Source organism: Melanotaenia boesemani, chromosome 2 (genome assembly GCF_017639745.1).
Source record: "Melanotaenia boesemani isolate fMelBoe1 chromosome 2, fMelBoe1.pri, whole genome shotgun sequence".
Taxonomy (NCBI): domain Eukaryota; kingdom Metazoa; phylum Chordata; class Actinopteri; order Atheriniformes; family Melanotaeniidae; genus Melanotaenia; species Melanotaenia boesemani.
The window spans coordinates 13510267-13630541 of record NC_055683.1 but is presented as its reverse complement, the minus strand read 5'-3'; the positions used below and the strand labels follow the sequence as shown (position 1 = coordinate 13630541).

The 120275-nt window shown below is 39.6% G+C and overlaps 8 protein-coding genes across 21 annotated transcripts; 2 read left to right on the top strand and 6 right to left on the bottom strand.

Moving 5' to 3' along the window:
- The first annotated feature begins 2039 nt into the window (after positions 1-2039).
- Positions 2040-3710, top strand: hmox1a (heme oxygenase 1a). Its single transcript, XM_041999567.1, has 6 exons — positions 2040-2255; positions 2339-2388; positions 2488-2599; positions 2682-2897; positions 2975-3247; positions 3383-3710. Exons 2-6 carry the CDS (start codon positions 2339-2341, stop codon positions 3545-3547), a joined length of 816 nt encoding a protein of 271 aa, XP_041855501.1. The 5' UTR covers positions 2040-2255; the 3' UTR covers positions 3548-3710.
- A 2-nt stretch (positions 3711-3712) lies between these two features.
- mcm5 (minichromosome maintenance complex component 5) lies at positions 3713-10018 on the bottom strand. Its single transcript, XM_041999522.1, has 16 exons — positions 9227-10018; positions 8818-8944; positions 8150-8278; positions 7893-8065; positions 7668-7823; positions 7417-7586; positions 7169-7340; positions 6970-7081; positions 6745-6888; positions 6593-6658; positions 6331-6507; positions 6140-6252; positions 5912-6040; positions 5680-5822; positions 5406-5533; positions 3713-4034 (listed from the first exon to the last, which is right to left on the bottom strand). Exons 1-16 carry the CDS (start codon positions 9397-9399, stop codon positions 3933-3935), a joined length of 2214 nt encoding a protein of 737 aa, XP_041855456.1. The 5' UTR covers positions 9400-10018; the 3' UTR covers positions 3713-3932.
- A 488-nt stretch (positions 10019-10506) lies between these two features.
- gcat (glycine C-acetyltransferase) lies at positions 10507-16039 on the bottom strand. The gene is made up of 9 exons (XM_041999551.1): positions 15732-16039; positions 14516-14646; positions 13329-13430; positions 13093-13239; positions 12847-13001; positions 11949-12031; positions 11440-11611; positions 11204-11325; positions 10507-11114 (listed from the first exon to the last, which is right to left on the bottom strand). Exons 1-9 carry the CDS (start codon positions 15949-15951, stop codon positions 10963-10965), a joined length of 1284 nt encoding a protein of 427 aa, XP_041855485.1. The 5' UTR covers positions 15952-16039; the 3' UTR covers positions 10507-10962.
- A 388-nt stretch (positions 16040-16427) lies between these two features.
- On the bottom strand, positions 16428-29102 carry tom1 (target of myb1 membrane trafficking protein). 4 transcript variants are annotated; one of them, XM_041974790.1, is made up of 16 exons: positions 28925-29102; positions 23419-23503; positions 23244-23322; positions 23012-23161; positions 22789-22923; positions 22565-22699; positions 22272-22388; positions 20824-20954; positions 20690-20732; positions 20475-20601; positions 19557-19620; positions 19104-19173; positions 18813-18878; positions 18400-18462; positions 17416-17455; positions 16428-17115 (listed from the first exon to the last, which is right to left on the bottom strand). In XM_041974790.1, exons 1-16 carry the CDS (start codon positions 28974-28976, stop codon positions 17021-17023), a joined length of 1452 nt encoding a protein of 483 aa, XP_041830724.1. In that variant the 5' UTR covers positions 28977-29102; the 3' UTR covers positions 16428-17020. The 4 variants fall into 4 exon arrangements, with proteins under 4 accessions (XP_041830724.1, XP_041830714.1, XP_041830740.1 ...); XM_041974780.1 differs by having other exon boundaries at positions 20824-20957; positions 28925-29101; XM_041974806.1 differs by lacking the exon at positions 22565-22699 and having other exon boundaries at positions 20824-20957.
- A 6921-nt stretch (positions 29103-36023) lies between these two features.
- Positions 36024-54903, bottom strand: zgc:171844 (uncharacterized protein LOC100151763 homolog). Of its 9 annotated transcripts, none has more exons than XM_041995618.1 (7): positions 53455-53544; positions 52425-52963; positions 52172-52241; positions 51817-51916; positions 51480-51572; positions 50792-51117; positions 36024-36035 (listed from the first exon to the last, which is right to left on the bottom strand). In XM_041995618.1, the coding sequence occupies exons 2-6, from the start codon at positions 52708-52710 to the stop codon at positions 50803-50805; spliced, it is 864 nt and encodes a 287-aa protein (XP_041851552.1). In that variant the 5' UTR covers positions 52711-52963; positions 53455-53544; the 3' UTR covers positions 36024-36035; positions 50792-50802. The 9 variants fall into 9 exon arrangements, with proteins under 9 accessions (XP_041851552.1, XP_041851561.1, XP_041851576.1 ...); XM_041995627.1 differs by lacking the exons at positions 36024-36035; positions 50792-51117; positions 51480-51572; positions 51817-51916; positions 52172-52241 and adding exons at positions 38486-39088; positions 40676-40746; positions 40891-41005; positions 43208-43281; positions 44777-44897 and having other exon boundaries at positions 53455-53554; XM_041995609.1 differs by lacking the exon at positions 36024-36035 and adding an exon at positions 49906-50565 and having other exon boundaries at positions 50767-51117; positions 53455-53543.
- A 1068-nt stretch (positions 54904-55971) lies between these two features.
- mfsd6l (major facilitator superfamily domain containing 6-like) lies at positions 55972-58976 on the bottom strand. Of its 2 annotated transcripts, none has more exons than XM_041976592.1 (2): positions 58788-58976; positions 55972-58271 (listed from the first exon to the last, which is right to left on the bottom strand). In XM_041976592.1, the coding sequence occupies exon 2, from the start codon at positions 58226-58228 to the stop codon at positions 56582-56584; it is 1647 nt and encodes a 548-aa protein (XP_041832526.1). In that variant the 5' UTR covers positions 58229-58271; positions 58788-58976; the 3' UTR covers positions 55972-56581. The 2 variants fall into 2 exon arrangements, with proteins under 2 accessions (XP_041832526.1, XP_041832537.1); XM_041976603.1 differs by lacking the exon at positions 58788-58976 and adding an exon at positions 58591-58684.
- Positions 58977-60295: 1319 nt separating this feature from the next.
- LOC121634189 (phosphoinositide 3-kinase regulatory subunit 5-like) lies at positions 60296-68948 on the bottom strand. 2 transcript variants are annotated; one of them, XM_041976704.1, is made up of 18 exons: positions 68821-68948; positions 67207-67309; positions 65879-65979; positions 65713-65781; positions 65498-65633; positions 64510-64579; positions 64217-64394; positions 63964-64129; positions 63816-63884; positions 62878-63716; positions 62491-62616; positions 61829-61960; positions 61644-61737; positions 61456-61532; positions 61251-61344; positions 61093-61172; positions 60885-61003; positions 60296-60781 (listed from the first exon to the last, which is right to left on the bottom strand). In XM_041976704.1, exons 2-18 carry the CDS (start codon positions 67307-67309, stop codon positions 60634-60636), a joined length of 2601 nt encoding a protein of 866 aa, XP_041832638.1. In that variant the 5' UTR covers positions 68821-68948; the 3' UTR covers positions 60296-60633. The 2 variants fall into 2 exon arrangements, with proteins under 2 accessions (XP_041832638.1, XP_041832644.1); XM_041976710.1 differs by lacking the exon at positions 68821-68948 and having other exon boundaries at positions 60296-60511; positions 60603-60781; positions 67207-68763.
- Positions 68949-72123: 3175 nt separating this feature from the next.
- ntn1b (netrin 1b) lies at positions 72124-114087 on the top strand. The gene is made up of 6 exons (XM_041976787.1): positions 72124-73552; positions 97165-97353; positions 103001-103150; positions 104248-104301; positions 106513-106587; positions 112603-114087. The coding sequence occupies exons 1-6, from the start codon at positions 72538-72540 to the stop codon at positions 112920-112922; spliced, it is 1803 nt and encodes a 600-aa protein (XP_041832721.1). The 5' UTR covers positions 72124-72537; the 3' UTR covers positions 112923-114087.
- Positions 114088-120275: the final 6188 nt, after the last annotated feature.

Genomic DNA, 120275 nt, shown 5'->3' with positions numbered 1-120275 from the left:
AAGTAACCAACAAGACCGTTTTATTTTACAGTCTTGAGTGCTAAAAACACTTTTATTAAGGATCAGCAGTATGTGTGCATTAAAACAGTTGACTGAAATTAAAGTAGCTGTTTATTAAATTCTAGAATTACCAGGTTTTTCAGTTTCTCCTGCAGTCCCGTCTCCCTCTGTCACACTTAATCACCTCACTTACTGACCTATAGTTTTTCAAATGAGGTACTAAGGTAAGTTTTCTGACCCAAAGAGCAGTCAGTACTCAACACAGGCCCTGTTTTCGTGACACTGTTTCCATGCAAAAACACATGGAAGCAAATATTTTTCCTTCACAGTGTTACGTGTCAACTGCTAGTTATCTGGCGCATGTAACCTTTGGTGACGGCATTAATAATATACCAGAAACAGGTTTTGCTTCAGCAGACCAAAAATCTTTAAAAAAAAATGTAACAGCACAAACGTCTTGCGGGTTGAGAAAAGACTGAGTGTGCAAGTGCAAGATGATGTCATTGTCACCAAAAGTTTGACAATGCTGATTTCTAAGTTGTAAAATGAGCTGTCAACAATAACTGAAGAAGGTTTCTTGTTATGCACTGTTATTTCACTGTAAAACTACCTGTCATGAAGGAAGCGGGAAAGTTTTGGTCTGATTTGTATGTCAGAGTTTGTCATTTGTAACACAGTACGTCTCCTTAGTTTCATGTAGTCACAAGTTCTTGCAATTGAGGAAAAGGCAAATATTCTTACCAGCAATTTCTGAGGAAGTCCCTCTGGTTTAGTGTGTGTGTGTGTGTGTGTCTAATCCAGGGTCACAGCAGGGCTGGAGTCTTTCCCTACTACGATCAGATGATGAGATGCAGGGTATTCCTATCCATCACAGCCCCAACAAAGAGACAAATATCAATGTCTGACCCTCATGGTTAATTAAGAATCACCAATTCACTGGCAGAAACCAGAGTACCCAACAGTAACCTACACAGAAACACATACTCAATTCTAAGAGGTCCCAGTTGAGATTCCTACCAGGAAATGTCCGACAACAGTGCCTCACTACACATCTTTTTTTTCTCTATTTGATCTAAAGCAGAGCGTACCATGCCTTGAAGCAGTTTTCTGCATTAAGACATGGGGCCACGTCACACTCCTGACACTACAAAGGGCTAGACTAACAGACCTGCCTGTTTCACAGAGACTGCACGAGGGAGCTTTCTATATGAATCATACAGACACTGTCAAGATGATTTGTTGAAGTTCAAACTGAGCATCAGAATGAGGAAGAAATGGGATTTAAGTGACTTTGAACATAAGATAGTTGTTGGTCTGAGTATTTAAAAAACAGCTGATCTACTGGGATTTTCATACACAACCATCTGTAGGGTTTACAGAGAAGTGTCTGAAAAAGAGAAAATACCCAGTGGGGAGCAGTTGTCTGGATCAGAATGTCTTGTTGATATCAAAGGTCAGAGGAGAATGGGCAGACTGGTTGGAGATGATAGAAAGGAAAATAGAAACATAATAGAAAAGAATTCCAATGACCACTGGCTCCAACCAAGGTATAGAGAACACCATCTCTGAACACACCATGTGTCCAACTTGAAGCAGATGGGCTACAGCAGCAGAAGACCACACCGGGTGCCACACAAAACAGGAAACTGAAGCTACAATTCACATAGACTCACTAAAACTGGACAATAGAGATGGAAAAACATGGAAACAGTGGAAACATCATGAAAAGATGAATCCATCCTATCTTGTATCAACAGTTTAATCTGCCTGTGGTGTAATATGGTGAGAGATATTTTCTTGGCACTCTGGCTAATTGGGCATCATTTCAACACCACAGCCTGCCTGAACAATGTGCTAAAAGGGGTCCAACCCAGTACGAGCAAAGTGTACCTAATAAAGAGGCAATTGAGTGTATGTTAATCTAAAATAAACAGTATTATTAAATCATAAAGCAGTATAACAAATAAAAGAAAATACCTTAACACTGCTCTGAGTCATCTACATGTACGTTTAGTTCGCTACGGATTTCTGCCTCATCATGTTTTCTGACTTTGCCACTTTATGGTCACATCTGCTTCGTCATGTGAAGCTGAAGCACTTTGGATAACATGATGCAGCAATCAAACTTCCCCTTTGACTCAGCAGCTGCAGCGTTGTGGCAGCATATAAGAGGCAGGAGAGAAGTGAGAGGCCACACCACACAGAAGTGACAACTAAAGGCTGCGTAAAGGACTGACGACCACAGCTCACCAAATGTAAGTAAAGATACATCTATGGTCGGGATGATTTGTATGAAATTTGCTTTTAGGAAACTAAATGAGTGTTTTAATCTGAACAGATGGCGACCATGAAGAGTGCAAGGAAAAATGATACAGGGGAGGCTGGCAGGTATGACAGTTTTTTACTTGTTTTTCAAAAGAAATACCTTAAAATGTAATTTTAATGTTTGTTTTTTTTGTGCTTTGTGTGTTTGCCGTCTGCCCTCAGTGACTTATCCGAGCAGATCAAAGCCGCCACCAAGGACAACCATGTCAGAGCTGAAAACACAAAACTGATGCTCAGTTACCAGAAGGGACAGATCACCCTGCCACAGTACAAAGTAAGATAACACACACTTCCTCAGTTCATTGTATTTCCACATGGACCTAAAAAGTGAATATTCATCCTGATGCCTCTTTCAGGTGCTGCTCTGCTCCCTGTACGAGATCTACAAAGCCCTAGAAGAAGAGCTGGACAGGAATTCTTCTCATCCGGCTGTTGCACCAATATACTTCTCGCAGGAACTCGCCCGTCTGGAATCACTGGAAAGAGATCTGGAGCACTTTTTTGGGTCGGACTGGAAAAAGAAAGTGATTGTCCCTGCAGCCACTCACAGATACGAGCAGAGGCTACGAAAGGTGGGGGAAGATGTTCCGAAATCTTTCATTAATCCAAACATGCAAACCAGCTGAACTCATCCCGTTTTGTTTTCCAGATTGGAAAAGAGAAGCCAGAGCTGCTTGTGGCTCACGCCTACACTCGCTACCTTGGTGATCTATCAGGTGGGCAGGTGCTGGGAAAAATCACCCAGAAATCTTTAGGGCTCAGCAGCAAAGATGGGCTGTCATTCTTCTCCTTCCCTGGCGTGACCAGCCCCAACCGCTTCAAGCAGCTGTACAGGAGCCGGATGAACAGCATCGAGCTGACGGAGGAGGAGAAGGCGGCGGTGCTGGAGGAGGCCGTGTCGGCCTTCGAATTCAACATCGAGGTGAGGAAAGAGGAACCAGACGGTCAGTTTAGAGTGTGTACCACCTCACACACCACCTCATGTCATACTGAATCCAGCAGAAAGAGGAACTAAAACACGCTGACAGCTTTTCCTTTTAAACTTGTTTTCCTCCAGGTTTTTGATGACTTGGAGAAAATGCTGAGCATAACAACAGAAACAGCAGACCAGTCAAGGCCTGGATTTCCAACTGCGACGCTCCCAGCGTCACCAGTCGTGCAGTTCGCCGTGGGACTGTGCCTCACACTGGCCACTATCGGGGCAGGAATCTACGCCATGTAGACCTCAGCTGAATTCATACGGAATAAGCACACACAGCACTTTATAGAAATGAAATCAAAGCTTAAATTGGCATATTTTTTATCACAGCTTGTCATTTGTGCAAACTTACAACTGCTTCTGTAAATCCTCATCAGTTTTGATTAATAAAGCAAACTGATCAGAATCTGAGATGAAATTTATTTTATTTATTCTTGTGAATACATTTAATAACACATTTAGACTGATACAAAGCATTAACAGCTGGATGGTGACCTTTTATCCATCATTTCAGATAAATTCTTTAACGTGATCATTTTCTATCAAAACAGAGGTTAAACCGAGATATCCGAAGAGTTCAAACAAATCAAAACTATTTACATCAAACGACAACAGAGAATAATTCTCTTTACTTGACTCTATAAAGCACTTTTCTCTGCATGCGGTGCTGAAGCTCCCCCCTCCTTAGCATCAGGTGGAGGACTTTATAGATGGCATGCTCGGGATATTTCTGGAAAAGGAGAGAGCACAGAGGACAGAAACTAAATTTAGAACAGATTACAGAACGCTTGCTGATATGAAGATTCAGGATTAAATTGGTTCAATTGGTTGTTTACTTGGTTCTATAATTTATAGCTGGTTCTGTGGAAAAACTTGGGAACCTCATGTCTTTATATATTGCCTAAAAACTGGGAAATTGGTGCAGAAATTTGTTGCAGAAATATAAATTAAAAAGGCCAAACATGGAGTTTGGGGCATTCTAACAATTTCTGAAAGTCAGTATTTGGTCTGAGCAGCTCTCGGACAAGCTTTCACACAGTTTCTTCAAATAGTCTCCAGAGTTTATTGAATAACTTTCCAAAGCTCTTCTTTGGATGTTTGCTGCACTTTGTTCCACTGTCTGTCAAAATGATCCCACGCTACTTCAATAACATTAAGCTCTGAGGAGGATTCATCTCTCCATCAGACCTGTTGCCACAGATGTGCAGTCCAGTTCTTTTCTCCCCATTTTCTATCCTTAAGAATGGTTTCTTGGCAGCCACCTTCCATGGAGACCATTTCTGATGAGGCTTCAGTGAACTGAAGATACATCAAGCTTAAAGTCCAGATGAATCTCACGGGTCTGGTGTCAGGTCTGCTGGGGCTTTTTTCCCTCCAATTTCTTACAAACATCCCTTTCAGATCCTGTTAATCTGATGTAGTTTGTAAAGCTTGTTGCTTTTGTCTTGTCTACACAGTTTTCATCCGACATCTGAGAATCAGCTTCTTGATGAAAAAAATATTGTTTGTCAAACTGTTTCATCTTAGCTTTTCTTGCAGATTAAACAAATTGTGTTTGTGACAAACTGCCATTTAAAGTCGGTTCTTGACTAAGTAGTCTGTTATGTCGGTAACACTGGTTTATCCCTTAAGTTAGAGGCATTTACTTTGCTTGAATGAGTCACAGATCAGCGTTTAGTAGCTTATACAAAAGTCATTTTCTACTGAAAATGGACGGATACGTCTGTTTCCTACAAATGAATAAAAAAGCAGCAAATGTCCAAATATAAACTTTGAAAGACTTTAAGAAAGAACTATTGCACAAGACACCTTTAACCCCTTATCAAGCAGGGTCATTTTGGCAAAAACGCCTGTAATATGACCTCTCCAAATTAGAATTACTGCTGTTATTGAACCCTCTGGATTGTAAGAACAGGCTTGGGCTCTTTGTAAAGGTAACACTCTACCACCACCACTCTAATATCTACTAGAAATGGATAAAATGTAAAGCCCTGTTCCCCAATTGGGATTCATAAAGTAAACAAAGCTTTTGCAAGATGTTGCTGTGTGAACACAAACAGATTAACGTAGTTTTAAATATTGGGGGTTTTCTCTGGCTGACCTGTTTGGTGAAGTCCTGGATGATGCTGTGCTCAGACACCTGGGAGCCAATCGCAAAGCGTCTCTTCAGCTGCTTCTCAATGCGGGAAATCATTTCCTGGTCCTCTTGAGAAGTGAAGCCCTCCACTCCTGCGCAGAAAATGTAGAAGAAGAAATGTTAACAGCAGGAAACTCATGCGTTGCATCCAGTAACAAAATTAAGCTGAGTTTTATAATGAAGGGAGTTACATGCCACAAAAGTTTGAATCTTTGGGTGATGAAATACAAAAACGCACCCGAGAGGCTGCCGGACAGTGCAGCGTCCAGAGTGGACACATGGAAGAGTCTGAGGGCTTCGTCCACCTCTTCTTCTCCAGCCACAGCCTGCAGCTTCATCTTTGCCAGAGATTCTGCGATGCGAACAACGGCTTCCAGCTGCCTGAAAGAAACACAAAACAATGGAAAATTACTTTAAGGATTTAAAGGTGGGGTAAAGGATGTAGGCGAAGATGTCCAGAACAAACTTACCTGACGGTGATGGGGATGGAGGCTCTTTTGTCCGTCTCCCTCTCATGGTCTCGTGCGCCGCTCCTCATCACCACGTATCTGTTTTTCAGCTTCTCAGCTGCCGCTGCAGAAAGCCGCGGCCCGCATTTACTGTGGAAAAACATTGTGACAAAATAATATTACTAAATACGTGATTCTGCACATTAACTTGACCATAAAGCCATCATATAAAAGCTCAGGGAGACTTACGCTCTGGCATAGGCGATGTACTTCTTAAAAGTGGCCAAGGGAATCTCGCCTTCGACTCCTTCGGTCTGCGTCTGAGCGCTCAGGTGAACATTCATCACGTGACGAGCCAGCGTCTACAAACAATCAGAGGAATTAATTGATGCACTTCATCAGACTCCTGATAAGTCAAGGATTCAAAGCAGCCTCCTCACCATGTCTCTCTGCTGGTCGTGCTGGTCTTTGATGATGAAGATCATATCGAAACGGGACAAAATGGTGGGCATGAAGTCGATGTTGTCCTCTCCCTTTGTGTCGTCCCAGCGACCAAACACGGAGTTGGCGGCAGCCAGGACAGAGCAGCGGGAGTTCAGGGTGGTGGTGATGCCAGCCTACGAGGAGCAGAGGTGTAAGGGTACCATGTTAAATCACCTAACCGCGGGGGTGATGTTAGGCTTTCTTTAAATGGGGAAATACCTTAGCGATGGAGATGGTCTGCTGCTCCATGGCCTCGTGGATGGCTACTCTGTCATCCTCTCTCATCTGAGGAATTAAAAACACATTTATGATCAACTTTGGAGCAGACGTGTGAAATGCATGACTCCTTGTAGCTCAGTTTAATGTCTTACCTTGTCAAACTCATCGATGCATACAACTCCGCCATCAGCCAGCACCATGGCCCCTCCTTCCATAATGAAACCACGAGTGCTGGGGTCCCTCAGCACAGAGGCGGTCAGACCAGCTGCGCTGCTGCCCTTTCCAGAGGTGTAAACCTACAGAGCACAGAGCCAAGGCTGAGTATGCACGAGGGGGATTTAGTTGCAGAGATCAGCTCTAGAGAATGACTAACGTACCCCTATTGGTGAGCATCTCTCCACAAACTTGAGCAGCTGAGACTTTGCTGTACCAGGATCTCCAAGCATCAGCAGGTTGATGTCGCCCCTGCGAGTGAGACCATCAGGCAGCCTAAAGGCGATAAAAGCAAACCATTATGAACATTTAATAAGGGGTTTTTTGTGAGAAAAAGAAAAAAAAAGGTTTTTGGAGCCTCACCTCTTCCTTGAACCTCCAAACAGCAATGAGGTAATGGCCTTTTTCAGATCATTGCTGCCGTAAATGGAGGGAGCTACTGACTGGGCCAGAGAGTTGTAGATGCCAGCAGAAGCAGCCAGAGTTCGTAGCTCCTCCTCCTCCTGTGGAGATACTGATCCAGTAGCACCACGACCTGGAGGTGACAAAGAAATATGTCAGGTTACCTTCTAATGGCTGAAATATGTCACAAATTTAAAAATCCAATTTACCTGCTCCTTCTGTGTCCACCTGAATGCCAACCACTCGCAGGTAGGATGCACGAATCCCCACACCGACACCCTTTTCTCTGCCTTTAGCCTTTGCGGCAGCCACCTTTTTGATGGAGTAGATGCCCATGATGGTCACCCTGTTACCGGGCACCACACGGTCGCACAGATACCTGAGAGGAGAGGGAAATCAGGTGAGAAAACATGTCTAGTTTTTGCATGAGTGCAGCAGCTAATCATGCTGCCTCAGTTACCTGTCGCAGTAGAGCTGTAGGTGACGGGGCATTTCTCCGTGTGGCACCGCGTCTGGAGCCTCCTGCAGGCGGAGTGTCTGGAAGTCGACACAAATGCAGCGATCCGGGATGATGAAGTAAGGATCTACGGGACACTTCACCTTGCCAGCGTTCTCACTGGAAAGAGGGAACGTGTTAATGGGGTTTTACTAAACTCGATTTGAGATGGTCAGTGGCCACACTCACCTGTTGCACTTGCGCGGCAGAGCGTAACCTTGTAGGCCGGGCGGCAGAGGGATGTCTTTGATAACAGCGCGACAGCTGCGACACTGCAAGCACACCTTGGTGGCCTTGGCCTTGACAGCTGTGGCTGAGATGATGATGCCATGCACCTTCACCAGGCGAGACACCTGCTCCGACTGCAGAGAGAAATAAGAAAAAAAAAAAGTGATCCAACTGTGTGGAACAGTGACATTTTGAAATGCAAAGAGGTTTGCAAGTACCTTGAGGCTACGTATAGAAGCATGATGGGCATCACTCTTCAGCATAACCTGGATGTCCTGCACCGTCTCCTCCCCGACAGGCCGGGGACGAGTCACCTCGTCGGCCACCTCCTTTGCAGCTTCCTCCAGCTGTGAAATAAAACAAATTATCAGGCCAAGAATATTATTATTACTTTTAGGTAACCAGTCTAATTGTTAGTGTAATTGTTGAGATATTTGCTACTAGGTCAACATATTCCGCTAGGAGGTACAAGGCAAAATCAGACTATACAGAACTGGAGGATTTGCAACATGTAAACAATACTAGTTTGGGAAAACAAAAAAAATCTCCAGAATGCACCTGACCAGTCTGTCACTTTATCCAATAATGTAATTTGCTGTGGCAGTCTTAAAACTTAAGCATGCTATTATCTTTATTCATCAAGTAAGTAAATAAATATAACAGCTGTATGACTACATGGCATATTTTAACGTTTCTTTTATGAGAATTAAACAAACTAAATGCATCATAGTTTAATACCACCTTTCTAAACTGGAAATGTAGTACAAGGCTTTCAGAAAGAGCTTTAGTTACCATAGTACAGTGTATTGTTCCCCCTTACACTGACTCAGCTGGAAATATTGAGGGACTGCGGTAAAAGAGGGAGCCAGTAAAGCACCAGACTCACCAAAGGCATGTTCTCAGTCGGCAGCTTGTAAAGACAGTCAGACAAATCTTCATCAAAGCTGGCAAGATCCTCCATCTCAACCTCCACCCAGTACTCCCCCAGGGTGTAATGTCGCTTCAGCTCATCTCTAATAACATTTTAAAAGAAAAGGGTGGAAATATGAACGTTAATACAAAGAGTAATCTGTCGATAAAATACAAAGAAATGCATGAAGACGTGTGATGATAAAAACATTTTACTGGTTTACGACTAGTTTTGCTGATAAAGACAATTCTTTAAAGAGCAATTCTTAAGACCTAAATATCTTAAGACCTATTATTATAACGTTTTCTCATGCAGCTTCACAATGAGTCGACTTATTTATAAGATTAAACGGGCATCGATTACTTTTCCAGTTACTGGTATTCACCTGTATTTAAACGTAAAGCCGGTTCGGTCGGTCCCAACTCTGAACTGGCGCAGGAACTCACGGAACCGCTTCTTGATCTGGGTGCGCTTCAGTCCGCCTTCATCCACGCCAGGCCCCTCTCCACCTCCGAAGCTGTCGCTGTAATAAACTCCGGGGTCGTCAAAGCCAGACATACTGTAACAGCTCGGTGAACGAATCACAAACAAGCAAAACTGAACTTTAAAATTTGTTTTGTTTCGTTTTTTCCCCTGATAAAAACGAATTAACGACGGATCTGAACCGTTCACGACAAAGTCTGTCTGACGTCTGTTTCGCGGGAAAAACTAAACTCTTTCCTGTCTGTTTCCCGCGAGAGTTTAATCACAACGTGCCCGTCCTCTCATCTGATTGGCTGAAAAGAAACGTCGCTTCTTTCTATTGGTCAGAAAGCTTCTTCAGGATGCGAGTTGACATCGTGTAGGCGGGGCTTATGACGAGTGATGGCGCGAAAAAGACAACAGGAGGTGGAGCGACTGAAGGACGAAAGCTAAAGCAGCAACATGCCAGATGGAAATATGAATGAAACATGGAATATATCTGCTGATATGCTTATATGTTATTATACTCGGTTAAAGCTCATGCTGCTCTTAAAGAAGCCGTTTTTGATGGGTTAGTAAACAGGAAAAGCTAGTTGATGTAGAAGGTCTGGAAGGTGAAGGCAACAGTGTATGACAGACAGCCCAATTAGAAAAATACTGAATTAGTATGGCTTGGAAAGGTTGCAGGCGAAAGCCTCCTTTTTCTCTCTCTCTAAAAAAAAACAAACAAACAAAAAAAACAGTACAGATTAGGTTTGCAATGCTGCATGTAAAAAGATGACCTTGGAAAGATGAAACTAAAATTTAGATGTTTGATCATAGCGCAGCACATTTTAAGAAAACCAAACACAATACCAGCACAAACACCTCCACATTCAAGCACAGTGGAGAACTGATGATTTGGGCTTGTTTTGCAGCCACAGGGCCTGGATGCGTTGCAGTCATTGACAGAACCATTAACTCCTCTATATACCAAAATATTCTCAAGTCAAATGTGAGATCATCTGTCCCACAGCCATGTTTTTAGTACAAGTAAAAGCGAAATATGTCATAAGCTGTTATTTGAGGTTTTATTTACCCAGTTTTAATACTTAGCACCAGAGGACATTTGTTATCTTCATGGGTAAAAACTTCATAATTGAACGGGAGTGTAGTTTCTTGTTTATATTTTATTGTTAATTACATCAAGATGTGAAATGTTATGAGAAAAAAACACTTTTATTCACCTTTTAAAAATCTCATTTGAAAGAAAAACAGCTTTTGATCTTGTCTGATCTTGATTTGAAAGTTTAATGTTTGCCTTAATAAATGCTGATAATCCAACCATTAATCACTTGAAGCCACACTAAACTCACCGACGTGGTGAGCACAATCTTCAAAATCACATTTCTGGATTGAATAGAAACATTTTCTCCCCGTGATAGAAAGTGCAGGAGATGAAGAATTGTTAGCTCCTTTTTCTTCAAACACAAACATCTAAACTTCAGCAAAAGCATTTAACTCTGCTAAGTAAACACAAATTAACATTCAGCACCACTGATCAACAAATGTAACTAAAGTTTCTGTTGGCATCATTCATATGTCTTCAGTAACAGGCAGCATGATCTGTAAGGGCGAGCGGTTTGCTGAATCTTTCCTATTCCTGCTCCTCTGACCCTTTCAGGAAATGACTCCATGCTTTCTGCCTGTCTGAATGAAAGCATCCACACAGCGGTCGATGTCTTCGTCTGTGTGCGCAGCCGAAATCTGAACGCGGATTCTGGCTTTGCCCTTTGGTACAACCGGGTAGGAGAATCCAATCACATAGATTCCTAGTGAGGGAGGAAATTGGATAAACACTTTGTTTCTTCCCAACAATAAAACCAGTCTTCACTTTACATGATCAGGTCTGGTGTCTCACCCAGTTTCAGCATGTCATCAGCCATCATAGAGGCCAACCGTGCATCGCCGAGCATCACAGGACAGATGGGGTGAGATGTGCCTGCGATGGTGAAGCCGGCCTGGTTCATCTTGTTTCGGAATCTGATTGATCGGCAGTCAGAAAAACATTACATCGTAATCATAGATGGACAGTAAAGTTGTGATCCACAACATCACCATTACGAAGCACGGTGCCCTTCTTCAGAGCAAACGCACCTCATGGTTTTGGACGTCATGCTCTGTGCGATCTCACTGGATTCGAGCAGGAGCTGCACAGCCCGGATGGCACAGCCCACCACGGGAGGAGGGAGGGCGTTGGAGAACAGATAGGGCCGCGAGCGTTGTCTGAGTAGGTCAATGAGAGGCTTGGGACCAACTGTGTAGCCACCTGAGATTAAATATACACCAGACAGTGCAAAGGGTATATCACAAATAACAACTGCACCACATCTTGTGTGACAGTAACACAGCAGCAGTTAATTATCCATTTATCAGCATTTTTGGTGTTAACAAGAAAAAATTTAAAAAGCTGCTTGTATAGAAACAGAACCAGAGACTAAACTGATGAATTAACTCTAGCTCGGCAGCTTGGAAAATTCATTGCTTAGACCTCCAAACGCAAGGCTGTCAGAGAAGCAACACCTTGCAGACCTAAATGTCTTCACTACATTTGCAACTGGATGCTATTTTGTTGCTAGAATGTTTAAAGTCATACAGAAACGTACCTGCTGCTCCCCCCAGTGCTTTTCCCAGAGTAGAGTTCACGATATGAACTTTGTCCATCACCCCGAGGAGCTCATCTGTTCCTCTGCAAATTACAAGCGTCATTTTATCTATCTTCTACTGAAATGGATAGGAATACAGTTAAACTTTGTCAATACTTTGTGGCTGATAATTGAGAAAAAAAATAGAAAAAAAACAACCACTTATTGGACAGATACTGAAGTGTTTACAAAAAACAATAAAATCAGTTTTTCTTAATTATGAGATCACAACAATGATTAAAAAAAAAAAGTAGCTAAATAGATAAAAAGTTAGTTTTTCTCAGTTAACCAGATCATTATTCCAAACAATAAATCTTATTTTCTTCTGACTTTGGTTTGAATTTCTTATGAAGTTATTCTTTGAGTTATTTATTTATATTTTTTTTTCCTCAATTGAAGATCAATTTACAGAAAAGTTTTTTCCCCAGAAATCTATGAAGATAATTAAATTATTTTTAAAAATAAAATTACTTGATACTTTTTCACAAGAATTCTGTTAGTTTTTCTGAGTTCATGCTAGAATAATAATAAAATAAAATCAATTATTGAGCTAATTTTGCACAAAAAAGTTAGGGTTTCTAAATTTTTTATATAATTAAAAAGAAAACAACAGCTTTTCTGAATTTTTAAGATACTTTCAAGTTCAGCAATCATGAGAAAGGAGATCCAACACACACAGAGGCTGACAAACAACTTCCATGTCAACTCATTGTCTTTCATATATGGAGTAATGATGATGACTGTATTCAAAATCTTACCAGTTGGGATAGATTTGCACAACACAGATAAAAAAAAAGCCAAACTAAAACAGAAAACATTTTTCTACATTTGTTTTAAGTTAAATCAACAACACACCCACCTGCCTCGAGGGCCCAGGAATCCTGTGGCGTGGCATTCGTCTATGAACACCATGGCTCCGTACTGTTCAGCCAGGTCACAAATTCCTGTTAGAGGGGCCACATCTCCATCCATGGAGAAGACTCCATCTGTCACTATCAGACGCATACGAGATGACTGAGGAGAACACAGAGGACAGATGATCATTGTAACACAAACGTTGTCAGTAAATGAGTCCACTGAAGGACACACACCCACACAAACACACCTGAGCCTCTTTCAGCTTGTTCTCCAGATCGCTGAGGTCCATGTGTTTGTAGCGCAGCCTCTTCGCTCGACACAGTCGGATCCCATCAATGATAGAAGCGTGGTTGAGCTCATCAGACAAAACTGCATCGTCTGGGCCCAGCAAAACCTGTTGTGAAAGTCATTTCTTACTTTTTATCTATCATGATAGAGAATTTAGTTTGTAACTGAAACAGTGGAAAGTGAACTTTAACACACCTCAAACAATCCAGCATTGGCATCAAAACAGCTGGCATAGAGGATGCAGTCTTCTCTCGCATGAAACTCTGCAAGCTTCTGCTCCAGATCTTTGTGCAGATCCTGCAAATTATGATACACAACTATATAACTCAAGAAATTTAAACCTCTGTGTGCATTAGTTAGCGCTATCTGAGGCACCAAACCTAACTTAACAGGTCATTTTCTGTTAGCCTTGGTGATCACTCATTCAGCAACTCTGACCAGTGGTGTACCTCAAGGATCTATATTGGGACCTCTTGAGTTTACACCTTAAATGCCCCCTTTTGGGTCATTTTGAGATTACACAATTTTGCTTATAGTTTTTATAAGGATGGCAGTCAAATTTATCTACAGCTGCAACCTGATTAGCCGAACAAAATGGTTGGATGAATGTTAAAGTGTAGCTCAAACAAGATTTTCTAATACAGAAATAACAGATTTTCATTAAAAAAAAAAAAAATCTCTCACTGTCCCATTTACTAATTATGGGCTATATGGCGACACTGTTGGCATATTTATATAATTTTGCCAACATGCAAATTGAGTTTTTTAACTGAATAATGAAAAGACAATGAGTTCTGCTCAACACAGAAGCTGCTAGATCACATTCATCTGCCCAGAAATCACAAATGTATTTTCAGAATGCAAATGTTCAGGATGCTGCAAGCAGACCCCTGAATGCGACATGTACACATAAACATACTTCTTCTACGTTTGCTTTATTACACTGGTTGCCTGTCCGGTACAGAATAAATAAGAAAATTTAGCTGATTACATAAAAATACGCTAATTTCCTACTTTATCCTCCTAGCCAGGCTCTTACGTAATTGGATCAAAATCTTTTGACTGCTCTAAGATCCAGTTAAGTATTCAAGATGGGTCATGCCTTTTCAGCTGCAGCTCCAACTCTCTGGAACAGCCTCCCACCTCTACCATTAGGCTGTCCTTAGTAACAAAGTTTAAGGCCTGGACTATACAAAGTGATAGTACGTGTGGATAAAGTAGGCCAAGATGTCATCCTTACCCCAACACCTCCAAATGCTTCATAAAACTTTTGAAAAACTCCACTTTGTAACTAGAAATGTCATTTGCTTGTGAATGAAAGGAGTACATGCAATTTGTGTCATTTTTTATACATGTTTTATGCTGTGACTTCACCAACATACCTGTGTCCCACAGATGAATCTGACAGAGCTCATTCCAGCACCGTGTGACTTCAGAGCATCGATTCCTGCCTGCACCACCTCTGGATGACTGGAGAGGCCAAGGTAATTATTGGCACAGAAATTCAATATACCTAAGAGAAACATTTAGAGCGTTTCAGATTAAGAATAAAAGAACCCTTTCTAATTAAAACCAGTAATAAAATAAACACTGTGAGCAACTCAAAGGCTATAATTAAAAATTCTGCTTATGTTTGGGAAAAAGATCAAACCAATAAAGAGCCCACGTGTCAGAACAATGACTGACAGAAAAAAAAGGCAATGCACGTGACCGTGGTGCTGCTGTGCATGTGAACTGAACAGTTTCCTGGATGGGGGGGTCATAACCTATAGTGACTGGGCCATTCATGAGTCAGCAGTTAATGTCTGGCAAAGATTCTTGCTGAAATGTCAACATCTGATTACCTGCCTTGCTGGCAGGACAGCAAAAAGTTAGAGATTTGCTGCTGGAGTCCAGTTAAAGGTTCATTTATTTACTAATCAAAAAACCAGCCCAGATTTCAATTTTAATTCTGAAGTTAAAGCAGCTCACAATTGATGCTATAAGCATTTGCAACAAAGCACAAACTAACATGATTTTAGTTAATTGCCTCCATTTTAATTCGGAGATAACATTTACTAAAAGCCCAACTAAAATGAACTGCATCCAGATCAGTGGAGTAAAGTAACTAAGTAAATTTACTTGTAATTGATCACTAATAACAGGCAATAGAAACTCTTGAGTAAAGAGTGTATTTAATCTATTTTACCATGGATCGAAACAGCTTCTTTACTTAATATCATTTATCTGATGTGCAAGTTATTGTCGCACTTTACAACAATGACACTTTTGAAACCTCTTATAAAACAATATAATGAATGATATGAAATATAGTCAATTGCAATAAGCCCCAAAGGACTTCTTCAGTCAGCTATTTTAATGCTACATGTCAAAGCGTCACTGACCATGGCAAAAAACACAGCTATTTACACAACATAAATAAATGCCGTTATAGTGTTGACAGTGTATAATCCTGCTTTGCTCAAAAACAAGGTAAACCTGCACCTACACGCTGTGATGCAACTTTTTTTTAAACTCATGTAAATGTCTGCTACAGACTTTATATATAAAGGTGCTTTTAAAGACGCTTAAATAACTGCCGAAACTTCAACCGCTTACTGCCACGACTGCCGTCCACGTTGATTTGAGGACCCTGTTTGGAGGTGATGATCCTCTCAGCTTTCCACGTCCCCGCAGCTCGAATAGAATCGAGCTCGTGCTCCAGCACCGCTTTGGCTTCAGCCACCGCCGCATAGCTCCGCTTCAGAGCCGACTCTGGGGACCCCAGGACCCCTCGGACCGGTCTAATCAAACTTCGAGCAGCTTTTCCGAGAGACATGTCAAGGAATGATTTTTTTATTTATAAAAGGTTTCTAAACGTGACACTGCACGAGTGGATAGGAAGACTTGTTGCGTCACGTATCAGAAATGGGTGTATATACAAAGGACCAATCAGATTTCAGGACCGTCTGACACGTGCCTTGTTTTGTCCAATAATATTTACTCAGTATATCCGTTACGGTAGCAGACGGAAACGGTCAGCAGCGGCTGCCCTGCCCGATTTAAACCGCCTGTTTCACCTTGTTTAACACCTTCTTTACAATTTACAGTAAAACAAACAAATGTTGTATGCCATTAGTTTTTTTTTCTTTTTTTAAGCTAATAACCACACATACATAAATAGAAGCACACCGTTAGACTTTTTCTCTTTGTAACTGTTAGGACTTCTTGTCTTTTTTATTCTTTGAAAACTAATATAAGGTGGACAAAATAACAAAACAGAACAAAACTGGAGAGAAAACAAGACTTGTCAGATGTCAACAACTTTAGTTTAATATTATGACAACAGTCTGTTAAGACTTTGTTAAAACTTCAAGTAAACATCTTCATAGGGAAAAGTCGGAAGTAAAAAAAAAAAAAGTGGCTTCTTCCACATCGGACAATATTGATGTGAAACTATCACAGTATGTTACAACTGGGCTTCTTCCTATTGTGGCTTTTTCTTTTACCCCTGTTAGTACCAATATATATATATTTAATATATATACAGTATATATAGATTTTTATATTTAACAGCAATATAGTACATAATCCTGGTTGCAAAGTGTTTTTTATGTAACAATAACAAATTTCCTTCAACAGCAGTAACATAACCATATAAAATGTGCAAATGTTTGCTCACATACGAACCCTCACGACAATGTAGAGTAAAAACGTTTGTACTTGTCACATACCATCAGTAAAAACCACGTTTGCTCCCTAGTAAAGAGCAGGGTACACATACATGCCTGAAGTCTGTCCCCAAATATGGAATGAATTTTCCAACATAATATGTGCTATATAGCCATTCAGCGACAAGAAATTCTAATTTCATGAGTAATGTTAGTCTGTCAGGGTCTCTGTGCAGCTTAAGAACTGGAGAAGTCGGCCTCTTGTGAGGATGCTCGTAGTGATGGCAGGCGATCTGCTGCTTTTGCTCTTTCTGCCAAAAATCTGTCAAACTCTGCAGAGAGAGGCAAATGAGATTTACTTTGTCAGTCAGAGAGGTAACTTATTATGTCCGGGAACAAAGCTGAAAATCATTGCATAAGTTTATTTTTGGAGAAGTTGGTGAAGGTTACATAATGCCTATAATGCCACCTGCTGGTCAGTTGCAGAGATTTCTAACATTACACATGAACTGATAAAAACAATCCAAAGCTTCACATATAGTAGGATCATTCAGTAGTAATGATCTTTTCTATTCAATATTCCCATTAACTTAATATTTGGATGACAGAAAATTAAGCGTAAAGATCCTCACCTTCACTGGTAACACCATCCGACTCCTCAAAGTCATCATACTGTATAAATATATAAAATAAACACACAGTTTGGGTTGACATACTGTATATTTATCCACATATTTATGAATGTTTAATCAGACTATAAATCTAATTTAAGAATGAGCGCTTACTCTGTCTGTAGTAATGTTATAGTCTTAGTCTCTTTACATATTCTACTTAAATGTCAGTTCCTTTACTTTAGATTCTTAGTTGTAGAGTTTTTCATCATGTATATGCCTTTTTTCATACTTTTACTCACTGCTGGAAGAAGCTGCTAAACCACTTCTTACTGCTGAGTGTCGTTTGCTGGTGTTCTTATAGTGACAATAAAATATTCTCTTTGCTTTGTGTTGCGCTACGTTGTCATCCCCCAAAAATAAATCTTCCTCATTTCAATTGATAAAAAGAGAAACATGTTAAAGTTTCAGCATCCACCTCTAAAAGTGGACTTAATGGCCATTATCTCCCACAGTCCTTCACATGTATCAACAACGACTGGATTTTTTTTGTTTTCTTCATCTTTATATGTTGTGACATCATCTCTTTGTCAAATGCACCAAATATCAGCGCATTTCTTTTGTTGTGCTGTTTCTATTTTCAGGCATATTGCTTTGAATTTTCTGTTGTGATCCTTTTGACATCTTCCTTGGTCTGCCTGTATGTTTCCCTTTAACAACCTTCCTATTTTGTTTGTACTTGCTCCAAATTTTATCCACAGCTGACTGTGAACATGAACATGTGTATGTCTTAAAGAAATGCATTACTCATTACTGATCTATTTCATCTGAAAAAGAGATGCAATCTCTTTTTCAGTATGCTTCACAAAGCCAGAATATCTGTGTTTTGAATGAATAGCTGCATGAACATCCTTCAAGAGTTGTAATATCATGATTTGGGCAAGAGTTGTATACTGAAAAATGAGCAATAAGTATTTGAGAAAATACAGTAATCCAGTTACCAACCTCGTCATCCAACGAAAGCCATTTCTCTATATCATCCATTACGTTGGACTGGTTGATGGGAATCTAAGAGAGAAGGCAGAGCAGCAGGTTGATCAGTGAAGTCAAATACGAGCCATTGATAAAGCACCATGCTACCAACCCCCCAAAGACACCAAGGAACAACCACATTCGTAAATAAAGCATAAAGAAACAAAATAACATTTTGAGACAATGCAAACCAAAGACTATCATGCTCTTAGACACCAAAACTCGCATGCAAACCCTGAACTACCAAACTCAAAAAGAGTGATTTAGACAAAAGCAATCCAAAACCACAGCACGGGAAAACTGCAATCTTATGACAAGAAAAAAAAAAACCAAGAGACACAGGATGCTGGAGGGTGGGACACACTGATTTCTGGACAGAGACCCACCATTCCCCTTTTAATCATCCAATCTAACTTTGGTGAAGAGCTGCGGGTGGAGGCTGGACTGTCATCCTTTGTACACAGATGGAAAGTTCATTTAAGAGGAAAGAATTACCGAGTAAAAGGCAACAAATGCACTTCATTAACAGTTATTCTTGGGGATTTTGTGCATTTTCCACCTTTAAAGTTTCCTTGTGGTCTCAAAGATCACATGACAGACGGAAACAAATTCAGAAAATCTTGTGACTAAAGCTGTCAAACTGTGTAAATCCAGAGATGCACGGCATCCAGACTCACCAGTCCAGTGTTTAGTAAACTGCCTTCCTGAACTCGAGCCAGACCGTCCACTGCAACGCCATTCTTATCACTGAAACACAAGATTTATAGGCTGGTTAACAACCGAGCAATCTGTTTGCTTAAATGTTAACACAAAACTAAATGTTGGGTCCAATATGTAAAAGGAATAAGAAGGAATGAGTTAAGAAATTTAAAATAAAGATTAATTCTTGAGAAATAATAGTCTTGAGACATGATTTTATCAGAATAAAACAAATTAATTATATCAATTTATTTTGTAAATGAAAAATCTAGTTCTTTCCACAATGAGTGAGATGCTCCAAAACATTTCCAGTTACAATTTTTTGCACTTCCCACTAGTGCAGCTATAGCTGGATAAAGTCTGCATAAAGTGTTTCTGTCTTCAGGATCTGAAATGTTTAGTTTTTGTTTGATTTTTTAGTCTTTCTGCACCTCAGTCTCTGATGAGTTGATGGGTTCATCTTCTGTGGTAACGCATCATCTGATTCACTCGTACCTGTGAAAAGAACAAGCAGCAGATTTTCAGTACACAGAAATGCAAACAGTATGTAGAGTATTAACTACAAGATTAAGTAAATAATGTAGGACACTAGCAACATTAGGTTAATTGGAGATTCTTAATTCCTGCGAGAAGGTTCTTTGTACATTTTATCTCAGGACACATTTAATCTGGATGATGTTCATGGTCCAGAAATGCTGCTGCCTTCTTTGGGTTCATTCAAGGAGGAATGAAGTATTGGGATAAACTGTCTGGGATAAAGTATGATGCCTTTAAGGCTAAAGAGGAAAGGAATCATCCTGCTTTTTTATTGGTGCACAGCTAAAAAAAACAGCATCTGCAACAGCACTGGTGTACATAAGTGCACATTCTTTAGGTGTGTACGAGTTTTGGAGCAACATACGCTGCCATTTAGATGACATTGGTTGCAGGGAAGATCTTTACTTTAGAAAGACGAGGCTGAGTTATATTCTGTAGTGATTCACAGCATCATGGGTAACTAAGTATAGAGTCGGGGTCCTGAACTGTTCTGCTTGCAATCCAGATCTGTCACCCAATGAAAACATTTGCAGCTTTATGAAATATAAAACTGCACAAAAGTACAGAAAACTTATGGCAGATTAAATTCTGTGTCAGGCTTGATGATGCTGAATAGGACAGAATTAAAAGAGAATGTAAATAAATACAATTTCTCACTTTTAATATTTGATGTGTTATTCTAATATAATTTTAACTAAGCAAAGGTTTTCATCATTTTCAAACATTATTCAATGCTTTTTTTTATTTTATTTTACACATTATCCCAACTTTTCTGAAAAGTAGCTGTGATAAAACACATAATCCAAACTCACTAAGTTTAGCCATCTGACTGGACAAACTGTCAGCTTTTGATAGGCTGAGGGAGCTGTCACTTTTCACTGATGTGAAGCCTGATTGGCTGACAGACTCGAAGTCTGCCAGGTTGACGTACGTTTGGCTCTGAAAGAAAAGAAATGAAAATGTTTCATTCCACACAGTTTTGACTTCTGAGCTGCAAACTCAAACGGACAAAAAATGTGTTTTTTACCTTCTGCTCTGAGTTTTGACCGTTTGTTATTCGTCTTTCAAACCTGTATGCAACAGAAGAAATGATTAAAATAAGAGGAGAAGCAAGTAGCAATGAAACACTTTGAGTCAAAGGAACGATGATGATGGAGTTACCTGTGGTAGCGAGTGAAGGCGGTGTTCATTTCATCATTAGCAGCCAGTAACTCCTCAATCAGCTTCTCTTCACTGAGTCTGGGGACAATCTTTACTATCCTGTCTTGCATTTCCTTACATACTGTGTATAACTGCTAATGATACAATGAGACAAAGAATGTGTGGGTGGGGAGGGGATTGGTGGGGCAGATGCAACACAAAACGTAAACAGTACTAGATCAGTTAAGGGTAATGCAGCGTTACACAACATGACAGGAAGGAAATCATGAATTCCTGCAACAATAAAGCAAAAAAAAAAAAAAAAATAAATTCAAATTTTTGCCTTAAAACACAAGTTTATTTAGATAAAAATGTCTTTTCTGTTTACAATAAACTGCTAGGTATAAGACAGGCCCCACTTTATAACATTAAACGGGCATGGGAGCAGGATTTAAATCTGAGGACACATGTAAAACTATTTTTAAATAGCTCAATTCAACTTCTCTTTGTGCCCGACAAACCTGTTCAAAGTCGTACACAGGACCCATATATCAGAATCAAAACTGGTCCATTTCTACCCAGATGTTGATCCCCTCTGTGACAAATGTGAAAGAGAGGAGGCTACATTATTCACATGTTCTGGACATGTCCTAGCTTGGAGAAATACTGGAGGGAAGTCTTCCGAACTTTATGCTTAATTGTTGGTGTAGACATGGAACCCAACCCTCTGATTGCCCTTTTCGGTACTTCAGATGATCTTGATGCGCCTGACTTTATCTGAACGCCGAATTATGTCTTTCGCCTCCCTTTTGGCCAGTTGCGCAATACTGATGAAGTGGTGTGAAGCTGCCCCGCCCACACATACTCAGTGGATGAGAGATATCATGTCTAGTCTAGACTTAGAAAAAAATACATTATTCAATTTGCAGTGCCAAAGAAATGTTTAAAAATGTATGGGAACCATTTCTGGATTACTTTCATAACTACCAAACTAGTTAGGATTTGGACCCCTTAATTATATTTTATTTTGTCTTTATATCAGCAATGCCAAGCAAAAAAATCGGCCCCTTGTTTGTTGCTTTGTGGTCGGGGTGTGGGTCCATATGCTATTAGATATATGTGTAAATATATGGACATATGTATTATTTTGGGTTTCCCTAGATTAAAACCTGACTTCCAGCTGCTTATATAGCTCAAGGAATGAAGTATATATGATTACTTTATTAACTCCTTCATGTACAAGATTGGCTCAGTAATGATGGGTGGATGGGGTGGGGTGAGATGTTTTTTTTTTTTCAATTATTATTATTTTTTTATTTATTTTTCCGCTACAGGATTACTGTTTTTGATTTGAACTGTTTGTATACTTGACAAATTTCTCTGTCAACATTGTATTATTTACTTACTTGGGAATTTTTAATAAAAATATTCTCGAGAAAAAAGGTCTTTTCTTCTTTCTTTTTTTTTACCTCCAACAGCTCCATGTCCGCTTGCTTTACTGTGACCGGATCAAGCTGGCTCATCATGTCGGACATCATGCTCAGGTTGCTCCGCACCACTCCCAGCTCCGTCTTCAGCTTTTTCACCTGGAATAACAACGTTTATTACTGAATAAACACAGTGATAATGTCTCCTTGGAGAAAGTAAATACTGAGAGGGGTTACGGTTAAAAAGAGCTGAGAAAGCAACAGTGAGGTATTTTTTTTTAAACAGCAAAAAGAGAAAGACTGGTGATCAAATGTCCTTGTTGTGGCTCCATCACCTGGCTGGGAGTGAGGGCACTGGTTCCATCAAGGGCCAGTTTAAGCTCAGAGGTCTGAGGTGGGATGAGAGGAGGTTTGGAAGACAAACACACAGCAGGCAAAGTAGTAACAGCAGGGCCATTCCCAGGCTGAGTCTGACAGGCAAAAGCACAGAAAGACCAAAGATAAGAGGCGGGGCCAGAGCGTTGGCAGGAAAACAACGTGCACTCGACCCTTTCTGGACCTTTTTCGTGGCTTGAGCTGGTGTGTAACCATCGAGTTCAGTCAAGGGGAACTCCAGCCCTTTCCTCCGCAGATCCTCATACACTGACACCACGCCTGTCAGGTCGGGCGAGCTGCGGAATGCATCAGCCCACGCCTTGAAAAGGGAAAAGCACAAATTACTGACTGACTCTGAGGCAATGAGGTAACTCCGCAACTGGAAATGGCATGCAACCACACCTCACCTGTATAATGCTGAGCACTCTGTCGTGGACCACTAGTGGAGGGTTGTTCCGCGGGATGATGGTCCTCACCAGAACCCCCTCGATGAAGTCCCGCGCCGTCACCAGGATGTGAAATCTGTAGCCGCAATTCTTCACACAGGTCTCCAGAACCTGCACCCAAATAGAGACGAACAGAGTCATGGAGACGGTTTCACAGATTAGATATACAGATTTTACAAGGCTCAACACTCACAGTCAGGGCCAACATGACCTCCTTGAAATTCTTGTTCGCGACAATCCGCTTCTTTATGGCTCTGAGTGCATCTTTGGGCCTGTAATCGGAGTGTTTGCAACAGTCAAAGGCATGTCACCTCCAGAGGGGATTGACTCATTTCTGATGCTGACAGATAAAACAAAGACACACACACCCTTCCTCTGAGCTGTTGATCAGGTCACAGATTTCCATGTTGAGTTCCCAGTCTTCAGATGGTAAACTGGAGCTGGTTGCACACTCTGAAAAGAAAGTAAGGACAGATATGACATGAAAACATGAAGCTAACATGCATCTACAGCCCACAGATACTTCAGCCGTACGTTAACAATTTAATTTAATTTCTTAAGGTTAAATTGGCTGCAACACCTGTAAACCTACAGAAACTGTAACACGGAGAGAAAATAGTTACAAATATGCATTATGTTGTTTATAAATGTGTAAATCCCTTTGTGGTAACTATGGGTCCTAGCAAATGCACGTTGAAATCCACACACAAATATCAAGCTATTTGGACACACATAAGATAACTTTCCACATATGTTACAAACTGCACAAGCATTCATTTTTTTCTTGCAGATCTTTTACCCTCAACCTCCCAGATGTGATCATTTTCATGTTCATGTTCCCCGTGACTTCCCCATGGCTGTTCATGTTTGATGTGCCTACAAATTGTTAAATACGTGTTCAGTCATGGCCTGATGGCCTGATGTTCACAGATGAAAATACATTTGAAATTACATTTGCACACGGATCAGCTTGCATGTGCGTGTGGAGTTTTGAGAATCGGACCACACATTTAGACTCGGAACATCTCCACAAATACATGCTGTGTTTAAGTCTTGGTGGAAAGCTGGGTCAACAGCCTTTTAATAGAATTATAGCGTTATTCACTTCTATGGTTGTTCAAAGTAGGAAGGATGCTTTCTATGCTACAATAGTTCATCACCTCTACATTATAAAGCCCCGTTTACACCAGTGGATACAGTTTGGTTTGGTTCGGTATTTTTTTGGAGTTTCCACAGACAACGACTGGGAAGGGTACCAGAATATCTGACCTGAACTGTCCCACTTTTTGGGAACCCTCCATTGGGGTCCCAATCTTACCAATCCAACCCAGAAGGGTGGAGTTACTTGAATGCGTCATCACTTCCTGTACGATTTGACAATCAGAACAAAGCAGCAACAGCCCCGTGTTGAAATACACGGTGTATTTTTTGTTTAAAGCCACGAAACAAGAAGAAAGAACACAAATTGCTGTATGTTTGCAGTTCTTGTCCTTTGTTTCTGCAACTTTCTTCTTTGTTATAATTTAAGAAAGACGTTGCACCGCTATGACACCATGTTACTATACAGCTGACGTATCTTAATCTATCTGGCTGATCCATCGTCTACCAGGTAAAGTTATGGTTGGCTGTGAAACCGCAACAGAGATCAGGATTTAACCGGACCTGCTGGTGGAAATGAGGCTTAATAGATACATACATTGCTAATTGAATACACATTTGCAAGTACCTGAAGTTACTTATACAGTTTACACATTTTCAAAATCATGTTATATGTAAACCATGTGATAATGCCAGACAGGCTGGTCTGAGTATTTTAGAAACTTCTGATCTACTGGGGATTTCACACACCGCCATCTGTAGGGTTTACAGAGAATAGTCTGAAGAAGAGAAAATATCTAGTGAGCAGCAGTTGTCTGGATGAAATAGTTTTGTTGTCAGGAGGTGTGAGAATGGGTTGACTGGTTGGAGATAATAGAAAGGCAACAGGAACTCAAATAGCCACTGGTTAAAACTAAGCTTAGTTAATCTAATTTATTTAAGAGAGTATGTAAAGCAGCATTAATCAAGGAGGAAAAAAAGCTTTGTACCAGATTGTAGCTCTTTGAGCTAATATCTATCTGTAATCCCTAAACTAAGATATGCTGAATACCATCTATGAACACGTTCTAAATCTAGCCTTGAAGCAGATGGGCTACAGCAGCAGAAAACCACACCGGGTGTCACAGCTACGAACAGGAAACTGTTCAATTCAATCAATCTACAGCCCAGGTTGGTGATGGTAGTGTTATGTAAATGTGGGCCACTGAGTACCAACGTGGCCTGGTTTAACCACCACAGTCTATCTGAGTATTGTTGCTAACCATGTCCATCCCTTTATGACCACAGTGGAGCATCTTCTGATGCTACTTCCAGCAGGATAATGCACCATGTCACAAAGTTCAAATCATCTTCACCTGCTTTCTAGAACATGACAATGAGTTCACGGTACTCCAACGACCTTCACAGTCACCAGATCTCAATCCAGTAGAGCAGCTTTGGGATGTAGTGGAACGTGAGATTTTCATCATGGATGCAGCCGACAAACCTGCAGCAACTGTGTGATGCTGTCATGTCAATATGGAGCAAAACCTCTGAGGAATGTTTCTAACACCTGGTTCCATCTATAACACCAAGAATTAAGGAAGTTCTGAAGGAAAAACAGGGTCCAACCCAGTACTAGCCAGTGATAGCATATTCTGAGGAAGATCAAATCCATTGTCAGTGCTTGTTACATTTAGCTGTTATGCTGCCAAGTGGAACAAACTGCCACAGACTAAACTTTCACCATTTTTAAATCCAGGTTAAAAACATGTCTTTTCTTGTGCGCTTATGCATTAAATCTGCAGTGTAACTTTGAACTTATCTTGCTTTTAATAATTTTATTTTAATTTATGATTTTATTGTGATTTTTGTGCCTTTTACTACTGTTTAATTCTTTCTTTGCACCATCTGTAATGCTTTTAATATTTTAATGTGAAGCACTTTGAATAGTCTTGTACATGAAATGTGTTATAGCTACTTAAAAACTTGCCTTGCCTTTTATTTCTCTTATGAGCTTTACTAGCTCTTGCTTGGCACTGTTATAAAGAATCATAGTATCCAGCCATTCATCAGAACAAAGATGGTTTAACTTCTTTTTTTTTCTCTGATCTGACTTCTGTTTGAAAAATCCTTAACTGCATCATTGACATTACCTAAATATTATATTATATTAAAAATATATATTAAAAGATAGAAATGTTCATCTCAATTTGATCTCTGCTGACCAAGCAGATTAAACAACTGTATCACTTTATTTGCAGGATTACTCAAGTGATCATTAGAGTGACTTTAACACATTTAGAATTGATCTGAATATTTTACTCCATTACTGAAGTCACTTCATGGGCTCCAGCTCAGCATAGAACCACCTTTAAAATCCTCTTACTAGTCCATAAAGCACTTAATGGTTTGGCCCCTCAGTACATCTCTGACTCGCTTACAGCCTATAACCCGATCAGGTCTCTCAGGTCATCAGGTGAAGGTCTTATACTGTAGTTGTTCTCAGAATTAGATCCACGTCTGCAGAGAGTGCTTTCAGTTACTGTGGTCCATCTCTCTGGAGCAAAGCGGCCTGCTGGACTATGGCTACAGTCAAAGCTAAATCTAAAACATTCCAAGGTGTTGTTGTGTTTGCATTTTCCTGTACAGGCTATGGATGTTGCTATTATTGCTGTACATGTTAGACATACATAAGGTTTATACACAATCCCTTAATACACCTATAATAGTATTGTCGTTATTTACACAAATTAAGTATGTGTGTGACAATAAATAATAATGACATATATATATATATATATATACACACAATGTACATGTACAGTACATTTATCTGTCTATGTATAATTCTATAGATATGTATATGTGCAGGAGCTTATCTACGTATAAAAAATATATCTGAATGTGCTGCATATTGCTTGTTTTTTCATGTCTAATCTTTATGTTAAGCACATTGAGTATAATAAGCTCTGAAACTGCCATTGCCAGCAGCTGTTGCTGACTGCTAAGAAAAACAACGACTGACTCAACATGTTTGTCTAGAATTGTTCGTACAGCCAACACCTTCAACAACATGCATGAGAAATAACTTGCTGCAGCTCTCAATTTTCCCTCTACAGTGCTGTTGGCTGCACTCCCATCAGAGCCACTGCTTACTGGGTCTCTCTTAATGGACGTTTTATTCAAGTTTCCCTCGTCCATTTGGTAATTTGATACAAATGATGATATAAAATATAATAAATAGGTCACACTGAATACATCAAACTAAATGAAATAGCCTCTTTTGGCAGTATAAGGGGTACAAAGTGAAATGCAGGTACCTGAAAATTCTACTTGAGCACACTAAATAATTATTTGTAAATGTTGAATTGTTTTTGCATATATATAAACCATCTCCCTGAATCTGTTCACCTGCTAGAACTGCTTTTCATATCACTGTTCTGCATATAAATGACTGTACCTGCCGTTCACACCAGATGACGCCACGTTTAATTCTGCAGACCTTGACCTGTCTCTCTGACATTATTGGCCATCCAAAACAATAACAATATGCATCTTAAATTATGCTGGTATGGGTATTTCTTAAACTACTTGTTTAAACTTGCTGTTCTAGCAAATCAAACCAGCATGCACAGTGAAACCCTTACAGATGGGTCAGAACATGGTGGTGCATCTGGTGTTTGGTCAGCAAAAAAAACAACAACACATCACTCCATCAGTACTAATACTTGCCTACAGAGTGATTGTAAGCGCTGCATCCAGTTATTAAAATCATTTATAAATTTCTTTGCTTCTTTCCTGACCACTCTGCTCCTCTCAGGAATGTGAGTGCAGGGGTGCCCTTTTTACTTAAAAAAAAACATCTATAAAGTCTGATTTCTTTCAAGAACAACTCCTCTCCTCTATCTGTTCTACCTGTATCTGCTACTCTGTTATTCAAATAAATTTAAATAAAGTTCTAACTGTACCCAAGCTTAAATTTTGCTCCTCAGCTGTAAAACTTTGCTTAAATGACTAAATGTAAATGCAAGTTACAATTAGAAAATATCCAAGGCAGATGTGAACTAAATAGGGTCCAGTATTTCAGCATGTTTCTAAAAAGCCTGTTTACAGAATACATGCACCATTTACATGCATATAAGCAGGTGTAAGATTAGAAAGTCAGTATTGATATTTAAGGCTTTCGTGGAACTAAATATTTCAATCATGTTTGAGGAGTTAAAAATTATGCATTAATTACTGCTTTATTACAGTCTTGTAAATGACTAAAGTCTGCATATTATGTAACAACCTGCTGTGCCTTCTAATTAAAATCTACCGCTCTACTTCTGTTAAAGACTAAGCCCCATTTCCCATCAGTCAATGAGAGCACATTGTGCTATAAACGGCCGCAGCCAAACGTATCTCCATCACATTTGGGTCAGGGGGATGTCGACCAGTGAATGTCCCACCCACCTCTATGCAGGTTAAAATGGACACAACCACAACCAATCACCTCCGCCGCCTCCCTCCGCCTCCGCCAATCATTGTCTAAAGGACATGTCAATCAAACCTAAAGCCGTTGTCCCTCTGTCAGCCTCAGAGGGTTAAGTTAATTTTTCTTTTGCTATGTTTACACACTATAAACGCATATTTCGTGATAGAAAATCTCCTAACAGCATCTAAATGAAAAGATGCTCCGGAGAGATGGATGCCGTTGCAGACGTAACGTCTGAGCGAAGATGAGTGAGGATGAAGAAGCTGTTTGGCTTTCACGGCTCCGATGTAACAATTGGAAACTGGAGAAGAGCTCACCGATGCGCTGTCCCACCGTCGTGCTGAACGGATTCCCCAGTAAAAACTCCATGGTGAGAGCGGCGAGCTGGGGCGGCCCCAGCGAAGCACCGACGTCCCCGTATGCGACAACAAGCCCCGCTCCCCGCCGCAGACCGCCGCTGCCTCACGCCACAAAGTGGGGCACCAGTTGAGCTGCGTCAGGCTTTAAAGGGAAAGCAGCCTACACTTATCAGATGGTCCGTGTGTAGACTTGCGTCCCCTGCAGGCAGGTCCTGGCTCTGCTTAGTGTATATGCAGCCTAAAATAAAACTATGTGGAATAAAATTTTAAATAACCCGAGAAAAAATACATCCAGGGGCGGGTCTATAAAATTTTAGATAGGGGGCCAGTTGAGACACAGACTGGGAAAAGTTTGGCAGATGTAAACATGGCAATTGTATTAAACCGGAAGAAAATAAAAACATCTAGAAAGTAATTAACTATATATTACAACTAAAGTGGTTATGTCACATGAATGAAGCAAAATTTCAAAAAGTAACTCGTCACAGGTGTTTTTTCATCAACCACTGTTTATTTAGGATAATCCTGTATTTTAATGCTATCTACAGGAAGGCCAGAGCTGCCTCTATTATCTGAGGTCCTTCAACATCTGCTGGACGATCCTCAGGGTATTTAATGAGTCTGTGGTAAAATATGCTCGTGTGGGCTGGGGCAGCAGACTGAAGGTAGACACCAAAAGACCCAATGAAATAATCCCCAAGGCCGGTTATGTTGTTGGAGTGGCGCTGGACTCTGTGGTGTCAGAGCGGGGGACGCTGTAGAAACTAAGAACTATACTAGACAGTATGATTCTGATAACCTGCTGTCTTGCGATACATAATCGGTAGCAGGAAAAACAGCAGTTTTCAGCTGTATATCTGGTGGTATTATGACATTTACATCCTCTTCATGAGATAGAAACTGTCTGAACAGACAAATATTTTCTAGTTGTTACGATAATGTAATAATGTAGGAAACAAAACAAAGAAAAAAATTCCTGATAAACCGTGTTGGCATGGGAACACAGATTAAGTGTGATCAGAGCCTTGGATATATTCAGTATATCCAGGGCTCTGAGTGTGATCATCAGATGTGCTGCTGATTACAGTTGTGTCTTTTCAACTGGCTGCAGTTACCACAAGCACTTCTTACTCTGTAGCTTCCAGATTTTAATTACACCAGCAATGTCATGCATCATAGGGCAACATTTAATAAGATTCCATATCATTAAACATAATGCACACAAGTCCAACTTAATTTAACTTAACCATGTTTATTTTTATTCTAATGCAGTAGATACACCTTCCACCTTTTGTCGTGTTTTGTGCACCTAGCATGTAACCTAACATGAGCACATTATGCGCTACATTCACTTTTGCTGGACGTGAAGTTTTCCCAAGTCAAGGTCAGTTTACACTACATTTCTGTCAGATTTCACAAGGGTGGGTATCTGTCTCGTACATGCTGCATTAGTCATCAATATCCAAATAAACACATTTCTTTCACAAAGAGATTTGTCCTTACAGCGTTCTATGTGCTGAGTTATGAAGATGTAGTCCATGCATTCTTTAATACTGTCTGCTATAAAGCACCGAGGTTCATTAAAAACCTTAAAAACCTCTTCTCCTGATTTTACATTACATGATGAGGTTGGATGATCTAATTTGTTCTTCAGAGTCTCAAGCATTGGTATGTTTTCATATACTATTGGTCTTCATCGTCCCTACATCCTGACCTACATTTCTCAAGAATGTACAGGAAGTTACTATCTTCACTAACAAGATGTATTCCTATTAGCCATCCCTAAACTTTGTACTGAACTAGGGAAAATGATGTTTAATTATGTTACTGCTTCTCCTTGGAATCATCTGCAGAAATAGATTAATCTAATTAGCTGGTTTAACAGAGACATTTAAACAAGTTTGTAAAAATTTTAAGTTAGTATCTGCATGAAGCCTATATATTATGTCTAACTACAGTATAATTAAAAATACTTTACAAAGGAATGACTGAGAATGAAGAGGGCATAGGTACTGGACTGGCCCACTTGCATGTTTCTAGTTTGTCCCAGAAAATGTATGGAAAATTATGCAGTATTAATCTGCTGTTGCCCACCTAAAGATGCATTTGAAGGAAAATCGCTCCGTATCCTCAATGCCTGAATGTCTTCTAAGTGTTTGGATATGGATGACTTGCTGAGCAGTTGATCAACCAGCTGGCATCTCAGCCATTTTACATGCCCACCCTTCACACCTTAGAACTGGTCTGAATAAAGAAGCTACAGTATTAAATTTCATAATTTATAATGGGATAAAATAAATTTAAGAAGATCAACCATCTTTATGTTTCATTTTAATAAATCCTCTTGTTTATGTTGTTTTCTGCCACCAGAGTGTGCTGTCTGACTTTACTTTTTTTGTCAAGACACAACGGCTGACTTCTCTGCTGGATTCTGGTCTAACATCTGCAACAAGAAAAGAGAAATATTCTTTCAGTGAACCATGTCAGGTATTTCATTAAAGAGAAACAACCCATACTTCAGATCTAGAGGGAACAACGCAACAATTAGCCCTATCCCTCCATTTTAATAACAATAATAATAATAATAACAATAAACTATTGATATTGCACTTAAAATTCAACAAAAGCAATAAAATTGCTGAGCAGTAATTCCCTCTGTAAATATAACCAGTAGTGTGAGATAAAATCAGGTTTAGGCTAAAGTATAAAAGTATGTATTTGCATGGGTAAGGTGTTTATAAACTTAGAAGTAGGGTCAGGTGGTAAATGGTCGGGGGATAAACTGTGATTTATGTTTCAGTGTCACACATGAATCAACTACATTTAAAACTGTCTTTAACAGGAATGACCCACAAGAACGAGTTTATTTTTCTCTAATGGATGGAGAATGGAGACAGAGCCGGGAATGCTTTTGTTTTGTGGTGTGAGTAACTCAGACAGTGAGTCACAGCTCACTAGCGATCATAGTTTTTACTCTCACTGCTAATGCACCCTACTCTGTTTACACCAGCAGAGCTATTGATCTTCTTTTCCTGTTACTCTTTCTTGTCTTCAGTTTGCTGCTCATGGTTCCCGGTTAGCACCTGTTCCATTTTCAGCCCAGTTTCCTGCTTCTTCCTATTCTGCTTTGGAAGTAAATCTGTATTTTTCTTTTAGTAACAATTTTGCATTTGGGTTGTGTTTAAAACCAGAATTTGACACCACTTAAAACAGTCCTATATGTGATCACAGATCAGAATTTGGGGTGCACAGTGGGGGCATCAGAGCAAGAAGGTCACTGGTTTGAAGCTCAGCTGGGGAGGGGGTTCAAACAGGGGCCTTTCTGTCAGGAGTTTGCATGTTCTCCTCGTGTATGTGTGGTTTTTTTGAGAGTACTCCAGCTTCCACCCAAAGACATGCATGTTAGTTAAATTGGTTGTTTAAAATTCTCCCTAGGAGCGTGAGCGTGAATGGTTGTTTGTCTGCGATGAACTGGCAACCTGTCCAGCGTGTACCCTGCCTTTCGCATAGAAAGTGAATAGAAAAATGAAAGATAGAAATGATAGAAAATGAGTGAAAAATCAGAATCAGACTTTTATTTAATTCCATATAGTATATTCGTTACCACGAGAATATACATTATACTTTATTCTCACCTTAAAGACGTTGTGTGTGGTACTGGATCATGCTTGATCTAGCATAAACCAGCGTAGGCATGAGTAGCTGTTTTAAAATGAGATTTATATTTGTGAAATAAACTTTACCGTACAGTATTTTCTCCAGCAACCACTGTGAACAACAGGCCTGTTACTGTGCTGATTGTGATATAAAAACAAATGCATGAAATCACAAATCTCTGTCACACGTAACTGTGAATAATACAGACATTTATATTTTTAAAACTGGTATGTAGAATTTATTGCTTATGTTTGCTAACCATATTTTACCCATCAAATTGAACCTTAACACATTCTGTATTTCACTTACTGTAGTTGTGGTGACATACGTTTTAGTCCTCTTAAACAGCAACAACAAGAAAATAATAAATAAAACTCAAGTTTTTTGTTAAAGAATTGGAGTCTTAGGAGTAAAAAACCTTTAAAAACAAACGAAAACAATGAACTGGCTTTTAACTTAGAACCTCATTGTTTAATTTGGACCTTTTACTGAATCAGATTAGCATCTCAAGACCAAACCCATCCATTTTTTTCTTCTGCTTATCCTTAGTCGGGTCGTGGGGGCAGCTGCCTAAGCAGGGAAACCCAGACTTCTCTCTCACCGGCCACATTCACCAGCTCATCCGGAGGGATCCCAAAGAGTTCCCAGGCCAGCCGAGAGATGTAGTCCATCCAGCGTGTCCTGGGTCTGCCCCAGGGCCTCTTCCCGGTGAGACGTGCCCGGAACACCTCACCAGGGAGGCGTCCAGGAGGCATCCTAACCAGATGCCCGAGCCACCTCATCTGGCTCCTCTCGATGTGGAGGAGCAGCGGCTCTACTCTGAGCCCCTCCCGGATCACCGAGCTTCTCACCCTATCTCTAAGGGAGAGCCCGGCCACCCTGCGGAGAAAACTCATTTCGGCCGCTTGTATTCGAGATCTCGTTCTTTCGGTCATTACCCACAGCTCATGACCATAGGTGAGGGTCTGCTGTTATTATTAGACATTTTTCTAACGGGTTAGTGTGTCATTAAAGGTTAAAGAATTTAGCTTTCTAATTGTGTAGTGGAAGTAATCCTCATAGTGAAAGTAAAGAATTATGGGAAGGGAATGTTGACATTCACAAATGTCTTTCAAATTTGCAGATTGCCTGTGACAGCTGTGATAGGTGGTACCACCATGGCTGTGTCAAAAATCCAGCACTGGAGGTGGAGTACATTTGTGCTTTCTGTCTGTAAAAAGCTTTCCACCCCAAAAAAAATGAACATTTATTTTGGAGGTTTTTCTTTTCTCAGAGAATTGCAACTGAGCCTTCCATGATTACCTTGCTTTCTTTAAAATTTTGACTGGATTTCTTTTACTTCTATTTTATTCGTTTATGTAAATTTAACATAAAACCTGTCACCTCCAGATTTGTTTTGGTTCTGTCTGCAATAAAAAACTTAAACATTTGGGAACGTAAACATGAAAGACTCTTTAGTATTATTTTCAATGAGACCTGTAATACCTGTCATAACAATTTCTTTTGATTATGTGAGCTGTGCTCATTTTAATTGTACATCTAACAACATTGATGTGGAATCGCAAATTTTAGGAAGATAAAGACTGTGTTGTAGCTAATGTCTGGTACGTTAATAAACCAGGGGATGCATTTCTCGGCAAGCACTGAATCTGCATTGCCAGAATATGCATCCCCCCCTGGAGCCTAAATACATACAGGTATGGTTGAAATGGTGTTTCCCACATTATAACTAGTCTAATATGACTGATCAGTGTGTGTTTCTTACATGTAACTTACACGGTAGCCTAATAAACCAGGGGATGCATTTCTCGGCAAGCACTGAATCTGCATTGCCAGAATATGCATCCCCCCCCGGAGCCTAAATACATACAGGTATGGTTGAAATGTTGTTTCCCACGTTATTACTAGTCTATGATGACTGATCAGTGTGTGTTTCTTACATGTAACCTACATATGTGAACCCTGCCCCTGTTTAAGAAAGACTGAAAATCTATTTTGTCAGATCAGCCTTTGATGCGTGATAGGGGTGTCAGTTGAGAAAGTTGTGATATTTATAATTGTTAAGTGTACTTTGTTTTTTCCTGTTTTTATCTCTGTCCAGCACTTTGACTAGAGTTGTATAAATAAAACCAGATTGATTGAAATACTAGCCATTAAATATTGGGAGCCATATAAACCCTATAAAACCTGTAACCAGTACTTCCACCTTTATTAATTTCCCTTGTTGTTATTTTTGACCAACCAAAACATGTGACAATGAAAGAAAAACCAAAAGAAGAAGAAGAAGAAGAAAAAAAAAAACATAATGTCTGGGTCATTTGAGTGGAAGATTTTGCCGTGTTTTTTAACCAGTTACGGGCTAAAGTTACATAGGTGAACCGCTGCCAAAAACTCTGTGGACAGAAAAACGTTACACTTCTTAAATGAGTTAAAGAAGCAAATAAAGAATGTTTTACCCAGTGGTGTAGCTCTAAATATTACTAAAGTACATCTCTCAAATACATTATTATCTTATAAAAGAACAACAATCAAAGCTACATCGATTCTAGATGTGAAATGTTTCAAACGACACGATTACGCTTGCTTAGTGGTGCGCGTTCACGCGATGGGCATGCAAATCTCGGCAGACATGCAGTTCTCGGCATGACACCGGCAATGCGGACCAAGCTCTGACACTAGTCGTACAGGGACCGGACAGCTCTTACAAGCGAGTCCAGCACTCCATACTCCCGGAGTACCCCCCACAGGAGTCCCCGGGGAACACGGTTGAATGCCTTCTCCAAATCCACAAAACACATGAAGATTGGTTGGGCAAACTCCCATGCCCCCTCAAAGACCCCAAAGAGGGTGTAGAGCTGGTCCACTGTTCCACGACCTGGACGAAAACCACACTGCTCCTCCTCAATCCGAGGTTCGACTATCCCACGGACCCTCCTCGCCGGACCAAACCACGTTTCACAAAAAGCATGGTGTCAATGCTATGTTTACAAAATCAAGTCAGCTTGATATATCATAAAAAACAATCAATAACTGTTCAAAAATGCTAAATTTACTTCCATTTATAGGCTCAAAACTAACATTAAACAGTCACTCATCATCAAAACTTATAAATAGCTTAAATTTCCAGGCTTCAAAATAGTCACATATTTATTTACAAACTGTACCATGCTTACAGTTTTCATTATGAAAAAACGGCCACAAAAGTGATGTTATGCACCTAAAGCAGACTGTCGAGCAAGAAAACCAGTTCAAACATTGTCCAATAGCTTTATCCTTTTCTGCTTTACTGTTAGTCACAGTTAGTTTGGATTGAGGCAAACAGGGAGTGAAACATTTCCCTCACACTACTTATATCTTTATTATGCAACTACTATGCTTCAGATGTCTTATTTGAGATGATTTCTCACTGAGCCTGGGCTGACGTATCCAGCAGCCAGTCCTGCTGCATGACTGAATAACTGGATGCTGGATATAGCATCATAGATTTTATCGACTACATTTTGTGTTTATTCAAAAAGTTTGATCAAGTCTTAAAATAAAATTTAAAAAAATTACCATGGAAACTAATTTTCATCATCAACATTTTTTAATGCTGTGATTGATTAAGCTATTTTATATCATTACCCTGAACCTCTTCTGGGTAAGCATCCTGGGCTGGTTCAGCTTTCCCGTTTTCTAATTAATCTTTGTTGTATGTTTTATTAGGTTTTTTTGAGTCAAACAGATCTGAAATGATAGTAGAACTTATAGAAAAAGCAAGTTTTTGAAGAGAACTTGCTCCCTAAATTGTCTCAAACATATCAGAATATCTAATTTGAGGTTTGAGTGATCTAATTTTATGAAATATAAATGATAGGGTGTAATTTCAGTGGGTATAAAGACAATAAACTACAAGTTTGTGGTTGGTAATTATTTAAATTTCTCAGATCTAATCATTACCACTAAGTTAATTTATGGTTTGTTATTGTTCTATGAAAAAATTATTTTATTTAAAGCTAAATCTATCCTCTTTTCAACATTTCCTCTAGATATTTACCTTTTACTGGTCAATTCTGGCTTGTTGCCTTTCACATTGAACATAATTCTTGTTTTTTTTAGTGTTCTTCTCACCTTCTGCCCTTTACATTGGGTCAAATTCTCCCTTTCCATGTGTATAAATGATGCTCTGCAGAACAATTTGCTGCTTGGCTCACTGTGTGCTGGAAACACTCTGCTTGCAAGAAGTAAAACATAACAAATCATTTCATCCTCTACTTTTTAGAAGAACTTTGAGTCAAAGCATTTAAAAAAGGAAAAAGCAGAAAGTTAATGTCTGCCAGAGAGATCACCCTTTCAGTAAACTGTCAGTCGGCTCTCTGTACAAGAACATGCAGCTTTCTCACTGGCATTTAATTAAAGCAGGCTGGCAGTAACATGTCTATATTCACAGTGTGTAGCCGACTGATTAGTCTTCTCAGCCTGAAAATAAAAGAGAGTGGAGAGCGCTGCTAGCCTCCGCACGGGTCTGTTTATCTGGAACCAGCTGTGATGGCCTTTATCAGCTGCCATGACAGTGGAACCACAAAACACACCACAAAAGAGGGGCAACAAAAAACTGTGCCACAGACAATTTGTGTAAATGAATGTGCATTCATCCCCGCCACAATATAAAAGTAAACTACCACTCAATCTTGTGTTTGGCTTCATGTGTCTATTCTTCACTTTAGAAAGTCTTTTGGACAGCATTCACATGACAGTGGTCTAGCTTGAGGAGGAAATAAATCTTTAACTCCCCTGGATGAGTCATCAGTGACTGCAGCAGGTTTGTGTGTGAGGATGGAAGAGGAAGGCAGCTGAGGTAAGCTAGTGGAACTGAAACCATCTGGTTTCCTCCTTATTACAGTGAAGAATACTACCCCCAACCACCTCCACCTCCACACACATGTAACTATGTAACGCTCTCTCATCCTGCTGTCACAGCAGTAAGAAAGGGGAAGATGTCTGGATGTTCTTCGTGGTAAGGTCTTTATTTCCAGTTATATAAGCGGAGCTATCATAAAGCCCACAAACAAGTCAAACAGACCTGATAAAGCTTTTAGAAAAAGAGTCTTTGAAAACCATGACCCTCCCTCAAACAAAGAATCTGACTACAGAGTGTAAAATATTTTATTTAAGGTTAGACTGATTTTATCATATGAAGTAGGAGTGATGGGATGTTATCCTAGTGGGTTTAAAGACAATGAAATGCAAGAGCATGAATGATGTTACAAATCAGTTATCAGCTCAGCAAAAAACTGCAACCTTGCTGCAACCTCTCAGAGTGAAGTGGTGTGCCGAGTATTTGCCCATGAGAAGTAATATTCCAAATCATAAGGGTGCAGTAACACTGTTGACAGGTAAACTCCGTAGGAAGTAACTGAACAGTAGTTTGTCACTTCATATTCAGTAGCAACATTTTTTAAGATTTTTTTTATTACATAAAAAATGTTTTAATTTATGGGACCATTTTACCCAAAAATGAATTATAAAGATATTTTTCTAAGAATAAAATAATTTTCACGTTTGTTTTTCTTAACATATTTAAAGTTCTGCTACCATGCTCTCACAAAGCAGAATAGTTAGGACGTTACAATCCTTAAGCTACAGTGGACTCCTCAACATTTTACTGTAGATATACAGCTCTGTTATGAAGTAAGAAAAGACAGCTTCAGCTGCAGTTTCAGGACCACAGCCTCAGGACCAACTTTTTCAGGTGTTTCTGAAGTAAAAATCCATGAAAAATTCTATTTGATCTGATGGAATAACCCATTTTAAAAGGAGAATTATTTCCAATACCATGTGCATTTAATGATTAAAGAGAAAATATTGGGCACCTTGATATAAGAGATTTAAATGTCTTTAATATAACACCATAAATAATAACAACACTGTAAATAATGCAGTCACTCAAAATTACACTAAATTGTGGGCATATTTATTTTCTTTTGATACAAACTATGTGGATTTTTCTCTATGGGATGTTATTAAAGTAAATGAAGACTGGCAAGTGTATTTTGCTCCCTCAGGGACATCAACAAATACTCTGATACTTGGATAATTACAGCTAAAATAACATCCAATTACCTTAACTGAACAGGAGTCATTAGTATAAAGGGACTCCCTTCTACAAGATATACTGCATAAACAGAGTACTTCACAGCAGCAAATCACAAACACGTTATATACACCTCTGGCATGATATGATATCTACACTTTGAAAATGAATCTCATCATCTTTTGTTAAAGTGCAGACACAGTAAATGCATGAAGAGACTGAGGAAACTCAAAGGCACACACAGGCACAAATTTGCAGGTACTGGACACAGTGTTACATGATGGAGCAGGTGAAGCCACAGCAGTCTTTCAGCAGTGTGAGTCCAGTCTTAGAGAATAATGGTGCAGATGTCTGTTGGGATTTGGACGCCATCTTTTGAGCTTGCAAAGCACCTGAGTGAGATAACATGACAAAAAGTACTTACTTTCCACCGCCTCTTTTTTTGTTTGTTTTTAATTCTTTTAATGAAATGTCTGATAGTTTGAGAATTTTCTTATTTATTTTCTTGCTGAAATCTAGTCATGACAAAGAAAATACACACATTGTAAATGCACAACACACACCTGGTCCCCACCAGGTCTTGAGATTAAGTAATTGCAACCTCAGATGTAGAACTACACATGTCTAATGACTATGTCATTATTATCTGAGCAAATAGTAAGTCAAAATACAGAAACATTGTGTGAAATAGTACACCCCGTAAGCCAGAAGCTTGTAGAGCTAACTTAGCAGCATTACTTATCATTTTCTGTATAATGTTATTAGTGGCTCACACTGGTGCAGAGGAATTTTGTCCCACTCCTCTTTACAATTTTACTTAATTAATTAAAGTTTGTATGTCCTACTGCAGCGTTTCAGTCCAGTTAAGGTATGGACTTTGGATCATGTCAACACCTTCATTCTTTTATTTTTCAGTTATCTTGCTGTTGATTTGTCATTTGTAGAATGACAATGTTTAGGCAGATGGGCTCACATTTAACTGGCATCCAGAGGAATTAATGGTCAACTCAGTGACTGCAAGGTGTCCAGGTCCTGTGATTGCAAAACAAGCCCAGATCGTCATCCCTCCACCACCATGCTTGGCAGCTGATATGAGGTGTTTGTGCTAATATGCTGTGTTTGGTTTCACTGAGGATTTCTCTGACCATTGCACAGGATGAACTTGTTGGGATGTCCACTCCTGGAAAGATTGACAGCTGTCTTCAATGTTTTTTTTTTTTTTTTTTCTCACTAGAATGACAGACCTCACAAAGTTTGGAAATAACCCCATATAACCTCTTAAAACAACAATTTGAAGTTGTTGTAGCAGCTAAAGGAAGAACTGAAACTTTTTGGGATTTTTTTTAATAAATAAATAATGAGACATGTGCTGTTGTTCATCTGACTTTCTATTTAGGACCTGATGAAGACCAGGTGGTGTTTTTTTATTATGTTTTGATCCATAAAACATTAAAGTTAAAAGAGAATGTATTTTAATCAAACTTTAAGAGGCATAATGGGGTGAATGAGTTGACTTTGGCTCAGTTTCTGACTTGCTTTTACACTTGGACTTTTATGAGTTTATCACATTTCAGTTATTGACTTTAAAATGGGCTGGTAGGTTAGGTTGTGTAAATACATCACAAGGTAACCCTGTTATACAGCAACCAGCTACACCATTAAAACTGAACAGCATTAACCATCTTGATACAATTCTTCTCTTAGAAAACAATAAATCCTGGCTTTAGTTTTCAGTTTGGTGATCTGTGTCTTTGTATTGCTGTGGACAAAGAACACCCTGACATAAAAAAGGCCCTCTGTGACTGACGCTGAGGCAGATCTGTGTATAAAAGTGTGTGTGTGGCAGTGACAACAAACAGAGCCACAACCAGAAAAAACACCTGTGGTTTCTTTTCTTTCTCAAGCAGAAAGTAACAGTGACTACACAGACCTGTTTTTAACAAAATATTTACAAGTGACACTTTACCTGTTAGACTCACCTTTTGTAGTCAAAGCTTTGGGAAATTTAGACTGTAAGAAGGCTGCCATGTCCCTGTCTTCCTCCCTTTCCCTGTGGAGGAGAATATGTTGGTGTTCTTTAGACACACTGACATGGTCTAAGTGAAAAGTAGATCTCTGACAGTCATTAACTTGTTAGCTAGAAGGAGTGAAAATCTGCTTTGCCGGTGTGTTAAAAGTCCTTTTTGACTCTCACCTCAGCCTTTCGAACTCCACATCATCCACAAGGAAGTCTCTGGTCTCCACCAGCTTATTGATCTGCTTCAGCAGCTCCTCCTCCCGCTCCCTGTCCTCTTTAGACTTGTCTTGGTCTGTTCAACGGTCACATGATAAAGCCTTACATTAACTACAGCAGTTACATGGTGTTAAAATTACAGGTTAGTTCAGGAGTCATTGGTAATTATAAAATACTTTAGATGGTTATCATGTTCATATCCAATCCATTAACCTCTGAGTTGGTTTATTATGGTACATTTGCTTTCTGTGTAATATTACCTGAGTGCACATGAGGCCTAAATGGAACTTATGCTTTTCAGATGGTGATTGGCTACAGCCAAGAGTGGAAATGCCAGTTTAAGTCCCACTGAATGTTTATCTGCCAGAGAAAGTTTGACTCCCAAAGATACAATCTGCATGTGTTAGCAGTTGAATTTTAAAACTCTATTTTTAGTTGAGCGAACACAATAACTACATTTTCTAAAGTACCCAGTGTGTTAACACGAAGCCTCTGACGGGAGTTTCATGAGGAGGATCTGCTTGCTTTCAGCTACTTTTATCTTGACCTTTCTAGGATCTTCCTGTTCCTCTTTCAAGCTTTAAACTCGACCACACGCTTCATTATTTTGTCATTGCTCCGGTCCTCTTTACTTATTTAGCCAATCTTTAACCAGAAAAGTCCCATTGAGAGCATAGACCTCTTTTTCAAGGGATTCTTGGAGTTCTTCTCTTTAGGTCTTATCTTTGTTCTGTCATTCTCATTCAGACTATTTTAATGCCTACTTAGTTGCTACATCACACTCTCTTTATCATTAACCACCAAATGCAGGTTTGTGTGGTTTGTTTGTTTCAGCTGTTCAAATTGTGAAACTGATCAAGATTAATTCAGGGTTCCCCCTGAAGTCAGAACAAAAAGAGAGCAAGCCAAGGATTTTACAAGATGGTGAGAAAAGGGGCTGAACCTTTTGTTTGGATCAAAATGAGCTGAGTCATAGCATGGCAGAGTTTGCAGCAAATTATTTTGTTAAAAACTTGGCAAATTATTTCAGCTGGTTAGGGTCCTCATCTGTTAGCTTCTGCTACGCTGTGGCTAAATTAAAGCTCACAGAGTGATAAAAAAACGTAGCTTATTTCTTGTTTTATTAGTCAAGATTGCTGTTGAAGAAAGAAGCCAACAACATGAGTTCAGCTAATTTCAACATGATTTCATTTGTAGTTTTGTGAATTTTGCAGGTTTTTCTTTCCAGTTGTCTTTTTTCCCCCCCCAAAGGTATTTTTCCTCCTTTTTATACTTTCTGTTTTCACATATGACCTATCCCCACATGATTAATAATAATAATAATAAAAACTTAGCTACATGCAGGATTTTTTTAAGATAACTCTGTTGGATGACTGATTTCAGCCCAATACAAGACTAAGAGTGAGTTGCCAGGCAGGTAAAAATCCATCAAGTTCTTGTCTTTGTGTGCACAAGTTATTTTTGTCATCCCCTCATATGTGAGACACTGCAGTTGGTAAATGAATGTTTCTGTACAGAAAAAGTGAGCTGCACCAATTATTTTAAACCTGAGCTCTTGTCCACCTGCATGCAGCTTCTTCATAGAGAAATTAATCTATGCTTCTTCATATTTTCTTCCCATCAACGCTCATCAGGGCCGATCAATACCCGTATTCAAAAATAAGATGTTAGCAAGTGTTAACAGTAAATTATCTCTAAACACAAAATCCAGGAAAGTGGATTTAAAAAAAGTTAATAAGCTTCATCTCCTGGGATCCATGAATCTTTTAAATGAAGTTTACATAAACCCACCCCAAAATAGCAATAACAACCATAAGGTGGTTAGCAAAGATAAAAAGTTATCCAAAAATAAATTCTGGCAAGAAATGTTTTGATGACACATTTTATCAACTTGAGCCACTTATTTATTTAAATGTGACTAATTTCACAAATTTATTTGACGTACTAGACATGACATCTAAAATCAATAGGCACAGGAATGTGCGTGGGCTAAAATAATGTGAGATATGTTTTATAACCCAAGTTAAAGAAGTGCAATAAAAGAAGGCTTAAGAGAAAAAAATTCTTATAAAAACAAGACTTAAAAAATATTTTACCTATAGGAGGATTTTAAATTCCCTCTGTTCTCCTGACAGAAACAGTAGCTTGTCAAAGGAACACTTGACAAATAAACAAGCAGGAACCATTGCAAGCAAAATGTCTGCATGTTAAACACAATATGACAAACACAACACACAGAGGCACAGAGATTATTATTATTCTTTTGTTTTTTATTTACCTGGAACTGAGACGAGCTTTTGCAGCTCCTGCTTCAGCCTTGTAATTTCTTTGCAGAGCTGGATGTCATCCATCCTGAATGGAAAACAAAAGGTGGGTCAAGCGTTCTGCCAAATGCCTTACAATACAGAATACAGAATACAGAATACTATACAGAAAAGAAAACAAAAAAGACTGATGCCAGTATCAAAGTATTAAATAAGAAGTCTTCAACATTATTAGGCTGAAATTAGTTTTCCATTCAAATGCTTCATTGATATGAATTATGAATTTAAAAAAAAGTTGTGAACAGTGTGAAATTGCACAAGCATATCAAACTGATTTTGAGCTCACAGGTGAGGTCTGTGTGCTTATTAGCTGAAATAACACCATCCTGTCCAGTGGGACTGAATCACACCTGACAGCTTAAGATCTAATAATTTCACCCTCTGACTCTGAAGGCAATTTCAACATGAAGGGACCAGTCATATGTGAGGAAAATGGCTGTAATTGGTACACTTCAAGCTTGTTTAGTAGAATGAGTTTCACTTCGGTGCACTTTAGCTGTAGATATTTCAGGATTACTCGTGGTTCCACAGAGAAGTGTTTGTTTTAAGTGCTGTATAAAAGCAGGAATGGACAGTGAGTGTAAAGTATGAGACTGTCTTGTAAATGACTAGAGGATTTATGTTGGGAGATTTTAATGATTTTTGCAAAACAATAGATATGAATTTAAACATTTTATGATGACTACTAGTTCACGTAAAATTAACTTAGTTACATGCACTAAAGTGACTTGTTGGAGTAGCACTAACACTCCAAATAAATTCAGTATTCCTCAATGAAACCCACAGTATGAGCTCAGGAACGCTTGTGGAAACTACTGGAACTAAAAACAGTTTTCCACTATATGCAAAACTTGTTTATCTGGTTATAAGAATGCTGTTTTTCTTCATTTATACTGATCAACAGATCAACACATGCATATCTACAATTTGTTTCCTCATGTGGATTGTAAGACAAAATCCCAAAATAGAACCATAAACGCTCGGTTTCTCTCTTTATTCATTGGATGGCCACATTGTGCTGGCCTAAAACCCCTCATCTTCTTACCCCCCGCCCACCCACAACCTTCTCCCCATAGTAATGTGTCAAAATAATAACGTCCCTAAAGAAAATGATGAAATAATGAAAAGCAAGAATGAGAGAAAAAGGGCATCTTTCAAGCTTTCTCTGTGTATGTGTGTGTTTGTGTGTGTGCAAGCTTAAATAACATTGCTTGTTTTTAAACCATTTTTCCTGATCATGCACATGGCTGCTTGTGTTTGTGACGGTTGTGATAAATCATTCTTACTCCTGGGGGACTCCTAGCAGTATCTTAGTGCACTCAAATTGCTTTAAAGAGACTTTTCTCGGGATGATGCTTCTTCTCATGTGTGAATAGCTAGTTAAATGCTCTGATGATAATATAGAGATTGAGGATGGACGTTTCCTCATCCTCATCAGGGACATTTTTCCTGACTTAATTGTCTTTGCTGCCTGTCAAGTGCAGATGTGGCTCCTAACTTTAACTTTAATAGACAGATCTTACATGTATCTCAGCTCTGACTCTCTCCGTACGAGGATGTCTCGTATTCGCTCAATTCTGAACAGCTCTCCTTCAATGTCCTCAATCGTGATCGTGGAGTCAGCCATCGACACAACATCTTCAGCTGAAAGATAAAAAAAGATCCAAATATGCTTTTTTACAGCCTAAACTCTCCAGAAAACATAAAGTAGATGTGATTTTCTACATGTCTAAACTGTTGTAGAGTAACAGTTCATGACATATATTCATACCTATTCATTCAGTGCAGGGTGGTGGTTATGGCACAAAATGGGGTCTCCGACCATGAATAATAAAAAAAAAGCATCACGTAGCAAGACACCAAACATGGCCTTTGTAACATGGCGTTAAATGACATTGTTTACGCATGACACAAAATATTGAAATTCTAAATCATCAAGAACTGAGATGTTAAATGTTTATGTCATGAGACATAAGCTGCAAAAGTCACATTGTGAGAAGTTTGAAAAAATGGGCATCACTGACAAACCTTTATGCTGGGGCATATAAGTTTGCCCCAGCTTTTAAAAGTGTTAACAATCAGCACCGAATCATACTACAACATGTCAAATCTAAATAGTTCAACACTGTGTGGTCATTGTGTGCAATTTGTGGATAACTGGGAAGACATCAGACACACATTTTATATGTCACACTATATGCTGATGCTGTCGAGAAGATCACGCCGCCTTTTGTTTCCACAACACAGTGATGATTTATTAAAGGATGCACTGATGCTGGCTTGTTTGGTTTATTAGTAAATGGGCAAATGCAGCTTAGAAAGGGGATCATTGCTGCCATGACAGAACAGATCTGTAAATTGATGCTGACTTTTATCTTAATGTATCAGGGAAGAACAACTTAACCAAAGTAATTTTATAAAGTATGCTTAATGTTGGCTAGTTAGAGTGCCTGTGAAAAGATAGCTGGAAAGATTCAGTTGCTGTGCAAATTCTCATAAACTCAGACATGTTTATAATTAAATTCTTGTTTTGGTGTTTTACTCAGACAGGTGCTACTCTATACACAAACAGAGATTGTTCAACATACAAATCTTTTTTTAAAACAGCTAAAAATAAAGCTGAATAGTTTTAAGCACTGTGATAGTTTTATTTCTTTTACTTATGTATCTTTGAGTTTTTCTGCAAAAGTTCAAAGTACATGCACTTTCAACCCTGAAAATTATAATTTTAGGGCAGGTTTACTCAAACCTCAAACCAGACTTTGTTTAATTATTTTTAATGTATTGTGTTTGATAATGTATTGTTTGTCAATATTTTTATGCGCTGTTTTTATGGGACTGAGGATATATATATTATATATATATATATAATAATTTTAATATATATATATATATATATATATAATAATATAATAATATAATAATAATAATATATATTTTAATATATATCAATACAGTTCATTAATATTCACTGACCCATTCAAATATAAGAAACAAACAAACAAAAAAAAGTGCAAAGCTAACTACAAAGCTAGCAGCGGGCACTTAGCTAGTTAGCATAAACAGTGGAAGTTTGAGGAAAGCTAGCTTAGGTCTGTCAAAATATAATTGTACATGGCCAACAAATAAAGCTGTCTAAGCTAGCATGAGGAGACAAAATGTCTCAATATTGTTTACATTTACTTTTAGTATTGCCTTTTGCTTCATTAGCATGATTTTATTTGGACAAGATCTAAGATTTAAGTCTTAGCCAAGTTGCAAGATAATCTCAATTCAAATATCTCCACTACCACTTTCAATAAAGGGAAAAATAGCTAAATTATAATAAAAAAAAGAAGTAATCAAACAACAAAATCATGGAAAAAAGAGCTCTCTGATGTTGTTATCCATTTCTTTGATGCAGCTCAAAATTGCATTCGCTTGAGTGAACTGTCTTCGAATGAGACACTGCCACATTTTGTACATGACATGCATGAACCTAAAAAGGTTGTCTCACTACAATAATGAAACAGATACTAAAAACTTGCAATGATCTCTTCTTAACTGAACTACCCATCATCAGAGCTCTGTGGACACTACACCCTAGCAATTCTTGAAACAACCCTGTTCCCCCTCCTGCAGCCACCCACTCCTCGTCAGTTGCGATGACTCATGCAGCAGAGCACGGACTGGCTTTTAATTACTTACTGGACCTTGTGTGAAAAGACATTACCATCACACTGACTCACTGTGAATAGCAGGGATGCACACACCTACACAACTCTTCAAATAGTTTAAATGCATCTGGTACTTCCACTACGATGTTCAACTGCGTTTGTGTTTCAGTGTCAAAACAACGTGCATGCATGTTCTAATTTTGCTTCAAGCTCTCTGCCAAACTACATGTCTATTCCAACTGCTTTTGGCTTTTAATGTCACCTTTACTTCTACAAGTTAAACTAATTATTTTAGTTAATATGAAGATTTAATTAGATTTTGTCTTCTTTTATTTAACCCTTAAAAATTTAATAGAGAAAATGCTATTTAGTTCATCTGAAGTATTTGAAAATGAACAAAATTACTTTTTGTATATTTACCATTTATTGCCAAGTTTTTACCACAAAGTGATGCAAAACATCTTAGAAACTGTATGTTTCAAATATGATACATATGGCATTATAATTAAGCAAAAATAGAAAATAATCCATTGCTCCAGCCAAAGTCTGATAAACTGCTTTTATTAGTATTCTATGACAAAAGAATAAACATCTCTGTGTACATTTATTTAGCAGAACAATGTAATTGAATATCTTTAGCAATGTATCTTATAGTTTTCTGTTATACACCAAAGAATTACATAAAACAACTCTTAGATTAATATATAATATTAATGATCATAAGCTGTTACCCCAATTGAAATTAATTAAACTGATTAATTTGACACAGGCCTAATTATTTACACATATGGACCCAGTCTGGGTGATTTTTGTATGATGTACATCAAAATAGCAGCTGCTGTAAATTCTGTTATCCTTAAACTGCACTCTAACAGCCCCACAACATTTCTTGACACCATCCTATTTTTAAGCAACCTCAATTTTAAGAAAAAAAACAAAACAATTTAATTACTACTCTCTGTCTCCATGCAACTAATCCTGGCTCCTGCTGAAGCTTTTATTTCTATGTGGCTTTAGCCGTTTTTCTTCCCTGCATATCAGCATTATTTACTAATAAATGTATTTGTGACCTGCGGTGGACTGGTGACTTGTCCAGGGTGTACCCTGCCTCTCTCCTGTTAATTGCTGGGATAGGCTCCAGCTTCCCCGCAACCCTTAAAGGCTGAATAATTAGGATTTTTTCCTTAAAAATAATTTTAAATGTTCTCATTTCTTGCGAGGGATAAAAGGAAGCTTCCCTATAAACAATCTGTCTCCTACATCAACAATGTCGTTGTCAAGTTTTTCTCCTTCAAAATAAGAGTTCCGTGCCGGAGTAACTTGGGTGCACCGTGTTGGTCTTTCCAACTTCCTGGTTCCTTAAAGCAGTGATTCCCAACCCTGGTCCTCAAGACACACTATCCTGCAGGTCCCTGACATCTAAGACCTGCAGGATAGTGTGCCTTGAGGACCAGGGTTGGGAATCACTGCTCTATGGGATCCTGAACGACACTCTGTTTTTCTTTCGACTGCAGTTCTGATTTGAAACACTAGGTGTCAGTGCTTCTTATTTTGCCTTTAATTGGATGAAGCAGCACAGAAAACAAATGAACGAACAAATGAATTTGTAAAATTGATGAGAAGAAATTAATTACTGAAGTCAAGAAATAACTTGAGTTACCTTCAATGCCATTACGTCATCATGCTCCAGTTGAGAAATCAAGTTTAAATAGTTGCTATTTACAATGAATTTTAAAATACTTTGTAAATATGGCTGAAAACATGTCTATAAAGTAATCATGATGTGCTGCAGCAATGCACGAACAATGCCTAAGAGGTCTTATTTACCCAATGGAGGTAAAGAAACCAGGGGCAAGAGGCCCTCTGCGATATCTTCTCACATTGTTAACAACTTATCAAACAAAGTGGCATTTGAACACACTGCAAACAACCTTTCCAAACTGGGACTTGTGTGTCTTCACTGCACACCATGTCATGAATGAAAGCACAGGGTGGAACATGGGATGGAGGTTGATCCACCACTTGAGGTGTGTAAGGACATGCTGATACAAGAAATGATTCACATCTGTTTGGTGCGTATTAAAAACAAGGACAACTTCCAATTGCCAATCAGTACATATAATTTATGTCGATGCAGAAGGTTTCAGAGGTTCCTACTTTATACAATAAGAAAAACTGGATACAACATAAATAAAAAAAAGAACAAACAAAACTTACATTGTGTGCTTTGCAATGTTTGGTGATTTCATAAAACTGTTCTCTCATGAATCATGATTATGATGTGATCTTCAGTTTACTGACACCATGTGACCGTATTGATGTGAAAAGTATAGCGTGTTTTGGAGAAGTTAGGATGAAAATGAGGATGGTGTGTTCGCTTGTCACTGCCATCTCCCTTCTTGGTCGTCCATCTGAAAAAATATCAGTGGAATTAAACAATGTCAACTGAGCACTGAAAATTCAGAAATCCACTGAATGGAGTGTAAAGGCGCTTCAATCTCAGGGAAAGCTGCAAGAAATCTATACGACAAGCTCAATGACTTATTATTAATAAATTTGTTTTTAACTGGTACATCAATCCTTAAAAAGCTCACAACTTTTTTTAATTAAAATTTTTTTAATTGTTGCTTTACCTAAAATGCAGCAAATTTAGTAAAAAGTTTACATAATTTGCAGTTTTCAGTCTTTTTCTTGAAAAAACACCTGATATTTATTTTAAATAATTCATAAAAAAAATCTAATTTTAATGTTCCAACAATCTTTACTTCAATAAGAACACTGGGAGTTTTTCACAACACTGCAAATTCTAACAAGTTAAGTTTACTTGAAAATATTTAGGAGGAAAAGTAAGCAAACTTTATTGTGGAAAGTATTGAGAAATTATTATATTCGAGTGAGCTGTACTTTTTTTTGAAGTCGTGATCACTTAATATATGTCAGTATAGGTAAATTCAGATCAAGCTGTTACAGCTTAAATACTTTGAGTCATAACTTAATATATTCTGCCAAAATAAGTGGGCATTACTTGAAAATTATTATACACTACACTTCAGGTATCTTAGTGTCTTACACTTTAATGATGTTGACAGGAACTCATTTAAGATAATTCACATTAAATTAATATACTGTAACAAAGTAAGTGAGCAGTTTTTAATTTAAATAAAATGCACTTAATATACCGCAGTTTAGCTAATATGAAAAATTTTCAATAGCATTATAAAATCCATATTACATTTTTATTTCATTATTTGTGAACAATGACAACAATCTACATGCTGTTTTATTCTGAAAGTTGTCTGAAAGTTACTATCAAAGGTCAAGTTTGGCTGAACAATGGCAGATAAATAAAAACAGAAAAATGTTATCCCACTGCTATATTGACAAGACATTTTCTAATACAATGCAATTTTTTTTTAGGTCAGACCATCTCTGTAGAACTTTTAATAGAGTTTGCAACGTTTGATCTTATTTCAAAATTACATATATACTCCAATCTAAATAATAGTACTTAGCTATATAGCAATTTTTGTTTATGCTTTAATTGTTCAGCGTCAGTCCAAACCCTTCTGTTAGCAGAAAAAAAACACAAACAAAATAATCCTACTGCAATTCTTTTGACAGTTATTGTAAAGCTTCATAATTTTTATGAGGGTGATGAACCAAACACAGTTTCTTATACAATATGGCAACCTCTGCAGCTCCACAACAAAGTAATTTGCCACAGTTTCATTATTAAAACACACACACACACACACACACACACACACACACATATATATATGTATATATAAGTCAAATATAATATCCAATTCAGTTCAAATAAATACATACAATATTCAATAATGTTTTGTTCAGCCCCATCATACCCACACTCATGTAGACAACAAGTACAGCTAGCCTACATCTAGCTCAAAAGAGCATTTTTTAGTGTTTGCAGTTTTGGGCTGAGCTTTTGTTGTCCCGAGGTTCAACAATATCTTCTGGATGAACTCAAATGTGCTCTTCACACCTTTGGGATAATCCAGATGGAGTGCATACATTAAGCCAAAGAGAAGACAAAGTGCTTGAGAGGTTGTAGAAATCTCGTCCATTACAATGTTTCCTTCAAGGATGATTGCAAAGCTGTTCATCTGTGGTGGTGTGTCCTCAGTCATGGCTCTAAGAACCCCAACAGGGACCTGGGTGAAGTCATATACAGTGTCCGAATCCTGCAATCAGAAAAAAAGAACGCATCTCAACTACTCAGTGTCTGCAGGAATCATAATTTAAAATCACACGACCACCAGCACTGTGGAATTCTGTCTTACAGAGCTTTATGGAAAGACTATGCAGAGGAAGAAATGGCCATATTTAATAATAAAAAGCATAAAAACAAATCAATCAAGATTTATGTGTGCTGAATTTCAGAGCATATCTTCCTAGGCTACTACTCAATGGTTGGTTTATACCTAAAGACTTCAGTCATGGTGCCTGAGAGTTAAAAAAAAACAAAACAAAACAGACCTGAACAACTTTTTCTGAAGTCTGAGAACTGAACCTGAGGTCTGACCTTCATTATGAATGTACTTACTGAGCAGCCGAGGAAGAATTCAGTGGAATTATCTCCAACATACAGAGGCAGACATTGCAGGACAGCAGTGCGTCTTGTTGAGATGTCATTGGCCTCATGGAAAAGATGACAAAAAACAATAAGCAGGAGGCTATAGGTAAGGCAAAACAATCTGGAAAAAGGTGCATATCTGCATATGCTCAAGACACAACATTCTACGTGATTCAGGGAGTTAAAAAATTACTTGCACAGCAGTTGTAGAAGTCATTATACAGTAGTAGCAGTTGTGGGCCTAGTTGAAGCAAGCAAGCACACTCCTAGATGGAGGTAATGATGAAGAACCTGAAACAACACTTACTTGCGTATTGATTGGCTGGAGGAGTGGTGTGGTGGTCCAGAGCTTCATAGAAGTCTTTCTTGAGGTTCTTACTTGCAACTCTACAGAACTCGGCGAACACCTTGACAAACAAGAAACAACATCCAAAGGATTGTTTACGCCACCATGGTGGTCACTTACTGTAAATATAATTGACTGTTATTCACAGTATAACATTTATAAAAAAGTAATGACCAAATTGAAGAAATTAACAATGTGCTAGGGCTACAAAAAATGATTAAGAAATTAATTATTAAAATAATCTAAAGAAATAGAGTAATATACAATGAAAATAATGATTGTGGTGTGGTTCAGTAGAAACATAAGTGGGCTTTACCTGATTTCTGTGAACAGCAGAGGCCGCCGTTCCATCATCCTTTTGACTGGAGGCTGTTCTTCCACAATTTCTTCGTGTCACAAACAGAATGTCTGATCCATCATTTTCTTCACATCAGCTGAGTCAGGAAGCCTTTTCTTTGCTTCACTTTCAAGCTGTCGTCTGACTAACTCAAGAGTATTTGCATTTTCACCATCAGAAAAATTTCGCAAGTAATTTGTCTCATTTCTTTTTGGCCTTTTTATGTTCCTACCTGATGTCTCTCCTTCAGGGAAATCCTTCCTCCGCTTGTTCACCGTGACATCAGCCATTCCAGATCTTCTCATTTTCTTGAACTTAATGCTATTCTTCCATCCACAATCTCCGCTGGGTGATCCAACTTCCTTCAGACAGGGATGCTTTACAACCAGTGCAGAGGCCACTTCTTTACAGCATTTATGTGTGGGGTATGCCGTGTACTTGTACATGGTCTCTCCAAGTTTCTCTAAGATGACATGCTTCATGTCTCGAGAAACATCCATCCGAGTTCCATCTTTCATTTATCATGTATTCACTGCACCCTTCATCCAGCAGACACGTGATAAAAAAACTGTCTGAATCTCTTTTAGAAACAACAACAACAACAAAAAAAGAAAAACAGAAAAATACCTTATTCAAACAAAATGTATTAGGTATTAGGAAGTGCATCACTAATTAATATTACTAGCATTTTTCCATTTCTAAATGAAGGCAATACCAACTTGTCCCTTGTCTACGGTTTTGGTTTTACTATTTGCCAGGGTCTTGTACCACCTCTAAGCAGTAAAACACACTAGGTAAAGTCACTATTCAGTTCCAGGCATTAAACATTAAACAAAATACTGTAATTATTCAGTCAGTCAAATGATTCACTATTAGTGTCCATAATTTCATTTGAACGCGCCACAAATTTTTTCTTTTTAGCCCAAGTTAATGGGAGTTAATATTTAAGTAATATATACATGAATGACAGATGTCTTTGAAGGAAAACCTATAGTTATATTTATATATATATATATATTAGCTATATATTATATATAGCTAGCTGCTGCCCAGAAAGGCCGTTTAGACCTAGCCAAAACACTTAACTCAGATGCGCTCATGTTTAGCTGCTGCTAACATTTTAACGTCTGCTATGTAAACACAGGCGAACATGCCAACGGTCTCAGAAAGTCATAGTTGTTGTTGGTTTCTTTAAAAGTTCTCGCTCCAAAAGTTAAATTACGTTGACAAGATTCTAAAAAAAAGAAAAGTCTTAAACTTACCGAAATCAACGTTAAAGCCAACCTTCCGTTAGACCAATGTAGCTGCGTACACAACCGTTAGCATGACTTTGAGTCGTGTAGCTTCAACTTCTTCTTCAACTCCTTCGTCTCTTCCGGCCGCTTCCACTGGGACGTGCGCGTTGACCGGAAATAGACGCGCACAGGGTATACAGGTGTTGTACACACCCAAAAAACTAAGTACATTGTACTTGATTATATAAGTATGGTGTGTAAAAAGTACAGAAAACTCAATGTAAACAAGTACATTTGAACTAACATAAATTATGTTTAGTGTACAATTTAATATTTAGTCAGGAAAAAGTTTGCATTTACAGTGCATTCAGCAGATTGTTCATTAAGCTACAACTTAATGCTCAAAGAGCAAGTACAAAAATGAAAAGGGGAAAAAACAGATTCTTTCAGCATTTTGCAGGAGATCTGGATGTTGAAGACAAATATGCGTTTTTGTCTCAGTTCTTTGTGCATTTCAGAAATTCTCAGACAATTTGAAAATGTTTAGTTTGTCTTAAACCACAATTTTGCATGATGTACAAAAGTCTTCATGCAGAACACCGGGAAAGTGTCATGCAGGTCATTGACAGTGATGTTAGATGGACCACGTCTCTATCACATGTGTATGCACACATATTCAGAAATATGGATGTTCATAACATGGATATAGGGTAAGGCAGAGCAGTGCTGCAATATGTCAAAGTTGCATTAAAATGGCACTGATTGGACATAATTGCAAAGACGTGAAGAATTCATGACAATTTGCTGAATTTGCTGAGTTCGAATGAATATATAGGGACTAAAAAAATACTAGTTAATTGGAACTTTATGAAAATCAACAAAAACAGATTTCAACCATCATCCGCTTTACAGAAAAAAATGTTAAGGGTTTATTTTAATAGACAAATTGACTTGTGAGTAAAGTTTATTTATGTGTTAAAAGTATAGCTTTGCAGAAAAATCTTTCCCTCTGCAACATGATTCTGGTGTACAGGAAATCCCCCCACATTCACCACCCAGGTGCCCCTTAGGAACTACGACCTGCACACAACTAAAACATATTTATAGCGAGAATTTGCACGTTATTGTTTTATTTCCCTCGGCTTAACTGCTAAAGTCGGCTTATCAGAGCACCAACTATAGGTGTGAATTATTCTGCTCACATTTTTTCCAAACATGCATCCAAATACCAACACAAACACAGAACCTTTGCCCCATGACAGATAAAACTCACCTGATTTCTCCGCCGCTCCATCCACCTGCGTTTGGTCCAACGCGCCGTACTGTTGAGATTTCCTCTCTTTGTCCATAGTCCTAAAAACACCCTCTTTCTTCTGACGCTATAGAGGAAAGTCAAATGAGATTTTCACGCAGCATTAATTCAGAAAAAAAAAATCAAAAAGCTACGCCAGACTTCATGCAGCTGTGATATGTGGGGGAGACAATGGGAGCGCTGCCAGCTGATGATGAATCCAGCCACCAGTGTAAACAGTCTCACGCTGCTTATGTGCGCTCAGAGGCGCCATCTACCGGCAGGAAATATGCACTGCATGCTCCACCCAAAAAGGACTAAACACACATCTGTTGCATTGTAACCACTGTGATGACACATGAGAGCCATTCATCATGATTGTCTTCATCATTCCCGACTGAGTTCAGCTTTCAGCAGCATAATAATTGGAAATGTAATTATTTCTTGCAGCCAGGGCCCCCAAGGCACCTTCCAGATGTTCTGGGACTGAATCTTGCATCTGTCTGCATGCAGGCAGTCATGTTCTAGAGAAATTGGAGAATTCACATAGATTCAAAAGTCTTTCTATAAATAGAAGATATGCAAGAAAATCTTTCTTTTGGAATAGCATGATTTGGATATAAAGCAAAACTGTATAGTATAACCTCTTTATACGGTTTAGTTTTTTAAACATTTTAGATAATAGCCTCCCAAAAATCATTACCATGAGTTTATCATACACACATCCAGATCTGAATTAGGCTGAAAGCAACATAGGCCTCCATTATTTTGATAGGGAAAGAAGGAAATCAATATTACTTTGCCTTCACTGCATTAATATGAGCACTGCTAACTTCATCCAAGTTTAAACAGTTGTCTGAATGGTAAGTGCAGCTTTGAGGTAAAATAATAAACCGATTTTTGATTGATTACAGAGAGCATAAAGACAAAAGATATTTCATGTTTCAGGACACTGAAAAGAACTTTTGAAACCTCAAATCCTTGATCAACTGCATACTGTTGTGGAAATAAAAAAAAGGAAATAAACTGATCAACTGACTTCATGTCTGCTAACAGGCAATCAACGACCATCTGAGATGAGATAAGTTCAGGAGGAGTTCATTTTGAAATACAGGTTTGACTAACATGCTCTGGCAGACATGTCCCTTGATCCGTTCATCACACAAGAATCAAACAATCAAACTCAGGTCATTTCAGCAGTTGTTTGCAATGTGCTACACTTATTGCAGTTACACACACAATCACAGAACAAATAGTTTTCAACTTTTTTAATCAGTCTTTCAGTTCACATTTTAGAGTCCACACAGACTGACAGCTGACAGAAGTTGGTGGTGAGTTTTTACAGAAAATAAACAGCGGGTTTTGGGCGTGGTGTAGCAGCATGTCAGTCCAGTTTGGCCTGACCTTCTGCACATGTCTTGTGTTTGCACTGCCTCTAAGAGGCTTCAGTATCTCTACTGTCACGATGACTTAGCTGCATGAAATTACTGGCTTACTAGAATACCCACCCAAAATCATGCCACCTTGTTTGCAGTATAATACAGTAGCTGCTTACGCAAATATACATGAGGAGAAAAAGGATAAAGAGGCTCAGATGAGTCCACCTATCTATCGTTTGAGATGAGGCTTCCAGGATAGACAAGGGTGTCAAATTTACTCCAGTGTTTAAAGTCAATAGCTGGACTGTAATTAAACCTGTCAGGGTGGGAAATGAGTCATTCTCACCTGGACTGTCTTAGGAAAGGTGACAAACCTGATGAGGAGTGAGAATTTGTTATTGTAGTGCTGACAGAAATGATTTCAAATGATTTTCTGAAAATAAATCTCCTCTAATTGATGCACACGTCACCCCAGTTGTTGCTTTCAGGGGCTCATTCTCCTTCCATAGTTGTTTTTGCCTCTGTCGTCTTCCATGGCTTTATCAAGCCAGTCCCTCTCCTGCTCAGACTCAGAGTCGCTGGCTTCGCTTGCATCAGCTGCCAAAAGGCGGGAATAGTTAATTCTCCTCTGGTGGGGGGCTTTCCACTGGAGCAGAGGCAGGCACATGCACCATGCCATCAGGCCTATGGCCCCCCCTCTGTACAGCCACACCAGCCCAAACCTCTGCACCACAAACCCTCCTACAAAACTACCCAGTCCACTTCCCAGCTGCAGACACAGAGAGTTGTACACCCTCCTCACGCTCCTTTCGGCCCCTGGAGTTGCAACATCCTCGCACTGGATGGTCACAGCCCACCATAGCGCTCCACCACTGAAACAGCTGAGCACCTGTGCAGGGAGGGCAGCCCAGGCTCCCCAGAGGAAGGAGTAGTAAAAGCACTGCAACCCGAGACTTGCCGCACCAACTACGAGCACCCTCCCTGGGCTGAGGAGTTTAGAAACGCGGCCAGCCAGGAGGGGGAAGGCAGTCTGAGAAAGCAGAGAGAGGGATAAAGTCAGCCCCATGTGCAGCTCACTGCTTCCATGATCCTGCATCTGCCAAAGGAGGAAGTTGTCTACAGCTGAAGTCAGTATCCCAACAAGAAGGATAGTGAAAGTGCAGAGCAGAGCACGAGGGGAGCCATAAACCAGCTGAGCAGCTTTCAGGAGCCCGTTGGCTCTGTCTCGCTTTTTGTTCAGATAAAGAGGGAGGTAGGCAGCCACAGGCAGGGTGAGAGCTGCCAGGACGGCATAGCAGTAGAAATGCACAGCTCTCCGGTTTGTATGACCAGCGATGAGACAACTCAACTGGCTGACGAGCACGCCAGTCCCCCCGACACCACACGCCGCTCCGAGTGAACCCCACACCTCAGAGCTGCTGTAACGGTCTGAGGCGTCTGCAAAATCTAAATACTCATACAGGCCGTCATCTACTGTCCACTCCAGAGGGGCTGACACAAACTCCCACACTGAGACGATGAAGAGTATCATGAGAAAGAGCTGGTTGTGAATGTCCATCTCCTTCAGGCTGCCTAGAAAACCAAAACTACCTCTTTTATTTCCCTCAGGCTGCTGTGACATGAACTCAGACCTCTTATGTCTCACTGGGGTTACGACAGAGCTGATGGTGGAATAAACAATAGATCCGTTCTTCGGTTTTCTAAGAATGCTGATGGTCACATCTGATGAATTTCCTGTATCAGTGTTATTAAAAGAAGATAGATTTGCTATCACATGAGCAGCATTTCGATGGGAAGTGTTACAGGTCCCAGTCTCTGCACCGGACACATCTGTGGATGGAACGAGCAACAGCAGCAAGGCGGCCGCAGCGGAAAACACCAGAGAGCAGTTTATCACCATGCGCCTCTTGTTGTAGTGCTTGGCAAGCATACTGGCTACAGGTCTCCACAGCAGCGTTATGAAGTACTTGGTACCCATGACGATGCCTGTCATGGCAGGGGACAGGCCAAGCTGTCTGAAGTAGAGGGTGAGGAAGGGGAGCAGGCAGGATTTAGCACAGGAGCTCAGGAAACTGAAGGTGCCGGCGAGCGCTAAGGCACGCTTGATGTCAATCTGCTTGGTCCTCTTCATGGTTGTCCTCCTGAGCACTTAAAAGATGTCACATGGATGCAAACTGAGAGATGCAGGACGACAGGAAGCAAAGAAGTTAACAAAGACACGTCTTGATATTAATACCAAAAGTATCTAAAAAGTGTTACCACAGTTTGGTTGCAGAAATCCAGCTACATGCTACAGCTATAGTTAACTATAACTATAATCCTTCTCAGAGACCAAGATGAAGTCTTTAAATGCATTATTATAATGTAGATTATTTTTAACAAGCTATAAAATTTAAGTTATTCAACTGAGGTAATTACAAAATCCCTGGTTTATATTAATTTGTTTACTAAAGGCTGCAGGAATGAACATTTAAATGACAGAACTACCCTTGCCTTTTAATCATGCATCGTCATCTGAAAGCCGATCGAGCGCAGTTTTCTTTGCGGAAATATGTAGAAGAAATAAACATGAAACATGACGCTGAGCACCTGTCTCTGCAGGATGTCAAGATACTATGTTCCACGTCACGCCAAGTCCACATGATGACATAAAAAAACAGAAAGAAAAAAAGACAAAGTTAAATATTTACCTTTTAATCTCCTCCCGCTGAGTTTTTATCCTCTTCTACTTATCACTATCCTTCTCTCATTCTAGCGTTACATCCACCACTTTGTCTGTTTCGTGTTTAGATTTGTGGACACCTGTTAACAGACTTTGTGCGCTCGGCTGCAGCGCACCTACAAGTTTACACCTGTGGATCCGCACACAGCGCCGCAGCGCCCCCTGCCGGTGTGGATGTCTGCGTGCGGCGTGTGGGCCATAAAGAGGGACACAGACAGAGTACAACGTGACGAATGAAATTAAAGTACACTATTTTGTACTGAACTGACCGACACATCAACCACTAACAGAAGCACTTCTCATAGGCTGTGTAATAAACTAAAGATTCTACAATAAGGATACAAAAGTCAAAATCCTGTTCAAAATTATCCCTGTTTGTGGGTTAGGCATGTGTGTTGTTTTACAAAACAATGCAAAACTCAACATATCTCCTTTCTTGATATTCTACCTCCAAGCAAATTAACCTGTTTTCAGACTTTAAATCTTTAGAAAGTGGTCTTCGTTAATAGTTCATGGGCTCTCCGCTGCTTTTTAATCTTTTCACTGAATTCCAGCTGCTTTTTGACATGTTTTCAGTCCACTTTTAGAGGAAAGTGTTTGTCAAGCACAAGAATCATTCAAGCATAAAAATGGATTCTTACTCATGTGCTGTTTTGACACATAACAGACCAAAAAAAAAAGAAAAAAAGAAAAAAGAAAACAAAACAACAGCAAGAAAAAAAACAAACAATTTTAAATAGAATTTTCATGCTTTCAATTTGTTGGAAAAACACAGTTTCCTTCGATTTCTTTAGTTGGATCTGCTTAAAAAAGCCAAATATTACTCAGTTTGACATAAAATAGTATTCCTGTGGCAACAAGGTGATTAACAAAGAGCTTTTTTGCCAAAAACTTACCTCAGCGTGGTGTGCAGTGTGTTCTTTAATAATTATTTAAAAATATAAAAAACTATATCTAAACGCTAAACTCAGGATTAGATAACAAACAGTTTGAGATCTGTACATCTGAACAAATCCCTCACCCCATCTACTTTCCTAAATTTCTAATGTTATTAGTATGTTAATAGGACGGGAACTTCAAAATCCCTTTGTTTTTCTTAAACAAGAAGTTTAAGAATGAGGGAAAAAACTGTGCCGAAGCAGACTTTAGAGGTGAGCATTATCTCTCTGTTACACTCAATAAACTCTAATGTTTTACAGTTGTAATTAACAGGTTTTTAATCCTTTGATAAGATATTCCTGCTCCCACTGTTGAAGCATTAAAAATCCCAGTCTGGGATGGGATATGATCCGGTTTCCACCTCCCTCCTGTGAGAAGTTGAAATGTCTGCACTCTTGTTAAATCTTATCTACATATGACATGAAAATCCTCACTACCTCTATATGTGCATGGAAAAAAGAGATACTAGCAGCAGGCATATTAAACGTTTGATAGAAGGACATGAAACTGCAAATAAGCACAGACTAAAAATAGTCTCTTGGCTTTATTTTGGTTGTGGGACAAATAACACATGAAACACAGTAAGTTCAAAACTATCACATTCTTTTTATCAAATCATCAAAAATAAATAGTTTACACATATATTTCTACTATGTCATGGATCTAAAATGTACAATATAAAACTCAAGTAGTCAGTTTTCTACTATCGATGTGAATCCAACAAAAAGGAGACCTCCAAAGAAAATCCTGCATCTAAAACAAACACACATGTCATTGTGAAACACACCATCATTTACAAACCTAAAATAAATTAACGTCAACATCATAATTATATGTATCTTACTCATCCACATCCTGCAGCTTCAGTCAGTCTGTCATGGATATGAAGCAGAGAAAGAGGTAATAGGGAGGCAGAGCAGAGAGCAGTAGGTGGGGTGCAGAGGCTGGATTTGGCCTGGTAATGGCTTGTAAGTCTTCCAGTCTAAACTGCTTCCTGGTTTGGAGCATAGAGACACTTCACACCTGAAGACAAGACAGGCATGAATAGAATTTAGATGATATCTTTTACTATTTAAGAGGCAACATCTTGAACTAGTTCTGTGGTTTAATTAAAGCATTAAAATACCTGGTGACACTTTGGATGAACTTCTTTTCATCCTGATCCAGACAAACTGCAAAAGTTGTTCCATCTTCTCCACCGATCACCTGCACTTTATCCACCTTCACCTCTGATATGGAGATTTGCTGCCAGAGGGTGAAGACATGCAACCAGGGGGTGTTTCAAAAGGTAATTATTTATTTTCAGTATATATAAATATATAAACATCTCCTACCTGGTTGTAGCCCTTTTTGGACTTGGAGGACTGTCTCTTCAGCACTTCTGTCATTGTCAGCTGCAGACTCTCTTTTGAATCTGGACAGGCCAACAGAATGCAAATGAAGTCACATGACTCATATCAAAATGTAAAAAATGTCTTTTGTTGCCACTCACCGAGCTGCTCGGGCTTCCTGCATGTTTTGTAAAGGTTAATCGATGTGCAGACCATCTCCGTCTGAACCCACTGACCCCGCCCACTCACAGCCACCTGTGATCACAAGTAAACAGGATGGGCATAAAAATAGATCCTGCTGTGAAAATAAACACACAGTATGCACTGCTATTTATAATGCAAGAAATCTGTGTGGAGGATGAACACCTTGTTGTATGCAACACTCAGTGTTAAAGGCACAGCTTCTCGGTCTCCATCAATTCCAAACCGTTTGCTGGCAGCCCCTATAGAAAGAGCAAAGCACAAATGAATCTGTGTTTATGTGTGTGTGAGTCTATAAAGAGTCTATAAAGGTGATGCTGTTGTCTAGGTATGTTTTGCAGACTGTTACTAACCCATGGCTTTAACAGCCCTGGTCCCAGCTGTGTGTCCGAGCTCCAAGGAGTGAATAAACACCTCCTTTCTCCTCTTTCCCCCAGACAGGGTCAGCTATGTGAAGGAAGCAACAATTGTATTTCATTCTGCAAGCAGATGAGTGCTGACTGATGCTCGTTGTGCCCTGTGTGTGTTTGTGTCTGACCTCAGCCTGGTAGAGCTGCACCAGAACTGGCTGGTCTGCGTTTCTGCAGTAATAAAGCACCAACTCGGCCAGCAGGGGAAGCTGCTCTGTGCTGCCTGAGGTTGCTGAGACGTCCTCGTCCTTCGATGCGGCCTGAGTCATGTGATTTTCAGATAAGTCAGACTTTGACAAGGGATTTTTGTGCACATGGTTACGCAAAAGTCACCAATCGTAGGTGCTCAGGACAAGAAAAATAATCTTTACTAAGTGGACTCTTGGTATAATGAGTTAAAACCTGGAGGAGCATAATGGTGAAGGATTGGCACGAGTCTTAACCTAAGCCTTCACCTAGAGTTGACATTTCGCAAACACAAAACTAGATACCCTTAAAAGAGAACTCTGGCCATTCAGTTGTCCCATTTATAAAGACTTGTAAGACACATAGAATCGAATATCACTGTTTTTTTCTTTTTTGTCTATTGTCACACTAGGGAGAAAGAGGGGATTAGGTTGTACATAAAAAAATCTCAAATGATTTGTACTTTTCTCCTTTTCCTTGAAGGGAGGAATTCTACACCATTACGGGTTGTACCAATGACCTACATAAAGGTTTAAGTTGGAAGAATAGTCAATGCATCTTCAGCTGATTTATGTTGAAAGGATAGCATCGGTATAAAATGTACCTGACAGAGGACATCAGAGGACAAGCTGAGCAGACTGAGGACATTGCGTTCATACCAGGGATCCATCAAGCCCAACATCTGGGCTATATCTGTTGTGCTGTCCTCCACTAAAGCACCGTTTGACTCCTGTCAGAATAAAAAACGTATAAGGTAAAATACTTGGTTTTAAGTATAAAAAAATGCTGCTAAGGAGAAAATAGCACAGCAGTACAGTTCAAACTACAAGCTGTTGCAATTATATTTTATATACAGACAACAGAGAATAAAACTAAACAATATCTTTGTCATTTTCTTCTACTCAGAAGCACATAACTGATCCTGTACAAAAAAGATATACATATGAATGAAAAAATTAAATGAGATAGGTGTCAGGGTAGTAACTCTCACCATAGAAGCAACAGCTTTGGTTAAACTTCCTGCCTGCCCTTCTGTTGGTGTGTTGCCCCCTCCTGATGGACTTCCTGTTCTCTTTTTGATGGGAACAAAGTAAAATTGGAGTTTGCACATTCTGGTGAGTTGTGGACACTGACTCTCCTTCTGCTGCAGGTCACTGTACGCTCTGGCCAGCCGACCAGCCTCTCTGTCACCTCCAAAGACCACCACTTTCACCAGGGTCGGCACTTCCGCCACGTTTCCCTCATCGCAGCTCAGGATCGGCCTCCTACGGACGCACATGTGCTTCTGGGGGGTGAAGGGGTCTGTGGGAATAGTGGACTCATTCAGAGGATGGACCTGCCTTGACACGGACCTGGAGTGTTTGAGCTGTAAGTCTTTGCTGATGTCACCATGGTAACCCATGCTCTGGGCTCTGCGGCAGGTGCTAGGACTACGGGGAGTCTTGAAAAGCATGGAGAAACGCTCAATACCCAAGAGCGACTTGGACTTCTTCTTGGGTTTCCTTCTAGCCTTTGGTTGGGTTTCTTGCAACTCCTCCATGTCCTCATGTGCAGTGTCCTCACTGAGGTCACTTTCCACACCCGATGAGCTGGAGGGCACCGACCAGCTGGAGGAAAGAGAGTAGTTGGAAAATGCAGAGTCCCTCGAGGAAGAAGATACAGTGGAGATACGGTGGTTTTGAGACTCGTGATCCACTTTGTTTGAGTCCAGCTCATCTTCCTCATCCACACTGATGTCAATGCAATCCTCCTCATCTATTCCCGATTTGAGGAAACACTCTGACAGAGAATCCAGGTCAGAATCAACTGCAAGAATGTCTTTCAGAACATCTGATGAGTGAGAGAAATGGGACAAAAGTTGCATCAAACAGGACTGGATTTACATTTCAGATCTTTTCTTTGAACATTTGCTCAAACAGAACTAATTACCAAAGTTATCATTGTCCCATGAGCACGTGTGGCATTTGGGAATAGGCAACTTGAACATCTCAACTGTTCCTGATGAGAAAAAGGGATTCTGAGATTCTCAACATTCTCATCTCAATGGACAGTTTGTCCCCAATATTCTTCGTCTTACCAGTATCTGGGCAGACATCAGCAGGAGTGGTGAGGCTTTCTCTGAGCATCTCCATTTTGTGAATAAGAGCCTCTCTAGCCGTCCTGTGATCTACTGCTGTGGCTGCTGTCTCCATGCTGTCAGTTATCACCTCCAGGAGATGCTGCAGCTGCTCAGGCTGCTGCCTCTGGAGGAACATGAGAAGGATTATATTGAGAAAGAGAACAGAGAAGAACAAAGTGGAAGAAAGGGAGGCAGAGTGTTGGAATATCACCTGTAGGGAGGTTTGGAGTGCCTTCAGGTCATGTTTGGGGCCCAGAGCAGCCTGAAAGCTGTGCAGGATCAGAGTGGTTGTGATGTCTCTGCTGGAGTGATGGGTGGTACTCAGCTGCATAGAAGCTGACTGGACTTCTGGAGGGACTTCATCATCAGGGTTCAACATCAGTACCATTCTATTACAGACACATATACAGACATTAAGTTGAACTGAAATAATAGTTTTGTTTATTTTTTAAGTATGCTTTTGAAGCTGTCATTATATAATCCTTTCAACATGAATGAACTTACATGGTTTTAGAGCAGTGGATGTCATGGGAGACCGCTTGCTCTGTCCTCACAAGACGCTGAAATGAAATGCCTGCAAATAGAAAGATAAATAAATATAATAAATTTAAAAACAGGCAGTCACAGATATTGAGCATCAGCAAGGAAACACTGCCCCCTTATGGCCAGAATTACTTCTGCTAAATAACTGTTCAGATTGCTTCAGTGGTAAATATTTATCATTTTAACTGTAGTTACCAGTTTGTACAAAATCTTGCAACTATATCTTTACTGCAATATACAACACTGTGCAAAAGCCTTGACCCCATGCAGCAAGACAGTGTTTTTGTGCAATTGTTCACCAGACTTTGTAAAGGTCTTCCAAAGTTTCAACACTGACTGCTTTTTTTTTTTTTTTTTTTTTGAAGTCTCTTAACACTTACCTATGAGTAATTCGAGCATAAAAATAGCCTCTAACTCCAGGGATGAAGCAGTGTTTTGCCAACAGGTAACAACTTAGCAAAGAGCAGGGTCTAAAAACCAATCTAAAGCAGATGAACACTATCTGAAAATTATATCTAAAGTAAGGGAGAATTTAATAAAACAAAGTTCTTCAGCTGATCCATCTACTGTTCATTGCAGTCTCATCATAACTATTCTCTGTGGAAGGGTGTCAAGAAAGAGACAGAGAAAAAAAAAACCTCCCCAGAGTTGGAGCTCAACATTTTCAAAACAGTTTGGGATCATCTGGCTTTGGAAAGTCCTTCAAGAGGCCAGGAGACGGTTTCCTGAAGACTACATAAAAAATACAAGAAAGCTGGGGTTCAAGAATAAACTCTGTTTCGCTCATATGCTGTTTTTTAATTTTTGTTAGCATGTTTCATTAGACTGGATCTGCTTCTCCTTTTCCAGGTGATATATAAAGATATTAGCACTGAATATGGAAAGAAATTTGATGTTTTAATTTTAAGATTTGGCCCATTTCATTGCAGTTGAACAGCTTTGGTGCAACCTGGTGCTCGGAGCTCCTGCTGGATGATCTTTAGCAGGCGTTTGCAGGCAGAACTGCAGGGTTCAGGCCAGGCCAGAAACCTTTGGAACAACAGACAGGCCTCCTGCAGCACACCGTAGTCTGGAGCTAATGGAATCTGCAAAGGAAAGAATAGGTTTAAATAAAAGAAATACATTTAACTGTGTTTGATCTGATTGTAAATTATACCAACTCACTCTAAGAAGAGCTGAGGAGAACAAGAGTGTGAGAGGAACCACCAGCTCATACTGACACTGCTCCTGCACCTGGAAGAAGAAAAAACGTGAACTGAAACAGGTTGCCACACTTCACTTTATAATAAATATTTCAGACAGTGATGCTGCTTTTGAAAAAACTCTTCACCTCCTTTGTTTTCCTCAGTATTTTCTGTAGAAGGATGAGGAAGTTATGAGGATCTCTCTTCACAAGTTCCTCCAAACACCAGCGGCTTATGCACAGGCCAGCTGATGGGAAAGACAAAAACACAAAAACCTGAACTGAGCTGTATTTCTCCTTTTAGGTTTCATTCTGTCATCAGTCATAAACATGTTGTTATAACAGAGAGGTGATGAAAACACCTGCTTCTCTGGCTGAATTTCTGAATGAAGCTCTTGGTAGATGTCAGACCTGATGTTGCAAGCTACTCCTGTGTCACCACTTTCAATTCCTTTTTTTAGAAGTTGAACAATATGTCCTCAGTTAGTTGGCTGGATGTTTGAGGTTCATTTCTTTGTTTCCCTTAAATCATTCAGTAGCTTTTAAATGATGATTTAGTACCATTACCATTATCATTAATGTGCCGCCTGCACCCTTTTCCCATGTTTGAAGACAGTCTCGGTCCTCTCTCTTCTAACATCACCCCCTCTGCCAGAAAACTAGGTGTCATATTTGATTCCAGTCTTAATTTTCATCTTCACATCAAAAAAGTCACCCAGTCCTGTTTCCTTCACCTCCGCACCATCAGTAAAATCAAACCTGTCCTCTCCCGGCCCGATTTAGAAAAAGTTATCAATGCACTCATTTTCTCCAGACTCGACTACTGCAACAACGGTCTTGACAATAAATCCCTCTCTCACCTCCAACTTGTTCAAAACGCAGCAGCTCGGCTTCTCACTGGTTTTAGCAGAAGACAACATATTACACCTGTTTTAGCCTCGCTGCACTGGCTCCCTGTACATTTTAGAACTGATTTTAAAGTTTTACTGATTACTTTTAAAGCTTGTTTAGGTCTGGAACACGGCTACATTACAGAGTTACTGACACCCTACGAGCCTCCCCGCAGACTTAGATCCTCAGGCAGGTCCCTTTTAGCTGTGCCAGGGTCGAAACTCAAGACCAGAAGTGACCGAGCTTTTTCGCTCTGAGCCCCTCAACTCTGGACGACCTGCCTGAGGAGATAAGACTGTCACCATCAGTTTCATCTTTTAAGTCACTTCTTAAAAACACTTTTATCATCTGGCTTTTTTTTTTATTTACATTTTTATTTACTTTATTTATTTTCTAAATGTACTCATGCATGTGTCTTTTCTTTGTTGATTTTATTACCTTACTTTGCTGTGTGTTGTTCAGCACTTTGTAAACCTTGTTTTTTAAAGGTGCTATACAAATAAAGATTTATTATATTATTATTATTATGTGTGTTTTGTCTTTTAAAGTGTTGCCGTTAAAAGCAAGTACAGTTGGTGTCTTACCGTTCCAGAGCTGTTTGTCAGGAGTGTCGAGACTCAGGTGGCAAAGGCAGCGTTCAAGGACATGCTGGATGCGATCCTCAGTGCATGAGCTCTGCTCCATCATCTAAAAGAAAAATCCCAACATCCACAGACGAATGACAGAAAATAAAGCAACAGGAAGTCCACACGGGTTTTTGTTGTGCTCTTCAGAAGCCCAAACTTCCTGTTACCAATGTCAGCAACAATTAAAAAATCATTGTTGTTCCTGTTCAGACTATTAAAAACAGCCCAGGATAAAAGACTTGCTCATGCACAGATGCAACCACAAGTGTCCGCGGCACAGATGTCAGTGCAGAAAACACAGCCCAGCCCAGCACTTCCCACTGGTGACTCACAAACTGCGTGAGTGGACCGGAGATGAGCTGGTAGAAAACAGCCGTCACAACTTCTACTTTTCATTCTTAAAATTAACCACTGACATCTGATTTCATATGACTCATAAGCATTTTGCAGAAGGAAAACTTCTTATTTAATCCCTTAAGGTCTCTTTTAAAAACATGACATTAAATTGCAAGCCAATACTGAAGAATAAAAGCAAGAATTCCTGGAATTTGCTTTGTGGCAATCACAAGACCTGTGGTTGGGGTAAATGAACATTTAGTGACAAACACACAAACAAACAACGACCATATTATGTAATAGGCAGCTACTTAAAATTGCCAGCAGAGTTCCTCAAAGCAGGGTCTCTCTGCATTGCTAAACTCAAATTAGGCTACCCTGAGGTCAATGATAAGGAATCACTCCCCACTGGTACTGCTGGTCATGTTTGACCTCCAGGATGCCGAGGTGCACAAGGAAGCTGTAACTGTAACTAAAACAGGAAAAGGCCTCCAAGGAATGCATTACAAATAGGGACTTTTAAAAAATTGACTGATTTCTTTGTACAAGAGGAGAAAACACATCTTTATGAGATTAAAAAGTGTGAAGAGGAACAGTGGATTCCTGCTAAAACTTTACATTTCAGCTGCATAAATACACCAAAATAGATGCATGTGCTCACAATACTTTGACAGAAAGGATGTTTAGGTTTAATGTTATATTTTCAGTGGCTCTATGTGGCTAAGCAGTACCTGAAATATCCCACTTCAGCAAGCAAACCCATCAATTGTCTACTGAGGAAGCAGGTGTTGATCCATTGTATGCTGTCAGGCTGTATTGTCCAGCACTGCCAAGCAAACAGGACCAGCTATGGTGCAAAAATACCAGCCTGCAACGCTCTGATTGTTTGCTTTAAAAGGAAGCAAAGACCTGCAGCTCTTCTCAGCAGCTCTGTAATTCGCTATGCTAATACACACTTTTAATAATATGAAGTGCTGATTGCAGTCACATTCACGGGTTGTTAAAGAAGGGGAACAGGAAATATGCAAAGCTTTGCAGTTAGAGCTGATGTAAGTTGTGTGACAGAGGCTTGGTCCTACTACAGAGACGTTACATTCAATCGTACAATAAATTAAACCCCACTTTGCAGACCTGAGACACACACAGGATATATAGAATAATAAATGTACATGTTGCACTGTTATTATCTTGAAGAGAATCAAATTAAGAAGGATTTATCAGAGACATAATTCTTACCTAGTATGTCAGTAATCGCAGTTATCAGTGTCCTAGATCGTCCAAGGTTAACCACAGCTGATTAACCACATCCTCCTGTGTTGGTGCTTTTCAAAAATAGACCCTCCGACTGCACAGTCAAGACAGCGTGTGCTGCAAAACAGGAACTCTGTGAGTCTTTATGCTGAAGTGTTTTTTAAGTTGCATTGTGGCGATGCTGTAGAAGGAGGAGGAGTCTTCAAGCAGACAGAACTCATCAATCAAAAGTCCAGTAGGTCTGATCTGGTTGGCTGTCACTGCATCATGATCTGAACCTGGCAACGCTGTCACATCTGTGATAATCCTTCATAAAGATCTATGTATTTCTATCGTCAGAAATGCTTCTTACATATTGGTGATTTTGGTTTCCTTTATTTTGGATTTGTTTTTAATTTAGTATCCTCACACACACACATCAGTAATGACAGAGCTGCCATGCTGGGAAGCCAGCTGCCATCAGAAGCAACTAAAGACTCAGATAAAGACACTTCAGTATGTAGAGAAGCAAAATATCATGAATATAATTTGTGGACTTCCCACTCTAACACCTGAGCCTCCAAACTTAAATTAAATTAAATGAGAACATTTAGAATGAGATTTTTTTAGCTCTGAAAATCAGCTGAGACAAAAAGTGTTTAAAAGATGTTGCATGTTCCCTCTCTTTTTCACAGGTGAATGACAATTGAGATCTTAAAAATATTAAATGAAGCCATGTGGATGAATAAAAGTGTCTTATTCTTTTTTGTCTGTTTATTTCCATTGTACTTTTCAATACTGTAAAACCTTTTCATAATTTGCTGCAACATGGTGAAAATTCAAAAAAGAGGAAAACAGTTTCTGTTTAATCTTACAGATGCTAAAACAGCCGATACCCTTTAGATGTATTAGCTAGTAATAAATAGGACTGAACATTAAACCATCTAAAATAAGCATGTAAATGACAAATCTATTGAATCAGAAAATGCATTTTATTTATTTACTTTTTGCTTTATCAGTGGGTTTGGGATCCCAGCCCTGCATCTGCTGCAAGTCATTGGTGTTCTCACACTTTTTCTTACAAGTATAAAAGCCTATGATGTTATTTCTGGGCTGCACAATCGCCCTATCGATCCTGGTTCGAGCTTTAGCTGGAGCCTTTCTATTTGGAGTTTGCGTGATCTGTTGATCTACTGAGATTTTCACCCACAACCATCTCTAGGGTTTACAGAGAATGGTCTGAAAATGAGAACATATCCAGTGTGCAGCAGTTGCCTGGATGAAATGTCTTGTTGTCAGGAGGTGAGACAATGGGCAGTCTGGTTGGAGATGATAGAAAGGCAACAGGAACTCAATTAAACACTGGTTCCAACCAAGGTGTGCAGAATAGCATCTCTGACCACACAACACATCCATCATTGAAGCAGATGGGCAGACGACCACACTGAGTGCCACTCCTGTAAGCTAAGAACAGGAAACTGAGGCTATAATTCACACAGACTCACCAAATCTGGACAATAGAAGATAGAAAAACATTACCTGGTCTGATGAGTCTCCATGTCACTTCCAACATTCAGATGGTAGGGTCAGAATTTGTTGAAACAACATTAATTCAGGATGGATCCATCCTGCCGTCTCTCAATGGTTTAGGCTGCTGGTGGTGTAATGGTGGGAGTGGTATTTTCTTGGCATACTTTGGGCCCCTTAGTGGAATAGTTTATCCACCACTGTCTATTTGAGAATTGTTGCTGACCATGTCCATCCCTTTATGACCCCTGGCCATCCACACGCTGCTGTCTGTTTGGCCACAGATTCTCGTCCACGTCACAGTGTATATTCTCCCTTGCAATGCAACGAGGGAAGAAACTGCGTGCATGTCGCAACCATCCCTAATGATCTCCTGTGATATCTTCATACACAGCGTCCAAAGCATGGAGCAGGGACCTCTGATTTTCAGCCTGATGCTCAAACACTTTCCACCTCCAAGCGAGGACTAAGGGAAGGACAGCAAGGTGGTAGGAACACCATGACCATCCTTGGATTAGTAGTGAAGCAGGGCCTGGTGGGCGGGGTAGGAAGTCACATTGTCCCACACAATGACATAGTTTGGTAGGTGAGGCCCTACGAGACCTCTCTCAGTTTCAGAGCTCAAATCAGAATGAAGGTGGAAGTAGAAGATGTGATGCTTCTGTGTATTGTATGGGCCAAGACTGGGGATGTGAGTGGCCACACCATTCACAGAAATAGCAGCACACATAATGTAACTCTGGTGGCCAGTAATATCATAGCCACGTCTTCGGTGCTTGGCCACACACAAACGCGAGGGTGTGAGGGGTCTCATTTCCTTCCAATGCCATTATCCTCTACAATAGAGTAAAAAAAAAAATCGTCAAGTCAGTCATACGGAAGTTACACACCACAGCATCAGAAAAGTTCCACAAGTTCAGTATACTACTGGCCACTACTGCAGTGGTTCCAAACCTGGGGTACATGTACACCTAGGGATAGGCCTAAGCAGAGGTACTACTGGAGGTATTTGAGAGAAAGGGGAGCAGGAAATCATTAATGACTAGACTTAAATGTTACAGTAAAACCATAGATCTGCTTGGGAGGCACAAATTGAAGCTCCTTGACCCCTTTTCTTATCGTGTGTTATATTTTTTAAAATTAGGATTGTAATGATAATTGTAAACCCCAATCTTCTGTTGTAGTTTTTGGAAATCAGACGAAGAACACACTGAAGCCAAAAAAGTTTGGGAACCACTGCTTAATTATAAAAAGGACAGACAACCAGTAACTGACTGGTACTGCAGCGCTTTCACTCTATCAGAGTTCCTCTCAAATGTTACCCTGTAAAATAGCTTCATAGTCATCTGATGCTTGTTCAGTATCCGGTCTATTGTGGAGATGCTTATAGAGCTGACATTTTGGAATATGGCATTGTCTTGTAAGATTGCAGTGATAAATGATAAATCATCATTTTAAGGACATTTTTTGACTGATTTTAGACACGGGTCAAATCTGATCCATTGTAACAGAAAGCTAACGCATTCAGGAAGGTAAACTGAATTCTCTTGTATTTTTATCTGTCCTAATATCATTTATATACTGTAGACTTGCAGCCTATTTCTCATTTTTATTTCTTCTCTTTGATATGCAGTTCATAAAACCAACCACAAGATGTTGCTAGTCCCTCTTCCCTGCAGCACAGAGACACTGCAGACTCCAGCTCCGCGCCTCAGACGCAAGTGGTCCCCTTTTTTCTGTTACATCAGAGAGGGAATGGGACAGAAAGAGGCAGAGGTGGGCAGAGGTGTGACTGAGTGGACGGGCAGAGGCTGAGGGAGAGTCAGAGCCATCTGGGCAATTGCCATATCTTGTTTTTTATTTTGTTTTTCAAAAAAGAGGGGGAAAGTTGAACTATAGCACCTTTGTTTTATAGTGCGTAAACGGGATAGGCTGTTTCTCCAAATTCTTTGGAGTCCCAACACTTTCAGGCTGAGCAGTATATTTGGAGGTAGTGGTCTGGGTGGAGTCTCGTAAGATTATTTCCTACACATCTAGCATCTCCTTCCTCTGCGTCCTCCTCCCTCCAGTTTTCCTAATGTCTGTCTCTCCATCATTAGCTTTGATTTCCTCTTAATTTTGACTTCAGCGCTGCCATCTGATAAGAATCTCTTTACTCCATTTCAGCGCCTCCGTCCCTGCGGTGCTCGGATTACAATGAAAGGGATTTTGAAGATTTGGATCTCCCTGCTCACACTTTTTGCGCTGACCAAAGGTGCCTTCGGGGGATACGGGCTGAGCATGTTTGCTGCGCAGTCTTCCCCTCCGGATCCGTGCTATGATGAGAACGGGAACCCTCGGAGGTGCATCCCCGACTTTGTCAACTCCGCTTTTGGAAAAGACGTGCGGGTGTCCAGCACCTGCGGCAACCCGGCCGCCCGGTACTGCGTGGTGACAGAGAAGGGAGAAGAGCGCACCAGGGACTGCCACACGTGCGACGCCGGGGACCCCAAGAAGTCTCATCCACCTGCCTATTTGACGGACCTGAACAATCCTCACAACCTCACCTGTTGGCAGTCTGAAAACTACGTGCAGTACCCGCAGAACGTCACCCTCACCCTGTCGTTGGGTAAAAAGTTCGAGGTCACTTATGTCAGCCTCCAGTTCTGCTCCCCCAGACCAGAATCCATGGCAATCTATAAGTCCATGGACTACGGCAAATCGTGGATGCCGTTTCAGTTTTATTCCACACAGTGTAAGAAGATGTACAACCGGCAGAATAAGGCAGCAATCACCAAGCAGAACGAGCAAGAAGCTATTTGCACGGACTCCCACACGGACATGCACCCTCTGACAGGCGGCCTCATCGCCTTCAGCACCCTGGACGGCAGACCGTCAGCGCATGACTTTGATAATTCCCCGGTGTTGCAGGACTGGGTGACCGCCACGGACATCAAGGTGATCTTCAGCCGGCTGCACACGTTCGGAGACGAGAACGAGGACGACTCAGAGCTGGCGCGCGACTCCTACTTTTACGCCGTGTCGGACCTGCAGGTCGGAGGACGATGCAAGTGCAACGGACACGCTTCAAAATGTGTTAAAGACAGAGAGGGGAATCTTGTGTGCGAGTGCAAACACAACACGGCAGGACCGGAGTGCGACAGGTGCAAACCTTTCCACTATGACCGACCCTGGCAGCGCGCCACGGCCAGGGAAGCCAACGAGTGTGTCGGTAAGACAGACCCTCTATTTTTCATTTTAATACCTCATTGTGGAAATATTAAAGCTCTGAATATCTTTCCCGACTAAATCGTTTATGTCACAACTGGTCTGACAAATGTAGAAATTTGTGCTCGCTGTTATTTATCATTACGCGCAAAAAAAAGTCTGGACAGCCTCCGGAGATTTTCTCTCATTAGAATTTAATCAGAAATCAATTCTCATATTTTAAACATATTAAAGTGTAATTTTTTTAAATAAAATGTGAACTTTACGCATGAATTAATGATAATAATCTGACTTTTTAAAATGAGTCGATTAGTTTGATGCATTCAGATGGATTCCAGCTTTGGAATGGAGAACGGAAGGCCACGCAGAGTGTAAACACGCTAAAGTCGCAGGTGAAAACAGCTGATTAAATAATTCTAATGAACGGGATAATACTGTTAGTGATTTGTTTAGAACTCTTTTCAGATTCTCATTAAACTCTCTGCATCCAAAATAAAATAAGTTGGGCCAAGCGCTGGAATAAAGAAAGCACAAGAATTGGATTTATTTGCAATTCAGGACTGAATAACACACAAACTGCGGGGAAAAACATTGAATTGAGTTTTTTTTTCATAATTTGTCAGATTCAAATAAACTTAAGTGTATGCATATGGTAACGAAATGTTTTTCGTGGACAACGATTAATTTTCCAAGTTTAATCTAAATATTTCTCATTTAAAATCACTGAGTGCGTGTCCTCAGTTTTTAAAATCAACATTCAAACGAATTTCTTCAAACAATAAAAGGCAGGAAGTCTTTTTTTGCTAAACAAAAGCGCGCTTGTCCAAACGCGTAATTGCGTCCTGACCCCCTGTTTCCGACTGTAGTAGCAGATTTAATAGGAAGGAAACGTTGCAGCAGCAGAGATAGACTGCAGGGGCGTGTTGTGTTTCCATAAGCAGGTGCTATTACAGATTGGATGGGCGATTAGGGCGGTTTTATTGACATTTTTGGCACTTAAGACTATGAAACTGCCACTTCAAAAAAGGAGGACAAAGCGCAAAGGTAACTTGAAGCCAGATCTGAGTTTAAATATCGTACAGCGGGTGTATTTTCCGTTTTTGAAAAGCATATTTTTCAACAGAGCAGCGGAGCTTATTTCAAAACTCGAGCCTCTGAACTACAGCGAAGCGAATCTGGAAAGGCAACAAGCCCCGGCACTGCCATGGTTTGCTCAATCAAACGGAACAAGTGAACAAGTTGTTCCCTTTTGGCTTCCGACTTTCGCCCGCATGTGAGCGCATTTTACTAAAACAAAAAGCTTGTCACTTGCGGCATCCATCTGCATGTCAGTAAGAGACCCCGCCCCCCTTCACCGCCTCACTTTTTGTGCAAGTGGTGTCATTAGATAAAACTGCAGAAGAGCCAGACTGAGCATGTCTTCCACAGAGGGAATAATAGGAAGGGGGTGGCCTGACACCCTATAGCATGAAAAGAAAAAGACCCAAGGGGAGGAGGGTATGTTTCCATTGAGCACTGGGTCCATATAGCCCGGCGGTGGGGATGCAGAATGCACGGTTTTGTCCTCCCTGTTGTAGAATATTACAATACCGAAGCAGGAGTGAAAGAAAAAAGATGCGGTTATGGGAGACTTGGTTTCACTTATTGGTGGCAGGCATCAAGGAAGTAAGACACAGTCAATTTCCCATGACTTAGCGTGCAGGGTGCTATCATTTTGTCAAAAGGCATTTATGTTGGCAGCAGCAGGCTTCACATTCCGATCAGCTGGAGGCACATGACTCACAAATTTGACCGCATGGGCGGCACAGGTCACCCTCTTCAGAAATCTGTTGAGGCCACACCAAAGTCAGAAGTTGAGGGGGAGTTAGTTAGTCTTGGATGGGTTATTGAAAGCCTTCAGGGGCTTGAGGCTGAAGAGCATCTGGAACAAAACAATGTAAGTTTTGAGTTACAAAACACTTAAAAAATAATCATAAAAGTAGAAAAGGAAGCAGTGCCACAACCTCTTCATCACGAGAGTCCACTGCATGTGTGATATATCTGTGAAATATGATTCTAGTCTGGTGCCCAAGAAAGGTCAGATGACACATATGGTGCCAAAATGTACATTTGGTGATTCTGTCTAGACATACTTGTGTTAAAATATCCATGAGGTTCACCTTTTTAGCATCGACTTTTGCACAGTTGCTTATCAGACATTATGAATTTCCAAATGAATCGGTGCATATCTTGATTCTGACACTTCACTAGTAATATCACATGTCTAAGCTTTTGTTTGAGATCAAGATAATAGATACAGGCCTTAGTAGTTGTGAAGAAATACTCATAGACAGGAAGCAGAAGAAACAGGCCTACCACAAGTTCCTCACTGCAGACCTCAACCCTACATTTTAAAAAGGAATTATAACATACACATATACGTGTGACAGGTCAGGCCGTGCTGTCCCAGGCAGCTGCTTCATATTCTCCCCATGTTCAGCGTAGCACTGACCCCTGGCACTCAGGGCCCTGCCCCCCTGACTGATGGGGCTGTGGAGGAAACTGTGGGAAAACATCTGCTTGCCAAGTGGGTTTTGAGGCATGATGAAAATGGTAGCCTCAGTCACTCACACGTGTAATTTTGCACTTGTTCAATTCCAGCCTTGTTTTCCCTGTCACCCCGCCATGCGATGCTCTGCTTTAGCTCGGCCGCGTTAGTCAGCTGGAGGCCCAATCAGTCTCGCTTTCTCGCACTTTTGATTTACTTTCTGAACACACTTTCCTTTCACCTCAGCATGTCTTGTTCCTACAGCTGGCAAACTTTTATGTGGCTTAAGGTGTGTTTCATGTGAAATAAGTTTATGACCTGTTTGTGTGTGTGAGTGTGGTTGCAAACCCAGCAAGCAGGAAGTGGAATTTTGACATTTATTAGGATATGCTTGTGATAGAGAGCCAGTATATCTGCTGTATCACTTTGCTGTTGGATCTCCTCCCAGTCGGTGAAGCTCTCCCTTGAATAGAAGTCATGATCTACTTAGACTCTTTAAAGAACCATGAAGTTTAATGATAAACAGGGATAAATATGTCATTCAGATGTGCTTCAGAAGCTTAAAACCTTTTCTTCTGTCTAACATTACACAACAGGCTTAAAGAGTATCATTAACAGCTTAACATTTCTTCACACTTGATGGTAATTTGCACAATTATGTATCTATAAAACAACTTTAACGGAAAAAAAAGTATTTTTTTTTGTTTAATTCATCTTGTATTTGTTCTGGAATTCAATTACTTAATCTTGAATTCTTTTTATGTGTATTCGTTTCAGCTGCTTTAGATTCTGAACATGTCCTCACCCAGATGCAAATCAGTGAAAGCATGAGTACCTTTAGAGATGAGAGGAAACCAGACTCTCACAGAACAAGGACACCATATTTTCCTGTTGAGCTGAATTTACCCATGGATCAGTCTGGATGGGGACTATCATGACTGCACCACAGGTTAGGCCAGGCCGGACCAACATATGGGTCTCATTTTATTTATTTTTTTAAAAGCATGACATCATACATTATATGGTATTGTAATAGAATCTGTATTTGTTTTCCGACACATATTTGTGGATTTCTGATCTTGAATTTAAACAACAATAGCCACAGGATACAACTATTTTTGGGGCTGGTTTTTGCTTTGTTGGCTTCTGTTTTGATGGGTTCCATGTTCAAATGCATTAACGTAACATGCTGCATAATACAGTAATGAAACCAGGCTGTGTTTTGCAAATGATGAGACAGCCTTTGTTTAAGGGAAACTCAACTCAGTCCCGCTGATAGTTAGCAAAATACCCACAAGCAACATATTGAGAAACCTCTGCTGTGGAGATGGAGAAAATGAAATGAGCCCCTGCCCACATCCAGTAGTAAATATTGAAAGCACATCTGAGAAAAATGAAAACAAATAAATGTGACTGTGAGCATCTTGCTCCTGTTGTGGTTTTATTTCTATCCCCGCTAGTGATTACATGGATAACAGTCATTTTCCTTTTGGGTTCAAGACAGCCTTCTGATGTGCTGCTCAAATAGTCATAATAAGACCAAGACCTGAAGATATCATTACAAACTGCATGTCAAAGATTAAAAGTTTAAGTAATATGAATACAGACAAGTAATGTGTGTGTCAGAGGCGTAAGGGAGGACATTTATTTTTTCTTTCTTGTGAACAAGAAAAGAAAAATGAGACTTTACCAGTGTGACCTGCACAACAACTTCTTTTAAAGCCAGAAGGACCTTGTCCATCTTAAACAATGTGGAAACCTACATTTTTCGGAAAATATGACAGCATTTGTTGTAATTCATCTTCTTTAGTTTTTATTTTCTTTCAGTAAAATAGATTAACTTGACAAAGATGGGCACACACTGAATCCATCTACTTTATTTTACTATTAATAGTTAAAAAAACAGGACTCAAGGATTTGAAATACCCTAATTTAAAACACACCATGGTCGTGTAAAATCATTTTAACACGACCAAATGCAAATGTTTTTGCGACAAAACATTTTCCTTTTGCAAAAAGATCTGGAAGACACACACAAGTGGCCTCCGTGTGTGTACTAATGTGGCTATTGTGTGATGAGATAGTTCAGGATGCAGTATAAGCTTGGAAGTGACTGACAAAGAGAGCCAAACTTTAGCATTAGACAAAGGTTAAGAAAGTTATAAAACATTCTATCAACTTACTGCAGGAATTTTATCTTCATGTTTTTTACTAGGTAACTTTGTCAAAAAGCAAATAAACTACAAGGGAATCGAAATACTATATAACTATAACAATAATAAAAAATAACTATAGAGCCACTATTATTTGCAAATAAAGAATAGGGCAAGAAATCAAGAAATCCAGGTTAATCTATGGTAATTATTATGTGTTTTTCTTAATGCCAGTTTGAAAGCCAACAATAGAGCACTGAGCTGGAGCTGGGTTCAGTAACTGGAAAACTCTTTCAGCCCACTTCAGACAGCACAAACGTTTGCTGAGCACATCACTAACACGGATAGCTGCAACAATCTGTCCTGGAAACTACAAATACCCACAACAATCGATCAAACTGACCAAAAACTAACTGCAAAGACTTTTTTGAGAAAAATAATTGCAACTGTGAACCATCTGGCAGACTTTAATCTTACATTTTATTGCTGAAAAACGTAATTTTTGAGTCTATCTGAGTGAAGACTATAGAGAAAAAAAGCTACACACATTTATGAGATAATAAATGTTGAAAAATGGTGAAAAATACTGGAAGGGGAGGGTCCCACCTCTGCTGTTTCCCTGGCCCCCCAAATGTCTAAATCTGCCCCTGTTCATTAGACCATTATAATGATTAAATATATAGTTTTGCTAAATCCCCCTAAATTCTATTTCTTAGTGCATATAGGCTCTAACAGCTGACATTTGCTGCTCATTAAACCTTTTTTCAACTTTGAATACATTCAAGCACAATACCTGACTTGCATTGTAGCCGAGTAAGAATGTAAACAGAAGACAGAAGCACAGATGTGGGAGCTTTGATAACAAAAAAAAGAAAAAAAAAGAAACTTCAAAGACACATAATGTGGAAAATAACTAAATTTAAGAATAGTTAAAGAAATTAAAATGGTAACAAGCACCTACACTAGATGCACATTTATAAATTCTAAGCAAAATTTTCCCTTTTTTTTATCATCCTCCTTAATTTCTGTTGTTTATAGCCTGTTGTATTTTTTTTTTTTGCCTATTTATTTAACCCTCTGGTGCATGAATTATTACTAAAACAGTACCACATTTTTTAAATAAAATATTTTACTTCTACAGACATGCACATTTATGCTTTTCTGTACTTTTAACTTTTACTCTCTGTGTTGATTTTTCTATTTGATCAATGAAAATATTTATAAAATAATATCTTGTCATATTAATATAATATAAATTTTCTATAAAAACACCTGGATCATTTTTTTCCTCCTGTTTATCACTGAGGTAAACTTGGTAATTACAATGTATGTATATAAACTATATCAAAAGTGGTTATTCTTTACACGTGGCAGAATATTGGTGACTCACTAATGTTCAATGAAGTTGTTAATGTAAGATCCACACCCATGCATACATTTAAAAACAGACTTTAAATATGTGTCCACTGTAGTGGACACTATACATCAAAGGGTTAATTTATTCTTTTTCTTTTGTATTTGCACTTATAATATATACAAACACATGTCATGTTGGGTGTCTGGAATCATCCAAACACCACACCAATATAGAAATTAATGTAGCATCTCTCAAAAATTGGTGAGAATAAAGAAAGTATATGCATGGTTTGCCTTTAATGGGCTAAAACAAGCTGAACATAACATCAAGACATGGCAGGGTTTTCCAAAAGCATTTCAGCAGATCTTCCAGCACTAATATCCTGACACAAACAGTCATATAGCTTTACACAGTAGGCCTAAAACGGTCATTTCCGTGATTAAACCTCTATGTTGTGGACGCTCCACACTGTTCACACGCTAACACACTAACAGCAGGACCTGCAGCCATTCCAACAAAACCTCCTTTAACCCTGCCATGATTACAAACGGAGAGCAATGCTTCTGAAACTGGCTCTCGCTCTGTCGCCTGCAGAGTTTCTTGCAACATAAGCCTGTGTGACTTTGGAAAGAGGTTTCTGTGAATACAGTCACACCATAAAACAAAGAGATGCGTTTGAGGGATCTCAAAAGAAAAAAATAGGAATAGGAGGAATAGGAAGAAAAAAAACATGCTCTGCTACAGTCCAGTGTCCTCTGGGTAAAGGCTGCATGGGTTTAGGATTTTGTTTTGTTGAGCTCATAATTCAAGACAGACATGATATTTGGAGCCAGAAAGGTTTCACTCAGGCTTTTAAAGCAGGCTGAAAGATTTTCTTCAGCTAGGTTTTGGACAGAGGTGTCCCAGTGTTTTGAGAAAAATACATTTGCTTTGATTTAATGATCCTTTTTTTACACATTGGCTTTTGGATATCATGGCATTAATGTCATCACATGACACATGCTCATAAATGATGCCCTGTGAGATGCATGAGAAGGATACAGGTTTTAAACAACACATGACACTAGAAAAAAACAGAAATTATTTAAGTCTGACCAAAACTGTACCTAGTGTACTCTCAGAAGATAAAGAAAAAAACTCCTGCATAGATGTGCTGCACTGACATGATCCAACGTTTAAAAATTTTGCATCTATTTTTGTAAAAACAATAAAGCGTAGGTGTGAATTAATGCAGCCAAATAAAGTCGATGTTGTTCACATATGTTTTTGCTTCTGCTGAACCTGTGACTGAAAAGCAGCTCATTAAGACTCCAAGTCAACTTGCAAGTCACATAAGGCTTTTTTGACTCCTGCTTTGCTCCAATGAGCTAGTTTTATTCATGTAGCATCAACCTCTGTGATGTGAAATGGATTGGACTTATACATACACAGGTTATACAGAAAAAGTTACAAGCTGCACAATGTTTTTAGCATTTTCCCTAAATTCCCTGTCTGTACATGTACACCGGAACAAAGACACTGATATGGCCAGTTTGACTTTTTGGTGCATATAGATGCACTCAATAAGCAGCTTGGTCCAGCAGTTTTAGTCAGCTTTATGTGTAGAAAATCCACTGACTGATGATAGACTGTTGCTACGTTTACATCAGAACCAGATCACAGAGTTTGCCTCTGCAGCATCTGGGTTTGGGTTTGTATGCATTATAAAAAAGTCCATAATGTGTCCTTTGTTTCCATATGAACACCCTCCCAAATAATTTGATGTGCCCCTTGTCAACTACACAGTGTTGAAATAAGTAACCGTGTCCTTTCCTGAAGTGTAAATACCTCAACAGAAGCTTAAAACTTCTAAATAACAAGTTTGAGTCCTGCCTGAAAAACTTGTGCAAACTTTTTCAGAAAAAATGTTAAAATGTTAAAGTTAAACCACTGGTTTCTTCCATCTCACTAGCAAAACTCAAAAGTATGTAACATCATTAGTGTCCAGGGTGTGCCCTGCCTCTCATCTAGTAGCAGTTGGGGTAGTCTACATACCGCCCTGCATTGGAATAAGTACGTATATATGATGGATGTTGAATGGATGGATACTGAAACTGCTATAGCTGCTATTTAAGTTGAGCTTGTTTTAATTACCTTTTTACAGTTTTATATAGACACCAGATAAATCTAATGGGGTGTCAGATCTTTTTTTTCCTCTAAGCTTTGATTTTTGGTGAGCTGATTCTTTTGAAGACTTATTAAAGCGAAGCCACATGAGAGAGGGAAAACTCAGTATTTGGTGGATTTGCTGCGATGCAAAACTTGAAAAATGCTCATGCAAAAAGTGACTAAATACATAAGCATTGCAGCAAAAAAATATTCTTTCAGCTCAGTAAAAGAGGTTGTTTCTCAGTTGTAAAAACATTTTAAAAATTACATTCAATTACTAGTCCTGGGTAATAATTTAAGAAACACCAGGTTAGAGAATAAACCAGTTTACACTATTGTGACTGAACACTCTGTGGGAGTGTGTGGAAATACGTGTGTGTGCTTTATTTAAACTATTCTGAATCAACAGAAAGTATGATGGAGGATCCTGAATGGCTGCAACAGTAAAGAGTTGTTTGTTTTCATGGCTGTTTGGGACGCCTGACTGCGTGGATGCTGCACTTTTTGTGTCCACCGTCTGTCTGCACGAAGCTGACATGACCAGGGCCTCCAGTGTGGCATTGGGACCACCTAGTGTGTGCACTCCGAGCCCCTTTGAGGCGCAGAGGCAGGGCAGGCTGGAAATGATTAATGGGCCAGCAGAGTGACACGCTCCACAGCTCAGCTTCAGACCCCCGGCCAGCTCCCCTGCTGCGCTGCCACCCGACACAGCCAGCTCAGTGACAACGCCACTTGTACGCCCACACACAACACGCTTCTTCGGTGTCACTTACCCATCTCACCCCCTCCATCCGAGTCTCCCCCACCATCTCCTTCCAGAAAAGCATTAAGAAACTCTGCAGTGGAGGCAAAGCTAAGCTCCTTTGGCTGGTACCATCTTTCCTGCAGCGCTGTCGACACGGGGTCTTTTTACTGCAACACAAAGGCAACAACTCACAACTGGATCCCTTCTACATTAATAAAGTCTTGAGATGGGCTTTAATATTCTTTTGTTCAGATATTTTTTCTCCTTTTAGCTTTAAAAACTATGTAAATTGGATGTGGCATGCTGTTTTATTTTTCAACAAGCGCAGGAATATCAGCTGCTAATTGCCTCAGAAAACTTTAAAGCAAAGTTTAGACATAATAAGTCTGTCTAAGGGAGGAAATGGAGTTGTTGGATCCAGTTTGGTATTTATTTCTTCATATAATGTCTGCGGGGGTGTCTCCAAGTGGCTCTGTTTCTCCATAATGGATTTCTACATCCTCCTGCTTGCTGTCTCCATCCCTCATATACCCCAGTGTCCCATTTTTCTCTGGGAGAGAATGAGGAACCACTTATTGGATTTGAGGGGATATCCAGCAGGATTGATACAGGAGAGGAAAAATCACTGGCTACCACATATCGCTCCCAAAATGACCATAAATATCCCAAGGTTCCACATCTGCTCAAAGGCGGGAAAACCTGGGGATTTATCATCCTCCAGCTTCCCTCTGTTCACTGAGTGTTTGTGTGTGTGGGACTGAGGCAGATCTCCCGGTCAGACTGGGAGTAGGGAATCATCCACAGACGGAGGTTTAAGTCGTCCTCCAGTCTGTTGTAACTCTTTCACTTTGAGCGGGTGTGTAGATTGTTTCCATACTCTTCCCATCTCTGGTCCAGGTCACCACAGCTACTGTGGGGCGGATGGCTCATGATTCCTTCACACGCTCACTCCAAACAGTAGAAAGTGACTTCCTTCCTTTTCTGATCGGCCAAGATTTGAGACGCACAGCAGACGGTTTCCTCCCTTCTCTGCTTGCAGGATGCACATATCCGCAGGTGTGTGTTCACGGGTGCCGAGAGGTTTATTTACACAAAAATGGAAGGTCAATTTCTCATGATAGTCAGGAGATAATACATTGTATCTGCTTCCCAGTGAGACAGCCAGCAAAGAAAAAGAAAAGCCTCATAACAAAGAAAAACTATGTCAGATTACACTGTGCAAACTATGAAGAACAGGCCTCTTTTACAGTAGCTTCAATTAAAAAGTATGTATTAAAAGGCTGATACTGTCTTTCCTAATTAATTGGGAGTTAAAGCCCTGATACAGGATATCTTAATCAGGCTGAGAGTCATAGCAACATTTGTTTTTATCATAACTACTGTGGTATAAGCTTCACTCAGTTCCTGAGATTGCTTGCAGCTGCCCAGCTTCAGGAAGAAACCAAGCCTTTCCTCTTCAACCCAGCACCATGTCCTGGAAGCCACCTAGCAACCAACACAAACTTTGGAGGGAAAAAAACTAACACAGTAGTGACTGACCTCCCAACATTTCCATAAAAGCAATCATTAACTAGTAATTCCCTTTTTCTTTTTCCTTTCGAGCAGCGGAAAACGAGACGACAGAGGATGTCCAAGTAGTACCAATTTTCTTCTAAAGTGCATAATTAACTAAACACCTGATTTGGCTCTGCAAATATCTTTAAGTTGAATAAAACTGCTCCTAAATTTAATCTCTGTATGCTGAGACACCGGGTTAAATGTGCTGATGCAATCCAAAACACACAGGAGAAATATTTCTGAGATGGGAATGTGGACAGTTATACATAGGCCTTTGGAGAAAAGTGTAGAAAAGCACAATAAACATGCTGCAAGAACGATGGATTGTCACCTCGGCTGTATGATTTACAGCCTAGTGGCTTCCTGCCTCTTTTCTCCCTTTACCCCCACCGCAAGGGAGCTCACAGCGGAGCTGCCGCGTGCCGGAGTGTTAAAATAACCTCCCTGCTCTGTGGGGGAGATTTGGATCTCAGCCTAACGCTGGAGTCCCTGCAGCAGCCTGGCCTTGTTTAGATGTTTTGGACAGGTTTGGTCTGGAGACTGTTTCCCTCTGACCACAAGCTCAATTAGGCTGTATTCATGCAATGTCAGGTTTACTGTAAATACAAGATACTTACTGGGGAAAACTGGTCAGCTCTACAACACGTTGGTGATTATAGCTCGGATAAGTGGGGGAATTTTTCACAAGCTTCCCAAATGTGTCAAAGCTAACAGAAATTCCCATTATCTAAAATAACTCAATAAAGAAGAAACGTGCAGCATTTAAGGCCCAACCCATGACAAAATGTTAAGAAATGTCCAATTTTTAAAAATATGAAGTCTTTATTTGGCCCTGTAACAAAATTTAACAAAAAAATAAACTAAAAGGTTTTCTGCTTCTGGGTATCTATTGTATCTATTAATGGACAGAAGACATAATCAGATTGTGTTCAACAGGATTTTGAGCAAAATTTAACCCATAAGTTGAAGCAAAATGTCTCAGAAACTGTATGTAACAAATATGTCACCTCGGGTTCTTATGGGTTAAAGCAAAAAAAGTTAGAATAAGTATAAATCATTTGTGTTTGTATCTGACATGTAAGTAATAGTATCTGTTAAAGGTGGGAAAAATACTTCTGCAGAGTGGAAATACAATTTTAGCAACACCTGAGTGCCACATGTGCATCGACTTACAAAGGACTAAGAGAGTGTGGAAGCTTGTAAGCGAGAATTAGCATATAAAAGCCTTGTTTTAAGAGTCGAATTGTTTTTTTCAGGATGGTTCAAGTAGCTAAAAACCGTGAATATAATGTGTAAACAACTGAAACAGCAGTGGTTAAATCAGAGCGTTAAATACAACCTCGAATCTTAAAACGTTAGGCAGGTGGGAAATGGTTTAAATGGTTTCTTTCTTTGCAAACAGTTTCTCCTTAACTTAATTTAATTTATTAATGAACATCCATTTTTCCATTTCAGTCCTGAAAGATATTCCGAACAAGTTACGAGAATAGTTTTCACCACTTTGCATTATTGCTCTTACTTCTAACAGCACATAGCACAGTCGTCACTGTTGCAGGATTTCTTTCTAAATTCTCCATTCACTCTGTAGTGAGAAGAGATCTGGACTGCAGGCAGGTCAGTCCAGGGTCCTCTTCTTCCTCAGCCATTTTTTGTAATAGGTTCAGCATGTTGTTTTGGAGTGCCTTGTTAAAAGATAAATGCATTGACATCCCTTCTATGCTATTTTGATGGTTGTTGCTATAATTTTTTTCTGAATTAATGCTGCCATCACAGATGTAAAAACATGAGCTTTGCTGGGAGCTCTGACTATCATCACAGAGCCCGGCGTTTGGATTTCTTACTGATAACAGTTTGGGTGGTCCCTTTTGGTTTTGGAGTTTACAATGTCCATTTCTCCCACATAAATATCTGAGACACTAATTGATCTGATTACTATAAATGCTTCCACTGTAAGATGGTCCATCCCAGATACATTTGTGCCCAAAAATTTAGAAAAGATTAGCATAAAGCTTCTTTTTCTGAGGTTTCCCATAATAATCTTGGTCCATGTGAGTGTATCAGGTGTAGCTGAAGGTAGTTCTTGATAAAGAGGGATCTGAGATCAGAGATGCCCGGTTTAGATTCACTTTGCCCTAAAATTCCTTCTTATTCCTTCAATCATTTAATGACATTCTGCACTGTAGAAAGACTAATATTCAAATTCTTCTCATCTTTCATTGAGGAAAATTGTTTGTGAACAACCAAATGATTCTTGTGTGATAAAGTGGAGATCCTTAGCTTTTGTATCTAATTATGCTAGCTATTACCTATTTAAAATAACTTTTTAAATCTTATTGCCCCCAAGCTTAATTTAATTTAATTTAATTTAATTTAATTTAATTTAATTTAATTTAATTTAATTTAATTTAATTTAATTTAATTTAATTTAATTTAATTTTTAAAAGGCCTGAAATACAAAAAAGTACATATTAAAACTGAACTCTTCCTTTAAAACAGATTGCACTGATGGAATCCACATACATTAAAATCTTCCTTTAGAAACAGCAAAGATTGACCAGAATTCACCTTTTTTTGGGTTACCAATGTTAATGACTCAGGACCTTTTCATCAACTTTCTTATTAACTTGAGGAAATAAAGCTGAAAGAGGAAGGAAAAAGCACTCATGTCAGTGTGGTTCCACACCTACCATGTGAAAGCACTCAGTTCCTGAGAGAAAATATACAAGACATGAAACCAAAACAAACAAATATATCAAAAACTAATAAGCTTTTATGAGATTATGACTCAAAAGAATATTTAAGCAGCAGGCACAGCAGGTAGTTAAATTACTGACAGAGCTGCCTGCTTGTTTATGCACAAGTACGTAGCGTGAAAAGAACTTTTCCCCAAAACCGGTGACAGAAGGATGTTTCCCCACCAATCCATCATCTTTGTGCTTTAAGTACAGCCCTGTTTTCTCTAGTGGTCAGTCAGGAAACAAACCTCAAACATTTATAAAATGACATAGTTTAAGGTTTATGGGAGGATTAAAAGAAAAGATGGCCTGGACTTCCAGAGCTGAAATTCACATTCTTCTTTGAGTCTCTGTCCAATGATAGTGCAGCTTTAATTAGCAAGTTTACTGTTGAAAGGAAGACAAAAGTGTGATAGAAAACAGGTGACACGCAACAAAGATCCCAGGCGAGGTTGCTGCAATCATTCGGCGTACGTTCCAAAAGACTGAAGCAGCGGTACGCCCACTCCCGCCTCTCTTGGACCTCTCCCAGCCCTGCAACAAGAGGATAAATAGGCTGAGATATGCTGGCTATTCTGCATTATTATTCATAAGCAAGGGTGTGTTATCATTGGCAACACATTGCAGCGGCTGCTTAGACAGGGGAGTGAATGACTGGTCATTACTTGATTGCACAATTACAAAATGTAGCCATAACAATGTCAGTTTTTTTTTCCTTTTGTTTTTTTCTTGTAAATAGAAAGAGTCATGGCTCAGATCAAAGATTGCTTACATACAGTATAGATGATGAGAACTGCTTTATTATACATGCATAAAATGAGGAAGGCTTTTAGCGGATATAAAATAAAATATAATACCCACTGCAGATGTATTTATTTAGCATGCACAACCAGTCAGAGAGAACTACTGTTCTTATTAGAATCCCTGCTAACAGGTCATTACATGACCCGCACAAATTATTACTAGCTAATCTTAAATTACACTGGCTAATGGTGCATTGCATGGGCTGATGTCACATTACATTACCTAATAACATATAAGGTGCTGAAAGGGAGCCTGGAGTGCTACTTTAGCCAGACTGACTTGGGTGGCTGTTTATGTTGAGCCAGTGCATTCCCCGTTCGCCGGGCAACCAAACTGTTTACGAGCAGTTACTCACACAAAAGCACAGGGCGGACTGATTGCTCAACTAATTGATCCCTACCAGAGATCACAGAGCTGCGCTCGTAAAGAAAAGAGAACGCCTCCCATGACATCAGTGCATGCTGCGCGGCGAGAAAGCCTGCAAGTCCTGGGAGAGACTATTCCCACACTGAGTGATGCTGTCTGCAGAGAGAGAGGAGAGGCAAGCTGTCAGGTGGAAAGCATGCACATGAAGACATTTTGCAACTATTAATCAGCAAGGGAGTCCTCGGCCTGACACAAAGGCAACTTCATTCCAGCCAAGAGGATTTAAATTATACACAGGGGATTAAGAAACAATTAAATGCCAAATTCTCTGCAGGGTTGTGGTGGCAGCGCCCTCTTAAATGACAGCTCCACCCAAAATTATGATGATACTGAAAATCCATGGGGGAATTTCTGGTAAATCAAAGGTCAGTTTGTGGTAAAGAAGTGTCCTTTAGGGCGAATAGGTATTTCTGAAGGAGACAGAGGTGGTATGATCAAACATGACAGTTTAAATTGAGCTTCTTCAATTAAAGAGGTGTTGCTAAATTCTTTGACACCCTCATAAATCAGTTTGAGTGAACCACATCATCCTTGTCCTGCGTAGATCGATTCTGTTACCTCTGCTGTTACCTTGTTGTGTTTACAGACATATGAAAGGTTTCAGCGTTTGAGAACTAATGGAAATATTCAACCATGATGTCTTACAAGCTGTGGGCTGGCTTGCAAAATGCTGCAGAAAGCTTTAAGCCCGTCATGTCATGCAGCCTCCTCTATGCTTCTAGTGGCTTCTAGTGACACGTATAGCTTTGAAAAAGTGCTCAGGCCTGAAAAGCGTGATGGCTTTAGTTAGTTAGCCTTTCATCACGAGGATAACTCAATTCATTAGCTCATCTTATACCTTTTCATCTCTTATCTGGTCTCAGGGCACAAAGTGCTCTCTTGTGTGGTCTGATGACTCCTCAGAGGTGAAAGGTGAGCTGAGTGAAGGGTCATTATGTTTCTTGGTGAGATGCTGGGAACTGAGGTGTTGCTGCCAAATTAGCCAGGATGACATTATTAGACTGATAGCATCTGTTCTCATACAACCAGGCAGATGCAGCATGATGAAGTATAAAGAGGAAAGATAAAATGTAAACAGATCTTGTCTGCTTCCATAGTAAAATGTGATAAAAAATGATAAAATATCATTTAGGGGTTTTTAATGTTGCAGTAACCAGTTGTTTCATACAGTCAGCTGCTTCTAGACTGGCTGACATTGACCTTAGCTTGAGTTAGGGTCATTTTAACAGATTTTTAGCCTATATTGACACTTCCCATTCTTATCCAGATATGGCAACCTAGTTGGTGATTTTCATGTTTGGTCATTTAGTGCACAGCTGAAGTTAAATTAAAATATTATTACATGCAGGCAGTTAATGTTGCTGGTTTTACAGAAGTACGTAAAATCAGGTCTACCATAATCTGTTTAAACTTTATACCATGGAAAGCTACAACCTTCTCCACCTTTTTGATTATTATGACGAGGAATTCTTTTTCTAAACCTAACCAGTTATTTTTATTTGCCAAAACATAATCCGACACAAAGTAAAATCTTAAACTACAATAACAATAACACAATAAAAGGAGAGCAAAACAACAAAACAAAAACATGGATGAATTATAGTCAATCACAATAATTAAACCAGGGACTAAAAAATATTGCATGCTTGCTGCTCCACTATCAGCCTCTTCTGCCTCCAAAAGTGGGCATTTGTCCACGTATGTTTGGTACTTCAGCTGAAGGAGAGAATTTCCACAAAGCTGCAAAATTGACAGTGCACACCTGGCATGGTTTGGACAATAGCATCACTTTGTTTAGATTTGAAATCAAACCTGCTAAGGATTAAAAATGATAATGATTAGGACTAAAATGCATTCTTCATACAATCCAGGTTCTCAGAATCCATACCCTGTATGTCTTACATATGTTCCTACTCCAACACACCTGATTTAGATTAATAAAATCCTCATCGAGTTATTTGCAAGCCTGTTAATGAGCCGTTCATTTAATACAGGAGTGTAAAAGTAGGGTTACCCCTACAACATGCAAGGCAGTGAGTCCTGAGGACCAGGACTGAGAAACACTTGTATAAAGGATGCATTTTAGAAACATAGAAACACTGCTTTATAATACACTACAGTCTTCTTAAAGAAGCACTATTGAACTTTGGCAGATTTTCTTGGTCAGGTGCCCTCTAATGATGTTGAGTCTTGTCTTATCTCTTCCTCTGTCCCTTTTTCTCTTTCTTTATCTCTTACGCTGATAAAGTGTGTTTCCTTGATGAATGCTACTTGATTAAAATGGGCAGTTGCTGCTGTGTGATGAAGAGCAAAAAGCGAAACTAAGCCGTTAAGGGGACCCTCCCCTCCCAAAAATAAATAAATAAAAACCCTTGTGAAGAGCAGTTATTCAACCATGGAACACAGCAGCAGCTCTAGAAATGTACGTAATAAATGTCACTGTGCCATCAAAATGAGTTAGAAACACATATATTTAAGGCCAGAAAGTTACGTAGTGTTTCTTTCATGGACAAGATTTTTACATTTCACATGCAATTGCTCTTGTGACCACTAGAGGTCACATTTTCTCTGAATTATTTCATTGCAGGTTGCTTTTAGCCACATGGACAAATGAAGTAGAAGTAGTCATTTTAATTTAAATATAAATGTATATATGTATTAATTAATTATTTATATAGTATGTTTATTTATTTGTCAGCATATAACTTATGAAACACCAAAATTAGTCTTCTTCTTTTAACCCATCACTAGTTAGATGGTAAAAAGCAGTTATCACGTGGGCTGCCATTTTTCCGGCATCTGGGGGGCAATTTGGGGAGGAGGCTTTGCTCAGGGGCCCACAGTGGTCCACCTATGTTGCCAGCCCAGAGACTTAAACCTAGGTTCTCCAGACCCAAGCCCACCTCTGTCACTGTTAGGCTAACATGCCCCCCGCTGAACGAATGACCCTCAGGCTGATTTTAGGTGGACAATCTTGAAAAAAGAGAATGTCATGGAGCATCAGCCATTGGATTTTGTTTACTGTCATGAGTTATAATTATCTGATTACCTTCAACTAGAAAAATAGGAACCAATAGTTTTTGGGACTGTTTTTAGTGGAGGATAAAAACCTGAAAAACTTCTCAACTTGGTCAAGACAAACGCTACAAACCTTTATCGATTAACTGAGGATCCAACATAGGAAAGTACTGCAAAGAGAACGTAGTATTCTCATTTTTCAAACACCTTTTCTGTATTATTTGTCTCATTAAAACCAGATCACATACAATAACTCATCATGTTTCAGTTCAGTTGTTTGTCTCCTTCCTGCCACTTCTTTTTAACTTGATCAAAAGAAAAAAAAAGAATCTTTGAATCATTCTCAGCTGGCGTGCTGTTTTAATTTTGTTTACTTGTTCATGTGACACCTAAGATGCAGGTGCAGAGGTCGTTGCTCATACCTCATCCGCTCAGCCAGAGATAGAAATCTCCCTTTTCAGCTACAGTTGCTTCGCTTTCAGTTTACTTTTTTTTTTTTTTAAATCATCAAAAGAGTCCGGAAACTTTTAAAACGAGTCATCATCTGGAAAGCTTGTTACCGAAGCCCTTTGTTGTTGTCTTTCCCCCTGTGAAAATCACAGCTGCCGCAGTGATGTGTGATGGAAATATTTATTGTGGCGAACGTGCCTCTGCCCTCGGGCAGCTTAGGGGGTGATGGATTTTTATGTTTTTGCATAACTGAGTCCAACATGCTTTATCAAAAAAAGCCTAAGACTGCTGTTTTGTTAAAGCTCTGGCTTCAGTACAGATTAGTCTCTGCACCCCATTTCAGAGACACGACAGCTTCCAAACTGAATATATGACAACAATTTAACATCAAACTTCCCAGTAAAAATCAGTTATCCATTCCCAGCCAGCATGGTGATGTATTTCCACCACTTTTTTCCTCCAGTTTGTTCTGATCATTGAGTGAAAGTGAAGTTTTAATAATCCATAAGGAGTAACAATTTCCAGACCTTAAAATAAGTAACTTCAACTAAAAGTTTTAATCTTGACCTTGTCTATCAAAGCTCCTTTATGAGTCTCCTTAAGGTAAAATATAAGATTACAAGTGAGAAATTGGCACATTTTACTTATTATATAAAAATGATGCAATAGCACGTATTTATACTTGTTTAAATATGTGAGGAAAATGGTAAAAGAGGGCATATTGGTGTAAATCTATCATCTTCTGATAGTGATTTAAATGTAAAATATATTTTTTTGAGAAGTTACAATATAAAACAATAAAAAAAGATCATATTTATTACTATCAAAGTTTTAAAATTGACATTTTACAATAAACTTTTATAGTCACTGTGGAAGACAACATTAAGTAAAGCCTGTAAAAAAGGGTGTAACTCTGAGCTGAGAGGCTGAGCACATGTTTTAGAAATCATGCTAAAATTCAAGATAACATTAGTGTATTTCTTTGGAAGCAAATCTGGGATTTGATGATCAAGAAATATTGTTTTATTGTATGATTAATAGCTGTAGGAATAGCTAGGAAGGAAATAAGCTTGCTCATAGTAGAAGTTTCAAACTACTACTATATTAGATTGTACAGGGTGCAATGGAGAATATTAACCCTTTTTTTGGTTAATAATACAGCTAAGTAAAAAGTACAGAGGTGCTTCATGGATATAGATACGCTCTTATAACACAACATCACCCACATTTATAGCACAAGTGCCATGCAAAGCACTGAATAAGTTCCATATGGTTTGAAGTGAAACACTGGAATGTAAAGTTTGCATCTCTGTGAACTTAATTCACTAAGCCAATGGCTGTCATGAAAATATGGCTCTTCTACCTTTTCATCACTTCACAGGCTGGGATGAGACATGAACCCTGTTTTATTTGGATCACATCACCGGGCCCTGATATGAGCGACTGCAGAGGATTATACACGCTGAGAGAGTAATTTATCCTACATAAACAACAACTGAGCTGAAATTCCATCCTTCTCCATCTTACCAATTACAAAAGCCTGTTCTCAAATATCACACACCTGTATGCATGTGTGGTTGACACCTAGGGTTCCTGCTGTCCTCTAAGTATCCATAGCCAGGTATCTTCAGAGATCATCATGCACAGACGTTTGATTGTTCCTGAAGAGTAGTTGCAGATTGAAAAAGGGAGGGGGGGAGGGAACAAAACAAAACGCCTCCACCAAGCTGTGGGATGCATGATTTTCATGCACTACGAACACCCACGGAGAGCACTTCCTATACAACGCCTCGTAGATGGCACTTGAACATAAATAGATTGGAAAGGCATAGCTCTAAGTGGGCCCTTGAAACCAAATGAAAGCATACCCAGAAAGGACACCTTTGCTTCTTTGAATGTCCAATCAGTGTTTTGCTCTACATTTTCATTCCTTTACAAGCTTATAAGTCAGAGTTCAGTACTGCAGTCTTAATGTTATTCTATTAATATGCATTAAAAGATCATAGCACACTGTAGCGGCTAATTATGTCTCGCTAACTACATTGTATTATCACATTATTGATGGTTTAAATGAAGGCAGTCATCAGTATGTAGCATACAACATACACAAGATAGATTTTTTTGAGAAATGTGTGACATACTTTTGTATCACATGTAGCTTATCAGAGCTTGGGGATTTTGAACCTGCAGGACAATGGCTGTGGTGACCGTGTGAGCCGAGTGGGGATGTGTGGATGAGATAGCACAGCACTCATTAGAGAAGCATGAAGACAGCTGTGGAGATGGCATTTATTAATCTCATGATGCTCTCACACACATCAAAATAATCTGCAGAGGTAAATGCATGCCACTAACTTCTTCACCATTTGTTCCCTTTGAACACACAAAACACACCCGACCCAAATGAAGAAGTCATGGTGCAGAACTTCATAGGCTGTTGGATCCATTTAATTTGAGTGAGGTGTGTTGGAGCAGGGATACTTTGAAAACATGCAGGACTCCGGACCAAGTATGACCAAATTGAATAGCACAGTTCTTGTACAAGACAATTCAAAGTCAATTAAAATAAACATTAAAAGCATTATACCGGGGTACAGAAGACACATAAAAAATAGATTTATAACAAACTTTCAAAAGAAACAAAATAAATTAAATAAAGACAGAAAAAGCTAAACTGAAATAGGAAATAAAATAACAGTTGTTTTAATAAAGGCAACAAAAAGAAAAGTTTTTAACCTTGATTTGGTCCAGCTAAGAGTTTAAACAGACCTGCAGTTTTCTGGGAATTGATTTGAATTGAACTGAAAATATGTGTGTGTGTGTGTGTGTGTGTGTGCATGTTTTTATGTATCATTAGGTATTTGGCTTGGAATTAAATGGAAGTCTGTGGTACAAATCTTGTCTTTAAGAGTCCAACATAACAAACCATCTCAACAGTCAAAATAAAGTGGATATGAATGAAACTCAAACATTCCCAAAGTAATTGGAAAAACAATTCCTTCCAAAATCCTAAAATTTTGGAAACAATCACAGTGAAAATGACCACAATAAATGCACCACACAACTAGAGCATAAAGAGCTAAGAAGCATTTAGACTATGTTAGTTGTACCAAGGTCTCTTGTTTCAAATACTCATGTTTCAAATGTGACATTTTTGGTGTTGCAGGGTTAAGAAGATGAGAGTACCAGCATTGGCTTTATTGAGCAAAGGAAACTAAGAGCATTCCATTACCTATTGGCCAAAAAAGCCCTGTTGCATTTTTCCTCACACTTCCCTCAAGTGGAGATAACATCTGGGATAAGAAAGCAGCAAACACTGAGAGGGAAAGGGAGGAGGGAGCATGTGTGTGTGTATAGGAGAGTTCTTCAAAGCTCCGTGTTGGATCAGCCTTGGAGAGGGAAGTGTGGGAGATAAGCCCATGACAGCTGCCAAACACCTCTCTGTTGTGCTATGTGTATGTGTGTGTGTGTGTGTCTGCTGGGCCCCCCATTCAGAAGGAGTGTTTCTGAATCCCAACCACCTGCCAGCCCTGGTCTCCCATGGCAGGTGTGAGTCAGTATGTACGTGATTTAGAGCGCTGATGAATACGGAGCATATGTGAAAGTCTTATCGCCTTCATCTCTCTGTAATAACATTAAGACGGGCACACTGATGGAGAGATTACCTAAATGTGAGGAATAGTGAGGACAGGAGTGGCTTGTATGAATACCATGTGTGTGATCCAGCTAATAAAAGACATAAAAAGACCTAAATCATTGGGATTGTGTAAAATGTACATCATGTTTAAACCAGCAACATAAACAGACATAAACCTGACAACGGCTAACATTTAGCATTTCACTGAGTTTGCTAAGTGAAAAGTACTTCATGCCACATGAGTAACACAGTAATTAACAAGTCCAAACAGAAGTGACATTAACTCAGAAGTCTCTCAGATGTGTGGGTGAGCGGAAGAAAGGTTTCCTGCTCGACACCGGCAGGGTTCAGAGGTTAAATTCACAAGCAGGTGGCTGAGTGACTGAGAGCTTGAACCTGGACGTTTCTTTTCCAGAATTCATTATTCTCAAACCAGACCAAAAATGGCCATGCTACAGCCATCTGTTTCAATACCCTGCAACCCACATGACCTAACAAAGACATCTTATGCTGCAAAGAAGATATGAATATTGCTAAATTACTATCAGAGACATAATCTGAAGCCACTTGATTTTTATAGATTCTGTTTTAGGGTTATCTTTTGCCATCTAACAACTCTGCTGTGTGGTTGGGATGATTGAACTTTATCTGTTTTAACATCTTTATTGAAGCCCAAAGGTAAACAAGGAGTCAGCCACAGAAATGGTTTCCATAACTTCAACAACATGTGCAGCCATATCTGCAGGTGTGATGTCAGAGATCTTTCACTGATGAACGTTTCACCACAGGGCATGCACACTGTGGCTGCCTGCTATATGCCATCAACACTTGCAAACTCAGTGATCTTTGTGTTAATTTGCTCCATATTTGTGGAATAATACACCTTTACATGCAAAAGGGAAATATAACAAACAAACAAAAAATATTTCCACTTTCTTGTTGTTTTTCACTGGCAGATAAGTACAGCACAGATCATTATAATGATAATGAATAAAATAAGAGAAATGATCTACTACCCTGTCAGCAACAGCGTCACTATTTACCAGCTAAGCTATCTATGTTCAAAGTTGGATGTTTATCCTTGTCATTTAGACAACTTTTTAAAAAAGGGCTGTGTGTGTGTGTGTGTGTGTGTGGATCATAAATGAGTCATGCACATTTTTCTGAGAAAGTTTAGATGACAAGCAGAAGCAGGCCCAAGAGCTGGAGAGTAGGTCTCTAATGGCGTTGATGGTTGTTTGATCAGAGTTCTTGGTTTCCAACATCGACATGTGAGTCTGTCTCTTAATGTGATCTGGAAACAAATAAAACTAAACAAAAACAAAAACTCCCACTTTACTGAAACAGGCATCTTTATATACACCATGAGAAAAAATAATTAGTGGCTCTGGATTTAACAGGCTTTTACTCAGATTAGGAAAATATGTGAAAATATTTTTTTTATTTTTTTATTTTAGGAAGAATATTCTATTCATTAAATTAAATCTACTTATTCAAGTTGTACTCTGCCTCTCGTCGGCTAATACAACCATGAATTGGAATAAGCAGAAAAAAATAAAGTGAATGGAAGGATGAATAAATGAATAAACATAAAAGAAGTTAATTAAAAATGTATATTAATAATAGTATTTTCACTACTCTTGCATGAAATATTGCTGAATTTCTTTATATCAAGGTCTCAAGGTAACCTATTTACTTGTTTTTTTTTACAAACTTATATTGGGAGTCTGAGACTAAACTGATTGATTTGATGTGGCAAAGCATCTGTGTATTATGAACTCCTCACAGTCAGAAATAAATAAATAAAACGCAAGTTTTCCAGAAGCTAAGAAAAGCAAAACTGTTTCTGGTTGGATGACTCAGCTTTTTGTTTCATGAGTTTGGAGTTTCTTAAATCTCAGATGACTATAAAACAAGTGACTGCACTGAAAACATAATCATGAACTTTAAAAGATATCAATAAAGTGCTGAACCTTTCACGCTAAGCGGAGCTGAAAAACGTCACAGCAGGGGTTCTTCTTGTGGATTTTTTTGATCTTTTTTTTCTTGTCTTTGCCAGCCTGCCACTGTAACCTCCACGCTCGCCGCTGCCGCTTCAACATGGAGCTGTATAAGCTATCGGGCCGCAGGAGCGGAGGGGTCTGTCTCAACTGTCGACACAACACAGCAGGACGCCACTGCCACTACTGCAAGGAGGGTTACTTCAGAGACATGACCAAGTCCATTTCTCACCGCAGAGCGTGCAAAGGTAAAGTGACATAAGCTCAAATCTATAACTTTATATAAGCACAATCATTCAGTGGAACGAGAAGATAAACTCTGATGGTATCATAAAGGACAGTGTTTCTTGTTGCAGTAAAATTAATTTCATTTTTATGGCTTTTAATGTTCCAATGTAAATAAACAGATAGTTGTTAAAACCCACACATTTCACTAAACTCTATGTTCTTAAAACTAAGCCAAAGTCATCATCACCATGGCTTTTGGAGGCCAGCGCACTTCCAGGAAATTAAGGCGGTCAAACAAAATAAAATAATATTGTTGTAAAAGGAAGATTCAAGACATTGTCTGAATATATTCTCAGTTAACTTAAGTGTTTACACACTAGATACCTTAAAAAAGTTCAGCGATGTGATGGCATAGACTCTTATAGACTGATAGCAAAGATTCAAGCTTTGACATCTCGGACTAACTGGTGCTTCAGATGAGCTTGTACACGGCCGAACAGATGAAAACATGGAAAAACTTTGAAGCTTATAACTCCTTTACTTGTGAATGAATGACAGCAGTTGGGATAAAAACCCATTATGTCAAATTCTGCATTGTTCATGCTTGAGCGCATATGGATTGTGCTGGTTTTATAGCTGGGATCTCAAACTCTGTCAACTTCTGCACAATGACCCATTAACTTGAGTTAAGTGTGTTGCAGCAGGGAAACATCTAAAACCTGCTGGACACTGGCCCTTGAGAACCAGAGTTGAGGAGCCCTGTTTTACAGCATTGCTGCTACATTTATGTGATGTAAACAAACTGAAATCAGCCGTTTTGCTCTATCATGGCCTGGATTCTTCGTAAAGATTACTAGGACAAGCAAAATTATAAGGTCAAGATAAATAAGCTTAACCTGTTCATGTTGACTTCTTGTTTAAGAACTGGGATCTTAACAAGTAAAAGGATTTTATTACATAATTACCTTTCATTTATACAAGAAGCTCACAGAAAAGGACCCAAATCAACTGATTTGAAGTCATTTATAAGCCTTTAATGAAACGATAACTGAAAACTCTGACATGCTTTGGCTCTGCTTGGTTTAATCCCAACAAAAGGTTTTCAAATCTACCGAGCCCATCAGGTGACATCAACAGAAAAGAAACGTTAACTCGTGGCCAACCGTTAGTTAAGCACAAATTTATGGTAAATTATTCTATAATTTGATTCTATCGTAATGTTGAAATGTATAGTATTGTAACTGAGTTTGCTGGGTTTGCCTAACTTAATAGTTTAAGTTCAAACGTTAGTGTGTTACAGATGGGAAACACACCTGGTGGCTGGAAATTCACTGTTTGGATGTTCCCTCTGTGCAGGTCTAGATTGCTGACTTGTTACCTTTTTAACAAAAAAATCCACAAATTTCCATTCTTCTTTTTCATATGTTTGATTTTATTACATTTATAAATAAATATTTTAACTGCTACTGAGTAAAGTTAATTCTGCTAATGAAAAAAAGCTGATTTGTCTAAAGCACTTGAATTTGTTTGAAAACTAATTTTGTGTGTATCAGTGTGATAAAAGTTTTAATCGTCGCACAGCACGATATGTTAAGCACAACTTACTAAATTAGGGTTAGATGTGAAAAGGGATTCCAACTTTTTAAATAAGCTTTAGTGGTGGTGATATACAGAAGAAAAAAGATTTCTTCTGAAAAGTTTACAGACAGGCACTCACCTGCTTTTTGAGATCTTGAGTGAACACATTACAAGACAAACATAAACAGAGCAGAGGTGTGAGCTGATCCGCAGAGCAGAGCAGTGGAAACGGCTCACTAATCACCCTTCTCTGCCATTCATACTCACAGCGGCACACGCATGTACAGAGGAAGAGAAAGCAAAACACACACGCAGGTGCGAACACATACATCACGGTTGAGACCGAGCTGCCAGGGATTAATGTATGGGGAGACAAAAGCTGAGCTCCCTCTGTGTCATAGCTCCTCTAGGAGTAAAGACAGGCTCAGAGGCCCTGAGCAAACAAACTGCTGTCACTCACACTGTACACTCACTGGCAAAAAATCCCACTGATGCACACAATGCTTGTCCATAACCATGCCTGGCAATGTCTGCATGGGGATTATGAAAAGAAGGTGGGTCCACTTGCTTAGTTTTAGCCATAAATTGGAGTGGAAATTTATGTAAAAGATAACGAAGAGCAAAAACATTGTCATCGCGCATTTCCTCTCCAATTTTTTACTGAACCACATTACAACTGACAAATGAGCCACTTCAGACAGATGCACATAGTTTGGTTTTAACCACATCCACCGCTGAGCTGTGATTGGCTGGTGAAAGGGTCTCAGGATGCCTTTCCTCTGCTGTTCCTATCCCTGGTACACCGCTGGCCTTTTAAACGCAGAAACAACGACATGATATTTCCTGCTGCACACCACAACAGTCCTCCCCTTTTAATTTTTTAGTTCTTCAACTCGCTTGGAAAGAAAGTAAAGGCATGTGAAGCAGAGGCTAGAAATGCCTTTACAGGCGAGTAATATCAGAGACAATCACTGTCAAACAGAGAGCAGGGATCTTTTTACTACATGTGGTCGTGCTGTGCTGAACATTAGCTTGACAGATCATTTGCACTTAGCTTAAAAGTTGTCAAACAATTCGACGTAACATTGTTTCACTCTGCCAGCCTAAACATTTTCATTAACTTTATTTAAGAGTAGTTACGCTCAGGGGCTTGGAGCTAAACGCTGGTTAGTTTCACAGAAGAATTGTGTAGCAGCATCCATATGTCTCTGCAAAGTCTTTCCAAACAGCTGTATCAGTAACCCGAACACTTCCCTCTACATATCCTGCCCTTTGCTCTGGGATTAAATCCAAACAGCCTGATTACTGCCTTTCTCCTCAGGTGACAAAAAGGGGTTGATGTGACATCAGTTAAAAACCCACTGTATTTATTGTTCAAATCAGCCAACCATCCCAGTCTGCTGTTGTTGGACAGGAAATAAAGTCCAGCGCCAACACACCCAGAAGGAAGTCTGCTTTCATTCTCCATTCCTCACCCCTCTCTCCACCTACTCCCTTAACAACCCACATCTCATCAAATATCCTCTCAACAATTTGGCTTAATAGTTGGAGGTTTTCTGGAAAAAAAAAAAGTATTCTACTCCATACAGTACACATATCTCCAGTGGCAAAGTAGAATGCCTCATGTTTTATTTCCCAGATTAACAACTTCACCCCTCATCAAGTGCAGTGTAAACATGGCTCATGGAGAACCACAGTGCATGCCTCCCAACCCTTTTCCCCCCCTTGTTTCCTGCATACATTTAGCAGTTTAAAGGTTTGGTGAGTCCACAGAGAAGAAGTCGGTACATGGTTCACTGCACCGCAGTCTCCAAACCCCTCAGCAACCATTCAGCTCTGCAGCTTGAAATTAATTAATGTTTCCACACTGTAACGCGTTTTGCGAGGCGGCAAGACTGAACTTTATATGTGGATAACCCGTCATAACAGTTTTTAAGGAAAAACCAACTCATGTAACCGCAGTCAAACAACATTTTGCCACAGAAACATTGCTGAGCATGGAGCTAAACAAAAGTGTGCTATGCAGCTTCTTGTACTGAACAATTCAGACTTACAAAACATTACTTTTACTTTCTTTCTAATGAAAAAAAAAGATGTCGTTGCTCCTTCACACAGACCAAATACTAGTGAAATATCTGCATGTCAGTGTTGCCACCAATGGCTTCAGATAACTTTTGCAGGTATATGTACTGCAATGGATTGCATTGTTTCAAGCTTTACCGGTTTTACAGTCAAATCGGTAAAGCCACATTTCCACCAAGGTGTCTGTCTGGTTCATCTCGGGACAGGAGAGTATGCGTTTCTTTGTGTTTAAATAGGCAAAAACTTAAAAGGGGGCCAGAATGTCTGATCCGACCAATCCTACTTCTTTGAGTCCCAGTTTTACCGAACCAAACCTAAAGGGTGGCACTTGACACACCTAGCTTGACATCTATTGTTTGTTTAAAAGATGGGTCACTTCCCATGTGACCTGGCAACTAGAACCAAACAGGAACAGCTCAATGTTTAAAAATACTGTTCATTTTTTGTTGTTTAAAGCCACATGTCAAGAATAAAGAATGCAAACTGATGAATGTCCACCGTTCTTATCTGTGGTTTCTGTATCTCGTTCTTTGCCGTTATAATTTAAGGAAGGGGTCACGCCACTATGACATCATGCTATTACATAGCCGACGCATCTACTGCTATCTGGCTTATACCCCAACTACCAGGTAAAGGTACATTTGGCTGTGGAAATGCAACAGAGATTATTTACTAAACCAAACCGTCATGTTTCGACACATTGATGGAAACGGGACATAAAGTTAGGATCCCAACAGGAGGATGTAAGTGGGCTCGGGTTGGACATTCTGGCATCCTTCCTGGTTTTTGGCTGTGGAAACACAAACAAATGCACACCAACCCCTTATGTAATAAGCCAGACCTCTTGATGGAAACAGAATATAAGTGCTGGAAATGTATATGTTTCCGTCAAAGTTTTTAGAACCACTGTTTAGTGAATGCTTCTACATAATCTCATGCTAGTGTTTGATTTCACACATTTAAAATTATCTCATTGTTTCTGAAGTTTGTGTTTAACAACCTTTTCTCACATTTACGCAATGAACATATAGTTTAAGCAAAAATGAAAATATTACCATTAGAAATGATTTCTTCAAATGTATTTGGCTGAAGTTTCTATAATTCATATTAAACACAAAGAGGTTTGACATTCTCACAGAGGGATTTAATAGGCATCTCATTATGTTCATAAAGCTTTACACATTCCAACTAAAAGCACCTCCAACGTCTACTGGACCACTTCAAGCACATTTCAAATGACTCTGCTGGTACTTATAACACATGCAGGACTAATAGTGAGGCTGGGCTTCCACTTCAAACACAGGCTTTATAGTAAAAGTTTGGCAGAACACACACATACACACACACACACACATGAACACACACATTCAAAATAAATTTTTCACATTTAACGTGTGATCCTCCCAACTAACAGCCTAAACAGACTTTGAAGTGCGTTCCACTCATCCTATTAATGGGAAACATTATTCAGGCAGTATTTGTGAGGAGCTCTTTGCCAAAAAGCTTTACGTTGGAATCTCAATCTGAGTAGCAGACGGCCTGACTGTTCACTAACAAACAGAAGATGCACAACTCTCAAGAAGCTGCTCTCACACTCGTACCCAGATACAGTCTGTGCTTAGAGCAAAACGCTGCAATTTATCAAGTTATTTACTCTTCTGTGTGCCTGCCAGAGCAGACCTAATGAAGAATCTTATAGTCATAATGGCTGAAGAAAGGCAGTGCAATTTGATTGAGGTTTTATGCTGGTACAAGGCCCAGTTCCCCATCTGTGATGGTCTGGAAGGAAAGCACAACCCACTCTAAAGTGAATGATTTCTTACAAGGTTTTAGTGCTAAAACTAGTTTTATATTGTGTGGAATATGTAGAGCCAGGAGAAGCTAAGCCAGACACACACTGGAGTCATTTGCAACCTGATTTTTGTTTTATTCTAGTTCTGTAAAGCATTCATGTTCCCATTCACTTGTGTGGCATGCTTCTAATTTCTGTCTCCGCTCCCTCTGCAGCATGTGACTGCCATCCAGTCGGAGCAGCAGGGAAGACGTGCAACCAGACAACAGGCCAATGCCCCTGCAAGGATGGAGTGACAGGGATCACCTGCAACCGCTGTGCCAAGGGCTACCAGCAGAGTCGCTCTCCCATTGCTCCCTGCATCAGTAAGGACTATCACGTTTGCACAAACAGAGTTTGCACACTTTTACTTTTGTCTTTGAAACTGAGTCCACTAATTTAGCCTAATACATCGAAATGACTTGATTTCAGGTCAAATTTAGCCAAGCAACGTCCTCCTAATGGTTTATACAGCCTAGGTTTTGATATAAAAAATGAGACAATAGCTGGGTAAGTATCTCATAGACAGAACAGGACATGCTTGTTAAGCACAAACCTCTGGCTCACACTCGTTTTTGGGTTATTATTATATCCCTGTTTCATTATTTTGAATAGATATTTGGCTGTTTAAACCTGAGTCTGGATAAACATACTGCTACAGCTCCACTAACATGGCCTTGTTTGCCTTCAACGCCGTTAATGGCCCGTCTCACAATAAATCCCCAAGAATAAGTCCAAGGGAACGATGGCTGATATGTTTATTGGCTGTATCTACTGCTTGCAGATTCCAGACCCTTGGTAATAAACGCCAAAGCCTCACTGAAACAGACAGGTCACCAGTAGCTGCTTTAGCAAGGAGCATCAAGTAGCTGGCTGGCATGAACAGATAAGATAACGGTGATGGGAGGAAATGTACATCCCAGCAATTGTCCACTTTGTCACTGGGGTTGACATTTCTGATAAAGTCACTTATAGAAACTGGACATGGTAGAGTTACGTTTAATCCTCTGAAACTGCTGGAGTAGAATTTTCCTTTTTTGGGGGGAAGGTAACAAATGTGGTGTAAAAGTTAGATTACTTGGATACTTTTTGAGATGATGTGTTTTGGTTTTAATACGATATAAAATTTTTCTGATATCTAACTTCATTCCAGCTACGGATTTTTCAGCATTCTGTTCCTTCGGTTCCTTTAACAAACCACAATCAATGAGAAGCAGGATAATAATGGAAAACTTACAGGCATCAATGTTATTTTCAGACCACCAAAACCAGTTTTATACTTTTTTCCCCCTAAAGCTTATGGGTGAAATTCTGCTGTCTGAAGAGAAAACTTATTACTGACATTTCTTCTAAATGAAAAACTGACTTTGTTTCAGTGCAGCAATGACAGTGAAACAAATATCTACTCATGTCTTTGACACAGAGATTCCAGTTGCATCTCCAACATCAAGTTACAGCAGCTATGAGGAGCCATCAGGTGAGTAACCTGCATTCTTAAAACAATACAAAACATGCCTATAAATCCTCTTCATCCTGTTATACGAACATCTTTGTGGGTGAGATTTTTTCTAATCATTGTCCAACGCAACTAACTGTTCCTGCATGCATGTAATAATATGTGTAATTCAAGCGCGGGCATGTTTTTCCACATTCTTCAACTAAACACACGTCAGTGAGATCAGACTGCTGCTGATGCAAACTCCAGATATTTTGCCAGTGCTCCCTGTGGCCTCGTCGCCTGTATTCCCAGCCTGCCCAGCAGCCTCCCAAGAGCCTCAGCCCTAATCTGATTACATGCTTCATTTGCACCAGTTTGTATTTCAATCAAGGCTGACTGTGCCAGCAGAGAAGCCCTGTCGGACCCTATTGTTCATGTGCTCTGACAAGAATCTCCATGTCTAGCTGCTGACACTAGATGCTTAGATTAACAGTGTTTATCCGTAATTTACAGATACAATCTGTAACAATCTTTTAAATTATTTGTTGCTACGACCCGGGTTTGCATGAATAGGTTGTGTGAACTCTGGTCATCGATCAGCCTGACCAGAGTGGCGCCGATGACTTCACTGTGCTTTGTTGGGAGTCCTACTTCCTGCTATAGTGACTGTGTGTGGAGTTTGGACTCCTGTCAGAAACTCCAAACAGACACCACCCTCCAAATTAAGAGCAGTGTGGTCCCCAGGGACCCCGCGGAATGAGCGTGGCACACAAAGGGGGCGTTTGTCCTCACAGCGGGAGATTGGACCTTAATGAGAGCCGTGGGTGTAACAGGCCACTGCAGAGATTGCGTTAAGGGGCTAATGGGCAACGTCAGCTATCAAAGCAAAGTATGATGAAGGCCCCCAGGGGCCGCCAGGAGATAAAGAGCCCCCACAAAGCCCTCACCACTTCATTTACATGGAAATCCGGCGTGCTCGATATAAATTCGTCAGATTCATTTACTTTGGGATTTCCTCTTTTCTTATTTCCCCCCACCACCTCAGAAAGCAGCCAGGCATTCCACCAGACATGCTTTTTCTACATACATGAATTCGATCCTCACCTCACGTCCCAAACCACTTTTTTCCCTCCCCCTCACCTTTTTTTTTTTTTTTTTTTTTCAGAGGGAGGAGAGAGGCGTTTTTTTCTCTCTCCATCATTACCTAGGCAACCTCATTCACACAGAGTATAATAGAGAATAAAGGGGAAGACTGGACAGAGGGCTGGAAGAAATAATGAAGTTTGTCCATATTCAGGCAAGCTGAAAGGTCCCCCCCTCTCTCTCAGCTGCCCCCTTTTTTCTCTTCAGACTGCCCAGCCCTGGTTTCCCACCCCCCCTCTTCAGAAAAAAAAAAAAAGAAGCACAAGGCTTATTGCTCTGGGAGAGGCAGAGGGAGGGTGGGTATTGAGTAGGGGTGCACTTGGAGATGGTCTGCTTCCAGTTTGTGCCAGTCAGTGGAAAGTGGAGGTAACAAATTATTTCAATTTTCAGTTTGGCCCCGGGTCCCAGCCAGACTCCCTAAATACAACAGGTGCGTGGTTCAGTGACAACATGACACAAAAGCCATCTATACAGTCCTTCTGCACACAAAGGTAGACACACGGCCATGCCAGAGGGAGTCTGCTAAGTTATTAAGTGGAGTTCTGCAAGCTCCTATCTGGCTGCCCCTCATAGAAGGCCACAGATCATTCAGTCGGCTGATGTTAGGGCGTCACTCCATGCAGCTTAGAGGGTGCTAATTTCTTTTTTTTTTTTTTTTTTTTTTTTTGGTTGGTCTGGCTTACGCCCCCCCCCCCCCCCCCCAAACCTGTGCTTCCACACATGCACACACACACACATACACATATGACCTCTTTTATGAAGAGGGTGACCTCAGTAGCTCTCAGAGCTCACACAATGCATGCCAAGACACTGACGAAGGAGCAGGCTGGAAGGGAAAACACGGGAGGCGTATCGTAGGAGTGTGCTGACAGACACAGGAGGATCCGTGTTAGCTTTAATCTGTTTCACAGTGGCACTTTGAAGGCATCTTTAAGACTCGGGGGGCACAAATAGTGTGGCACAGGGTTCCACATGTAAAAGTACATTCAGCGGAAATTTACTGCAACACATTTTTTTGTCCTAAAGGACAAACAGCTTTATTATCCAGATCACAGGAAGAGGCTTGCTAAATTTGACTTCTTTTTTTTCTTCTTCTCTTATCCTCAGATTGTGAATCTTACTGTAAAGCTTCCAAAGGAAGAATGAAGATCACCATGAAGAAATACTGTAAAAAAGACTTCGGTGAGTGAGTCCAGTGCACGGGAATGTGTTCTATGAGATCCAAGCCAGCAGTCATGAGGTCAAATGTCTCAATTAATCAGATCCCAACTGCAGCCAATCCACACCCTGTAGCTGGTCATCTTGTTCCAGTGATGGCTCACTTCAACAGCTCAGCGCTGTGTCATCTAATACAGAATAATCAAAATACATCTTTTCTCACTCTGATCTGGGTTTCCATGAGCAGTAACCTGAAAAAGATTAAATATCTTCCAGTTGGGCTGTCAGTGTTATAGTTTTAAGACCAGAAAAATACAACAGGGCAGTCAGTAAATTAGAAATAAAGATAAGCAAATGGCATCTAATATTTTAGGAAAATTAGTGATGACTCGGTTGGTTTTAAACCAAATGCCTGACAATTTCACTAATGCATGTGTTTTCTGTTTTTCATCATCGATTCTTAAAACTATCATCTATCATCTATAGACAATATGGCTTTTTTTTCCTCTAAAGTTTATCTCAATTCAAATCACGACTAGCAAACACAGCAGAAAATCCAAACTTGGACATCTGTTATCTGGATATCTGCTTCCTGTACCAGAAGCCCAGAAATATTGTCTATTGCCACAAGGGACCCTAAAGCCTTTAAACTAGCCAAAACGTTTTCTGATTGACAACTACAGCATGTACCCGAAACTCACAGCATACACTAACAAATCATATCTGGTTTTAATTGATACTTTAGGGTTTGTGCTTTGGATAATGTTTTCTTTAATAAAAAGCTCCTGGCAAAATGTGATAATTAGGGATTTTTCAAAGTGGATATTATAGGTAGATTATATTACTGTTGGAAAGCATGAGACAAGCTGTCTTCCTGACTTTCATAGTTATGCTCAGCTAAACTAACTGGCAAGTGGGTCTAGTTAAATATCTAAAATGCAGATGTGAGGGTAGCATTCATGCTGGATCCAGACAGTTGTGCAAAGGTTCATTAATGCAAATACTGTTTTATCTTACATTTGAGGACTGAAGTTTTTGTGATCCATTCTGTGTCTTTTGTGTATATAGTCATGATATAGATTATATATAAGTCTAATCTAATCTAATCTAATATATATATATATATATATATAAGCCTAACAGGCGAAAGACTTTGCACAATTTTCTCCCACTCTGCAGCTCCTGCAGAGTTCAGCTGTCTGAACTGTTTTAAATTATGGCAGATCTGCACCCTTTTACACCACACAGAGCCTGTAAAAGAAAAAAAGATTGCACAACTATGTACAATTATTGCTTTACCTAACCCAGTCAACCTGAGGCAACAGGTAAAACTTTCAGGTGTTTGTATAGTAAATTTCAAACTGTTAAAAGCAGTCAAAACACACACTGATCACACTATGCTGTCTGTGAATGAAGAGAACATGTAAAGCAGCTGAAATATATCGCATAATGCAGTGGCAGGTAAATAAATATCATATGACAGGGTCTGAAGGATATGTTAAAACTTTAATATCACCAGAAGATGCAGTTTTGTCTCAAAAAGCAACAGCCTGGAAGAAGCGGTTGATATGATGCTTTATTGATTAACGATTAACTCTATATATATGTCAAAAAATAAAAATGACTATGATCCACTAAGCGCCATAATTCATCACAACATATTCTGTTATCAGTATTGCATCAATGAAGAAGCAATAAAAGATACATTTTCCATCATTAAAATGGCTTGAAATGACTTGAGCATGTTGCGAAATTTAAAGCAGTGTCAGTCAATACAGAAGACTCAGATTAGCTTTTTTAGCTTCTAAAGTTGATCTGTTTCGATGCTAAGTTTTATCAAATTCATGATCATCATTACCTAAATTTCATCAGTATGACAGAAAAGCAGTTTCATGTTCCATACATGACATCCAGCTGAAAATTGTCCAGAGGTATTTTGCTCCACTCACTTTGGAGTTGATGGTAATTCAGGCCGTTTGTAGCAGCGAAGACTTATGTAGCCGTAATTCATATTTCCATTGACTGAATCTGAATCATCAAAGCCGAGGCCAGCGGTGCGACCATAAATCAGACAGACTAATTCAAGGAAAACATGCGTTTGCTGTTGGATTTCTTTGAAGTTTCTTTCAAAAAATGCTGGAAGCAGATGATTCTGCCCCAGTCGCGCGGAGGCGACATGGCAGACATCAATGCTTAGCATGCATTCCCTCCGCTGCGGTCTAATTCATTTCTCAGGCCTGTCGCCTTGCTTTTGTGGGACTTCTTCTATTCTTTGGGGGCCACAACCCCCCATGTGTGAGTAGTGAGGCAGGCCCCTTGGGGGTCACGGGAAGGGGCCCTCTGTTTAAACACAGTTGTGCGCTCCACCGGCACTAAGCATTCCTCAAGACACAAACAGGTGGTAAATTAAGCAGACGGTGACGGAGTGCCACCCCGGAGAAAAAGAAATATGTTTTGTTTATTCAATTTTTGTTTTTCATCACTGCCGTAGCTACGGAGACGGCTGACACAAAGGGATTATATTCTCGCCTGACACCCTCCTCTGCACACATGTACCCTCCCTCTCCCGAGCCACAAGGAGGACAATGAATCAAAAGAGCCGCGTATTTACCGACGCCACGGAATAGTGCTCAAAGGCAGGGCCTCCCAGCCTCCCTGGCCACCTCTCTGAACTCACCCAAGGGTAACAGGTCCCTGATCATTCACTCAGCTGATAACCAGAAGGGACAGGGGCCTCTGTGCTTTAATTAAGCAGGCTCTAATTTCATTAGCCCTGTTGTTGGTGGCACACAGTGTCAAGTCTCAGCACACCCAAAGAAGATCAACCCAGTGGGAAGTTTGGCTGTGAGGGAGACTCGGTTGGCAGCCATTGTTGGAGTGCAGGATCATCTCACATGTCCTCTCGCACTCTGTTTGTCCAAACACTGCACCATTTTGTAGGAGATTGTTTGACCCTGTGCTCCTATTTTCTGTCTGGGTGTCTATTTGGCTTAAACCAAGTGGCAGAAGGTGTGTGCGTCTGCGGATGTGTGTGTTTTTAAATATGTGGCATAGACTGAAAACATACTTGAAAGATAAAGAGAGAGGCAGACACTGACAGAGAGACTGAGGCTGGATGCTGTAACCGAGTCTCCTCCACTGGGTTTATCATGGCAGCTCGGGCAGGAGAGGCCTGTCTCTGCTGGATTCTCACGCTGTGAAGTTGGATGAGGTTCTGGGAGCAGAAAAAAAAGGACAGCTCATGAGGTCGGAAACACATCCCGATTCTCCTGGAGCTTTTGCTGTAGCTGTGAAGACAAATAATGACCCCTCCTTCTACCACCTCTCCCCCCTACCTCCTCACACACCCTTTATGTGTCTGGATGAAGGAGAGGGCAGCGGTGAATGGCAGGGCTGTGAGAGCTCCCTCTACTCAGACCAACAAACCTTCTTTCTTCTGAAATTGTGTGCAATTTGCTCACACCATGCATTGACTAACATTTTAAACACCCCACTCCACCAGTTCTCTTCAGCCTTGGCGATGATGGGGGACAACTGATGAGCACTGATAGCGATCATGTTACAAAGGCAAAGGAAGGCCAGTTTACTGTAGAATCAAAGAAATATAATTTAATTTTCAGTATTATAATTTAAGACCATTGTCTTCTGGATTAAATGAGCACTCACACTTTAGCTCAACCTTAACTAAACCTGGAGGACACATCTCTTTACTTTCTGTTTGCTTTTTATTGCGATCACAATGGCACAGTAATAGTTGTTTTTCTGGATGGAGAAGGTTGTAAAGGGAAGCTTCTGATAAGAGAATTTGACCTAATTTCCTGGTTTGAAAATGTCCGGCACAAGCGGTGCTCCAATAGTTACCAGGTTTAGGGTGATTTAGCCTCCGGCTAACAGTGCTCAGACTTTAAGACTCCAGTATCACTACAGACGGACCAATTGGAAAGAATTCATGGTACGAGTAGCAGATGTGAAATTTTTCTACCAAAACTTTAGCTACTGAATTCTGCAAAATGTATAGATGAATAAAGAAAGAAGAACCCTAAAACCTGCTCCTCCACATTAGACCCAGCCTTGCCACCTTTAGAGCAATTTTTGCTTTCTATCGGAAACTATTGTGATCGCACAGGCTGACTGGGAATGGTATGGAAACTTTGCTGTAATGGAGAGTATGTTCACAACAAAGGCATGTCAGAGGTCAGAGATGAAAAGAGGAGGAGATGACATGCAGCAGATTTCTGGAACAGAAACTTTATTGGTGTTTTAAATGCTGTTGGATAGTTTTTTGAAGAAGACAGAGGGTGGTAGACATTTCCAGCCTTTTTATCTGATGCACCATCATAGGTCATCAAATGGGGTCATTTAAAACAGTATGTTCATTTATCAGGTTTTTATTAAGATTACTTTGAATTTATATAGCTCTCACTTCTTGTTTAGCGTTTTGTTAATTTCCATTAAATTCAATTAAATTCAGATCTGTTTATGTAGTGCCAGTTCATGTCAAAGCTATTTCAAAGCACTTTTAAAGATACAGTCGAGTTATAATCTAATCAAATCAAACTGATTAGGAAACCAGTGGAATGTATTAAATCTTCCCTGTGATTTAGTTTCCCATCCTGCGCATGCATAAGGCAATAGAGGAGTGGAAAAAGTCCCTTTTAACAAGAAGAAAAGCCTCTAGCAGTTTTGGAAAGGGTTGCCATTTGCCGTGAGTGGGCATGGGTGCTAAGGACAGAAAAGAGGGTCAAGAAGCACTGTCACTAAGCCAGGAACACCTGCTGAGAAAGACAAGTTGATGTCATATTTATACAGGGAGAGTAAAAAGTTTAACTCCTTATATGAATATTTAAACAGTAGGGGTGGGACTTTATTAAAAAAAATAATCTAATAATTTAGAGGCTTTGTAATTAATTAATATCTATTTATCAGATTTTAACCGCATAACAATATTTGCCCCAAAAAGGAAATCTTTTTTAAGTCAAATGGATTTTAGTGGTGGAGTTAATAAAATAATAGACACAGACAATAATTTAGTAAACATAAGCTCTAGTAATGTCCGAAAAAATGCATTTAATGGCATTTCAATTCAAAACAATAGAAAAGAAAGAGAAAATATCCCTGGCCAAAACTTTCCAGGCCTAAAGTGTCATTTTTAAGTACTTTACCTGTTCCCTGATTAAGTGTCACCAGCAGCTCAGTGAGAAGAAGCAAACTAAACATGCTTTCCCATCAGTCTCCAAAAGTCCCCAATAACACCAGAAAAACTCACTAGATTTGTTGCTAGTGTATTGTTTTTAAACAGAGTTCCTAGAGGGGCCTGACAACTCGCTAAATTTGGCGCCATAGTTAAGTTGTTAGCCGAGCTCTGATGTGTGCACCAGTTTAATCGGTGTGTTAGGAACTCATGCACTGACAAACATTCCGAGTTGTATGGAATTCAGACTGTGATTAAATGCATGATTTTAATGATTTTTCTTTCTTTTTTTTCCTGTAATAAAGTAATCACATTAAAGTTCCACCCCTAATAAACTGAAAAATCAGTTATCCAGACTTCAGAATTCATGGCTAAGTATAGCTGAGTATCATCTGCATAGCAGTGGATATTTATGCCAATTTAGTCTAAAAACGCAAGCATGTGCAAAGTGAAAAGTTTAGGTCCAAGCACAGAACCCTGAGGAAGTCCTTGATTTACTCTGTTGTGTGAGGGGGACAAACTAGAATCTTTTATATAAATGTAGTTTAAACCAACAGTTCCTTTAATCTCAATGACATGTTCAAGCTTCTGTAACAGAATATTTATTGATTGTATCAAATGCTGTACTGAGATCCAACAGGACAAATATAGAAAGAAGTCTGTTATCTTAGGCCATAAGGAGATCATTGGTAACTTTCACCAGTGTTGTTTCTGTGCTATGATGTGCTCTGAACCCTGAATGAAACTTTATTTATAATTTTAAATGGGTACATGACTTTAGTGGGTCATAGTTTCATTGGTCTGTAGCTCATGCAGGTAATCCCACCTTTGCTTTTCTCTTCTACCAGCTGTCCAAGTGCACGTTCTAAAGGGAGATAAGGCGGGCGAGTGGTGGAAGTTCACCGTCAACATCATTTCTGTTTACAAACAAGGAGAGAACCGCATCCGCCGCGGAGACCAGCTGCTGTGGGTGCGTGCCAAGGATGTGGCCTGCAAATGCCCCAAGATCAAGCCTGGAAGGAAGTACCTGCTCCTGGGTACAGACGATGACTCCCCTGGACAGAGCGGCGTCGTTGCCGACAAGGGAAGCCTGCTTATCCCTTGGAAGGACCTGTGGGGCCGTCGGCTTAGGAAGTTTCAACAGCGTGACAAGAGGGGAAAATGCTAAAAGCAGCTCTAAGAGGAAAGAAAGAATTTGATGGAAAGGTGACGATAAAATAATGCTTCCACCTGGATTCGAGAAAGACGGAGGAAAAGATGAATGGAAAAATTAACTGGAAAAAAAATAGTGGGATGCAGGTGAGGAGTAGGAGAAATGGGGAATGACTGAGTGCTGCTGCTCTGAACTGGAGCGAAGAGATTAGTGTATTTTTAGGAACTTTTTGTGAAGGAGCTCATGCTACAGTTGTTTTACTTTGTGTTTCAAGGTGATTTTTTGTTGTGTAATTGCAGAGTTTGCACCTAATTTTCCAGAAATGTCTCATCCCAATCATTTTACCCCTGATGCCATTGTTTTATTAAAGTTTCACGCTGACCTGCAATGCATCATCTGTATAAGCGTTTTGTCTCTTCAGAGGATCTTCAAAAGTTTTAAGGGACTGTACCCATGTGTGCTAGATGTTCCTTGAAATGTGCCAAAATTCATATAAGTGAAGCTGAAATCATGAACTTGTTCTCAACAGTGGTCTCAAGAGTGCCATATTTCTTTGGGCGCCCTGATCATATTTAATTTACCTTATTATGTTCAACAAAATGCCATCACATCCGTGTTTATCTCTTTTCATTATTTACATTATGTTGTGGTTGTGACCTCTGCAATGTAAAGTAACCGTATGTGCATACATAAACATTATTTTTGTTTGTAGGTGATGATCAGCTAGATGTAGAATAGATTTGTCAACCATGCACTTATTTTTAACTAGTCCGAAGTTTTAGAACATATGAGATATGTTCACATTTTTAGAGTGGCATCCAAAAGAAGAAGAAGAAAAAAAAAGAAATAGTATTTGATGTAAAATTAAAAAAAAAAAAAATGTAAAGCTGGTGCAAACCCTGCTTGTGTCAATAATGAGTGGATGGATATTTCTTGTTCCAATTAGTGATTTGATAATATGTGTGCAAGTGATAGAACTGATGAAGTAAAGCATTTTGTTTCATAAGAAAAAAAGACCTAAATATGAAGCAAGCCTCATACCACTCACAGCATGCTCCCTTTTTACTGTAGCTGACTGGCTAATGATGATGAATTATGCACATTTAATTTGTATACAGTATTCAGTGTTGTGCGGGAAAAAAAAACAAAAAAAAAAACTGTGGAGTGATAAAATATCAGAGATGTTTATTGTGCAGTGCAATCAGCACAATGTTTCAAATGTCCATCGCCTCAAAGAAACTATTTGAGGACGGATAATCTATTATCAATACTTGGTACTCGACGAAAACAGCATGTCTGATTGTCTGTATGTTATATAGCTGTATAGTATTACTTTTTTTCTTTGTTTAAACATTAACCAGATTTATATACATGTGAACTTAACCACAGTTTTAAATACTAGAAGCTTAATGAGCAAAAATTCAAATAAAATGAACACATTAGGCCTCTTTCAGACAAATACATGTGCACAGACACTAAAATAACAGGTACACCCTAGTACTCTGTGTATTATACTGTATGTATTTGTACAAAGTCTCTGCAATAACGACCCGATACATTTCCAGTTGTTTTGCAGGTGTTTGCAGAAAGGTACTCCCTACCAGACTGTTTGCTCTCCACAAGTATTTCAATATAAATATAAATAATTTTCTGCTTGTGTTTATACATCGGCTTGTAAATGTTGTTTAGGAGCGTGTTCACTGCAAAGGTTGTGTAATGTCTTGTAATACTAATATATTATGTTTATCACAAATGAATATATTTAATGACACATGAAATAATGTGCCTTTTTGTGGTGTTTATTGTTCTTTTTTCCTTTTTTTTACTTTTGCATTTGATTGTAGATGGCTGTAATAATAAAGAATTAATGACAAGCGGATGGCTATTGGACAGCCTAATGGAAGTGAAAATCGATTCATTTAAAATAAACCAGTGTTAAAATGCACAGTGTATGAAGACATTTTCAGCTGAATCTCAAATTTTAGTCCTCATTTATTTCCTTAAAAAAAAAAAGGTTGCTGTTGCAGCAGGCTAGATAAAGACATGTCTATTCACCTACTAAAACCATGTGCTTTAATACAGCATATGTAGTATTTAACTTGAGTGGTGAAGCTGACTGGAAAAGGCCTGTACAAGTACAAGTCCTTTACCATTTACCAATACCAGTATGGGGTATCAGTTCGATACCATGTGACTAGGTGTTCATAAAAGCGCTCCGATACTACAAAACTGTTACCAATGTGAAAAAACTAGTGCTGGCAAAGTAAACACATTAATGCATTGAGTTTAATCTGTGTGATTAATGTGCATTTTTAAAAAATGCATTAACACATAAACCACTAAAAACTACTAAACCAGGTGAAAAGGCTGAGGCAGACCATGTTAGCAAACGTGACATTGTAGCATTACTAGCTGACCACAGATCAGCCCTGCTTTCTGATCTCCCCCTGACTGAGCTCTTCAAAGAAAATTAAAGGTCCACAACCTACACTGATAGATGTCTGATACTGGCTTGCATCAGTGGCAGCATCTGAAGTAGTGCATGTTTCTTCTGCTGAAGGTTCATTCAGACATCACGATAAATCGTTCAAATCTGATGACAGGAACATGTCTCAAAAAGTTGGAAAAGAGGCAACGAAATGTTGGAAAAGTCACTTGCATAAATCAAAAACAACTGGAAGAACATTTGAAAACTAATTAGCTTAACTGGCAACAGGTCAGTAACATAATTGGGACTAAAATGAATATTTCAGAAAGGCAGTTTCTCAGATGTAAAGATGAGCAGAGATCGGTGACAACCTGCATCAAACGATTGTGGAACAATTTCAGAAAAACGTTCCTCAATGTAAAAGTGCAAAGACTCTGAAGATCCCACCATCTACAGTGCATATAATATCATCAAAAGATTCAGAGAATCCGGAGGAATCTCTGTGTGCATGGGACAAGGCCAAAGGTCAAAACTAGAAGCTTGTGATCTTCAGGCCCTCAGTCTGCACAGCAGTAAAAAACAGGCATAATTCTCCACTAAAAACCAATGCATGAACAGTTCCAGAAATCTCTGTAAAAAAATGCAAAGAAGAAGCCATTTGTGAATACCATTCAGAAACGTCACTGTCTTATCTGAGGCAGAGTGGAAAACTGCTGTGACCAAATTTAAAATTCTTTTGGAAACCATGGACGCCATGACTGGCGGACTAAGGAGAAGAGGGACCATCCATCTTGTTATTAGCAGACAATTGAAAAGCCCACTTTATGCTCTATTACATGGGTAATATATGAGATCTGCAAAATCATTACTTTTCTTCTGGAAAGCAACAGCAGGCTCAACCAGCACCTTATCAAGTGAGACAGTAAGTACAGAAACTACAGTAATGGATGTTTATTGGATTATTACCCTGCTGATCTGTTCATATTTATTTATGTGAAGAGCATGTTGCCTTGTTTTTAAAATATATGGCCTCTCTAAGCTGAAGTTGTCAGCATGACATCTAAAACGTGAAGCAAACAGTAAAACCTTAGCAGCAAATGAATTAAAACATCAGCCACTGCCAAAACAACTTCCATCAGGTCCCCCAGATCGTCATTTGTGTTGGATCCTGTGTCTCCATAAACTTCACAGACAATAACGACAAGCCATAAGATTGCCAGAATGCAAGCATATTGCTAAAAGGGTGATATCACCAATGAGTTTAATCCAAACCACAGATGTTATTTTTGTAGCTGGAAGGTTTTTGGAATCAGTGGAAACCCTTAACTTAGACCCGTGGGAGTTTTACACAAAAACACACACAATTCCGAACCTATTACAAAAAAGAGTCCATCTGTCTTGGCTTGTGTGTGGGGTATACTGCTCCTGCAATGCCCAGTCCAAATCAGTCCAAAGGGACCAACCAATTATGCAGACAGTGCTGAAAGTTTAAGCTGTGTTCTCCATTAACGTAAACCCACCAGGAGACGAAGAAACCACTCAAACTATAGCTGAAAGGAAGAGAGAATGCAGGGGATGAGGAGGTTAATGGATTATTGAGGTTTACTATTAAAGCTATGTTTAATGTGACTGTTTAAGCTTCCTGGCTTCTCTAACAAAGAGGTCAAGCATGAGGTCCAAATGTTGAACAACACTGCTAAGAGACTGATTTTTTTCTGATTTAGGAGGGATCAGAGATGTGTGTGAACTTCCCTTTCAGTATGAGCAAAGATGAAACTGGAAAACAAACACAGACATGATACGATCATAGTTTTTTTGGCATTGCCTCTTAAATTGGACTTGACGTTGCGATTGGGTTTCCACCAGTAGCACCAGCTTGGAACTTTCCACACAGATGGGTCCCCCCCCCCACAGTCATACTGCTACCATTGTCCTTGTTGGAAAACAAAGCCAGGCTGGGCGGCTCTGACACATCAGCAACATGCTGAGGTTGTCCTTGCTGCGGTGGCAGGGTGGCCTTCTGCCCTTCAGTTGTGCTCCACACTGACAGCTGCTAGGAAATGGAAACAGTGAGTGGCTGAGCAAAATGGCTCAAACTCCCTCAGCATACACTCTATATGTCTGCTGGTGATGTCAGGATGGAAAAGGCCCTGATTTCTTTGTCAGATTTCACCCATAAAAACAGTCAGAAGATTTAGATTTATTGCTTTTTCCTTATTGTCCCATGCTCTCTTGTTTTTCTCTTAAAGGTAACCGGTAACGGTTATGAGGCCTCTGTTGCTGTCTGCGATGCTTAAACATTGCACAGGGGATAATGTGACTTTCATGCATGAAGCTGCATTTCACAACTCTATGGAGACACTTGTAGTATACTCCAAGGTCCTTAGACCTAAGTTGTCTCACATCAGTGAACCACCTTAAAAAATAATAGCTACAAAGAACTAAAAACAAGAAGAGAAACAGCTTATGAGACATAAATGTTGTGCAAGTTTTGGACAAATTCATAAATTAAGAAATCTATGGGCAACTCTAAAGCCCGTAGAAATAGACTGAGTAATATGACCACCATGGTGAGACAGGAAGCATCACTTGCAGCCTTAATCCCATTCACAGACCCTCATCAGAAGGCCTGACAGAGGATTTAAAAGGAAAAAGGAGAAAAGAGGGTATTCAAATTGTCAGTTAACAATCTAATTAGCAAGTAATTACAGTGTATTGGCAAGACGTTCACCCACTTCAGTGAAATAAAGTATTTTAATGACTGGATGGCGTTTCATTACACAGAATTGCAATTTACCTCTAGGATTAATAAATTATTTTTCATTCATTCATCTAATTTCATTCAAAATAAGACAAATCTTTGTATTGAGAACTACCAAAATGAGCTGAGGGTCTGTGATGAAGAAGAAAACTCAGGGAGGGCTGCAGAGACCTTCATTTCTGCTTCTGTCAAAGACTCTAAGAAGACCACCACCATTCATTTTAAACAGACTCAATTATTTTAATCAAGTTAGATTTTATGCATGAGATCTCCACAACTACTCTAATCTGGAAAACTATAAGCAATCACAGCCTTTTGTTTAGCCCAAGCCCACTTAGCCTCACGATCCTTCTTCTTAACCTCCTGTAAAACCAGAGCTGCACCGCAGATGCTGTTTTGTTTGCTCCTAAGCACCCGACTAAACAGAGAACAATCTAACCCCATGTTTTCTCAGCTGACTAAATGTATTTCCAAACCCTGTTTGCTTTGCCTCTCACAAAGATGTGAAAACAATCCCATTATTAAGAAGAGCAGAGCAAACTTGAACTCATAATTCTGCAAATTTGCTTGAAGCTTTTTTTGTTTTGGCTTTTTTTAAGGCTAGTAGGTCCAGTGAAAAACAACATGTTTCTCACCTAAATGTGTTTTGCATGCCACTCATTTGATTCCACTAGGTTATGTGTTGTATTGTGCAGTCTTCTCGTCTTTCACTCTTTCATTTTCCAGCCTTCATTCACACTCAGGCAACTACAAAACAAAGAATGAAGCACCTTTAGAGATGGAAGGAGGGCTTAAAAGGTGCTTGATATCAGCCCCCCATGTGACCAGCGTGCACATGTACATGTAAAAGTTGTGTGTGTTCACATATGCATATACACACAATGCATGGCACCCTATGTTTTTTTATGCTGGCACCTCCACTGGCTTCCCCAACCCCCATCCCCTCCACTTAGTCATTCACTTTCTCCAAAACTGCCTCTCCATTTCTGTCTTTTCTTTCACTGTGGTTCAAAAGCTGTATTTCTAGCATACTACTCAGAAGCACAAAGGCTTTTCTAATGCATCGTGGAGAAGCCCCACTAAAGAGGCCTCCATTCCATCCTGGATAGGCCGGGACAGGAGAGCGCACACAGACGGAGTTAGCCCTCTCTTTTTGTCTCATTACCATTTCCATACAGGATTAGGCCACTTGGCTTTTGGATAGTGTGTGTTATATTTTTCACCCATCAACCCCCCCTTTCTGCATTCTCAGGGGTCCAAGTTAAATGATCGGTAAGACAATCAGCTCATAAACTGGCTCCTTTAAATGCCTATTCACCCACACTGCCTGATCCAGAGGAGGCCAGAGTGGATGGAGTGAGGAGAGTCCTCCAACTGCCTCACATTAGCACCCAGTTGCCTTTAACAGACGCCAAAGCTTGACATGTTTGCTGCTTAACAGATTAATTAAGATGTGAAAGGTGATTTTGAATAGACTTTGAATCATAAGTTGTATTGCATAAAAAAATATAGAAAAAATTCAACATTGGTTTTCCCTTTTTAGTGCTTGACTGCATATCCTCTTTCACCCTCCCTTCCTTCTCTTCTGAATACATTAATATTTGAAAGTGTTGGCTCAGGAAAAAAAAACAAAAAAAAAAAAAACTCATGGACTAAACAAAGTCCAGAGTGACTTCAGGGTCTGGGATCTTCAAATAAACCCTGCCTGGGTGTCATGGGGACCAGGAAGTGGAATTAACTGCTATATTAGCTGACCTTCATCTTGTTGTTTGTCCCAACCTGCCTGGCTGGTCCAGAGCTGGCCCGTAACCACGGTCTCCAGGCCCCACAATGCCGGCATTTCCCTCGGCGAAAAAACACGGGCCTCAGGGGTTTGCTCAGCAAACAAGACGATCGCTGCCAAACACTCCTCGCTCCCACATTTAACAATCACTTTCTATATTGCTGTTTTCTCCTCTTGTCTTTTGCCCATACATAGCACTCTGAGACGCCACCAGACCGATCTGGAGTGTGTGACAGAAATGTATAGGAAGCAGAGTGTTGACCTGCGTTTGGATAACTCGCTTCACTTTTCAAACTGGCTGTAAGGTAAAGGTTTGTCTCTAAAAGAGTCCTCATCTACAGCGTGAAGTGTTTAACTCACTGATCACATCTGGAAATTTTTGCTGAAAATCTTTAT

Bases quoted from the DNA above. Each gene is read 5' to 3' on its own strand.
- hmox1a (XM_041999567.1), top strand. From the start codon at position 2,339: ATGGCGACCATGAAGAGTGCAAGGAAAAATGATACAGGGGAGGCTGGC. The intron at 2,600-2,681 runs GTAAGATAACAC...TGCCTCTTTCAG, and splicing joins TCACCCTGCCACAGTACAAA to GTGCTGCTCTGCTCCCTGTA. The intron at 2,898-2,974 runs GTGGGGGAAGAT...TTTGTTTTCCAG, and splicing joins ACGAGCAGAGGCTACGAAAG to ATTGGAAAAGAGAAGCCAGA.
- mcm5 (XM_041999522.1), bottom strand. From the start codon at position 9,399: ATGTCTGGCTTTGACGACCCCGGAGTTTATTACAGCGACAGCTTCGGA. The intron at 6,659-6,744 runs GTAAGACATTAA...TTAATTCCTCAG, and splicing joins GCATCGATGAGTTTGACAAG to ATGAGAGAGGATGACAGAGT. The intron at 5,823-5,911 runs GTAAGTTTGTTC...TGTTTCTTTCAG, and splicing joins TCCATCCCCATCACCGTCAG to GCAGCTGGAAGCCGTTGTTC.
- gcat (XM_041999551.1), bottom strand. From the start codon at position 15,951: ATGTCTCTCGGAAAAGCTGCTCGAAGTTTGATTAGACCGGTCCGAGGG. The intron at 13,431-14,515 runs GTATGTTGGTGA...CATAATTTGCAG, and splicing joins GATTCATCTGTGGGACACAG to GATCTGCACAAAGATCTGGA. The intron at 11,612-11,948 runs GTACGTTTCTGT...ATTTAATCTCAG, and splicing joins AGCACTGGGGGGAGCAGCAG to GTGGCTACACAGTTGGTCCC.
- tom1 (XM_041974780.1), bottom strand. From the start codon at position 28,976: ATGGAGTTTTTACTGGGGAATCCGTTCAGCACGACGGTGGGACAGCGC. The intron at 22,389-22,564 runs GTGATGGAGCCA...TTGTTATTCCAG, and splicing joins GTGCCCTCACTCCCAGCCAG to GTGAAAAAGCTGAAGACGGA. The intron at 17,116-17,415 runs GTGAGGATCTTT...CTCTCTCTGCAG, and splicing joins GGATGGTGTTACCAGTGAAG to AGTTTGACAGATTTTTGGCA.
- zgc:171844 (XM_041995596.1), bottom strand. From the start codon at position 52,710: ATGAAAGATGGAACTCGGATGGATGTTTCTCGAGACATGAAGCATGTC. The intron at 52,242-52,424 runs GTAGGAACATAA...TGTGACACGAAG, and splicing joins CCCTGAAGGAGAGACATCAG to AAATTGTGGAAGAACAGCCT. The intron at 51,118-51,479 runs GTAAGTACATTC...TTCTGATTGCAG, and splicing joins AATTCTTCCTCGGCTGCTCA to GATTCGGACACTGTATATGA.
- mfsd6l (XM_041976592.1), bottom strand. From the start codon at position 58,228: ATGAAGAGGACCAAGCAGATTGACATCAAGCGTGCCTTAGCGCTCGCC.
- LOC121634189 (XM_041976704.1), bottom strand. From the start codon at position 67,309: ATGATGGAGCAGAGCTCATGCACTGAGGATCGCATCCAGCATGTCCTT. The intron at 64,130-64,216 runs GTGATATTCCAA...ATGTTCCTCCAG, and splicing joins CACTCCAAACCTCCCTACAG to AGGCAGCAGCCTGAGCAGCT. The intron at 60,782-60,884 runs GTATTTTAATGC...TCTTGTCTTCAG, and splicing joins TTCATCCAAAGTGTCACCAG to GTGTGAAGTGTCTCTATGCT.
- ntn1b (XM_041976787.1), top strand. From the start codon at position 72,538: ATGAAAGGGATTTTGAAGATTTGGATCTCCCTGCTCACACTTTTTGCG. The intron at 97,354-103,000 runs GTAAAGTGACAT...CTCCCTCTGCAG, and splicing joins TCACCGCAGAGCGTGCAAAG to CATGTGACTGCCATCCAGTC. The intron at 106,588-112,602 runs GTGAGTGAGTCC...CTCTTCTACCAG, and splicing joins ATACTGTAAAAAAGACTTCG to CTGTCCAAGTGCACGTTCTA.